Source organism: Lactuca serriola, chromosome 9 (genome assembly GCF_051521515.1).
Source record: "Lactuca serriola cultivar US96UC23 chromosome 9, Lser_US96UC23_V15, whole genome shotgun sequence".
Classification (NCBI taxonomy): domain Eukaryota; kingdom Viridiplantae; phylum Streptophyta; class Magnoliopsida; order Asterales; family Asteraceae; genus Lactuca; species Lactuca serriola.
This window is the reverse complement of record NC_136416.1, coordinates 222,752,170-222,896,348: the sequence shown is the minus strand read 5'-3', so window position 1 is coordinate 222,896,348 and position 144,179 is coordinate 222,752,170.

Sequence of the window (144,179 nt, the reverse complement as noted above, 5' to 3'; positions counted from 1 at the left end):
TAGTACTCTTTGTTTCGTATAAGTAGTGCCTCCAGATCTTCAGAGCAAATACCACTGCTCCTAACTCGAGGTCGTGTGTCGTATAGTTCACTTCGTGTGTCTTAAGCTGTCGGGAGGCATAAGCGATAACCTTCCCTCTTTGCATAAGAACACAACCAAGTCCTTGATTTGAAGCATCGCAATACACTACGAAGTCTTCTATCCCTTCGGGGAGGGATAGTATCGGTGCGGTGCACAAGGCCTGTTTTAGTGTCTGGAATGCCTTCTCTTGTTTCGCTTCCCAGTCAAAGGCCACTCCTTTCTGGGTTAATGAAGTAAGAGGTTTCGCAATGCTCGAAAAGTTCTTTATGAATCTGCGATAGTAGCCAGCTAGACCTAGAAATTGACGAATTTCTGTAGGTGTCTTTGGTGCCGACCAGTTCTCAATAGCCTTAATTTTGGAAGGGTCCACGTGTATACCTTTCTCGCTAACAACGTGACCTAAAAATTCGACTCTTCGAATCCAAAATTCGCATTTAGAGAACTTCGCATAGAGTTTCTCCGTTCGTAGTGTTTCTAGGACTTTTCGTAGGTGTTGACTATGCTCTTCCTCACTTCGAGAGTAGATAAGTATATCATCGATAAAGACGATGACGAACTGATCCAAGTAAGGGCGGCATACCCTATTCATTAGGTCCATAAATACTGCTGGTGCATTGGTTAATCCGAACGGCATCACCACGAATTCGTAGTGTCCATAACGAGTTCGGAAGGCTGTCTTTGGAATGTCCCTCTCTAGAACTCGTAATTGGTGATATCCGGATCGCAGGTCTATTTTGGAGAAGTAGTTCGCCCCTTGAAGTTGATCGAATAGGTCGTCGATACGGGGTAGAGGATAGCGGTTCTTGACAGTAAGTTTGTTCAGCTCTCTGTAGTCGATGCACATACGGAACGATCCGTCTTTCTTCTTTACAAACAAGACCGGTGCTCCCCAAGGTGAGAAACTTGGTCTTATGAATCCTTTGTGAAGGAGTTCATTAAGTTGACTGGAAAGTTCCTGCATCTCTGCTGGTGCAAGACGATAAGGCGACTTCGCTACTGGGGTAGCTCCTGGAATTAAGTCGATTCTAAACTCGACTTGGCGTTGCGGTGGTAATCCTGGCAGTTCTTCTGGAAAGATATCGGGAAAGTCGCGTATTACCGAGATGCTCTTGATGTCCTTCAGTTCTTGACTTGTATCGACTATGTGCGCTAGGAATGCTCGACAATCCTTCCGCAAGCACTTTCGAGCTTAGATGCACGAAATGATGCGAAGGTTTGCACTAGATTTGTCGCCGTAGATAACTAATGTTTCGTTGTTTGGGAGGTTAAGACGGACTGCTTTCTCAAAGCACATGATGTCGGCGCGAAGAAGGCTCAACCAATCCATGCCGACTATGACGTCGAAACTTTTAATTTGAACCGGCATGAGATCGATTGGGAAAGAATGGCCGTCTAATGTTAACGTACAGCCCATGTATATGCAATTTGTGTTTTCGGTTTTTCCATTGGCCATCTCTATAGTGAATGATTTTTCTAACTTGCTAGGTTTAGGTTTAAGTAAATGAATAAAGTTTTGACTCACGAAACTTCTCTCCGCTCCACTATCGAATAATATGCATGCGTATGAATTATCGAGAAGGAACGTACCAGCAACAATAGTTGGGTCAGCTACAGCTTCGTTGTGGCCTATTGCCAAAACTCGTCTCACACCTCCGGTGCCTGCTGCCTTAGGACAGTTTCTCTGGTAGTGGCCCACCTCGCCACAACCGTAGCAAGCCTTCCCTACACCCGCACCGGGAATTTGAGTGATCGGCTTTGCGGGTTCCTTGCAGAAACGGGCTGTGTGCCCTTTCTGGCTGCAGTTGGCGCACTGCATAGCTCGACAAAGTCCATGGTGGTGGTAATTGCATTTGGTGCATTTTGGGAGGTTGCCTATATAAGGCTTTGTTGGGTAGGTATTTGTAGGGGCTGTAGCAGGTACAGTGGCCGCATTTACTGACACCAGCTGTTTCTTTGCGGATTCTTGGGAAGATCCACCCTTCCCTTTAATCCATGCCCTCTTCCTGCCATTGTTGTTGTTGTAGTTGTTGTAGTTGTTGTTTGCTTTCTGTGGGGCTGGTGCAGAAGTGGTTGAGTTCTGATGACCTCCGTAGTCGATCAGAGATTGTGCCAGTTCCTTAGCACTTTCAAAGGTGTCAGGTTTAGAAGCTAACACGCTTGATCGCATTTGGGGCGTCAGTCCCCAGATGTACCTTTCTATCTTCTTGCTCTCGGGAGCAATCATATCTGGACAAAGGATTGCCAGCTCGCAGAATCTGTTGGTATAAGGAGCGATGTCGGTACCAACCATTCCGAGAGTCCATAGCTCGTGTTCAAGCTTTTGAATCTCTCCCCGTGGGCAGTATTCTCTCATCATCATGGCCTTCAAGTTCTCCCAGCTTATGGAGTTTGCCACGATTAGGGTGAGTACTTTAACGTGGCCATTCCACCAAGTTAAAGCTTTATCGAGAAGGGTGAAAGTTGCAAATTTGACCTTGCTGTGCTCGGGGCAGGAGCATATTTCAAAGACTGCCTCCGTCCTTTCGATCCACTGCCTCAGGGCCATCACACCACCAGTACCATAAAACATCCGGGGCTTGGCATTAGTGAAGTCCTTATAGGTGCATTCTCGAGGTGGTCCATGACTCTCGCCATGGTTGGATAGGTGTGTGCCAGATCCCGAGCCATTAGTACTCGAGTTATTGATCTGTGACATGGCAGCTGCCACTGCCGCGGTGACTGCTGCTTGAAACATAACAGCATCAAATTGAGGTGGTGGAGGTGGTGGTGGTATAGGTGCTTCCTCACCGTTGTTTCGCCTTGGATTCCTACGCGGAGGCATCCTTCAACTATAGATTGAAAAGACAAGGATAAGAATTTCATAGAATGGAAAAATGTATGTGTCTCATGAACTAAATCGCTATAGTTCAACAACAGATGAAAGTATAAGTCTTAAAATAGAAAAATGAAAGTTATTTGTAAGACTGAAGGTATGAAACGAGTGTTTGGGTTCACAAAGACCATTCAATGTTCGAACGAAATACTCAACATAGTAGTAATAGTGCCACTTATATTAATATAAAAGTTGTTACAACGATCATGAAAATTTGACCCCCATAAGGGTCTCCGATTACAAAGTTCGAGAAATTTAAAGACTTTTAGCCGAGGTCCTAAGCTATAACAAAATTTGAGTCCTAGACAAGCACTACTTGCGTCGAAGGTTGCGCTTGGAGCTTGATTCCGTATCTGATTGCTTTGACTCCATTAGACGCCTATCGAAAGCGGCTTGTTGTTCCCTTAGTTCGGCGAGGGCTGCAATCATTTGCGCTTGAAACGATTCAGCTTGGAATTGGGCGTTGTCTTGCATCTTGTCCAGCCTACGGATGTCAGAAGTGTGAACCTGCACTTCCACGTTGATATCCCGGAGTCGACTAGCTTGTACTCCAGACTGATAGGACTGATTGGCTAACTTACCCACCATTACCGGGAGTGCTCGATCAGCCGAACCTCCGCCGCGGACATCATAGAATTCCTGGCACATGCCGTAGGGAGGGCGTAGGTTTTGCTGTTGGCTCCAATGGTGGAGGTGACTTCCCCAGATGGGAGTCGGTCCTTGAAAGTTCCTTACGAAGACGGGAGGTTGAATGGGTGGTGGATCGATAACTTCCGGCTCTGAGTCGGTACCGGAGTCATCACCCACTTCTATGGGTTCCTCGTCCTCTTCGGGATCATCTTCGATCCATCCTCTGTTGCCTTGGTTGGGAAAGTAGGGGTCGCCAGGGTGGTGAAATCCAGCCATTTGACTGTACGAGAAAAAGGGTTATAAGAATCGAGTAAAGCCGGAACATGTAAAACATGTAAGTTAAACTAGTTTAGATAGCAAATACTCCTATAGTATTTAAGTGCTTGTGTTTGATTCTTGTAATGGTTTGGTAAGTTTTGACTTGTTGCTTACTACGATCATTCCTCGATATACGTTGGTCCAATCTTGGGCAAATATAGTTGATCACGCTATATTTGTCCAAAATCTGATTACATATATCGAGTCCCAATCGTAGTGTCAACTTGTCTAAATACTTGTATAGTTGTATAACATGAAAATAGTTCGTGGTAGGCATGTATTTGTACTTAAATGAACTACCAATTTAAATTGAACGAAATGCTGCTTAAGTGTAAAAAAGAAAATTTGTTTTGTCAGAGATTATTAGTCCCCTAAGCATTTATAGTTTGTATATCTTATGTGGTTCGATATACTTAGTTCACTATAAACATTGCTCTGATACCAATCTGTCACACCCCCAAACCTGAACGGCGGAAACGTTCGGGGGCGGATGACTTCATGTGGTAACGTAACAAATGAATACATAGTAAAGAAAGCAATACAACCATCATATATATAATTGAAAGTTTACATTTGTCAAAAGTTACATGTTCAAAACTCAATTACAATATGATGTCAAAATACGAGATTAAACTGGCGCCGCAGCATCCCTTCATCAAAAGAGAAATGAATACCTGAAATTACTGATTCCCAGGGACATACAAGTAATTTTGAAAGAGTAGATCAGCATTTAAGCTGGTGAATTTCATAAGTATTTAAGTGACAATGTTTGAATGAACTGAAATGTTTTATCTTCGTTTGTTTGTGGTTAGAAAATCCAATATTTTCTACTAGTATAAAAGTAGCCTTCACTCAAGACCAATGTTTGTTTCTAAAATGTATGTAAATGTAAAAGAACCAATGAATTTGAAAACCTTGTAAATCAATGCATTTTAATACCCCTTGTGAGTTTTATAACCATACTATTGACTCTGAATGCCTATACACAACGTTCTTCAGGCGTTGAAATGTTATGACGTTTGTCACCCCAAACGGTGGACTGCAGCTAACAGTCAGGGCGCGGGTTTGTCAAGCCCGTATAGATCTATACACAAACACCATGCTCCCCCTCCAAGGGATTCTGGTATATAATACAGGACTTGAAATGTGTACTCGAACGTACATGAAGTTAGTGTCTCACAAATCCGTGGTATAAAAACAGATCTACTTGTTAAAATGTTACGTTTGTTCTTGTACACGAAAGTGAACTTCTTGAAATATGTGATTCTACTACATAAGAGTTAGAAATTTGTTTCGTAAAACCATACCTATTATAGTTTCAAAAAAACGTGTCTTGTTTGTTTAGAAACATTGAGAAAGGAATCGCTGGTTTATGAAAGTATAGATTTTTGGGTGTAGAGTCTAGGATAGACAAGAAAAATCTAAGAATAGTTTAGTTTATACATGCATTACAAGAACATTATATTTTAAAAGGTAAAATGCTATTGTGACATATGTTATATATATATACATATATACATATATATATATAAGTTCCTTTAAATGTTTATAAATCGCATGTGATTTGAATATATAACAGTATATAAAAGAATTTCTTTATGTAACGCACGATAATACTCGTGTGTTTTACTTGTAATCCCCCCCCCCCCTTTGAAAGCATAATAAAGTATTTAGACTAATTAAAAAGGTTGATTTAGGGGTATGAAACTCACTTGAAAGTTTGAAGATAGCGAGATGGAAAACCGGGCAGAGTTTCGTCTCGGGAAACGGATTTTCCTCGGGATTCTCGGGAATCTCGGAAGTAAAATCGACCTTCGGGACTTGAGCCAAAAAGACCAGAGCTTCGGGTTTGAACGGACACGGAAAACGAGGCAAAGTTGAGAGAGAGAGAAGAGAAATGAACCCTTTCTTTGGAAACCCTCGCATTCTATTTATAGGAAGGCTGGTCTGCCTCGGTACGCGGGGCGTACGCTCGTACGCGCTGCGTACGCGTACGTCATGCATGACCGAAGCCTCGACTGCCTCGGTTCGGATGGGACGGGTTGCTGGGGAGGTGGGTCGGATGGGACGCCGGGTCGGATGGGACGTCGGGTCGGACGGGTCGGACGGGTCGGATGGATCGGATTCCTCGGATATGGCGACGTGGACGATCCGAGGCCAATCCTCTCGGTTACGCGGGGCGTACAGGAGTACGCAGCGCGTACTTCGGAGGAGGATGCTGACTCCCCTTCGGATAATATCCGAATTTTGAATTAAATAAATAAATAATTTATTTAATAAACTTCAAAAATCCATATCTTCTTCATACGAACTCCGTTTTCGATGGTCTTTATATCCTCGCGTAGGTGAGACTACGCTCTACAACTTTCGTTTAGACACCGTCGGCAAATTCCAAAATTATATTTTTATTATTTATTAAAAATCCATCGTGTTTAAGGAATTTCTTAGGAAATTCATAACTTCTTTATCTGATGTCGGTTTTTGCCAGACTTTTTACCGCTGGAATACCATTGTCGAGACCTTCGATTCTCGTTTAGGTCATTCCGGCCAAAAGTCGCTCGATCTCCGATTCGAGTTTTTAGCGGTCTGTTGCTAAGCCGAACTTGGAAAAATCACATCTTCGCTATATGAAGTCGGATTTGGGCGTTCTTTTCACATACGATCATGGTTCAAAGACATTTAATCATAGAAGGAAATTAAATAGAACTATTTGTACGTTTTATTATGAAAGTAAATTTTATTACTTAGAAGCGGTTACAATACTTGACCCATTCTGGTCCTTACAAGGAGTTGAAATATCGGGTTGCCACAGGTTGTTGTTCGGGGCTTGACCTACTAGCGGTAGGTTGTTGGCATTAGGCTCGGAGTCGGATCCATCAGAAAAGCCTTCTGCAAGGTGATCATCCAAAGGGATTGGATGCTCATCTTCGGGCTCTTCTTCGATCCACCCGGCATTGCCTTCATTTGGAAAGTACGGGTCGCCGTGATGGAATCCAGCCATTTAAATCTACGCGAGAAGAGAAGTATAAGAATATAGTATACATGTAACTCGTAGTACAAAATACACCTATAGTATTTTAAGTTTAAGTTCTACTGATCTTCTTGTGGTATTGTTGGTAAGTTTTTAGACTTGTTAACACATCACAACTATTCTAGGGTGTCACACCCCCAAACCAAGGATGGCGGAAACGTCCAGGGGTGGAGGACTTCATGTACAGTATCACAACAACATGTATAATAGTGCTCAAAGTAAATACAACCATCATAAATATAATTGAAAAAGTTACACCAAAGTATATGTTTACATGTTTCAAAATCAATTACATTATGATGACAAAAATAAATTGTTGACGGTTTAACGTCCCATCCTCAAAGCGCTGAAGTTTTCCTGTTTCACTGATTTCCTGAGAATACAAGTAGTTTTGAAAAGTGTCAACAATTAAGTTGGTGAGTTCATAAGAGTTTTGTTTGGAGTAGAAACCGTTTTCCTTTTAAAAGCGATAGGATATGAATCCAGAAAATCCAATATTTTCTTAGTTAGGTGTAAACAGAATATTCCTATATGATGTGTTGATGTATCCTAGATTGACCCGTAGATTTCCCCTATAATTGTCCAACGTATATAAGTTATATAAGATTTAAGTTAGATAAAACGTTGAATGTAGTGGGTCTGCCCTAGGTCCACAACCCAACGAGGAACAGGAGATGAGGCGGGCACCACCAATTCTAAGCCAATCCAGACTAAATTCTTGTATGACTCAAGCATATACGCTCAACGATTATAGTTGAAGTCTAACAATGCGAACCTTTAATGTGAATATAACCTATACATATCATAGTTCACCGGGGAGTAATAGAGATTAGTGAACCTGAACTATGCATATGATAGCTTATCAAAAGTGATGGTGATTGTGAATATAACCTATACATATCATAGTTCACCGGGGAGTAATAGAGATTAGTGAACCTGAACTATGCATATGAATAGCTTGTCGAAAGTGATGGTGATTGTGAATATAACCTATACATATCATAGTTCACCGGGGAGTAATAGAGATTAGTGAACCTGAACTATGCATATGAATAGCTTATCGAAAGTGATGGTGATTGTGAATATAACCTATACATATCATAGTTCACCGGGGAGTAATAAGGATTAGTGAACCTGAACTATGCATATGAATAGCTTATCGAAAGTGATGGTGAATTCCTTTCTTGTAATTAAGTTCCTAGAGTAGATGAAACATAACCTATACCTATTATAGTTTATTACATTGTTTGTAATATATATTTACTATAACTATACCGATTATAACTAGCGTGTTCGTTTGTGGGGGTATAATGGCTTAACTATACTTGTTATAGATTATCATAATCGTCCATAGAGACAATAACTCTTTTGTATGTGTAAAGCCTTTAATAATGTGTTTGTTATATAAATAACCCTAAACTATACCTATTATAGTTTATCAATTGTTTGTGTGGGTAGTGAGCGTAGGCCTTACTTGTCATAATTTATCAATGTCTATATTTTAATGGATATAGCCTCGTAATATCATATATATATATATATATATATATATATATATATATATATATATATATATATATATATATTTGTCATAATTGTGGAGGTGTAAATCCATTTGTTTTCTGATGTATGTCTATGTAAGGATATAAAATTTGTCATATATTGCAACTATACATAATCACATAACGATATATACCTTGCTCAACATGTTACAAGGTGAAATGAAATTTATAGAGTTTTTATGTTAATAACATTTTCTGTAACTGTTATTGGAAAAAATGTAGAAAAATCATAAAATGTCCAAATCAAGTTCTGTAACTTCTAAGAGTTTGGACAATGAGTCTAGTTTGTTCATAATTTTTATTATAATTTTTAATGACTTCTTACTTATGTGAAAGAGTCCATAATCACAGACTGGTCCGGATTGATGTTTGAAATGATAGGCAGTTTTGTCAAAATCACCATAAATTGTAGAAAAATCGTATGGAGATGTTCAAGTAGTCATTTTAAAGCTAAGAAGTGGAACTACATGCACCTAAAACAGTTTTGAAAACAAAAATGTTTAAGATGTCCAAAACAGTCCGTGAATGGAGTTGAACTTTTCTGATGAAAGCTGTTAGAAAAATGTAGTTATGTTCTTAGTGTTTTAACTTGTATTCCCCCCCTAAAAACTCGAGAAAACATGAAAATGTAGGGGTATGAACTCACCTTGTGTGATTTCAGTAGATAAGTGTTGAAGAAGAGAAGTGTTCAACCCAAAAACACTTGAAGAATCCTTGAAGATTCGAAGCTCTAACACAAATATAATGGAGTTTGTGTAAGATACCCATGATTTGGGTGGAAATAATTGAGATAATCATAAAGGAAATGGATTATGCTTACCAAATGTGGAGGAAAAACTCAAGATCAGCCCTTGAATCTCGAATTTCTAGAGAGAGAAAGTGAGAGAGAAAATAGTTTGATCTTCTTGTGAAATGAGAGCAAATGAGAGAAAATGAGGAGAGAGGATGATTATCCAGCTCTCAAAAATGTGGGGATGGCTTGTGAAAAGGGGTAAAAGGTACAAGGTATGGTGGGGAGGAGTGTGGGTTGTCATGGAGTGGGTGTGGGGGTTGCTTGCGTCATAAACTAAGGTAAGGTCAACACTCTTCTTTTGTACTTTACCAACTCCTTTTTGGATAAGGTTTTATCCTTAAAATGTGATTAAATTATTAATTTAGGGGTCTTATATTTTAAAATAAAGTTTTGAGTGAAATTCCTATGTTAAAATAATTAAAAACGGGCTTAAAACGCAAAATTACGCGAAACCGGGTGAAAAATGAGCTTTCCAGCGAGACTCCTCGGATCTCGGCCGAGGTTCGGTCAGAAGGGGGCATGGTTCGGAAACGAGAGGCTGACTCCGGAGGCGGGAAGCGAAGCGAAGGCTCGGTCCGATGAGAAGCAGTCCGAAGCGAAGGCGAGGGTTCGGTCCGAAGTGAGGCCAGAACCGAAGGAACTGTTGTGAACAGTAATGAACAGTACTTTCGGTTCGGACCTTCCTTCTATGCGGGGTTCGGCTCGGATGAACAGTGCCTTCGGTTCGGTTCATGGGTCAGCAGCTTCGGTTCGGTTCATGAACAGTACTCTCGGTTCGGTTGATGAATAGTACTTTCGGTTCCTTAAGGGGGGTTTCGGTTCCTAAGGTCCGTTTTTCGCGTAGACTTCAGTTTTTGGGCTGATTTCGCCAAATTCAAGGGTCGGGATGCCCCGAGTGATTATAGAAAGTTGGGAGAGATTTCGAGAGAGATTTGAGAGAGATTCCTCGTTCTCAGAGAGATTTGGGAGAGATTTGACATACTTGGAGAGATTTCACATACAAAGAGATATGTAGGAGAGATTTCACATACTTAGAGAGATTTGGGAGAGATTTGACATACTGGGAGAGATTTCACATACAAGGAGATATGTGGGAGAGATTTCACATACTTAGAGAGATTTGGGAGAGATTTGACATACTTGGAGAGATTTCACATACAAAGAGATATGTGGGAGAGATTTCACATACTTAGAGAGATTTGGGAGAGATTTGACATAAGAAGAGATAGAGTGAAAATGATTGAGAGAGGTTTCATTGGTGACCTTTTTGAGTGTTCGGCTTTGCAATGCAGGGTCCGTAAGCCCCGTTACGCCTTGTTTAAGGATCTTGCATACTCCTGATGAGTATGCGACATTGTTTTATCGGTTTGGCTCGCCACGTACCACAGTTTTAGGTTAAGGAGATCTAGATGTACGCACTTTTTGATTTAGGATCTCTCGTTAGAATAGAGAGTTGTTTAGGAGTTAGTTAACGTAAGCTCTAGTACTCACGGCAAAATGAGTGGACCGGTTTGACTTGTTGACTTTCGTTGACTTTGACTTGACTGAAAATTGACGGTTGTCACATAGGGTATATGCTAATCACTCCTAGGACCAGCATAGTTGATCAGGCTATGCCATTCCCAGAGCTGACCATACATCCCCGAGCTCACTTGTGATATTTAACAATCGTAATACTTTTGCTCTTGTCATTGTGACACTGATTTTAGTATGAATGCAGACTAGTATACTTAATTAAATATTTTAATATTTAAAGTATAGACTCTGGGTCAGAGTGTTTTTAATCCCTAATGGGTTTATAGTTTAGTATATCTTTTATGGGTTGATATACTTGATTCACTATAAACAATGCTCTGATACCAATCTGTCACACCCCAAAACCAAGAATGGCGGAAACGTTTTGGGGCGGAGGACGTCATGTACAGTATCACAACACAATAAATGTAAATAAGCAAACAACATCATCCATTGCATTAAATATATAATTTTAATACAAGCGTGTTCTGTACAGTTATAGAAACCAAAAACATAATGCAAATCAAAATAATGAGATGAGTCTTGGATGCGCTCCATCTTCTCAAAAGCTGGCCTCGGTACCTGTCTATTGATGACCTGAGAATACAAGTTATTTTGAAAGAGTTTATCAGCATTAAGCTGGTGAGTTCATAAGTATTTTAGTGTCGATGTTTGTTATCAAAACGTTTGAACGTGTCTCAAGTATAAGTTTGTAAAATGTATGTAAGTGTTTGTAAAAGTTTCAATCTCTCAGAAAAACCTATATTTTCTATTAAAGTAGCCTTCTACCAAGGCTTAACTGTTTTGTATGTTCGTTTGTTGTAAAAGTGTGTAATTTCCCAAGTGTAACTATCATTTATCAAATATAGTTTGTACATTAATGTTTAAGTGAGGTTATCACTAAAAATATGTAATGGGTAAATCATTGTAGTACTGTAGTTTTGTATTATAGGAACTACTGCTGTACTAACTACCTTAAACCGGATTTATATTAAGGTATAATGTGATAATTGCACCATACTATCGACTGGTAACAACGACATACGAATGGTCGTAATAACGAAATGACGTTTGGCACCCGCAGACCTGCAGGTCCGGCTGTAGCTAGCAGCAAGGTGTAGGATAGTCAATCCAGTATAGATCTATACGCAAACTCATGCTCTCCCTCCAAGAGAATACTGGCTACAACTCGGACCATGACATTTAAGGCATGCTCCGATTCAGTGGATCACAATTGTTATCGTATTCTTGTATATGTACTGTTTCTCATTCTAGTATAGTTGTATATGTTCTCCTCCTAGTATAGTTGCATATGTTCTCTTTCCAGTATAGTTGTATATGTTCTCCTCCTAGTATAGTTGTATATGTTCTCATAGTAATGTAAGGTATAGACTCATGAATGAACTGACCCATTGATCTAACAGTTGTAGTAGTATGATCCTGTGTTACCCCGATGGTAACTTACTAGTAATGTGTATAGTACACATGAATATGGAAGTACTTTTATGTCTATATATGTATAATTGATATATAACTAATATTGAAACGACCTTCGGATGGTCACCCGAAATCCCACCAGACCACATCCAAATCGAGAAAAAGGAAATAGGGCGGATGGCCTTCCTAAGCCCTTTAAACATTGCTTATATATCTATACATATATGGGCATCCAATTTATAAGAAGTATAACAAAGTTTAAATAAAAGTATTTGTTAAGTAAAAGAGTTTGTAAAACATTTCAAAGTAAAGCAGTTTGATAAACAGTTTGAACAGTGATAAAATCATTGGTTTTCTAGTTATTAATCACATGTGATTAATGCAATCACATGTGATTGGTTTCAATAACTATAAGCATTGAACTTGTATCCCCCCATAAAGTATTTAAAACATTTAAATTATTTCAAAGGTTAATTTAAAGGGTTATGAACTCACATGTGGTGAGTGGTTTGGATTGTAGTGTCGGATACCGTGCTAGGTGGTAAACGGTGACTTGTTCACACGTACGAGCCTAGTTATCATATAATAAACATATATATAACTAATTAGCCAAATAATAACTTAGTGAAATAATTTGGGACACTTAGGAACATATAAACACTATGTATAAGTGTTATAGGTCCTAATGGTTGCATCTAAGTTGCTACGGGACAAGGCTAAAGGGGTTTAATGTACCAAATGACCTTGTATATGAGCTTACCACCCAACAAACCCCACCTTTGGAGTTTACGGTCATAAACCCTTGAGTTTACGGCCGTGAACTCTTGACTTAGTGGTTTTGGGTGTTTTAAAGTGTTAAATGACTTCTAGAATAAGCCTAGTATTGGTGGTTTAATCCTTTAGGTAGTTTAGGGCCTTAGAATGCTCCTTTGAGGAGTTTACGGCCTAAAGACCATATCCCCTAGAGTTTACAGCCGTAAACTCCTATGGGGTGGGTGTTTTAATTCTTTTAAGCCTCTTGCACAGAAAGGATAAATTCTAGACTTTTGGTTAAGGCTAAAGGGGACTTTAGGCACACTTTGGTGCCTCCACTTGGAGTTTACGGCCCAAGAGTATTTCTTGGCTGTAAACTCCCTTTTAGGGATGATTTTGATGTGATTTACTCCCCATTCAAGCTACAAGTAATAGAGGGTTATTGTCCAAAGCCTTAAGGGATGTTTAGGGCACTTTAAGCCGTTGAAAAATGGTGTTTACGGTCCAAGAAACTCTTGGGCCGTAAAATCCAAAAGCTAAGTGTTCTTGATTGTGTTCTAGCCTTAAAAGATCATACATAATGTCCTTAACTGGTTACCTAACAAGGAAATGGGACTAGGTAGCTTTTAGGCTTCGTTTTGGAGTTTACTCCCCAAGAACGTTCTTGGGCGGTAAACTGCCGGATCTTACAAATTTAACATGTAAACTATGTTATTAAGCATATAACATGCATTAAAACACAACTAGGAAAGTAAACTCACGATTTGGGATGAAACCCGAAGATCCGTGAGAGAGAAATTGGCTTTTCTCTATTTGGAAATGTGAATAATGAATAATTAGTTCAGAAATCTATTTATAGTCCTGAAATATTTTGGCAGAAAATATTTTATTCTGGAATTGGACTCTAACATGATGAAGTGTTGAAATGCTCAAGTTTCACAAACCCATGAGCATCCACTGTCCTGATATCTCCTTAAATGTAAACCCTAATGTACACAAACTTATTCGGAAAAGTCTGAAGTTCATTGAAACTGGACTAGCTTCTATTGAATAGTTAGTGTTCGTACAAAATGGAAATTTTGGGTTGTCACATTGTGCATAATCATTACAAGAGGATCAATGCATATAAGTTTAGAATCTACAGATTTCAGTAAACGGCACGAATTTGCAATTCTTGCATTTGCAGTAAGGATTTGGGACTGTGAAAAGAGGATCATTGGAGTTATGTTCAATTGATCTATTTCACAAAGTAACGATCATAGACGAACATAGTATGCAAACTTGGTGTGTGGCATGACTAGTGTTTACAAAAACATAGTGTACATGCTTGGAGCATGGGACAACTATTGTTTTAAATCAAGAATAAAGTTGATAGCTGAAATAGTATACAATGAATAATGTGTAATCATATCGTGATAAATAAAAGGTGTGTAACAGCCCGAAATCCAGGTATTCTTCTTTTGGCCTTGCATCTTGGTTAAGTTTTGTGAATTAGGGTTTTCATGGTAAGCGCGTACGCTGGGCATACAAGGTGTACGCTGCGCGTACTCGCGCACCTCATTTTGGACGCGTTTTCCCTCAGGTACGCGGGGCGTACCCAAGGTTACGCCCGACGTAATGAATTCAGACCCACATCCTAAATTCCTTTGATGGGGCTATATAAGGAACATGTGGCTGGTCTTTTCAGCCACCATCCATCAGAGTGAAACCCTAAAAAGAGTGTACCCACGTTCCTAGGCCATTGTGTGTATATTCTAAGCTTGGTGGTGCCATTTCAAGGTTGCATAAAAGAAGAAGAGCTTGTTGGAGAGGCTAGAAGTGGTGCTCAAGTGTAGATCTGAACTTTGCAAGGGCTAAAGCTTCATTTCCAGGTATAAAGTTTGGATCTTATCACTTAGTTCATGTTGTATGCTTAAAAGGTCATTTTCTAGGGTTTAAGTCCCAAAGGTGGAGACTTTTGTGCAAATAGCCTCCATAAGCTTAGATACTTCATATTTCTGATCTATTGGAGTTGTAGACTCATAAAAATGGCATCTTGGACGTGGGGATTTCACCATGCATGAGATCTAGGTCCTTGAGTTTGAATAAAAGGTTGTATTGTAATGTTGGAGCCTTTACAGTCGTGCCAAGGCTTAAAGGTCTCGACTTTATGGGTTAAGACACGTTAAAAGAGTCGGATCTAGAAGTGGAAGTAATGGCTTTACCGATTAAGACCAAAAATGGAAAGTGGTTGATTCTGGGGGTTACGCTGGGCGTACATCTAGAGTACGCCCCGCGTACTCTCAGGGTTTGACTTTGGTTGACTTTTAGGGTTTTGGTCAACTTGAGGACTTTATGTCAAGGAAGGGTAAAATGGTCTTTTACCCTCTGAGGAATGATGATAACGAGTAAAGTTCTAAGTGATGGAAGTCCTTGTGTAATATATGATATTTTTATGTTTAGGCGAGGTTGAGCCGTCGTTCGAGGTCGGTGTTAGCAAGGACTCAAGATCTTAGACTTTCCACGAGGTGAGTCTTCTCACTATACTGTACCTGGAAGGGTTTTGACTGTGTGACCGGAAGGTCGGATATGATATGAGACGTATGTGCTATGTGTGAAAAGTTAATTGTTATATGCGCTATGTATAATATGCTTGATATGGGCCGGAAGGCATTATGTTATGGGCCGGAAGGCGAATCTGTTATGCGCCGGAAGGCGAATATGTTATGGTCCGGAAGGCATTATGTTATGGGCCGGAAGGCATTATGTTATGGGCCGGAAGGCGAATATGTTATCGGCCGGAAGGCGTTGTAATGTGGACCGGAAGGTCAGGGCCTGGGAAGGCGTATGTGCATAAGTTGTATTTTGGGGAACTCACTAGGCATTTATGCTTACAGTTGTTGTGTTACATGTTTCAGGTACCAGCGAGGACCGTGGGAAGGCGCCGGCGTGATCTGTACACACTGATAGGGGATTTATGGTCTTGGGATTTGTATGATTTGTTTTATGACATGATACATTGGATTTTTATGCTTTATTGTGGATGGAAATACAATTTTAAGAAATGAAAAATTTGTTTTAAAATTTACGTTGTTACAAGTTGGTAGCAGAGCCTTGGTTTGAGGGATTCGGGTACACCTTCGGGCGTAACTGAAATCAAACCGAGGATTTGAGAAAAATTTTCAAAAAGAAAAGCATAAAATTTTTATAAGGGATTTTGTGGTAATCAAGAAGGAAGCAGTGTGTACGATCAGCCAGCACGCGAATGGTAAAAATCCCCAAAATACTCTTACAACATGTGTTATGAGATATGATATGATATGATACGATATGAAATGCATGCTAGAAGACTAGGTATTCATATTAGGACTAGAGTGGCCTGATTTGAGATGCCTTAGTCTAGGAAATATGTTGCTATGAGATGCTTTGATAGTGAGCGGGTAACTAGTGCATGGCAAGAATAGAGTACTCAGAATCCGGGGTTTGGGGAGGAGGACTTGGGGTGGATGCTGATGCGGTGTAGTCGGTAGTATTGGGCCCGTACTACCGAACACACCGGGTCAGTGGGCAACCCAAGTAAGAATCCCTGGGTATCGGGGACTGAGTAGGGTTGCGTTATCGAGTGCGATTATGCTTGATAGAGTCTTTGATATTTCTATGTTGTATTTCAGAGGCATCATGGTTGGACCACGCCACAGACCTAGTACGAGCAGTGTGAGTGACAAGGAGATTCGTCAGATGATTCATGAGGAGGTGGATGCAGCGATCCGGGCTAAGATTCCGAAGATGTTCGGGTCTATTAAGACCACTTTGATGGAGACCTTTGATGAGCGGTACGCCGCGTTGACTGAGGCTGCAGCCGCTGCAGCTACCGCAGCTGTGGCCGCTGCCAAACCACAGGGAGGTGACTCGTTGCTGTTTCGGGAGTTCAGCAACACGAAGCCACCTGAGTTTGACGGGACACATGATCCGATCGCTGCGATGAGATGGATTGCTGATATCGAGGGATGCTTCTACACTTGTTCATGTCCGGAGCATCTGAGAGTACGGTTTGCCTTGAACCAGCTCCGTCTGGGAACGAAGGATTGGTGGAAGTTCGTGACGACGAACTTCACTTTGGCAGAGATCTCAGCTGTGAAGTGGGAGAGGTTTACCTCTATGTTCAGAGTCGAGTACCTTCCCCCGGTGGAGAGGGAACGGTTGGTTCAGGAGTTCTTGACCCTCAAGCAAGGTAATGATTCAGTTACGGTGATCATGCGGAAGTTTCATGAGAGGGCAATGCTCTGCCCCAAGCAGGTGTCCACAGAGCAGGCTCGGATGAGCAGGTATTTGGGTGTGTTGAGGAGGGATATCCGGGAGTTCGTGTCGAACTCAACATATCATACCTTTGCTGAGCTTCAGGCGAATGCCAGGAAGCACCAGATCGAGTTGGAGACCCAGGCCATAGAGGAGGCCGAGTCTCAACGGGTGGATCGACGGCCGACTCAGTCTCAGTCGGCAGCCAAGCGGACTAAGTCCGCCGATTCGAGGACGGGAGGTCCGAAGGGCCGCACTTGCGAAAAGTGCGGCAAGGGTCACGAGGGGACATGCTGATCAGGTGCTTGCTACAAGTGTGGCAAGGAGGGGCACGTCGCTAGGGATTGCCCCAAGGGGTTTATGGTTTGCTTTCATTGCAACCAGACCGGCCATCGGAAGGCCGAGTACCCTCAGCTTCTCCAGGGATCTACACCAGCTGCTAGGACTTCTGAGACTCGACCAGTGAAGGTCGAGGCCACGAGGGCTCGTGGGAGAGCTTTCCAAATGACTACGGAGGAGGTCCGCGCGGCGCCTGATGTTGTGGCTGGTATGTATTCTTTCATATATGTATTATTCTTTTATGAGATGTTATGCTTAATTCATGATATGCGTAGGTACTTTCCTTGTGAATTCTGTACCTGCCTTAGTATTATTTGACTCGGGTGCGAGTCGGTCTTTCGTATCTCTAGCTTTTAGTCAGCACCTTGGTACTGATCGGGAATTGATGAGTCGACCTCTGAGGGTTTCCATAGCTGACGATAAAGTGATATATGCCGCAGAAGTGATTCGAGGATGTGTGCTCGAGATTTTTGGTGTCGAATTCCCTATAGATTTGGTTCCTATAGCTATGGGGGATGTCTGCGTTATCGTAGGTATGGACTGGTTGAGTAAGTTTGGGGCAGTTATTGACTGCAAGAGACAGCTGGTGACGATTCGAGATCCTAGTGGGGTAGTGCTTTCAGTGTATGACGAGGGGACCTGGTGCGGGTCGATGTTTTGTTCGGCTGCCAGGGCAAGGCAGAGTTTGCAGCAAGGCTGCAATGGATTCGTAGCCTACGTGATGGATACTCGAGTGGCCGCGGGGAGGCCCAATTCGATGGATGACGTTCCTGTTGTATGCGAGTTTTCGGATGTGTTCCCCAAGGAGTTACCAGGTGTGCCCCCGGAAAGGCAAGTGCAGTTCCGTATCGATTTGGTTCCGGGAACGGTGCCCATCGCCAAGGCGCCTTATCGTCTCGCTCCACCTGAAATGCAGGAGTTATCTTTGCAGCTTCAGGAGCTGTTGGGAAAGGGGTTTATCCGGCCGAGTAGCTCACCTTGGGGAGCGCCGATTTTGTTCGTCAAGAAAAAGGATGGTTCACACCGGATGTGTATCGATTACCGGGAGTTGAACAAGTTGACGGTTAAGAATCGGTATCCGTTACCTAGGATCGATGATCTGTTTGATCAGTTGCAGGGGGCATCTTGGTTCTCCAAGATAGACTTGAGGTCGGGTTATCATCAGATGAGGGTTCAGAATGACGATGTTCAGAAGACTGCTTTCAGAACTCGTTATGGACATTATGAGTTTGTGGTGATGCCTTCTGGGCTCACCAATGTCCCAGTTGCGTTCATGGACCTCATGAACAGGGTGTGCAGACCGATGCTGGATCGGTCAGTGATCGTCTTCATTGATGATATTCTGGTATATTCGAGATCTAGGGAGCAGCACGAGGAGCATTTGAGGGAGATTCTTGGAGTTCTGAGGTCGGAGAGGTTGTACGCCAAATTCTCCAAGTGTGATTTCTGGTTACGAGAGGTCCAGTTCCTAGGGCACCTCGTTAACCAGAACGGAATTTTGGTCGGTCCGGCCAAGATAGAGGCAGTGATGAGATGGGAAGTGCCGAGATCGCCCACAGAGATCAGGAGCTTTCTGGGTTTGGCTGGATATTATCGCAGGTTTATCAAGGATTTCTCCAAGATCGCCGTGCCACTCACTAGGATGACCCGAAAGGGCGTTGCATTTTCGTGGGGACCGGAGCAGCAGTCCTCATTCGAAACCCTTCGTCAGAAATTGTGCGAGGCCCCGGTGCTTGCACTCCCGGAAGGGATGGAAGATTTTGTGGTGTACTGTGATGCATCTAAATCGGGTTTAGGGGCGGTGCTTATGCAGAGGGGGCATGTGATAGCGTATGCTTCGAGGCAGTTGAAGCCTCATGAGTCGAGATATCCCACCCACGACCTGGAATTGGGGGCTGTGGTATTTGCCCTCAAGATCTGGCGGCATTATCTTTATGGGGTTCGGTGTACCATTTACACAGACCACAAGAGTCTGAAGTACTTGATGGATCAGCCAAACCTGAATATGCGACAGAGGAGATGGTTGGATGTGGTGAAGGATTACGATTGTGAGATCCTGTACCACCTGGGTAAGGCTAATGTGGTAGCCGACGCGTTGAGCTGTAGGGCGGAAAGCACCCCGATCCGAGATATTTGTATGAGGTTGACGGTGATGACCCCAATTTTAGACACCATTCGAGGAGCTCAGGCTGAGGCTGTGAAGCCAGAAAACCAGAAGAGGGAGCGGGTTGTGGGTCAGGTATCAGGATTCGTTACGGATGGTCGAGGGCTTATGACTTTCCAAGGTCGGATTTGGGTACCGTTTGTGGGCGGTACGCGCACTATTTTGATGGAGGAAGCGCACTGATCGAAATTCTCGATTCATCCCGGGGCTACGAAAATGTATTTGGATCTAAGGAAGGAGTATTGGTGGCCCTGTATGAAAAGGGATGTTGCAAGGTTTGTCGAGAGATGCCTGACTTGTTGGCAGGTTAAGGCCAAACACCAACATCCGCACGGTAAGTTGCAGCCGCTAGAGATTCCCGAATGGAAGTGGGAACAGACTACCATGGATTTTATCACCAAATTGCCGCGGACTACGAGGGGAATCGACGCTATTTGGGTGATCGTGGATAGATTGACGAAGAGCGATCATTTCCTAGCCATCAGCGAGAGCTCTTCTGCGGAGAAGTTGGCAGAATTATATGTGAGGGAGGTGGTATCGCGGCATGGGGTTCCGATGTCGATTGTGTCAGATCGTGATGTGAGTTTTACTTCCAGGTTTTCGAAGAAGTTTCATGAGGAGTTGGGTACGAGACTGCATTTCAGTACCGCATACCACCTGCAGACAGACGGACAGAGCGAGCGGACGATTCAGATGCTTGAGGATATGCTCCGTGCATGTGTTTTAGATTTTGGAGGGAGCTGGGACACCTACCTGCCTTTAGCAGAGTTTTCGTACAACAACATCCATCATTCGAGCATTGGTATGCCACCCTTTGAGCTGTTGTATGGTCGGAGGTGTAGCACCCCCATCTATTGGGGAGAAGTGGGGCAGAGGGTGATGGGTAGCACGGAGATTGTACTCCAGACGACCGAACAGATTCAGCAGGTCAGGCAGAGGTTGTTGACTGCACAGAGTCGCCAGAAGAGTTATGCGGACAGGCGGCGGTCCGAGCTCGAGTTTCAGGTTGGCGACCTTGTGCTCCTAAAGGTCTCTCCTGGAAAGGGGTGATACGATTCAGGAAAAGGGGCAAGTTGGGACCCCAGTATATTGGACCCTTCAGGATAATTGCTAGGTGGGCCGGGTAGCCTACCGGTTGGAGCTACCAACTGAGTTGGGGCAGATTCATGATACCTTTCATGTCTCGCAGTTGAGGAAATGTATTGCCAACGAGTCGGCAGTGGTGCCATTGGATGATATTCAGGTGGATGCAGGCCTGAACTATGTGGAGAGACCAGTAGCGATTAGGGATCGGAAAGTTAAGGTTTTGAGGAACAAGGAAATACCCCTGGTACATGTGCAGTGGCAATATCGAAAAGGGTCCGAGCTGACGTGGGAGACCGAGTCTGAGATGCGGGATCAGTATCCGGAGTTGTTTTCGGTATGAGACTTCGGGGCGAAGTCTGATTCTAGTGGGGGAGAATTGGAACAGCCCGAAATCCAGGTATTCTTCTTTTGGCCTTGCATCTTGGTTAAGTTTTGTGAATTAGGGTTTTCATGGTAAGCGAGTACGCTGGGCGTACAAGGTGTACGCGGCGCGTACTCGCGCGCCTCATTTTGGACGCGTTTTCCCTCAGGTACGCGAGGCATACCCAAGGTTACGCCCGGCGGAATGAATTCAGACCCAAACCCTAAATTCCTTTGATGGGGCTATATAAGGAACATGTGGCTGGTCTTTTCAGCCACCATCCATCAGAGTGAAACCCTAAAAAGAGTGTACACTCGTTCCTAGGCCATTGTGTGTGTATTCTAAGCTTGGTGGTGCCATTTCAAGGTTGCATAGAAGAAGAAGAGCTTGTTGGAGAGGCTAGAAGTGGTGCTCAAGTGTAGATCTGAACTTTGCAAGGGCTAAAGCTTCATTTCCAGGTATAAAGTTTGGATCTTGTCACTTAGTTCATGTTGTATGCTTAAAAGGTCATTTTCTAGGGTTTAAGTCCCAAAGGTGGAGACTTTTGTGCACATAGCCTCCATAAGCTTAGATACTTCATATTTCTGATCTATTGGAGTTGTAGACTCATAAAAATGGCATCCTGGACATGGGGATTTCACCATGCATGAGATCTAGGTCCTTGAGTTTGAATAAAAGGTTGTATTGTAATGTTGGAGCCTTTACAGTCATGCCAAGGCTTAAAGGTCTCGACTTTATGGGTTAAGACACGTTAAAAGAGTCGGATCTAGAAGTGGAAGTAATGGCTTACCCGATTAAAACCAGAAATGGAAAGTGGCTGATTATGGGGGTTACGCTGGGCGTAACTCCCAGTACGCGCAGCGTACTGGGTGGAGACCCCGATCAGGAAGGGGTTGGCAACGTACGCCCCGCGTACTCTCAGGGTTTGACTTTGGTTGACTTTTAGGGTTTTGGTCAACATGAGGACTTTAGGTCAAGGAAGGGTAAAATGGTCTTTTACCCTCTGAGGAATGATGATAAGGAGTAAAGTTCTAAGTGGTGGAAGTCCTTGTGTAATATATGATATTTTTATGTTTAGGCGAGGTTGAGCCGTCATTTGAGGTCGGTGTTAGCAAGGACTCGAGATCTTAGACTTTCCACGAGGTGAGTCTTCTCACTATACTGTACACGGAAGGGTTTTGACTGTGTGACCGGAAGGTCGGATATGATATAAGACGTATGTGCTATGTGTGAAAAGTTAATGGTTATATGCGCTATGTATAATATGCTTGATATGGGCCGGAAGGCGAATATGTTATGGGCCGGAAGGAGAATACGTTATGGGCCGGAAGGCATTATGTTATGGGTCGGAAGGCATTATGTTATGGGCCGGAAGGCGAATATGTTATGGGCCGGAAGGCGTTGTAATGTGGACCGGAAGGTTAGGGCCTGGGAAGGCGTATGTGCATAAGTTGGATTTTGGGGAACTCACTAGGCATTTATGCTTACAGTTGTTGTGTTACATGTTTCAGGTACCAGCGAGGACCGTGGGAAGGCGCCGACGTGATCCGTACACACTGATAGGGGATTTATGATATTGGGATTTGTATGATTTGTTTTGTGACATGATACATTGGATTTTTATGCTTTATTGTGGATGGAAATACAATTTTAAGAAATGAAGAATTTGTTTTAAAATTTACGTTGTTACAAGGTGTTTTATTTATATTCATAGGTTTTGAGATCATATTGGATTCGATTATTATTGTGTTTCACTTTGCATGTTTTGACTTCCAGAATAACTAGGTCATTGTTCTGATTGACAAAGTTATTCAAACCATCCACAGTTGGTCAGATGTTGGAAGTAGATATGAATCAAGACTTTCATGGGTTGGGTTTGTAGAGGTCTAAGATGTTGGACAAGGTGGTGCTACAACACTCATGAGTGCTCATAAGTTCTGAGTATTGGATTCAACCAGCGCTCATTGGAATCACTTCATGGATTTTATCACGAGTGATCATGAGACGATAATATCTTATATTCTTCAAACCTAGAGATATGAGTTGTTACTATGAGTTGGCTGTACATTGATTGCACGAAAACGCATTCGGTAACTCGGTGTTATAAAACGTGCCTTTGTGTGTGATTCAACAAGTAGTAGAACAAGCCATATAAGTCGAAGTTTATCCATTCCTTTTACCTTCGGGATAAAAGCAATATCCGTGGGCCCCTCGATGATTTGATGATGAAAAATGGAAGTGCTCGGCCGGGCCAGGACATATTTGATTTGTTCAATTACTTAGTCGTCATAAATCGGAAATCGGGAAACAACAAATGGACAGAGAGAATGATTATAATACATGTCTCAGTCCATATGATATCTAGAATGGAGGAATATATGATCCCTTATCTGATGGACAAGTCATTGGCAAAGGTCAGAGTTCATCGGCAAGGTCAGAGTTCGACAGAAGCTTTTGAGATCTATGATTTCCAGTCGGTTCTTGAAGTCATACTTGCAATAATAGTTTTAGACTTATCCAAGTGGGAGACTGTTGGATTAATGTCTAATTCCATAACTATAATTGGTAAGACTTGACCCGACCCGGCATGGTCCATTTGGGTTGCATGGCATCATGCACTTGGATAGACTAAATGAGAGAAATAAGACACTTATGGTTATTAATATATTATAAGTTCTAGTATATTAATAATAAGAATAATAATATTTAATTAGTATTGATCAAGAATTAATTTAGAATTAATTATGTGATCAAAAGAAGACTAATTAAATATATGGGTTGATTGTGCAAATCATCCATAACTTATATAGTGGGCCAAAGCTCCATGGATAATCAACTTAGGTTAAACCCGTAGGATGCTCCATGGAGGTTACATAACCCATGGGTCATGGAAATGAAAGGTCATGAAAATTAGGGTTTACATGGTGTAACTCTAATTGTAACACACTATATAAGCATCATATTATTCACCAAAATCGGCACTAGGGTGTGTAAAAGAAGGGCTAGCCGATTTCATGAGTTGTGGATTTCTCTCAAGTTATTCCAAGTGTATTTGATGTTGTGTCAACCATTTGAGGTGTCACACTTGAGGCACTAGGCACTCAAGCTTCATGAAGACATTCTACATCAAAGAGGTATGTATTCTATCTTGTTATATTCATGATTTTGTATGCTAGATTAGGATAATACCTTGGATGTTCATAATTGCATGTATAATAAAGAAAACATAGATCCAAGGTATTTAAGGTTGCATGTACACTTAGGAGTGTTAGAATGCTCAAAACCCAACATCAACACGCCGTGTAGTGTCAAAATCAGGCCATACACCCCTTTTGTAGGAGTGTACGGCCACACACATGGGTGTACAGCCGTACACACCCTTCATGGCCATACACTCACTCTTATATAAAGGGTAGACCCCTTTCCCTTCACTCCTTAGCTGCACACAAAAACCATTTCTCTCAAGCTTCTTCAACCACAAAGCCTCCAAAGCTTCAAGAACGTGAGAAATGTTTTATTAGTGTCTAATTCCACAACTATTTTGGTATGTACTTGACCCGATAGTGCATGGTCCTTTTGGGTTGCCTTCACCAAAGCAACTTGATAAGATGAATTATGGAGAGAGAGGATTAATTATGATTTATTAATATATTATGAGAATAATATATTAAAGGAGAAATCATATTGTTTAATTAATATTAGTCAATAATTACTTAAGAATTAATTTTGTAGCTAAAAGACATTAATTAAATAAAGGGGACTAGAACTGTCGATTGTGTGATAGTTGAATATTGGGCTAATGGACTCCATAGTGGATGGAGTGGACGAATTCTATGGGGAAACCCATTAGAAATCATCCTAGGCCTCTAAGGAGGGAGTGCATGGGCTGCTTAGGGCCTAAGCAGTCAAATTAGGGTTTCCTTGTTAGATAACCCTAATAGCCTTACTATTTAAGGACCCCTAGGGCACCAAAAACGTGGCTAACTAACTCCTTAGGGTTTCCAGACGTCTTTTTGGGTGCCTCTGGTCTTCTCCTTCTTCATCCTCTTGCTCTTGGTATTTATAAGCCATTAGAGGAGTGACACTTGTGACTCTAAGCTTTCTGAAGCCATTACAAGGACGATTTGAGATTGTTATTACTACATAAAAATGAAGGTAAGATCTAAACCCCATTCTTATGTTAATATTGATTATCACATGCTAGATATAGGGTTTAAAGTCTTGGATGAATGCATGTACAATAGCAAAACCTAGATCCAAGCATTAGGGTTTGCATGAGTACATAGGATGTTCATATGGCCAAAACCCATCAGTTGTATCAGTGCCATGATTGGTGTGTATTATATTGATGCTTAGTGTTTCATCCTTGATTGCAAAGTCAAGTTTTTGGCCATGTGCCTGACAAACTCGTCGAGCCCCAATGTGGACTCGTCGAGTAGGATGAACTCGACGAGTCCATATGTTGACTCAGCGAGTTTAGCTATCTGACAGACAGATTTTCGGGATTTCTGCCTATTTTGACTTAGGATAAATGTCGTAATTGTTTCAATTTAATAAAATACGATTTTTATTGATTCCTTATGATTATCTTTGTCCAAATTAAAGATTTTTGTCATCTAATTAGATAATTGTTACCTTATTTGATAAATGTTAAATCATTTGAATTATTTGGTCAATTATCTTGCATGAAATTGGATTAGGTCAAAGCTAGATAATCACCAATTAATTGTTTAATTGCCTTATTTGTTTTTTGATCTAGATAGTTTTGAAAAGTTTCAAAACTTGCCCTCAAGTTTTGGAATTTAAATTTTTATTAAAAAGTTTAATTTTGAAATATTTCAATTCTAATACCCTAATTTTTTAAAAAGTTCAAATTGCACGTTTATGGTATTATTAAATTAATTAAGTGTCTAACTAAAAGAGAGTTAATAAATCCATAGTGATATGGTTTACATTTAATAAAATTAAAAGTATAATTTATTAAATTAGACCACCTAGTATTTTAAAAGTGTAAAATACACCCTTATAGTATATATAATATTAAAAGTCTAATATTGTATATGTATAACTTAAACTGCTAGTCTTACCGTTAGTAGGCCTCATTCACGAAGCCGATCTATAAGGGGGTATAAGGTTATCGCCTATAAAATGGTCGTTTAATGGGTGTCCACTCTCACCCACCGTTTCCTTGATTAGTGGAGGGTCGTTAGCCAAACGGGTAGGATAGGGCAAACCCTTTCCATTAAAAGTATAATGAATTATAAAGTAAGTAAATGTTTTTACAAAATTCCCAATCTTAGTTACTTTAGGCAAAAATGAATTTGATGCAATTCCATGAAATTACACTTTGTACCCTTGCGAAGATGTTAGTGGAGTGTGTGTGGTTAACCGGCACACTAAATGGTTCTAAGCAAAGGTAGCAAAGGGTTACTTAGTGTTTGTCATAGTTCGGTGGAGCATGTGTGGTTAACCGACACATCGTATAGGTGACTGTAACATTGGGGGTACCATGTATATTTTCATGGTTGTTCGCACCCTGCTTTGTGATCCTTGGCATCCCAGTCACAAATCGACGGGCATATCGAGATTTAAACATGCCATTGAAAGGTTCAATGAATCTCAAAGGATCTAGGAGTTTTCAATACATTTAAAACTTAATCTCCTTTTCGTTTTTCATGGTGGAAAATTAGTGAATCGTCATTCACTTACCTTCAAATGTTCTGCAGTTTTGGTTACAACATCCCTCTCCCAAGTTGTGGAATATTGTGTTGGGTCCTAGCCTTAATATCTCATTTGGGTGATTTATTAAGGACTCAATCAATCAAGTAACTTAAATTTTTTCTCCCGTTTTGTAGATGTCAAATTATAACAACTATGGTTTTCCCAAATCCCATGGAACAAGCCTTCCATATGAAGATGATATTCCATGATTCGATCGAGAAACAAGAGATCATGCTTCACTTCCTCCTATTGTTCTCCCTAACCTACAAGTTCAAAGGCTTGAAAATTTCAAGCTCACTTAAGCCCTTTTGGCAAGTAAACATGAAGAAGGAAAGTTAGTGTGTGCACACGTCTTAGAGATGAAGTCACACATTTATAGGTTATGAATGTTAGGAGTCGTTGTCTGTGAGGAGCTGGCTATTGATTGGATTCTTTAGTCGCTTCCTGACTCATATCGTGAGTTCATAAGAGAGTACTATATGATAGACGACGATGTGACCCTCATCGATTTCACCTATTTGCTTATTCTTGTTGAATCAGCGATGATTTGGCGCACTGGAAAAAACAAAGTTAATTGGTGGATCTGCTTTCCAGACCTCTATGGACATAGCCGATGGCAACGAAAGGCATGCCATGGTCGAAAAGTTTGATCATAAGAGAAAGGAAAAGTCTGAAGTAGTTCCATGTGTGATTCCAAAAGAGTCAATTTTCTTTTATTGCCAAGAGAAGGGGCATCGGAGACGAAGCTGCCAAATCTACCTGAGAGATCTAAGAGATGGGAGAGTCAAGACGTATGGCTCTACTTCAGGTAAAATCCACTATCTAACTCCATTAAGTTCCTATTCATTGATTCTTAATACATAATGTGATAAGATTACATTTGAATGTTTTGCAGAATCAGTGAATAGAGAGGAAACTTGATGGAAGAGCAAGATGAGTCTGATCACGAAGAAATTGATCACGATCGCATGGATTCGAAGATCGGATTTTGAGCTTAGAAAGTTATGATAGATTTGTTAGGAATATTTGATTACATAGTTTTTTCAGTTGATTTTTCATTGTAAGGACATGTTTTCCTCTGCTTTTATGAATAAAATATTTTTTTTATTTTTCTTATTTATATATATCTTTGCAATGAAATCGTTGTGAAAAATTAATGTTTGTGTATTCCTATAAATGGATGTGATTCTTAAGTATGTTATTTTTGGTAGTGACAAAATTTTTCTAAGGAAAGATTCCCATCACCCAAATTTCAATTGGATGGAAACTTGGAATCGTATGATTTGAATCATGTGATATATGGAAATCTTGGTACTTATGAAATTAAGACTAATTCCTTGATCACACAATTATGTGAGTCAAGTGAAGGACTAAAGGAATAGAACACAATGGTGTTCACTAGTCAAGTCCACCACAAATAATAATAAGACTATTTGTCATAATTTACTAAAAGTCTAGTAAATGTAGTTATGCTAACAAGATTAAGTGGAATTTTCAATCATTGAAAAGTTTCAATGAATGGCAGAACGAATAAGAAGAATCTATTAGGCAGAAAGATAAAAGTTTCTCTAATCTAAGAAGAAGGGAGAGTACTTTTGTATCGGATTTTATGATCATCTTAATGATTAAGAACCATATCATAATTAATCATCTAAGGACATCTTAGTGCACTAGTATGGCTAAGAAGAAGAATCGGAAATTGCTGAAATGATTAAATCAAAAGGATGAGTCATACTTCGTTCCAAAATCAATTCTTAGAATCGTACTCCAAGATTGTGAATTGAGTGACACACACACACACACATCAAATGTGAAGTAGAAAATTGTTTTTCTTACTCTTGCACGTTTGAAATTGGTAAGTTGAGATGTCTTGGAGAAGACAAAGACCAACTAAGATCAAATGTGTGTAGTGTTTTTGTCTTGATATAAACACACACTAACTCTTGGATATGTGTTTATCAATAAATGTTTCTCGATAAGAGAATATAATATGTCAAGAGGTCACTGGGAGTCTGAAAATCATGAAAAGATTCAAGAACTACTCAATAGTAAACCTATTAAACACTAGCACACGACTTGAGGTTTGTAACCTATCGTCTTGACAAAATTCTTTTTCTGTGCCAATCCTTTTGAGTGACTATGCATATGAGCTCTACGAGTTCTCAATAGAATGCATAAGGCAAGCACCTTATTCAATGAAAGTACATTGACAGGAATAGGTGAGCTGCTACATACCTTCGAAGCAATGGTGGGACCCTTGATGGCAAGAAATTAAGAATGAACAAGTTTTGTCCATAAGAGTTTGAATTTGTCACAAACATTATCTTTCGATTATGGTTATGGAAAATTCACATGGATGGGAACACATACACCATAAAATATAAGTTTCATAAGGTTTCTATCCTTCACGAAAATGATTGTGAGGAAACACTTTCACTAAGAGAGATTTTAAGGAGATAACGATTATGTAAATTGCATTCTCAAATTCAATTATGATTACGACATCCCTCTTCATAGTTCGAATTGTGAGATTTGACAATTAATCTGAACATTTGGGACTTAGTAATATAAGTTCTAAATTAGTTTGGACCACATGTGAGCTATCCAAGGGAAGGTGTATAAGGTTGAGAAGCTTAGATAAAGGTTTGTCAAATCATATCGTATTAGAAACAATGAACTTTGGAAGTCAATAAATATTGTTTTCTAGAAGTTTAGCTAGTTTCTAAATATGTGTCAAAGCTAGTGGGAGCATAAACGTTATGCTGGAATGGATATAATCATCATGTTAGTGGGAGCATGATTATTATTTAAGTATTGCAAGTTGGCAATATTAATTATAGGAAAAACAAAAGTTTCACTTTGCAATGTTGCAGGGGTAGAAAAGTTGTTTTTGCTATAATTAAGGGAGAGAATCTTATACTTCGTTTCCAAGCTAAAAGCTTAGATCGAGAAATTTTAATTGAATTTAGTCAAGGGTATATTTAATATTTGCATCCTCAATGTTCGATTTTGATTACGACATCCCTTTTCATAGTTCGAATTTTGAGAACATGGCAAATAGAAATATTATGACGATATTATACTAAGAAATTGGTAAAAATAGCAGGTATGAATGAAGACGGTCCACAGACGTTCATATGTTGGAAGTAGGTATGAATGAAGACTGTCATGAATTGGTGTGTAGATTGTCTAAAATGTGTTAGACATAGCAAAGGTTTGGTGCAACGTTCATGAGTGCTTATGAATATGATTTGAGCATTGGATTTAACCCACGCTCACTTGGATCGCTTCATGGATTTTATTACGAGTCATTGGTCAGACGATAATATCTTATATTATTGAAACTGAGATGTGTGAGTTGTATCTTGCAAGTCGGTTGCACATTGATAATATGTAAACACCAGTAAGTTGGTGTTACAATATATATTATTGTGTGTGATTCGGTGAGTGAGTGCAAGCGAGCATTGAGTCGAAGTTAATATGTTCCTTTTACCCAAAGTGGGATAAAAACGATATATGTGGGCCCCTCGATGATTTAGTGATGACACCTAAGCCCTTGGCCAAGTCGGGACTAAGTTGATGTGTTCAACTGTAGTCTGTTGTCAGTCATCGTAAATCGGAAATCGGGAAACAACACATAGATTTAGAGAATGATTTCAATCCATTTCTCATGTCTATATGATATCTAGAATGGAGGAATCTATGATCCCTTATCTAAAGGACAAGCTATCTGATAATATCAAAGTTGACATCGGCTTTTGAAAGCTACGATTGCGGAATAAGATCTGATGTCATATGCAGAATAGTTATTAGACTTATCCAAGTGGGAGACTGTTGGATTAGTGTCTAAGTCGATAACTATTTCATTATGTACTTGACTCAATGGTGCATGGTCCTTTTGGGTTGCCTTCACCAAAGCAACTTGATAGGATGAATTATGGAGAGAGAGGATTAATTAAGATTTATTAATATATTATGAGAATAATATATTAATGGAGAAATCATATTGTTTAATTAATATTAGTCAATAATTAATTAAGAATTAATTTTGTGGCTAAAAGACATTAATTAAATAGAGGGGACAAGAACTGTCAATTGTGTGATAGTTGAATATTGGGCTAATGGACTCCATAGAGGATGGAGTGGACAAATTCTATGGGGAAACCCATTAGAAATCGTCCAAGGCCTCTAAGGAGGGAGTCCATGGGCTGCTTAGGGCCTAAGCAGTCAAATTACGGTTTCCTAGTTAGATAACCCTAATAGCCCCACTATTTAAGGACCCCTAGGGCACCAAAAACGTGGCTAACTAACCCCTTAGTGTATCTAGAAGTTTTTTTTGGGTGCCTCTCCTCTTCTCCTTCTTCATCCTCTTGCTCTTGATGTTTGTGAGCCATTAGATGAGTGACACTTGTGACTTTAAGCCTTCTGAAGCCATTACAAGGAGGATTTAAGATTGTTATTAATACAAAACAATCAAGGTAAGATCTAAACCCCATTCTTATGTTAATATTGATTATCACATGCTAGATCTATGTTTTAAAGTCTTGGATGAATGCATGTACAATAGAGAGACCTAGATCCAAGCATTAGGGTTTGCATGAGTACATAGGATGTTCTTATGGCCAAAACCCATCTAGTAATTCAACCTCTAACTTGATATCCATGAAAGACCACTCTATCTAATCCTTAAGTGTTCAATATTCATCATGTTCTTCGTGTTTGGAAGTGAGTGCGGCCGTACACCCCATTTAAGTGGCCGCACACTCTTAAAACACCCTCCAAAGTGACAGTTTGACTTCCATACTCGAGAAATACGTGACCTTAGCCTTATTGCACCTTCGATTTGACATTTTGGACATCTTTACATGGGGTGTACGACCGCACACACCTGTGTACGGCCGCACACTCCTGGTGTGCGGCAACACACTCCCGTGTGCGACCACACACACACCCTAGGACCATAAAACCCACTTCTAGCACCCTTAACTTGCACTACAATCGAGTATAGACATAGGACACTTCATGGATGAAAGTATGGACCTTGAAAACACCACAAAGGCACCTCTCATCACGAGTGTACGGCCGCACACCCATGGCCGCACACACCATTAAGTTGGCGATACACCTCCCTCATGTAATCCTTTAAGGTTCTAACACTCAATGCAAAGGATTCCAGGTCCCTAGAGTGGTTCTATATCGTATATAGTAGTGAAATACCTTCGATTGACTCCTATATATGTCATTACATGTTAATTAGGATCAATTTGTGTTCGAGGCTTCACTTGACACTCGACATCTCATACTGATCTTACATACAAACCACTGGCTCAAGGTGAGTTCATACCCCTACATTTTTTTGATTTTAGTAAACTTAACACGGACAAAATGAGTACAAAAGAATTTTAGTAAACTTAACACGGACAAAATGAGTACAAACTCATAGTTTCTACAGTTTTACTAAATATTTCAGATATTTTATCCCTTCTGTATTATGCTGAGCATAAGGGACGTTTTCAACGTACGAACTAAACCACATAGTCTTCAGAACAATACATGATTTACACTTACAAACATATAAACTATAACGGGTATAGTTTAGGAATTCATATCAGGTTATACATATATCTACACACAAACTATAATAGGTATAGTTTGGGAATTCATCCCACAGTTTACAAACTCACACTTTATAAACCTTTTAGTTATTTTACAAAAAAGGTTTTCATCATTATTACTTGTAAGTTTCTTAGTCTTGTTGGAGACACGTCCTTGGTAACACTCACAAACTTAATAGAGTGAAGGACTAGCACTTGTGATCAGAATCTCTTGTAGGGAGAGCGTGACTGTTGTGTATAGATCTATACGGGACTGACTATCCCGCACCTTGCTCCTAGCTATAATAGGACCGGCAGGTCTACGGGTGACAAAGTCATAAAAGATACTAGTGCCCGATTCGCGTCATATCAAGTCAAAGTATGGTCATGACACTCACAATGTAGATAACATCGATACTTGTTAGTATAAGTACGGACAGATACATGGTTTCTCAAGGAAAACTAATACTACAATACATACTGGTAGTAACCAAGGTTTTCAAACTGAACACTTCATTCAACGTTTTTTCTTACAATGTTCATCCTATAATACGTCTTGGGGTAGTCCAATCATACAACATTTTAAAAAATTTTCTCACTTTTACTAAATAAAATATTGAATTTTCTTGGGGTCATACAACCATTTTCAGAGTTAACAACTGGTTTTCAATATAGAAACAACGCTTATGAACTCACCAACTTTATGGTGATACTCTTTCAAAACTGCTTGTATTCTTAGGAAATAAGTAGACAGGTACTCATGGAGTCCGAGAAGTCGGAGCAACAAAGTCATGTCTTTATATTTACTTACAGTTATTATGTATTTGAACAAGACTTAAACATATGTAAACTTTTCTTTTCACACATGTATTCAATGTTTGGTTGTGTTTACTATGATTGTTTTGATACAATTGTTGTGATACTACGCATGACGTCCTCCACCCTAGAACATTTCCGCCGTTCCGATTTTGGGGTGTGACACTACCCACTTAACTAACTAGGAGTTACCCTCGGACACCCAAAGGAGTGTTAGTATAAGGCCTTCTTGAACTGCAAACCTAAATCCTTTAATGGAAATGGGGGAGTCATTGCTCTGATGCGATGGTTCGATAAAACAGATTCGGTCTTCGTAATCTATCTGTTCCCAAAAAGGAGCGAAGTTAAGTTTGTTACCTGCACCTTCTCCGAGAAAGCCCTAACATGGTGGAATAGCCATGTTAAGTTACTGACCCTATTAGTGGCTAACTCGATAGGTTGGGAAAACCTAAAGTAGATGATGTTGGAAGAATAATGCTCAAGAGGAGAAGTCCAAAAGCAGGAACAAGAGCTATGGGAGCGTACCATGGTCGGCTCAGACATAGTGACCTACACTGACAGGTTTAGCGATCTGGCAACACTATGACATTGAGATGGTTACCCCGGAGAGTAAGAAGAGAGAAAGGTACATCTGGGCTTTATCTACCTCGATTCAAGGGGATGTACTATCTTCTAATCCAACTACATTCAATAGCGCCAAACACCTGGCCCAAAGACTCATTGACCATAGAGTCGGCCATGGCGTGGTGGTCCCTGTTCCCGAGCCATCAAAGGAAATAAACCAGGTAACAAGAGGGACTGCTCGATTCAAGGGGATGTACTATCCCAAGTCCGCAGAGTAGAAGTAAACCAGGCCTGCTATGGGAGTGGTGAGAGAAGACACTACAAGAGGGACTGCTCGATAACGAAGAACTCAGGAGCGGATGGACGAATTCTAATGATCACCGCAGGAGAAACTACGCTGGAGTCACCAGCGACCAACGGTACATCTTCGAAATAAGAATTGCTTTAAAAATTAATTTATATTTATATAAGATTAAAACTTAGGGAAAATTTTAAAAGTAAATATAATAACTCACTCATTTGAAAAAGTCACATCATACAATCACATGTGATTATAACACTTGATTTCAAGTGTTTACTAGTCCCTAAGGTTGTTTGTTTGCATGTTAGTTGTTTTAAACACTAATTAGATGCATATATATGCCATTATACGCCATTTAGGACTCGTTTGTATCTCAGGAATTCATTCGTGGAACTTCTCATCCTTACGCGAATCTTCAATTGAATCACGCACATAAGATGAGTTCATAACCCTATAATCAATCTTTTAAATGTTTTAAATGCTTTTAAGGGGAGGGGGGATACAAGTTGAACACAATGATAATTGCGTAAATATTTATCTGTGATAACCATCACATCAAAGGATATCTGATGCTTTTATAAGTAATCAAATCAATTCAAAACTCTTTTAAGTTATGTTGCATAGTTGTTTATGAAAATCTGTTTTAAAGTACAATCATAACTCAGTAGATAATCGAGTCTTTTCTACAAATCAGAGATAGTGCAAAACAAACATACTAGTAAACTATAATATCTATAGTTTAGGGGTTCAAAACATACAATAACAAGAATAGAAAGGAACATATGATAACAAGAACAGAAGGAACATATGATAACAAGAACAAGATAACAATAATGTGAAACCACTACTTCACGACTTAGCAATATACTTGTTTTTCCGCGTTTTGTAATCAGAGTCTCCTGGAGGGAGAACGAACATTGTGTGTGTAGATCTATAGGGGACTGAGAAGCCCACATCCCGGCAGGCGAAGGGATGACAAATGTCACATCAGTTTCGATACCAGTAGGTTAAACACTTGTCGATCAGTATGGTTATTACCTCATTACATTTTAACCTTAATTAAACAAACTGGTTTTAAGGTAGTAAGTGCTTCAGTAATTACTTTATACAATATTACTAAATACTTTCATTTTCCCATTACATTCATATAGTGATCTTCTCACATAAAAGGTATTGGAAACTATTTTCTATTAAAGATAGTCTTAAACTTAGGAAAACTTACATCATTACAAAAGACAATAGAACATTTGAGTCTTCATACATTCACAACTCTTTCTTTTCCGCATTACATGCCAGTTGACGATTTTGAAACTTTGTTTAAGTATTTTCAACACTTGCACTCTTCTAGTCTAGGTTTACTAAATTTTTCTCATATTTTCAATAAGTTTGCAATCCCACTATGTTATTGTAATAATAACCCATAATTTATAATCATGCAAAACCAACTATTACCAAAAAATACAACATAAATATCTATAACATGGATAACTCTAAGACAATATACCCTTAGTTACCCATCCCATCGATTCTCACATAATGATCCTTTAATAGTAATCTTATAAGATATATCCTAAAGGATCATTGTAAGCAACGAGTTAACTATATTCCTTTGGGGATTCCTTGGTAGCAGAAGTCAATAAAGATAACCATGGGGGATAAAGTGCATCAAATGAACATATAATCCTTTCCATGGATAAATATATTTTATTAACACTTACATACTATAATCATAATAGCATTTCGACAAGACAGTTAGTCTGTGGTTTTCATCCCACTCTAGCAGATGACCAGACACCTAATGGTTGCCTGATATAGACCTACAATTTATGGCTGTCAAATCTAGACACACCATTTCTGGTTATCTAAAGCGGAGGGAAAAATACTAGTGCAGTACTCCGGTACATAACATGTACCTGGACACACAACATTTTCCTAAAACAGAGCTCTGTTATCCATTCAAAACTCTTACACACCACCATATAAAACTACCCAAAGTTAAGCTTAATTGAACTAAGAACTCCTTTCAAGTAAGATTTTATAACTACACGAGACTACTAAACCTATAATCAATCCCCAACACAAATGTCCTACTTATGCAATATCATTACAATACAAGCTATAACTAAACACTCATTCAACTTACTTTTGATCTAAACATGCTTGATAAACCTTATTTTATAACTAGACCAAATATAATACTTGTAATTCCTTTTTAATCTAGTGTTCCTTATCATGCAATACTATAGCGTATGATTATAGCCTTATTCAACTTACTTGGGACTAAATATCCTTTATATGTCTTAGTTTAAAACTTAGACAAGACAACAATCCGTGAAATCAACTTTCAATAGTAACCGTGTTTAGCCAACACTATCATAATTTAGTGTATATATTTAGCATAGAGTATCAGGTATTTAATATACATTAATATTTTTAAGTACTAATACTTCTATTAAGATTATCATGTAATAATAACATATATACACTTTAACATATATACAACCATATTTGGTTCACACATTATGTAACCCCCTGATTCTCAGATATTGATTTTTATAAGATTTTTTTTATTTCAAGGTCTACTTGACGAGTTGGTTGCCCTACTCGTCGAGTAGCAGTGGGTTGTTCCACATGTTTTATTGACCTACTCGCCGAGTCCAAGAAGGGACTCGACGAGTAGGAGCTGGCAAATTAAACCCTAAATTTCGGGGCTTTTCACCCTATTTAAAGGATCATTGGCCTCCCCTAGCTTCTCCTTTATAGCCCCTTAACATTATTAAACCCTAATTCATGTGTGTATGTTTCATTGGTGTGTTTAAGCTTCGAAGAAGGATCTTGGTGAGGAAAGACTTGGGTAAACAAGTGGATTGAGGCAAGGAATTCATGGGAATCCGATATCTACTTTAGCTGACACCATTTGGAAGTTATTAAGTTGTTACCTTGGCTCATTTCTTCATATATCTCTTTTGGGTGGGTTTTTGGGAATCCTTTATTGTGTTTAGCTAAGATATGAAGTTGCAACCACAGATCTGAGCTCTTTTTGGCCTCTAGCTCTATAAAATTATCGGCTTAGACAAGTATGAGCCTTCCCTCAAGTGTGAGACTTCTTTACAAGCTTGTTTTTGTCATTTTAAGACTTTAGAGTAATGCATGCACGTAAATATTGCAACTTTACGTGATAAACATGCCTTAGGAAGCTGGATCTACAATTTGGAGCCTTAGCATGGCTTAAAAAGCCTTTGTATGGATGACGGACTGAAGGGACTCGGTGAGTCGCATGGTCGACTCGGCGAGTCCGATGAAGATTGCCATGGGCTCGGCGAGTAAGATGAGTGACTTGGAGAGTTTTCTAGGGCTTTCCCAACCTTTGGACACGTATCAACTCAGCAAGTTGTAGAGAAACTCGACGTGCTGGCCAAGAGGTTTGCGGCCATTGACACTAGGAACTTGACGAGTCACTCAAGTGACTCGGAAAGTTGGCGAGTTATGCAAGGAAATCGGCGGGTGGGTGGTTGTACTCGACGAGTTGAGGTCAACAAGGAATGTTGAATTTGACAGTTGATTGTGACTTTGACCAATGGTTGACTATTGGACTTCTGGGATATTTTGGGAAATTGAGAATTTACAAGCATGGTTCTATGGTGAATTTAGGTGGTGGAGTTTTTACCGGCAATCCGAGAGCTTGAGTTTATCTTCGAGTCGAAAGTGTGAGGTGAGTTATCCTCACTATACTCAAGGGTCTACGACACCATAGTTGGCCCTTTGGATTGTTATCTGGTTATGTTATGCTAGTATGATCTGTTAAATCGGTATCCTAGAAGGTAGGATGATATTATGTGATATGTGGTATGAATTGTTAGTTCGGTATCCTAGAGGGTAGGATAATATTATGTAGTATGTGGTATGATCTGTTAGTTCAGTTCTTGTCTATAGACTGTTACGTGATTATCCACTATATGTGCACATGTTTGTTGGGCGGTTGAGGCTTATCTGCTTTGTGCGAAAGCCAATAGACTTGGGCATTCCAACCTGTTGGTTGTTGGCCATGAGTATTCCATATCGAGGATGACTAGACTCATAGTACGTGGGCATTCCAACCTGTTGGTTGTGGGCCTTGGGTATTCCATCCCGAGGATGATTGGACCCATAGCATATTGGCATTCCAACCGGATGGTTGAGGGCCTAGGGTATTCCAACCCGATGGTTGATTGGACCCATAGTATGTTGTTTATAATTCTCTATGTATTGTTGTAGGTATGAGTATTTTTGGGGGGAGGGATAGGGGGGACTCACTAAGTTGTCACACCCCAAAACCAACAACGGCGGAAACATTCTGGATCGGAGGACGTCATGTACAGTATCACAACAATGAAAAGTAGTAAACAAGCAACAACATCATCCATTGCATTAATAATATAAATTTAATACAAGTGTTATGTCAAATTATAATAGACACTAAAGTATAAACAAAACGAAAGATGAGTCTTGATCGAGCTCCATCTTGTCTAAACCTTGCATCGGTACCTGTCTATCGTTGACCTGAGGATACAAGTTATTTTGAAAGAGAGTATCACCTTTAAAGCTGGTGAGATCATAAGTATTAGTGCGTCTTAATTTGTAAAACTTGTAATGAAAGACTTGAAATTGTTTTGAAAGGAAACCCGTATAAGTATGAAAATGTTTGTAGAACAAATGTAAACGTTTGAAAAGCCCTAGAAATTCCTATGATTCCTACTACTATAAAAGGGAGTCTTCTACCAAGACCTAACTATTCTGAATGTAGCCTTCTACTAAGACCTAACTGCTCTGAATGCAGCCTTCTACCAAGACCTAACTACTCTGAATGTAGCCTTCTACCAAGACCCGACTGTTCTGAATGTAGCCTTCTACCAAGACCCGACTGTTCTGAATATAGCCTTCTACCAAGACCCGACTGTTCTGAATGTAGCCTTCTACCAAGACCCGACTGTTCTAAATGTAGCCTTAGTATTACCCTTTGGTACTAGGGTAACTAACAATGTTAACTACAGACATCCGTAGATGTAGATTTACCTCTGTTGCTAACAGCTGGGTATAGGAATAGTTAGTCCCTTAAAGTATACTTGTAATGGTATCAACCGTTGACATCCGTGGATGTGCTTTTACCTCTGTAGCTAACAGAGATTCTAGGAATGGTTAATCCCACAACGTATCCTTTGTTACTAGGATATTAAATACAATCTAGCTTGTAGATTATGTGATTGAATCACAAGGTAAAGATAAGAATGAGGATTATATAACAGAATCTATACATATAAAATGTACTATTAATTCGTGTAAGTGTGCTCATGTAAATGCATCTATGTAAATGTAGTCATGTAAGCGTATATATGTAAACGTATTCATGTAAATGTGCTCATATAGATGTATCTATGTAAATGTACTGTAATGTTCTGCGTGTACTAGCTGTAACGTGTGTTCTCTCTCTATCTAGCATGTATAGTAATGTAATGTGTGTACTAGATGTAATGTGTGTTCTATCTCTATCTAGCAAGTAACGAGTCATGAATGAACTGACTCATTGTATGATATCGTGTTCTAGTAATAGTCCTAGTATCTTCCTAAACTACCAATATGGTAGCCTACAAGTAATGTAACTGGTACGTATGAACACGGATGTATACCCTTGCTACCCAAGGGCATTGGATGAACTGGAAGGACCTTTATCACTATATATGTACATATGACAATTAACTAATATTTAAACAACCTTCGGACGGATACACGATGTCCCACTAGACCACATCTCAAGCGCGAAAAGTAAATAGGGTGGATAGCCTTCCTAAGTCTTTTAAACATTTCTTATATATCTATACATATATAGGCATGCAATTGATAATATAAAAGTATAAAATAAGTTTTGTAAAACCTTTGAACATAATTATTATCTAAGAGAAGATCGACTTGATGTCAATTTATAAACCGATTTGAAGGCATGGGTTTGATAAAACAGTTTAAGTATAAAGAAACGTTTGTTTGAAACACAATTGTAAATGAGTTTGAAATGAAACATACAGAGTATAATGTACAGTTTAATAAGGAGTTTTACACATATAAATTGTTTATGAAAAACCTTTGAAGGAAACTGTTTGGTAAAACGGCTAATGAGTAGCCAATCATTTGAATGCTTCTTATTAATCACATACGATTATTATAATAACTAGCATGATTCTACTTGTATCCCCCCATAAAGTATTTAAAAACATTTAAAATATTGATTAAGGGGTATGAACTCACCTGTTGCGAGTGGATCGGAAGAAAGTGTCGGATAAGTGCTTGGTGTCAAGTGAAGACTTAGACACGTACAAAGATCCTAATTACATATGAGGACATATGTATATAAGCAATTAGTCTTTTAAAAACTAATAAAGAAGTCAAGACACTCAAGGACATGACAAACACTTTCTACAAGTGTTATAAGTGCTAAGGAGTGCATCTAAGTGTTGTAGGGAAAGGTTAGTGTGTTTGGGGTTCAAGGAACACTCCTAAAATGAGTTTACTCCCTAAAGTCCAACACCCCTTGAGTTTATGGTCATAAACTCTTGAGTTTACGGTCGTAAACTCCTAACCTTTTGAGCATTTGTTGATTTGAAGTCTTGTAAGCTATTCCAAGCATTCCTACTTCATGATTTAGCCTTAGGAAGTGTTGTGTGGCATCAAAACACTCCTAAATGGGGTTTACGGTCTAAGGACCATTTCTTCATGAGTTTACTACCTTAAACTCCTAATTTTATTGTATTTGGGGTTTTCAAGTCCTTAGCTCAATCATGGCACTAGTCTAGGTTCGATTTAGACATAAGAAGTAACCATGGGACTTTTATGGGACATTTACACACTTTTTGGGGTGTTTACAGTTTTGGGACATCCCCAAAGCGTAAACACATAAAAATGGAAATTTTTGGTGCTTTTTGTGTGATAAAATCTTCAAGGATGACTCTAGACAAGTCCCTAAGGCATTGTGAAGCATCTAGGCACCTTAACACACCATTTTGGCCCTATTCTTGGTGTTTATGGTTTTGGGACCTCCCAAAACAGTGAACACCTTTATCTTGGTGTTCTTGGGACTTTTCTTTGGTATAAACATGTATAGCAAGCTTTAAATGACTCTAGGATAGAAGTACTTACATTGTGGAAGCTTGAAATGAACTTAAAGTCCAAGAACACTAGTGTGTGTTCTTGGTGCTTTGGAAAAACTAGTCAAAACACAAAAATGGATGGATTAAAGGATGTACAATCACTAGATTAAGTGATATACTAACTTGAAAGGGCTAGAAACACTTACTAGATTGAAGATTTTGAATAAAAACTTGGATGATACTTGAGAGAGTTTTTGGAGTTTCCTCTTTTGGTAAATGGGGAGTAAAAACAAAATGACTTGTTTTTGGGGAGTAAACTCATGCTTATGCATGAGTTCACGGTTTTTGGGTGATTTTCTGACCCAAACATAAAAGTTTGGTCGTGAACTTCTAAGACACGAGGTGTTTACGGTTTTTAAATTTCAAAACCCGAGACGACACTTTCTTTCACCCGTTCGTTTAAAGAATAATATTAAAATAATCAAACGAACTTTAAATTTGCCAAAAATAAGTAATAATGTAATTGGCCTATAAATTGAAGTGATTGACTGTTAGGGTTCGGCCGAATGAAAATTTCGAGTTATCACATCATCCCCCTGCTAAAGGGAATTTCGTCCCGAAAAAAGAATTATGTAAGGAAGTAGGCACAAATGATCGAGTCGAGAGGTGGAAAATTCCTAATCGATTGGTTCTCGCGCTCATAAGTGAATTTGGGTCCTCGGTTGGTATCCCAACGAACCTTCACTAAATGGCAACGGCGTTGCTTCGTCCGCTTGACCACTCGGTCGAGGGTCACTACGGTTCTAATACATAGGCGAGGATCTCGACGAGTGGACTTACAAGAGTCCTAACAAAAAGGTATGGTTTCAAAATCGAGACGCGAAGGGTATAATGTACGTTACTGAGTTCGCGGAGTAGGTTTAGTCTGTGAGATATAGGACCGATTCTGGTAAGAATCTCGGAGGTCCTAACTATCTTGGATTTAGCTTTCCACGCTTTACGAAGTGCATTAAGCATTCCTAGCGTGAGTTTTCCTAAATAATTTGGTCTCTCACTTGGAATTTCCAAGGTTTCTTTTTCTTGTTTAACTTCCCATTCAAGGGCCACCCCCTGCTGGGTCAAAGTCGTAAAGGTTTATGTGACTTGCGAGGAGTTCTGGAGGAATTATGACAGTAGGTCTGTAAGACCTAGAATTTGGCGGATTCCTGTCGTCGTCCCTGATGTCGACAAATTCTCAATGATTTTGATAAATTGACAGAGTACTCAAGAATTTCCACCTCACTAATAGTGTGTCTTAGGAAATTTTGACTCTTCAATTCCAAAACTCGTGTTCAGAGAACTTTGCGAAAAGTATCTCTGAGGGTAATGTTTCCGCGGGTTCCTTCTTATTACCAGGGCAGATAAGTAAGTCGTTACATGGAGAATGACGAACCGGTCCAAGTAAGAAAGACGGACTCTATTCATTAAACTCATGAATGCTTCAGGCGTATTGGTCCTATCCGAGGGGTATCACTACGGACTCGAAGTGTCTGCATCGATTTCGGAAGGTAGTCTTCCGAACATCCTTCCCTCACACTCAAACTGGTGATATTCAGATCTCAGGTCCATTTCTGAAAGTAATTCTTTCCTTAAATTTGCTCAACCAATTCATCTATGCGAGACAGAGGCAAAGATTTCTAATGGAAAAAATTTGGACGGGGTCCTCGATAGCCGAGGTACATACGATGCAATCCGTCGACCTCTGGAAGAATAATACCGGAGTTCTCCAAGGTGAGAAACCTAGTTTTCTAATTCTATTTTTGTGTAGTTCGCTAAGTTGTTTGGCTGTTCTTGTATCTCCGTAGGTGTTTAGACTATAGGGCGATCTGTTTACAAGAGTCATACTGGGTTCTAAGTTTGTTCACATGACGATACGATTACTCGTAGTCTTGGGCAGTCTCCGTCCTGAAGTTCATATTAGAATTCATACTTAGTTCAACAATCACAATGTCGTGTATATGAGTCGTATATAATTAAGATTGAAAAGGTTGTCGAATAAATGATTCATCTTTAAGCTCATATCCCATCGAGGAAAAAGAAGTTAAAGTGGAATCATTAATTCTAAACATGTAGAACCTTGATTGTATATCACCCCTATGTATGCATTCTTCAGCGACAGATCAACCGTATGGATCTTTGGATTTGAACTTGACGTACTGTATGAGTGGTACTTCGGGGATTTCTTTGGAAAGGAAAAGAACTATGGGGTACTCCATGCATGAGTACTTCGGTGTTCTGATACGACGGCTTCGCTGGAAAGGCGATTTCGAAGAAATAGATGCACGTATGAAGCTGGTTTAGGTGCGGATCAAATCGAATCTAGATGTAAGAAAATGTCGGAATCATAAGGAAAATTAAAAACATTAGATTTGAACATAAGGCGTTACAGACAAACACAACCGAGCAACCATCAACAGAATTACAATACTTTAGACTTACTACAAGACCATTGCTGCAAATGAGGTATACTACAAAAGACAAGTATACGCAGCACGAGCATCCCTATACCGACAGGATCTCGCAAAAGGTAAGACTCTAGTTGCATTAGTTTTGGATGGAAACGCCTTAATGACATTAACAAGGGTTCGACGTAGTTTCTCCAGCAGCTGTGATCCTGAAAATCTTCCCATCAGCACCCGAGTTCTTCTCTATTGGGCAATCCTTCTTGAGGTGTCCAATTTCACCGCATTAGTGACATATCTAGACAGCACCAACATTGGTGGTGGAAGTGAGGTGCTTAGCCAGTGTTATGTGGACACGAGTACCTTCCTCATTACTCCACCTAGGAAATTGCTTCCTAAAGCGTTCGGCTTTATCACTACTTTTGTGTGTAGGGTTGGTCCCGATGACAGGGACTTGAGCGATAGGTCGTGCCGGTGCTCCACAGCTACGAGCATGGTTCCCTATGTTTAGGAAATTGCAACATTGCATCTCATAGAAAGCCCCATGATGATGGAAACTACACTTATCACACTTCGGGAGTTTTCCCTCGTATGGCCTGCTAGGTACGGGGAAGGCAGGGGTTTCCACTTGTTGTTGTTCCATGGCATGTTTTTGGGATTTCTTGCGTTTTTCTGGGCTTGGCGCTTTCGTTTCTTGTTCTCTGATTTTCGGCTTTGCGAGCCTGTGACTGTTACCGATTGACAACTTCCTAGATGGATACCATGATTGGAAACTTAAACCCCATCATCAGCATTGATTTTGTTGATAGCGTTACGGTGTGCAAGGAATGCTGTCACGGCAGCCATTACAGCAGCTGTAACTACGGTCTGGAAAGTAGCAGCGTCCATAGGGAAAGCGGAGGTTTCGTTGTTCGACTGATTGCTTCCGGATGACGACATGAGTTTGTAACACGAAATATAAGGATTTTGTGAGCGATTCTGGTTGACCTTAGATGTACTTCGATTGCTCAATCAAAGAGTAGGAGTATGTTCTCGAAAGGTTGACCTACATCCCTATGATGCAGTCCTAGTACAGATTAGAAGTATGTTTGCGAAGGTTTGACCTACATCCCCATGATGCAGTCCTAGCACTGAGTGAAGGGGAGTTTGTGAAGCGTTGACCTACATCCCTATGATGCAGTCCTAGTAATGAGTGGAAGTAAGTTTGTAGAATGGTCTCAAGCCGTTTGTCGTTCAAGCCGAGGTATCGTTGGTTGGTGAATTACATGATCCAACAACTGAAAGAGACTTAGAAATGTCTCTGGAGTTAAATTACTATAGTCCAATGACTTGACTAAAGCATGTTTCAGATAGACTCTAATGAAAGTATGATAAGAGTACTTGAATACAGAATGACACAGAAGTTAGCCGACTGTCAATATCTTCGATATTCATGACGTACAAGTTCGGGAGAATGACCTTGTAAAAGGTCTTACATCATATCCAGATAAGATAGTTCTTGACAGCATAAGGACCTAACCAAAAGTACTTATAGTACAAGATAGCTTCATAGAAAATGCCACATCAGGCATAGACAGAAAAACCATTCCTTTTAACAAGGAAATAAAGTAAAACATCTATTACTGGCGACGCTCATCCCTCTGGTGAACTCTCGGTTCAGCCAGTTGACGTTCCGCATCAAGTAGGTGTCTTTCGTACACTCTTTGGCGTGCTCGGAGCTCTATGACTTTGGCTCGTGATTCAGCCAGTGCTTGCAGTAGGGTTTCATGGTTTCTCTCTGATCTCTCGTGAGCATCTTCTAGACGAATGGTGGCGGAGGGTATGCATTCTCGTATCAGCGACAACTTCTGTGATTTAATGTAGGGTTGTCCTGCCTTGAATCTCATTTCGGGCCACTCTACGGACCAAGATTGGCAAGATTTTGTCTGCTGAGCCCCCATTGCATAATTCATAAAAGCTTCGATTACCATTAAATGGCATGGGCTGATCTTGTCCCTGGATCCATGTTTCCAAGCATTCCACCCATTCAGGCGTCGGACCATGAAAAGTCGGACGAGGGTTAGGAATTGGAACGGGAGCTGCCTGGGGTAGGTTCTCAACCTCGGGTTCAGAGTTAGCACCATCCGAAAGGTCTTCATCACGGTGAACATTCAAAGGGATAGGATGGTCATTCTCGGGTTCTTCTTCAAACCATCCAGCAATGACCTCATTCGGAAGGTACTGGATGCCGTGGGGATTGAGTCCAGCCATGTTATCTTCGCGAGGATTGGGGTAAGAAAACAATTATTAGACAAACTATCTAGATAATTATTTAGAAAATCTTCATTAGCTACATCGCTATTTGTGAAGTGCATACCAGTTATATGTAATCGAAACAGGATATGCCTTCGAATAAGTGACCTTAACTCCAAATTCACACAGACTAGGGGTAAAGTAAAATTTGACAGATTCTAAGTTTATAACATCCTAATTACATATATCCTTAGTGTATCCACTTAGCAACTATCAACTTAGTAATGAAGATCCTGATTTAGTTCTCAAGTATAAAGTACTTATAGTAACACCAAATACTCCTATAGTGTTTTAAGTTTAATGTTATTTTCGACTGTTCTCATTGTGGTAGGGTGGGTAAGATTTTTGACTTGTTGCAACCACACAACTACACTTAGGCACATGCTAGTCAACCCTCGGATAATATAGTTGATCAAGCTATATCTTCCCAGTTTTGACCATATGTCTCTAAGTCCACATGTGTTGCCAAACAATCGTAATTCTTTTGTACTGTCCTAGTGACACTGATTTAAGTATGAATGCAAGCACGTATACTAAATTAAATATTTTACTATTTAAAGTATATACTCTTGGTCAGAGCATTTTTAATCCCTATGTATTTATCGTTAGTATATCTTTTATGGGTTGATATACTTAATTCATTATAAGCAATGTTCTGATACCAATCTGTCGCACCCTAAAACCAAGAACGGCAGAAACGTTCTGGGGCAGAGGACGTCATGTATAGTATCACAACAATGAAAAGTAGTAAACAAGCAACAACATCATCCATTGCATTTATAATATAATTTTAATACAAGTGTTCTGTCAAATTATAATAGACACTAAAGTATAAACAAAATGACAGATGAGTCTTGATCGAGCTCCATCTTCTCTAAACCTTACATCGGTACCTATCTATCGTTGACCTGAGGATACAAGTTATTTTGAAAGAGAGTATCACCTTTAAAGCTGGTGAGATCATAAGTATTAGTGCGTCTTAATTTGTAAAACTTGTGATGAAAGACTTAAAATTGTTTTGAAAGGAAACTCGTATAAGTATGAAAATATTCGTAGAACAAATGTAAACATTTGAAAAACCCTAGAAATCCCTATGATTCCTACTACTATAAAAGGGAGTCTTCTACCAAGACCTAACTATTCTGAATGTAGCCTTCTACCAAGACCTAACTGCTCTGAATGTAGCCTTCCACCAAGAACTAACTGCTCTGAATGTAGCCTTCTACCGAGACCCGACTGTTCTGAATGTAGCCTTCTACCAAGACTCGACTGTTCTGAATGTAGCCTTCTACCAAGACCCGATTGTTCTGAATGTAGCCTTAGTATTACCCTTTGGTACTAGGGTAACTAACAATGTTAACTGAAGACATACGTAGATGTACATTTACCTCTGTTGCTAATTTTCCCGTCTGCGCCAGAGTTCTGCGTTATCGGGCAATCCTTCTTGAGGTGTCCAATTTCATCGCATTGGTGGCATGACTGGCTAGTACTAGCTTTGGTGACGAGATTTCGGTGTTTAGCCAGTGTTATGTGGACACGATTGCCTTCCACGTTAGTCCACTTTGAAAATTGCTTCTTAAATCGTTCAGCGTTATAACTAATCTTGTGTGTAGGGTCAGTCCCGATGAAAGGGACTTGAGTGATGGGTCGTGCCGGTGCTCCACAGCCACGAGCATGGTGCCCTATGTTTAGGCAATTACAACATTGCATCTCATGGCAAGCCCCATGATGATGGAAACTACACTTATCACACTTCGGGAGTTTTCCCTCGTATGGCCTGCTCGGTACAGGATCGCCAGGGGTTTCCACTTGCTGTTGTTGTATAGCCAGCTTTTGGGATCTCTTGCGTTCTTTCCGCGCTTGACGCTTTCATTTCTTGTTCTCTGCTTTTCGGTTTTGCGAGCCTGTGACTGTTACTATTTGGCGACTTCCTGGATGGATACCACGATTGGAAACTTCATTCCTATCAGTAGAATTAACTGTGCTGATAGTGCCACGGTGTGCAAGGACCGCGGTTACGGCAGCCACCACGGCAGCTGTAACTGCTGTTTGAAAGGTAGCGGCGTCCATAGGAAAATCGGAGGTTTCGCTGTTCGACTAATTGCTTTCGGATGACGACATGATTCTGTAACACGAAAGATAAGGATTTTGTGAGCGATTCTGGTTGACCCTTGATGTACTTAGATTGTTCATGAAAAGAGTAAGACTATGTTCTCGAAAGTTTGACCTATATCCCTATGATGCAGTCCTAGTACGGAATGGAAGTATGATCGCGAAGGTTTGACCTACATCCCTATGATGCAGTCCTAGTAATGAGTAGAAGTAAGTTCGTATAATGGTCTCAGGACGTTTGTCGTTCAAGCCGAGGTATCGTGGGTTGGTGAATAACAAGGTCCAACCACTGAAAGAGACTTGGAAATGTCTCCAGAGCTAAATTACTATAGTCCAATGACTTGACTAAAGCATGTTTCAGATAGACCCCAATGAAAGTATGATAAGAGTACTTGAATAAAGAATGACACAGAACTTAGCCGGCTGTCAATATCTTTGATATTTACGACGTAAAGATTCGGGAAAATGACCTTGTAAAGGTCTTACATCATATCCAGAGAAGATAGTTCTTGACAGCATAAAGACCTAACTAATGTACTTACGGTACAAGATAATTTCATAGAAAATGCCACATCGGGCATAGACAGAAAAACACGATCCCTTTTTATAAGGAAAATAAAGTAAAGCGTCTACTACCGGCGACGGTCATCCTTTTGGTGAACTCTCAGTTCAGCCAGTGCTTGCAGCAGGATTTCATGGTTTCTCTCTGATCTCTCGCGAGTATCTTCTAGACGAATGGTGCAGACGGTATGCATTCTCGCATCGGCGACAACTTCGGTAATCTGATGTAGGGTTGTCCTGCCTTGAATCTCATTTCGGGCCACTCTGCGGACCAAGATTGGCAAGATTCTGCATGCTGAGCCCCCATTGTTCAGCTCGTCAAAGCTTCGGTCGCCATTAAATGGCATGGGCTGATCATGTCCTTGGCTCCTTGTTTCCAAGCATTCCACCCACTCAGGGGTCGGGCCATGAAAAGTCGGACGAGGGTTAGGAATTGGAAAGGGAGCTGCTCGGGGTAGGTTCTCAACCTCTGGTTCGGAGTTAGCATCGTCCGAAAGGTTTTCATCATGGTGATCATTCAAGGGGATAGGATGATCATTATCTGGTTCTTCTCAAAACCAACCAGCTATGACTTCATTCGGAAGATACTGGTTGCCGAGGGGATGGAGTCCAGCTATGTTTTCTATGCGAGAATTTAGGGTAAGAGAATAATTATTAGACGAACTATCTAGATAATTATTTAGAAAACCTTCATTAGTTACATCGCTATTTGTGAAGTGCATACCAGCTATGTGTAATCTAAACAGGATAGACTTTTGAATAAGTGACCTTAACTCCGTATTCACACAGAATAGGGGTGAAGCAAAATTTCCACAGATTCTAAGTCTATAACATCCTAATTACATATAGCCTTAGTGTATCCACTTAGCAACTATCAACTTAGTAATGAAGATCCCGTTTTAGTTCTCAAGTATACCGTACTTATAGTAACACCAAATACTCCTATAGTATTTTAATTTTAATGTTATGTTCTATTGTTCTCATTGTGGTAGGGTTGGTAAGATTTTAGCATTATTGCAACCACACAATTAAACTTAGGCACATGCTAGTCAACCCTCAGACAATATAGGTGATCAGGCTATATCTTCCCAGTATTGACCATATGTCTCTAAGTCCACCTGTGTTGCCCAACAATCGTAATTCTTTTGTACTGTCCTAGTGACACTGATTTTAGTATGAATGCAGGCACGTATACTTTATTAAATATTTTATTATTTAAAGTATAAACTGTTGATCAGAGTATTTTTAATCCCTTATGTATTTATAGTTAGTATATCTTTTATGGGTTGATATACTTAATTCACTATAAACAATGCTCTGATACCAATCTGTCACACCCCAAAACCAAGAACGGCGGAAACGTTCTGGGGCGGAGGACGTCATGTACAGTATCACAACAATGTAAAGTAGTAAACAAGCAACAGCATCATCCATTGCATTAATAATATAATTATTATACAAGTGTGTTTTGTCAAATTTTGATAAACACTAAAGCATAAATCAAAATGAAAGATGAGTCTTCAACGAGCTCCATCTTCCCTAATCCTTGCATCGGTACCTGTCTATGATGACCTGAGGATACAAGTAATTTTGAAAGCGAGTATCAATTATAATGCTGGTGAGATCATAAGTATTTTAGTGTCTTAATTTGTATGTCAGAATTTGTAAGTAAATGAATTGTAAGTATTGTAAATGTATATGAACTGTAAGTATGAAAACGTTTGTAAAACTACTGTAAACGTTTGAAAAACTCTAGAAATTCCTATGATTCCTACTATTATATAAGGGTGTCTTCTACCAAGACCTAACTGTTCTCAATGTAGTCTTCTACCAAGACTTAACTGTTCTAAATGTTTGTGTCACGTAAAAGTGTGTAATTTTCCCAAGTGTAACTATTATTAATAAAATATAGTTTTTACATTTATAGTTTAAGTGAAAAGATCACTAAATACGTGTACAGGGAAAATTAATGTAGTACTAAAATGTAGCGCTATAAGAACTACTGCTGTACTAATTACCTTTAAACCAAATTTATATTAAGGCCTCATGTGATTAATTATACCATACTATCGACTGGTAACAACGACATAAGAATGGTCGTAAAACGGAATGACGTTTGGCACCCGCAGACCTGCAGGTCCGGCTGTAGCTAGCAGCAAGGTGTAGGATAGTCAATCCAGTATAGATCTATACGCAAACTCATGCTCTCCCTTCAAGAGAAATCTGGCTACAACTCGGGCCATGACATTTAAGGCATGCTCCGATACAGTGGATCACAATTATTAACGTATTCATGTATATGTAATGTAATGAACTGTTCTAGCTGTAATGTACGTGCTCTCTACTTAGCAAGTATAGTAATGTAATCATTCTACTATCGTTGTATATGTTCTTCTATAGTATAGTTGTAAATGTTCTTCTCTAGTATAGTTGTATATGTTCTTCTCTAGTATAGTTGAATATGTTCTCTCAGTAGTAAGTATTGACTCATGAATGAAGTGACTCATAGTATGATATTGTGTTCTAGTAGTAGTTCTAGTATCTTCGTAAACTACCCATATGGTAGTTTACTAGTAGTCTAACTGGTACGTATGGACATGGATATATACCCTTGGTACCCAAGGGCATGGGATGAACTGGAAGGGTCTTTATGACCTTCGGACGAGTACCTGATATCCCACCAGACCACATCTAAAGCGCGGAAAGGAAATAGGGTGGATAGCCTTCCTAAGTCTTTTAAACATTTCTTATATAACTATACATATAGAGGCATGCAATTTATAATATAAAAGCATAAAATAAGATTTGTAAAACCTTTGAACATAAATATTTTCTAAGAAAAGATCGACTTGATGTCGATCTATAAAATGGTTTTGAAGGCATGGGTTTGATAAAGCAGTTTAGTATAAAGAACATTTGTTTGAAAACACAATTGTAAATAAGTTTGAAATGTAATATACAGGGTAAAAATATACAGTGTAATAAGGAGTTTTAAAAACATATAAAATGTTTATGAAAAACATTTGAAGGAAACTGTTTGGTAAAACGGCTAATGAGTAGCCAATCATTTGAATGCTGCTTATTAATCACATGTGATTGATATAATAATTAGCATAATTCTACTTGTATCCCCCGCATAAAACATTTAAAAACAGTTTAAAACATTGATTAAGGGGTATGAACTCACCTGTAGTAGGTGACTGGAATTGAACGGACTGTTATCGTAAGGAAGGATCGGACAAGTGCTTGGTCTCAAGTGAAGACTTTAGACACACAAAATGATCCTAATTAGATATGAAGACATATGTATATAAATAATTAGTGATAAAAAACACTAATTATACAAGTATAAACATTTAAACGCGAGGAAAACACTTTTGGTCAAGTGCTAGGAGGCTAATGGGTTGCAACAAAGGAGTGCAATGCCCCTAATGGGAGTTTATGGTCTAATGGCCATATGTTTTGGAGTTTACGGCCCAGGGGAGTAAACTCCTGGCCGTAAAATCTCCATAGGGTCACTAAATGAAGCTTAGAATTACTACAACTCTAGTGGTGAATTAGTTCAAGGCTAAATCAAGTGTTTGGGCTTCCTATTAACTCCTTTAAGGAGTTTACGGCCCTGGGACCATATTCCCTTGGAGTTTACGGCCGTAAACTCACTTGGGAGGGTGTTTATGGTGTTTTCAAGTCTCTAACATTTCAAGGTTATGATCTATGTTGGGTTCTAGGCATAAGGAAGGAGTTAGAGTGTCATTTGACCCCTTTATAGGGGTTTACGGCCCAAGAACTTGTCTTGGTCGTAAACTCCTTAATACTTGTGATTCCATATGTTTTCTAGGCTTTAAACACGTTAGGGTACATGTCTTAAATCAAGTCTAAGCCTTAGGTGCCCTAAAAGCACCATTTTGAGCATTCTTTTTGGAGTTTACGGCCTAAGATACTCTTGGGCCGTGAACTCCCAAACTTGGGTGATTCTTGCTTGATTTCATGTCCCTAATACACTCCTATACAAGTCCAAGGCAGTAGTATATCACGGGGGACAATCTAGTCTTGGTTTCGGGAGTTTACCGCCCAAGAACACCTTGGGGAGTAAACTCCTAAATCGAATGATTTAGCTATGTAATCTATGTTATGAACACATTTAAAGCTTTCTAACACTACTAGAAAGAGTTACTCACAATTTGGGATAAAAACCCGAAGATCCGTGAGAGAGAATTTTGACTTTTCTCTAAATGGAATTCAACTAATGAACCAATTTGTTTCAGAATTCTATTTATAGTCCTGAGATATTTTTGGCAGAAAATATTTTTATTCCTGAAACGAATTATAATGTCCTAGAGTATTGGAATAATAGTGTTGCACAAAACCCTAGTGCATCCACTCTCCTAACATCTCCTTAAGTGTAAAATCCTGAAAACTGCCAAACTTATACTCGAAATCTGAGTTTTCACTGTAACTGTTCTACTTCTATTGGCTTCAAATGGTTTGTTCAGAATGGAAATTCCGGGTTGTCACATCATCCCCCTGTTGAAGGGAATTTCGTCCCGAAATTAGAATTTAGGCAAGGAAGTATGTACGAATGATCGATTCGTGAGGAGGAAACTTCCTAATCGATTGGTTCTAGCGCACTTAAGTGAAATCGGGTTCTCGGTTGGAATCCCAACGAACCTTCACTATCGGGCGATAGCGCTGCTTCGTCCGCTTGACCTCTCGGTCGAGGTTCACTACGGTTCTAAAACGAAGGCGAGAATCTCGACGAGTGGACTTACAAGAGTCCTAACGGAAAGGTATGGTTTCACGATCGTGACGCTAAGTGTATAATGTACGTTACTGAGTTCGTGGAGTAGGTCTAGTTTGTGCGAGGTACAGGTCCGATTCTGATAAGAATCTCGGCGGTCCTAACTATATTGGATTTAGCTTTCCACGCGATATGAAGCGTATTAAGCCATTCTGAGAGTGAGTTAACCTAAAGAGCTTGGTCACTCACTTGAAATTCCAAAGGTTCCTCTTCTTGCTTAACTTCAAAGTCAAAGGCCACCCCTTGCTGGGTCAAAGTCGTACGGGTTTCTGTAATTCGCGAGGAGTTCTGAATGAACTAAGACGGTAGGTCGGTAAGACCTAGAATTTAGCGAATGACTGTCGGCGTCTCTGGTGTCGACAAATGCTCAACGGCTTTGACAAATTGAAAGAGTACTCAAAATTTCCCACGTTACAACAGTGTGTCATAAAAATTTGACTCTTCAATTTCAAAACTCGTGCCTAGAGAAGTTCGCTAAAGTTCCTCTGTAGGAAATGTTTCCATGGGTTTTCTTCTTACTACGAGGGTAGATAAGTAAGTCATTACATGGAGAAATGACGAACTGATCCAAGTAAGAAAGACGTACCCTATTCATTTAGCTCATGAAAACTATGGGCGTATTGGTCCTATCCGAAGGGTATCACTACAGACTCGAAGTGTCCGCATCGAGTTCAGGAGATAGTCTTTCGGACATCTTTCCCTAACACTCGAATGGTGATATTCGGATCTCAGATCCATTCCTGGAAGTAGTTTCTTTCCTTGCGTTTGCTCAACCATTTCGTCTACGCACGGTAGAGATAACGATTTCTAATGAAAAATCTTGACGGAGTCCTCGATAACCGAGGTACATACAATGCGATCCGTCGATCTCTGGAAGAATATGACCGGGGTTCTCTAGGGTGAGAAACCTAGTCTTCTAATTCTATTTCTGTGTAGTTCGCTAAGTTGTTCGGACTGTTCTTGTATCTCCGTAGGTGTTTAAGTTGTAGGGCGATCCGTTTACGGGAGTCGTACTGGGTTCTAAGTTTGTTCACATGACGATGCGATTTCTCGTAGGCTTAGGCAGTTCTCCGTCCTGAAGTTCATATTAGAATTCATACCTGGTTTCACAATCACTTTTTCGTGTATACGAGTCATATATAATTAAGATTGAAAAGGTAGTCGAATAACTGATTCTTCTTTAAGCTCACACCCCCTCGGGGAAAAGAAGTTAAAGTGGAATCATCAATTCTAAACTTGTAGAACCTTGATTATATATCACTCTTATGCATACATTCCTCAATGATAGATCAATCGTATAAATCCTTGGATTGAACTTGACGTACTGCACGAGTGGTACTTCGGGGGTTTCTTTGGAAAAAATAACTAAGAGGTACTCCTGGCATGAGTACTTCGGTGTTATGATATGATGGCTTCGCTTGAAAAGTGATCTAGAAGAAAGAGATGTACGTATAAGGCTGCTTTTGTGAGGATCAAATTGAATCATGTCGTATGATAATGTCGGAATCATACTGAAACTTATAGACATTAGATTTGAACATAATACATTTACAGACAAAACACAACCACGCAACCATAAACAAAGTTACAATACTTTAGACTTACAACAAGACCATTGCTGCGAAATAAGGTATACTACAAAAGACAAGTATACGCAGCACGAGAATCTCTATACTGACAGGATCTCGCAAAAAGTAAGACTCTAGTTGCACTAGTTCTGGATAGTTTATAAGTCTGTTACAACAAAACGCCTTAGTTACATTAACGTTGGTTCCGGAGCAGGCTCTCCTGCAGCTGTGATCCTGAGAATTTTCCCGTCTGCGCCAGAGTTCTGCGTTATCGGGCAATCCTTCTTGAGGTGTCCAATTTCACCGCATTGGTGGCATGACTGGCTAGTACTAGCTTTGGTGAAGGGATTTCGATGTTTAGCCAGTGTTATATGGACACGAGTGCCTTCCTCATTACTCCATTTTGAAAATTGCTTCTTAAATCGTTCGACGTTATAACTAATCTTGTGTGTAGGGTCAGTCCCGATGAAAGGGACTTGAGTGATGGGTCGTGCCTGTGCTCCCCAGCCACGAGCACGGTGCCCTATGTTTAGGCAATTGCAACATTGCATCTCAAGGCAAGCCCCATGATGATGGAAACTACACTTATCACACTTCGGGAGTTTTCCTTCGTATGACCTGCTCAGTACGGGATCGCCAGGGGTTTCCACTTGCTGCTGTTTTATAGCCAGCTTTTGGGATCTCTTGCATTCTTTCCGGGCTTGACGCTTGCATTTCTTATTCTCTGCTTTTCGGCTTTACGAGCCTGTGACTGTTACTGTTTGGCGACTTCCTGGATGGATACCACGATTGGAAACTTCATTCCCATCAGCAGCATTGACTGTGCTGATAGTGTTACGGTGTGCAAGGACCGCGGTTACGGCAGCCACCACGGCAGTTGTAACTGTTGTTTGAAAGGTAGCGGCGTCCATAGGAAAAGCGGAGGTTTCGCTGTTCGACTGATTGCTTTCGGATGACGACATGATTATGTAACACGAAAGATAAGGATTTTGTGAGCGATTCTGGTTGACCCTTGATGTACTTAGATTGTTCATGAAAAGAGTACGACTATGTTCTCGAAAGTTTGACCTATATCCCTATGATGCAGTCCTAGTACGTAATGGAAGTATGATCGCGAAGGTTTGACCTACATCCCAATGATGCAGTCCTAGTAATGAGTAGAAGTAAGTTCGTAGAATGGTCTTAGGACGTTTGTCGTTCAAGCCGAGGAATCATGGGTTGGTGAATAACAAGGTCCAACCACTGAAAGAGACTTGGAAATGTCTCCGGAGCTAAATTACTATAGTCCAATGACTTGACTAAAGCATGTTTCAGATAGACCCCAATGAAAGTATGATAAGAGTACTTGAATAAAGAATGACACAGAAGTTAGCCGGCTATCAATATCTTTGATATTTACGACGTAAAGATTCGGGAAAATCACCTTGTAAAGGTCTTATATCATGTCCAGAGAAGATAGTTCTTGACAGCATAAAGACCTAACTAATGTACTTACGGTACAAGACAATTTCATAGAAAATGCCACATCGGGCATAGACAGAAAAACACGATCCCTTTTTATAAGGAAAATAAAGTAAAGCGTCAACTACCGGCGACGGTCATCCTTCTGGTGAACTCTCAGTTCAGCCAGTGCTTGCAGCAGGGTTTCATGGTTTCTCTCTGATCTCTCGCGAGTATCTTCTAGACGAATGGTGCGGATGGTATGCATTCTCGCATCGGCGACAACTTCGGTAATCTGATGTAGGGCTGTCCTGCCTTGAATCTCATTTCGGGCCACTCTGCGGACCAAGATTGGCAAGATTCTGCATGCTGAGCCCCCATTGTTCAGCTCATCAAAGCTTCGGTCGCCATTAAATGGCATGGGCTGATCTTGTCCTTGGCTCCTTGTTTCCAAGCATTCCACCCACTCAGGGGTCGGGCCATGAAAAGCTGGACGAGGGTTAGGAATTGGAAAGGGAGCTGCTTGGGGTAGGTTCTCAACCTCTAGTTCGGAGTTAGCATCGTCCGAAAGGTTTTCATCATGGTGATCATTCAAGGGGATAGGATGATCATTATCTGGTTCTTCTCAAAACCAACCAGCTATGACTTCATTCGGAAGATACTGGTTGCCGAGGGGATGGAGTCCAACTATGTTTTCTATGCGAGAATTTAGGGTAAGAGAATAATTATTAGACGAACTATCTAGATAATTATTTAGAAAACCTTCATTAGTTACATCCCTATTTGTGAAGTGCATACCAGCTATCTGTAATCTAAACAGGATAGACTTTCGAATAAGTGACCTTAACTCCGTATTCACACAGAATAGTGGTGAAGTAAAATTTCCACATATTCTAAGTCTATAACATCCTAATTACATATAGCCTTAGTGTATCCACATAGCAACTATCAACTTAGTAATGAAGATCCTGTTTTAGTTCTCAAGTATAACGTACTTATAGTATTTTAATTTTAATTTTATGTTCTATTGTTCTCATTGTGGTAGGGTTGGTAAGATTTTAGCATTGTTGCAACCACACAATTAAACTTAGGCACATGCTAGTCAACCCTCAGACAATATAGGTGATCAGGCTATATCTTCCCAGTATTGACCATATGTCTCTAAGTCCACCTGTGTTGCCCAACAATCGTAATTCTTTTGTACTGTCCTAGTGACACTGATTTTAGTATGAATGCAGGCACGTATACTTTATTAAATATTTTATTATTTAAAGTATAAACTCTTGATCAGAGTATTTTTAATCCCTTATGTATTTATAGTTAGTATATCTTTTATGGGTTGATATACTTAATTCACTATAAACAATGCTCTAATACCAATCTGTCACACCCCAAAACCAAGAACGGCGGAAACGTTCTGGGGCGGAGGACGTCATGTACAGTATCACAACAATGTAAAGTAGTAAACAAGCAACAACATCATCCATTGCATTAATAATATAATTATTATACAAGTGTGTTTTGTCAAATTTTGATAAACACTAAAGCATAAATCAAAATGAAAGATGAGTCTTCAACGAGCTTCATCTTCCCTAATCCTTGCATCGGTACCTGTCTATGATGACATGAGGATACAAGTAATTTTGAAAGCGAGTATCAGCTATAAAGTTGGTGAGATCATAAGTATTTTAGTGTCTTCATTTATATGTCAGAATTTGTAAGTAAATGAATTGTAATTATTGTAAATGTATATGAACTGTAAGTATGAAAATGTTTGTAAAACAACTGCAAACGTTTGAAAAACTCTAGAAATCCCTATGATTCCTACTATTATATAAGGGTGTCTTCTACCAAGACCTAACTGTTCTCAATGTAGTCTTCTACCAAGACTTAACTGTTCTAAATGTTCGTGTCATGTAAAAGTGTGTAATTTTCCCAAGTGTAACTATTATTAATAAAATATAGTTTTTACATTTATAGTTTAAGTGAAAAGGTCACTAAATATGTGTACAGGGAAAATTAATGTAGTACTAAAATGTAGCGCTATAAGAACTACTGCTGTACTAACTACCTTAAACCGGATTTATATTATGGCATCATGTGATTAATTGTACCATACTATCGACTGGTAACAACGACATAAGAATGGTCGTAAAACGGAATGACGTTTGGCACCCGCAGACCTGCTGGTCCGGCTGTAGCAAGCAGCAAGGTGTAGGATAGTCAATCCAGTATAGATCTATACGCAAACTCACGCTCTCCCTTCAAGAGAATTCTGGCTACAACTCGGGCCATGACATTTAAGGCATGCTCCGATACAGTGGATCACAATTATTAACGTATTCATGTATATGTAATGTAATGAACTGTTCTAGTTGTAATGTACGTGCTCTCTACCTAGCAAGTATAGTAATGTAATCATTCTAGTACCGTTGTATATGTTCTTCTCTAGTATAGTTGTATATGTTCTTCTCTAGTATAGTTGTATATGTTCTCTCAGTAGTAAGTATTGACTCATGAATGAACTGACTCATAGTATGATATTGTGTTCTAGTAGTAGTTCTAGTATCTTCCTAAACTACCCATATGGTAGTTTACTAGTAGTCTAACTGGTACGTCTGGACATAGATGTATGCCCTTGCTACCCAAGGGCATGGGATGAACTGGAAGGGCCTTTATGACTATATATGTACATATGTTATATAACTAATATTTAAACGACCTTCGGACGAGTACCCGATATCCCACCAGACCACATCTCAAGCGCGAAAAGGAAATAGGGTGGATAACCTTCCTAAGTCTTTTAAACATTTCTTATATAACTATACATATAAAGGCATGCAATTTATAATATAAAAGCATAAAATAAGATTTGTAAAACTTTTGAACATAAATATTTTCTAAGAAAAGATCGACTTGATGTCGATCTATAAAATGGTTTTGAAGGCATTGGTTTGATAAAGCAGTTTAGTATAAAGAACATTTGTTTGAAAACACAATTGTAAATAAGTTTGAAAGGTAATATACAGGGTAAAAATATACAGTGTAATAAGGAGTTTTAAAAACATATAAAATGTTTATGAAAAGCATTTGAAGGAAACTATTTGGTAAAACGGCTAATGAGTAGCCAATCATTTGAATGCTGCTTATTAATCACATGTGATTGATATAATAATTAGCATAATTCTACTTGTATCCCCCCCCATAAAACATTTAAAAACAGTTTTAAAACATTGATTAAGGGGTATGAACTCACCTGCAATAGGTGACTGGAATTGAATGGACTGTTATCGTAAGGAAGGATCGGACAAGTGCTTGGTGTCAAGTGAAGACTTTAGACACACACAATGATCCTAATTACATATGAAGACATATGTATATAAATAATTAGTGATAAAAACACTAATTATACAAGTATAAACATTTAAACGCGAGGAAAACACTTTTGGTCAAGTGCTAGGAGGCTAATGGGTTGCAACAAAGGAGTGCAATGCCCCTAATGGGAGTTTATGGTCTAATGGCCATATGTTTTGGAGTTTACGGCCCAGGGGAGTAAACTCCTGGCCGTAAAATCTCCATAGGGTCACTAAATGAAGCTTAGAATTACTACAACTCTAGTGGTGAATTAGTTCAAGGATAAATCAAATGTTTGGGCTTCCTATTAACTCCTTTAAGGAGCTTACGGCCCTAGGACCATATTCCCTTGGAGTTTACGGCCGTAAACTCCCTTGGGAGGGTGTTTATGGTGTTTTCAAGTCTCTAACATTTCAAGGTTATGATCTATGTTGGGTTCTAGGCATAAGGAAGGAGTTAGGGTGTCATTTGACCCCTTTATAGGGGTTTACGGCCCAAGAACTTGTCTTGGCCGTAAACTCCTTAATACTTGTGATTCCTTATGTTTTCTAGGCTTTAAACACTTTAGGGTACATGTCTAAAATCAAGTCTAAGCCTTAGGTGCCTTAAAAGCACCATTTTGAGCATGCTTTTTGGAATTTACGGCCTAAGATACTCTTGGGCCGTGAACTCCCAAACTTGGGTGATTCTTGCTTGATTTCATGTCCCTAATACACTCCTATACAAGTCCAAGGCAATAGTATATCACGGGGGACAATCTAGGCTTGGTTTCGGGAGTTTACCGCCCAAGAACACCTTGGGGAGTAAACTCCTAAATCGAATGATTTAGCTATGTAATCTATGTTATGAACACATTTAAAGCTTTCTAACACTACCAGAAAGAGTTACTCACAATTTGGGATAAAAACCCGAAGATTCGTGAGAGAGAATTTTGACTTTTCTCTAAATGGAATTCAACTAATGAACCAAATTGGTTCAGAATTCTATTTATAGTCTTGTGATATTTTTGGTAGAAAATATTTTTATTCCTGAAACAAATTCTAATGTCCTAGAGTATTGGTGTCACAACTAGAAATTTTTTGTCATGTAATCTCTACACTCAAGTAAAATGTAGAATCAAAAACTTAAAGAGCATGTAAGATGCTTACTCTATGACATCTAATTTTCAAACAAATACACCATACAAGTGCTACAAATAGTCAATAAGCAATTGGAAACCCTAGAGGTTCTTGTTAAGTCCATTTTGGACTAGGACTTCCTTATTGGACCCATTGGGCCAATAAGCCTCCAATTTGACTATCATGAGATTAGAACCTTTAAATGGGCTCTAATTAGACCCACATCCATTTATTTCAACATTTTGGGCCATATTGGGCCTAGAATGAAATAAATTAAAAACTATGAACCATGAATAACATAAACTAGCCCAACAAAGTGTAAAAAAAAACAAAAAAAAAAATAATATTATATTTTTTTTTTGGGTCAAAAATCATCCAACTTAACTTCTATATGGGCTTAGGGGCAATAAAGCCCAAAAACCTTTTTCCTTTCCAAATTCTCGGCCCAAGGCCCAAATCTAAGAAAAAAGGGGGTTGACTTCTTCATGCCACCTCACTTATGTCCCACATGTTTCCATGCATGGACCAACATGCATCTATGTATGTCAACTCAACCCTTTTCCTCTCCTCTTTCTTCTTGTCTCGGCCGATTCCAACACACACACATACACTTTCATCACCTCTCACATATCAAACACTCTCCAAAAACACCTTCACCCTCTTCACTAAATTTCGAAGATTCAAGGGCATTCACGGAGGTTTTCCACAAAAATCACCATCCAAGGTAAGGTTATACTTAAAAATATGACCTAGGTTCTTTGATCTATCAAACATCTCCTATAAACTCATAAGAAATCACGATCTTGCATCCTAGAACCACCTCAAGGCCGAGATCTTCATCAAAGTGTGCTAGGACCGAAAATCACCTCATTCTTCTTCCATCTTTTTCTCCAAAACCGAAACCACACCCAAGGTGAGCTTCATACCCCCTTATTTTCGGTTTTTATAAGTTTTATGGGGGGAGAATACAAGCAAATGTGTAGATCTATGATTATGTGTATGCTTTGTATGATTTCTATGTTTATTTTCATATTATTATGTGTTAATGGTGTTGAAACTAGTCACAAGGACATTAAAATCGAGATTTGCAATATGAAGTATGAAACAAGTGCTAAACATATCATTACACATAAGTAATTACTAGAAAAATAACCAAGTGGTTTAGATGAACTCCTTGGGCTAAAAATCACATTTTTGGACTCAAAATGTAAAAATATGAAATTAAAGGGGCCAAAATGTCAAAATACAAATTATGGGGGTTAATATGTGTCAAAACAGTTTCATAAAAGAATTTTCCAAAAATTGACACTTTAGAATAATTAAAATGTAAATTTTTAAACTTAATGGGCTAAAAGTGAACTTTTCGGCCCAATAAGGCCCAATATGCGAAAATTGTAAAGTTGAGGGGCTGGAAATGCATTTTTCTGTAAAACAGGGGACTACTAGTGTCCCAAGTCCATTTCAAAGGTTAAAAATGCTTTTCATATTTAAAAGGGACCAAAAATGCAAAAATTCTCTATTTTGGACCAAAAGTGTAAATTCATTCAAAAAAAAAGAAGGGTCTGAAAAATGTAAAAGACTAATGTCTTAAACAATGAACCCGACACGATGAAACACTAGTACCTCAGCTATCGTCGAAACACAATTCACCTTCAACACCAAAAATCGTTATCAAACGAATTGATTCGGTCTCGAATCAATAACAATCCGAAACTACTAACACGACGATAATTTAATACACACATGGAAATCTCGGGAACTCAATACATACGCGGGAATACACCAGACGTCGATACACCATCCTTGGGCCCAAAAGTTTCAAATCATGCTTGTTGGGCCTAGCTAGCCCGATGACATGATCTTTAGGCCCGAAGGAAACTCGCTTACATGTAGTTGGGTCTTATATGACTGAATTTCGTGTAAAAGGACTTTTACAGGCTTTGTGTTGTTGGACCTCAAGGGCCTTTTGGTGCTGCTAGTAAAGTCGAGAATTCACCAAATGCGAGTCGGACTAAGGGTCCTTCGCATTCACGATAGCCTTGAACGACGTAGGGAAATATCGGGGTTTCGCACCCTCCTCTTTTCCCCTCGGTTGTGGGGCTACATGAGTCCGGGTGGTTGGGTTAAGTGAATAGTGCAAACGACGCCTAAGGGATCGTTTGTACGGTTGTCAACTGGTCGTTTTCATTAATGCACGTTTACAACAATTCACAATCCGAAATTAATCCAACGTCTCCGGAGCTCAACGAATACACCTGTCGTAACGAAGAAACAAAACATAAATTATTTAATGCAAAGTATTAGGAAAACGTCGGGTTTTCCTAGGGTTTTCAATTAATACACCTACGAATTACATACCGAGTTTTACAAATCGTACTCTTACATTTATAGAAACAAACAAGCATACTTACGGATCTTCACACTTTTTATACTAAGTTCTTTTCAGAAAATATCGGATTTTCTGGTGATTTTCAAAACAATACAAACCACTATATTTCAAACATTACTTATGAACTCACCAACATTTCATATGTTGACGTTTTTCAAAATACTTGTATTCTCAGGTAACAGGTAAACCGAAGTGAAAAATGTACTCAGTGATGTCTTATTGTTTGTTTAACTAGTATTGAACAATCTACTTTTGGGAATGTAATATTTTGAACCAATGTACTGAATGAAAACGCTACCAGTTGTAATATTCCAATGCTTGGTGTTGTATGATGTTACGTTTCATGTATATTCATTGTGATGGTATTCAATTGAGTCACCACAGCCCCTGGACGTTTCCGCCGTCTGGTTTGGGGGTGTGACAATTGGAATAACAATGTTGCACAAAACCCTAGTGCATCCACTCTCCTAACATCTCCTTAAGTGTAAAATCCTGAAAACTGCCAAACTTATACTCGAAATCTGAGTTTTCACTGTAACTGTTCTACTTCTATTGGCTTCAAATGGTTTGTTCAGAATGGAAATTTCGGGTTGTCACAGTATCAACCATTGACATCCGTGGATGTGCTTTTACCTCTGTAGCTAACAGAGATTCTAGGAATGGTTAATCCCGCAACGTATCCTTTGGTACTAGGGTATTAAATCCAATCTATCTCGTCGATTATGTGATTGAATCACAGGGTAAAGATAAGAATGAGGATTATATAATAGAATCTATACATATAAAATGTACTAGTAATTCGTGTAAGTGTACTCATGTAAATGTATATATGTAAATGTAGTCATGTAAGCATATATATGTAAACGTATTCATGTAAATGTACTCATGTAGATGTATCTATGTAAATGTACTGTAATGTTCTGCATGTACTAGCTGTAACGTGTGTTCTCTCTCTATCTAGCATGTATAGTAATGTACTATGTGTACTAGCTGTAATGTGTGTTCTCTCTCCATCTAGCAAGTAATGACTCATGAATGAATTGACTCATTGTATGATATCGTGTTTTAGTAATAGTCCTAGTATCTTCCTAAACTACCCATATGGTAGCTTACTTGTAATGTAACTGGTACGTATGAACATGGATGTATACCCTTGCTACCCAAGGGCATTGGATGAACTGGCAGGACCTTTATGACTATATATGTACATATGATATATAACTAATATTTAAACAACCTTCGGACGGATTCCCGATGTCCCACCAGACCACATCTCAAGCACGAAAAGGAAATAGGGTGGATAGCCTTCCTAAGTCTTTTAAACTTTTCTTATATATCTATACATATATAGGCATGCAATTGATACTAGAAAAGCATAAAATATATTTTGTAAAACCTTTGAACATAATTATTATCTAAGAAAGGATCGACTTGATGTCAATTTATAAACCGGTTTGAAGGCATGGGTTTGATAAAACAGTTTAAGTATAAAGAAACATTTGTTTGAAACACAATTGTAAATGAGTTTGAAATGAAACAGATAGAGTAAAATGTACAGTTTAATAAGGAGTTTTAAACATATAAAGTGTTTATGAAAAACATTTGAAGGAAACTATTTGGTAAAACGGCTAATGAGTAGCCAATCATTTGAATGTTGCATATTAATCACATATGATTCATATAATAAGTAGCTTGATTCTACTTGTATCCGCCCCCCATAAAGTATTTAAAAACATAACATTGATTAAGGGGTATGAACTCACCTGTTGCGAGTGGATCGGAAGGAAGTGTCGGATAAGTGCTTGGTGTCAAGTGAAGACTTAGACACGCACAAAGATCCTAATTACATATGAGGACATATGTATATAAACAATTAGTCTTTAAACAACTAATAAACAATTAAAGACACTCAAGGACATGACAAACACTTTGTACAAGTGTTATAAGTTCTAATGAGTGCATCTAAGTGTTGTAGGGAAAGGCTAGTGTGTTTGGGGTTCAAGGAACACTCCTAAAATGAGTTTACTCCCTAAAGACCAACACCCCTTGAGTTTACGGTCGTAAACTCTTGATTTTATGGTCGTAAACTCTTGATTTTATGGTCGTAAACTCCTAACCTTTTGGCCATTTGTTGATTTGAAGTCTTCTAAGCTATTCCAAGCATTCCTACTTCATGATTTAGCCTTAGGAAGTGTTGTGTGGCATCAAAACACTCCTAAATGGGGTTTACGGTCTAAGGACCATTTCTTCATGAGTTTACTACCTTAAACTCATGAGTTTAATACCTTAAACTCCTAATTTTATGGTATTTGGGGTTTTCAAGTCCTTAGCTCAATCATGGCACTAGTCTAGGTTAGATTTAGACATAAGAAGTAACCATGGGACTTTTATCGGACATTTACACACTTTTTTGGGTGTTTACGGTTTTGGGACATCCCCAAACCATAAACACATAAAAATGAAAAGTTTTGGTGCTTTTTGTGTAATAAACTCTTCAAGGATGAATCAAGAAAATTCCCTAAGCCATTGTGAAGCATCTAGGCACCTTAACACACCATTTTGGCCCTATTCTTGGTGTTTACGGTTTTGGGACCTCCCAAAACCGTGAACACCTTCATCTTGGTGTTCTTGGGACTTTTCTTTGGTATAAACATGTATAGCAAGCTTTAAATGACTCTAGGATAGAAGTACTTACATTGTGGAAGCTTGAAATGAATTAAAGTCCAAGAACACTAGTGTTTGTTCTTGGTGTTCTTGGTGTTTTGGAAAAACTAGTCAAAACACAAAAAGGGATGGATTAAAGGATGTACAATCACTAGATTAAGTGATATACTAACTTGAAAGGGTTAGAAACACTTACTAGATTGAAGATTTTGAATAAAAACTTGGATGATACTTGAGAGAGTTTTTGGAGTTTACTCTTTTGGTAAATGGGGAGTAAACTCATGCTTATGCATGAGTTCACGGTTTTTGGGTGATTTTCCGACCCAAACATAAAAGTTTGGTCGTGAACTTCTAAGACACGAGGTGTTTGTGGTTTTTAAATTTCAAAACCCGAGACGGCACTTTCTTTCACCGTTCGTTTAAAGAATAATATTAAAATAATCAAACGAACTTTAAATTTGTCGAACATATGTAATAATGTAATTGACCTATAAATCGAAGTGATTGACTGTTAGGGTTTGACCGAATGAAAATTTCAAGTTATCACATAAGCTTTCGGGCTTACAGTTTAGTTTATCATTTCAGGTACATCGGGGAATCGCGACAAGGCAAAGGCATAATCGTACAGCTCCTCATCTTTTGTTTATGTTTCTGGGAAAACTCTGATATTATACATTTTGAAAACAAAGTTGTAGTGATTGTAATGGTTTGAAATGTTTTTAAAATTTCAAATTTTGCATGAGTTTTATGGGTGTTACACATTATACATTATTATATATACATTGAACACATATTCCAAATATGAAGCACTTAATTCACATATATTTAATATTTATACTTTTAATAAATACTTGAATTAAAATTATGTTCATGAAAGTACCTACGAACTCACCTGATTATAGGTGGAAGATTCGCGAGAAAGTTAGCTTCTCGACCAACAATTCAACTTTCCCTTTTTAAACGACGTAAATACTAATATTGCTATGTCTCATTATTCGTTTGTATTTTTCAGGTTAAGTCAATTCTTTTGGATTCTTCATTAATCCCAAGAAATATTAAGTTCTATCAAATAAGTAATAACCATGTAATATCATATCATAGGTAAGATCCATTTAGTATACATAGTATATTGTTTGCAAATTCCACTTTAAACAACTCACTAGATCTATGTGACAACCCAGAATTTCTAGCTTGTATAAACGTTCAAATCTATGAAAGTTAGACTCATGTTGCTATCTTTTAGCACTCTTTGTGGTCTATTCTGAGTATTCTGAGACTAATGCATCAAAGGAATCAGTGTTTGGATGTGTCAGTTTAAGTTCTAAACTACCTAGCAACCGTAAACCTTCTCAAAAAGGAGTTTACGGTCGAGACCTTGAGTTTACGGTGAAGGTGGCCTTAAACTCCATGCTATATATTCAAACCTTAGTCATTTTCAATCACTTTTACCATATCAAGGCAAAGAACTCATTCTCTCTCAAGTATCATCCGACTTTTCTCTTAGATCTTCAAGATTGTAAGTATTTCTTCCCTAGATTGGTGGATATCCTTCTATATCTAGTGATTATACATGATTTCATCCATGAAATCTCTTCATTTGATATATCTTCAAGTGTTCTTCATTTCACCAAGAACACACACTAGTGTTCTTGGATCCTAATCACCCTTACAAGCTTCTAATAAGTAAGTACACTGCCCTTAACTTGTTATATACTTGAATCACATGTTAAACACCTAGAAAACATCAAGAAACTCAAGAACAAAAGGTGTTTACAGTCTAGTGCATCTTCATAGACCGTAAACCCTTATAAAGCGATTTCTTATAGCCTTTACCCTTCCTAAGGCTAAGCATGATCCCTACAATCCGATGCCTTTGATTGAAGCCTTTGAAAACCATCATTTCTGAAAGATTTGGTGAGTTTGCGGTTGAATCTCCTTAGACCGTGAACTCCATGACTGTAAGGTCATTAGACCGTGAACCCAAGAACCGTAAACTCCAAGGACCGTGAACACTTGGACCGTGAACTCCCTTTGGTCATGCGTCTTTTACTGTAAACTCTATAGGGTGGCCATCTACCCTTGTTATGCAATCATATGTGATTGTATCCCATGAATCTAAGAGTTTCCTAGCCTATTAGGGTGTTATCCCTTATAATTAGTTGATTATACACTAATCAAATACACATACATGTCATTATATGTTTATTAGGAACTATGTGTGCTCAAGGTTTCACCTGACACTCTACATCTTTTTTCCAAACATACTTCCGTATCACTCACTACAAGTGAGTTCATACCCCTTAATCTATCTTTTAAATGATTTTAAATGTTTTTATGGGGAGATACAAGTTGAAACATTATAGTTATTATATCAATCACATGTGATTAATAACTACAAAACAAATGGATTTACTATACTTTTAACTGTTTTATCAAACAAACTACTTCAAAATGTATATCAAACTCTTTTACATATTAAACTCTTTATCAAACTTGTTCTTACATGTCAAACCTTTCTTTTAACTCTTTAAAACTTATATATTGTCAAAACCATGTCTAATGCGTATATCGTTATATAAGTAAGGTTGGAAGGACTTAGGACTGGTAACTTACTTTATTTTCCTGTTCCTCGTTTGGTTGTGGACTTAGAGTACCCCGTTATTTGTCCGAGTTTCGTTTGATCCTTAGTTATATATTATGTATATATGTATAAGACATAAAAGCTTTTATCTCATTTCAATACACTCAGTTATACAAACAACTCTAATAGTAAAGTATAATAGGTATAGTTTAGGAAGATACTACTCATTACTTCTAGAACAAAGAAACATACAAAGAGACAGTTCATACTGTTGGATAAGGTGTCTAAGTCCATAACTATTTCTGGTATGTACTTGACCCTACCCGGCATGGTCCAATTGGGTTGCATGACACCATGCAATTGGATAGACTAAATGAGAAGAATTAACACTTGTGGTTTATTAATATACTATAAGTTCTAATATATTAATAATATTATTCAATTAGTTTGATCAAGAATTAATTTAGAATTAATTAAGTGATCAAAAGATAACTAATTAAATATATGGGTTGATTATGTAAATCATCCATAACTTGTATAGTGGGCTAAGAGGCTCCATGGATTATCAAGTCGGGTTCCACCCATAGGATGCTCCATGGGAGTTACAAACCCATGGGTCATGGAAATGAAAAGTCATGACACATTAGGGTTTACATGGTGTAACCCTAGATGTGTCAACACTATATAAAGCACATATTCTCCACCAAAATTGGTTACACACAAGAAACAAGAGGGCTAGGCCAATTTTAGAAGTGTGTATTCTCTCTAAAGTCATTCCAAAATCATTTGGTGTTGTGTGAAGCATTTGACGCATCACACTTGGGGTGCTAGGCTCACAAGGTTTCTAGGATCATAATCAACAACAAGGTATGTTATTCTATCTTTCATTCAAGTTAAAAATTGTTCCCCATGTATGCTAGATAGGAATATAACCTTGAAATTCAACTTTGCATGATTATTAGAAAAACATAGATCCAAGGTTATTAGGGTTGCATGTACACTTAGGAAGTGTTAGAATGCTCAAAACCCATCAGTGGTATCAGAGCCTAGGCTTGTTTGTTGATTCTTTCTGCAAGCTGTTGAAAAAAATCATTTTTCTGTTTTCTGCTCGTATGAACTCGCCGATTCCATGGGGGGACTCGACGAGTCCATGAACATATGCAAGCTACTCGTCGAGTTTGTTCTTGCACTCGACGAGTAGAGGCTGTAGTTTTTCAGAAATTCGACTTTTGTTGCTGGAAATGGACTAGAAACATTACCGTAAACTGTTTTGGTACTTGAAAACTTGTTTTAGATGGTGTAATGTTTATGCTAATCCATTTGCAATGGCAATTATCAAAATTACAAGTTTTAAGTGTAATTTTTGATTCTTGAAATGTTCATATTCATGTTCTTGAACTTATGAAGATTAGATGATCATAGGAATTGCTTGTAACCTTCATGGTAGTTTAATTCATGATCATAAAGTTTTTAATGGAGTCCATAACTTGCCCACAAGCTATGGAAAACCAAAAGACTTGAGAGTAGTAGGGTATAGTGATTCTAGCTTTCAGACTAATAGGGATAATTTCCACTCTCAGTCAGGCTGGGTATTTACCCTAAACGGAGGAGCAATTTCTTGGAAGAGTTCCAAGCAAGAGACAGTGTTCGATTCAACTTGCGAATCAGAGTATATAGCAGCTAGCGAAGTAGCAGAGGAGGTGATATGGCTGAAGAACTTCATTGGAGACCTTGGAGTTGTACCATCTATTAAGGAGCCAATGGAAATTTTCTGTGATAGTGAAAGTGATGTTGCCTTAGCCAAGGAACCAAGGGATCACGGGAGATCCAGACACATCGACAGACAATACGATTTCATCAGGCATCGAATAGAAGAAGGACTACTCGTGGAAAAGAGGGTATCATCGGATGAGAATCTAGCAGATCCCCTCACGAAGGGACTGACTCTGGTTATGCATCTCTATCATGCTCGGAGCGTAGGGCTGAAGGATGATATTGGATTTAGTAGTTAGATAAACCTGAAATTTGTAAAGTGTAATTGACATTAGATGATGAATAAAAGGTGTTTTATTTATGAGTAAAGTGTTGCTATCTCTTGTCGATCGTTTACTATATTTCTTTTGCATGTTTTGACTTCCAGAATAATTATGTTTGGTATATCATATTATTCGAACCTCCACAGTCGGTCATATGTCGTAAGTAGGTATGAATCAAGACTGTCATGATTGGTTGCAGAGGTCTAAGGTGTTGGACATGGCTACAACAATCATGAGTGCTTATAAATTCTGACCATTGGACGAAACCCATGCTCACTGGAATCACTTCATTGAATTTATCTCGAGTGATGAGATGGTAATATCATATAAGTCTTGAAACTTAGAAATATGATTTGTTACTTATGAGTTGGTTATGCATTGATTGTACGAAAACGCATTGGTAACTCGATGTTACAAAACGTGCACTTGTGTATAATTCAATGAGTGGTAGAACAAACATATGATTCGAAGTTTATCTTTTCCTTCTTGGATTAGATGTTGATATCTGGGCCCCTCGATGATTTTGTTTTGACCTATGTACCGGTCCCGGTCAGAACTAAGTTGATATGTTCAATTAAGTTCTTTGTCAAACAAATCGGAAATCGGGAAACAAACTGTTGGACAATAAGTAAGACATTGTTCCATGTATTTGTCTGGCTGATATCTTGAACAGAGGATTATATGATCGCTTATCTTAAATGGCATATCATCATCTTCTCAGTTCTGAGATACCTTGAAAGAGCTACAATTTCCGTTCGGTTCCTAAAGTGTTACAATTATAGTTATTAGACTTATCCAAGTAGGAGATTGTTTGATAAGGTGTCTAAGTCCATAACTATTTCTGGTATGTACTTGACCCGACCCGGCATGGTCCATTTGGGTTGCATGGCACTATGCAATTGGATAGACTAAATGAGAGAATTAACACTCGTGGTTTATTAATATATTATAAGTTTTAATATATTAATAGTATTATTTAACTAGTTTGATCAAGAATTAATTAAGTGATCAAAAGATAACTAATTAAATATATGGGTTGATTATGTAAATCATCCATAACTTGTGTAATGGGCTAAGAGGCTCCATGGATTATCAAGTTGGGTTCCACCCATAGGATGCTCCATGGGAACTACAAACCCATGGGTCATGGAAATGAAAAGTCATGACACATTAGGGTTTACATGGTGTAACCCTAGATGTGTCAACACTATATAAAGAACATATTCTCCACCAAAATCGGTTACACACAAGAAACAAGAGGGCTAGGCCGATTTTAGAAGTGTGTATTCTCTCTAAAGTCATTCCAAAAGCATTTGGTGTTGTGTGAAGCATTTGAGGCATCACACTTGGGGTGCTAGGCTCACAAGTTTTCTAGGATCATAATCAACAACAAGGTATGTTATTTTATCTTTCATTCAAGTTAAAAAATTATTCCCCATGTATGCTAGATAAGAATATAACCTTGGAATTCAACTTTGCATGATTATCAGACAAACATAGTGATGGGATTAAAACAACTTTTAATCTAAGAAGATCGATTAGATCTTGAACAAGTATATGAATATAAAACAGTTAACAACGCAATAATAAGAACAAACAGCTTGAATCAAACGTGTCGAATGATTAAATAAAATCCTTAGAAGAGCTCGATTAAGAACATCAACTGTAAAGGATTAGAAGATTACAAGAACGATTACAGAAAAATATATTACTCTTGATCAATCGCTGTATCGATAATCTCTGGAATCTTAACCTAATATGCATGCAAGCATTTAACTTATATACAATACATAAAAGGCTCTCGGTTGGACAGGCCCAAACCGGAGAATAAAAGGCTAATCTAACGAGCCCAAAAGACGCAACATCAAAACTCTTTTCAGCCCAACAATCTCCCCCTTTGCGTCAATTTGGAGCGAGACTTTCACTTCCTACTTGGGCCGGCGGCTGAAGCTGGTACCTTCTTCTTCACGGTACTAAACAGACACTTGGTTATGGAAAGGATGGTCTGTCTAAACCGGATGTACCAATTGATCATATCATTGAAGTATTTGATATCATCAGCCGAATTGTCTTTACACTGCTTGATGATGAATAAGATGTGCTCCAAGCAAGTTGTAGTGTAAAGATGTTTGTCAGCTAAAGCGAAGAGACATTTCTGTCCTTCGGCTCTAGTGAACATCACAGAGTTTCGCCTCGAATCTATCTTGCCCATTAGCATTTGATTCAGATCACTGGCCGATCCCACAGGCTTGACTTTCGGTTTCTTCTTAAAAACTGTGGCAACCTCCTGATCCATTAGGGCCACCTCCATGATGTAGCATGTCAGCATCCTTTTGACATGGTCTAAGATGGGACCATATTCGGCTTCGTTTGTCAGCAGGATGTTGTACAAGACTATCCAATCATGAGGGTTCAGATTGGGCAGATCCGCCAGAGAGATCATGTGAGCAGTTCTTGCAGATCCTCGGATAAGCTTGAACTTGACGTTTGTGAATCTCCCCACGGCAAAAGGCTTCATCACCCGAACATTGACAATCTTCTGGGCGCTCCATGTAAGGAATTGAGGGCGAGCGGCCTCCAGGTAGAAGTCAATGAGCTCCCTGTCAAGCTCATCGTTCGGATGCGGGACTTCAGAAATGTTAGAGAAGACGTTGAAGATGAACGCCTTTCGAGTCAGTGGCATATCGAACTGCGAATCAATGGTGTTGTTGCAGTCGAACGATATCACCGGCTCGAGCCATAGTATGCATGGAGTATCTATGGCCTCTTTTATCAACCGATCCTTGGTCCAGGCAGGGAAGAGCAACTTTCGGCTCTCAAGGAGATCGTTGGCTTCTTTTTGTTTACGTTCGGCTTCTTCAGCTTCACGTGCCACACGACTGACATCGTCATCAGTATTGCGACTGTTCTTTCTCTTTAACATGTCCGCAATAGTCTCCTTGTCTTCATCTTCATCTTCATCTCCATCCTCTGCTATGTGTTTGCCCTTGTTCTTCACACCCGAACCCGAGGCATGACCAGTTTGGGGTGGTTCGGTTGTGTGAGTAGCGTTGGAGGACGGAGGTGGTTTCGATCCTTTCTTCTCTTCTCCCCCTTGTTTCGGAATGGACACGAAACTCGGAAGGCCTTCAATTTTGCTTAAGAGGGCCATGGCCGGGGAGAGCTTTTCAGCGAGGGTGCGCCTCACCGAATGATTAAGGATGGGGTCGTGTGCTTCCAGGATGTTGGATAGAGCCGCGTGGACATCCGAAACACACGTCTTGATGACTTCCTTCTCGGATCGAAGAGCTTCCAATTGTTGTTCAGAGTTGGAAAGCTGCGTGCTCTTGACCTTTAGGGCAGTTGTTTTACTTGCCAGAACGTCCATCAGAGAGTTCTCTGCCGCAAGATCCTCTTGTAGTTTTGCCAGACGGGCATCGATGGAGGCACGGAGTGCCGAGTTGTCGTCACTGAGATTTTGGCGGAGGGTAGCGAACGAAGTCAACTCCGTCGAGACGAACTTGGCCAATTGTTGAACAATCGGTTCAAGAGTCGTCTTTGTGGCATTGGCGCTTTCCTGCAGAGACTTTAGCAGGTCCGAAGCGTCGGAGAATAGTTTATCGACTTTTTCGGTCGCTGCCTCACAGGCTCGGGTGGAGACGTCTATCGCAGCAGTTGCTGAGGCTACTGAGTCATGTTGAGCCCGGGAGAAGGCATCAACGATCCTCTGAAGGGCAGCTTCAGATAAGGTGGACTGCTGGTTTGAAGAGGAGGCGAGAAGTTGATCAACCTTCTCGTTAAGATCGCGGAGATGCTTCTTTGTCACTGGAGCATCATCCTCCTCATCACTCTGAACTTGAAACGGACTATAGTAGACCGAATCAAAGTTCATGTGATCACCACCAAGGAATTGATCATCGCCATCGGAGGCGTCTTCTGGAGATTGAGGTGGTGGTGAAGCTGGGGGTGTTATGGGTTTAGTTGGTTCAGGTTGAGTAGGTGGGGGGTTAGTTTCGGGTGGTGGTTGTGTATGGGTTTCGGTTTGTGGAGGTTCGGTTACGGGAGGGGTTTCGGTTACAGGTGGTGTTTCGGTTGAGGTGGTGAATATGGGTGGAGATATAGGGAATGAGGTTGGTGGTATAGTAGGGGTTATGGTGGGAATGGAAATAGGTATTGTGGGTGGAGGGGAAGGAACTGGGGATTGGTGAAGTTCCATCTCCGGGGTTGGGGACCGAGGGGGTGTGTTGCCTCGTAGAGGAGAGACATCGCCTTGTGATCCCTCAGCGTCCGAACTCTCAACTTCGGATTCACTTGATGAGGAGGAAAGGATTAGCTTTCGCTTTTGTTGGGTCTTCCTCCTTTTCGGTTGTGGGGAAGAGGCAGTCTTCGGTTGTTTGCGTTTCTTGGGAGTAGGTTTTGGGGCTTTGGATGGTTTCTTCCCCTTGTCTGCCTTTTTACCCCTGGCCACCGGTTTGTCGGCATCATGAATCGATCTCAACATGTCCGGTGTCAGTTCCCTCGGACCAGATGGCCCTAACTCCTTGATCGCCTTGATCATACTGCTGTCTGATGGCACACTACCATACATCGACTCCGGGATAGAGCCAATGAAGGAGAATTTCGATGCAGCGGATATGATGATCTTCGTGGTGTGGAACGTACCAATCGAAGACATCGGTGCACCGTCAGCAGTTTGGACATCGAACCTGTCCATAGCCCATCTTGTGATCAAGATCCAGAACCGGGCTAGTGAGACCTCGGAGTGTCGGGAAGCGGAAGAGAGACTCTGAATCAGTTGTTGCCAAAGGACAAACCCATAATCGAGGTTGATCCCGTTGTACACCCCGTACATGATTGACAGGAAAAGACGACTGGCTCCGTCCGATCCTGAGCTCCTCTCAGATAGTCCCTTGAAGAGAACTGTAAATAGCCCATTCCATTGGGGCGGTAGGCATGACTTCTTGAATCTGGCGACGGAGGTGAGAACTTCCGTGTAGCCCATGTTGTAGAACATGCTGTAGAGCATACCAACCGGAATTGTCTCAGGGTGAACACGCGATGGGTCAGCAGCAAACCCAAGCATAGAGCAGAAGCGGGAACGAGAAATCGATGTCTTGTGTTCCGCCACTTCGAAAAAGACTCTGTCAACGGCCTTGTCGTAATAAGCCGTTGCGTAGACCTGAGATAGGGCCACCATTGGCACCGTTTCAATCCGTGACAGTGCCGGAGCAAGCTGGGAGTATTTGAGACACTCGATGACCGGCGACATGTAGGGATCATAGGCCAGTGGGTTCAGATCAATCACGAGGCATTGCTGAGGACGGATTGGAAGAATTTGAGAAGTAGCATGGACGGAAGAGGATTCAGCCATTGTTGCAGGTTGGAGAAGATGATAACCGGGAGAGAGTTTGGAAGTATTTTTGCTCTGGAAATTATGGGGCAGTAAAGAGGTAAAAGGTGGTCTGGATGGGTTTTTATAGTAGGTGATAGGAGAGAGAAAGATCGATTCAAATCTCTTATGGAAATACGGAAGGGTTTTTGAGTGACTGATTGGTGATAGTTGGGACGTGCGATGATCACGTAGGAGAGAGAGTGTCAGATTCCTAGGATCACGCCGCCCAATAAGCGCCGGTTCAGAGAGAGGAACCGTTTCTATTTCCACACGCGCCATTAATGCCAGATGGATGACGCTTCAATACTGCACACGCGTCCAAATGTGTCAGAAAAAGCGCGGCCGCTTCAAATTCACGCGCCCTCCTTTTTACCATCGTTTGAATATCTATCCTTTGAACTTCCGCCGCGTCAGCATCTTTTTGTCTTTTTCCCTTTGTTAATCAGCTGTATTCAATTGAGGACCCACGTGGCTAATTTTTGGCCACAACTTCATTAGTAATCCCTCAGTAATTAACCAGCCTGTAAAATAATTAGTAACGGAATTTTGAAAATCTAGGATTTTCGTGCAAAGAGTGTAAAAGATAAGGAAATAAAGCAACTTTGTTTGGAATAATCTGTGATGGCAATTATGACACGAAACTGATGATCCCGGGCACGAATCTCTTCCTTCAAGATCAAGAAAGACCTCAAAGTGTTAGTGTGGAATCCCGTTGAATTACGATCAAACATTTATTAATAAACGTTGAAAGGCTTCTTTTAATAAGGCTAATTAAGGGTGGTTTCGCTTTGATTCAACAATTCAATTCTTGATATAAGAACGAAAGTGAACAAAGTACTTGTGAGACCGGTGTAGTCTGTTGAACAAGTAGGGTAGAGTTGATTTTTAAGTGACTTGGTTAAGTATAAAATCTTAGAAAAAAATTATAAAAGGATACCATGGGAAGAAACGTTATGGTGTGTAACAATTTCATTGGAATCAGGAGAAAAAAAAAATTGAGATTTCATGAAGGTACATTCGTCAATTCATTGGTGTTGAATTTTGGGTTTCACTCAGCTCGTAGTGGCACGAAGCTAAGATCATAAACACAGATGTTGTGTAACCGTAAACCTCAGCGGTAGTTTCTGAGAGTCTCAGGGGTTACAGTGATGAAGCGAATGTTATGGAGAGGTGGAATGGGGATGGTGAAAGAAGACATAGTACCTCTGCTGCGAACAAAAGGACCAAGCAGGAGACTCTGAACTCATGTGAGAAAAGAGTGAGGTAGCTCACGATTAGAATAAATGAGTTAGCCTTATTGGGAAGACAAGGTTTGTGTATACCAGGTCATGAAGGCCATTATTCAAAATCTTATGAGGCTTGGGACACATACAGCAGCATGCTTCTAGGGACACTTAAGTAAGTCATGAAATATATCCCCATAAACAAATGAGCACACAAATAAATAAAATATTGTTGAAGTTTTTGAAATTAATAAAAAAAATTAAAAATAGTAAAAAAATAAAAATAAGACTAAAAAGAATCTGGAAAGAAAAAAAAATTGTAAAACCGAAACCGAACGTTCGGTTGATTTTGGTTGGAAAAAGTTGAAGAACCGAACCCGAACCTTCGGTTGGTTTCGGTTCAGGAAAATTTTGAAAAACCGAACCCGAACCTTCGGTTGGTTTCGGTTCTTGAAAATTTTGAAAAACCGAACCCGAACCTTCGGTTGGTTTCGGTTCTTGAAAATTTTGAAGAAACCAAGAAGTTTAGAGATAAAAAAAACTTGTTACGTAAAGAAAAATAAATTTTGCACAAGAAATATACAACACAGAAAAACTACCTTTGAAGGAATGAGCGAGTCAGATGGTTGAACCGAACCCGAACGTTCGGTTGGTTTCGCTTCTTACGGTTGAGATTGAGTGGTAGTGTGAGGAACTGATTCTGATTCCATCATACCGAGCCCTTGCAATATTTTATTGAATGATGCTTCAGGAAGAGCTTTGGTAAAGACATCAGCCAGTTGATCAGTGGTTCTTACGAAGTGAACTTCGACATTTCCATCTTCCACATGATCTTTGATGAAGTGATACCTCAGTGCTATGTGTTTGGTTTTAGAGTGTTGCACTGGGTTATGACAGATCCTAATTACACTTTCAGAGTCACAATATAGTGGGATCTTTTTCATATTGAGTCCATAGTCTCGAAGTTGACTCTGGATCCAAATCACTTGTGATGTGCAGGATGCAGCGGCAATGTATTCCGCTTCAGCAGTAGACAGCGACACACATGTTTGTTTCTTGGATTGCCAGCTAACCAACTTCCCATCAAGAAATTGACAGCCACCAGTTGTGCTTTTGCGGTCGAGTCCACATCCTCCAAGGTCAGCATCAGAATAGGCTTGAACGAAAAAGCCTGAATTGGATGGATACCAAAGACCTAAGGATGCGGTTCGCTTGAGATAGCGTAGGATGTTCTTCACTGCCAGCATGTAAGGTTCGCGTGGGTTAGCCTGAAAACGAGCACAGTAACACACAGAAAACATGATATCAGGCCTGCTAGCAGTTAGATACATCAATGAGCCTATCATTTGACGATAGAGCGTGATGTCAATAGCTGGTTTATCTAGTGAAGGAGTCAGCTTGGTGCCGAATGCCATTGGGACTTTGACTTTTGAGTCTCCCATCATTCCAAACTTCGCTAGGAGAGTCTTAGTGTAAGCTTCCTGATTGATAAAGATGCCTTCGGGTCCCTGTCTTATGTTTAAACCAAGGAAAAAGTTAATAGGACCCATTGAGCTCATTTCAAACTTAGTCTCCATCAACTTTCTGAATTCAGCTGTTAAGCTGGGATTCGTGGAGCCAAAGATGATGTCATCGACATAAATTTGAACTATCATAAGGTGGTTACCTTCCTTTTTACGAAAGAAGGTTGGGTCAACCGAACCTTGTTTGAATTTGGACATCTTCAAAAATTTTGTAAGCGTTTCATACCAGGCTCTCGGAGCTTGTTTGAGGCCGTACACAGCTTTATCCAGAATGTAGCAATGATTTGGATACTTTTCGTTCACGAACCCAGGAGGTTGCTCCACATACACAGTTTCTTCAAGTTCCCCATTGAGAAATGCACACTTGACGTCCATTTGGAAAACCTCAAAGTTTTTGTGAGCAGCATAGGCCATAAATATTCTAACCGATTCTAGCCTAGCTACTGGAGCGAACGTTTCTTCGTAATCTATCCCTTCCTCCTGACAGTATCCCTTGACAACCAGACGAGCCTTGTTCCTTATGACATTACCTTCCTTGTCCATTTTGTTTCTGAAAACCCATTTAAGACCAACAACCGAAGCATCTGGAGGAGTTGGAATGAGGCGCCAGACTTTGTTCCTTTCAAACTCATTCAGTTCGTCTTGCATCGCTTGAACCCAATCAGAGTGATCGAGGGCAGTGTTCACTGTCTTCGGTTCAACTTTTGATACGAATGAGTTAAACATACAAAACTCAACCTTTGAGAATAAGGATGTCTGTTTTGCCTTCAGTTGAGATCGGGTCAGAACCTTTTCAGATACATCACCAACTACTTGGGAGATAGGATGATCTCTGGTCCATTTTGTGAGAGGAGGGTAATTCGGATCGAAGGTTGGATCTAGTTCAGCATTGATCATCTCTTCGGGCTCAGATTGGCTATCGTCATCATTCGTCATATCATCATGCTCCCCCTCAATTGATGAGTCTTGAGAAACATGAGTTTCAGGGGTTTCTTGTGGTGCTGGAGTTTCAGGCATTGAAGCACCTTCGTTTGGAGGAGTACCTTCGGGTGAGGTTGTAGAGCTTTGCTCCCTCTCGATATGAGAACTTGGCTCCACCTCGACTGAAGCATTGTTGGTTGGAGAGTCATCAGTGGGCGATTCTCCTTCATGCATTCTTCTTGCAGCATCTTCGACAATCTTCTTCATATGATCTATCTTGTTGTCAGCTGCACCTGCTTCGGAGAGAGAAGCTTTTTCCGGTTCGTCAAATAGATCCAGAAAGTTCTCGTACATATTGGCGATTGAGACTGTGACTTGACCAGTTTGAGGAAAGATTTCCCTGGCAGTGTCATCTATGGCCTGTAGCTTCTTGACATAGCTATCGTCGAAGGTCACATAGTATGTCTCTTCAATCCTTCTTGATCGTTTGTTTAGGACCCTGTACGCCTTTGAAGTGAGTGAGTAACCCAGAAAGATTCCATCGTCAGCCTTGACATCAAACTTGTTGCGGTGTTCTTTAGAGTTAAAGATGAAAAACCTTGAGCCAAACACGTGGAAAAATTTCACGTTGGGTTTTCTGTTATTTATTATCTCATATGGTGTGAGCGTGAATCGCTTGTTGAGATAGGACCTGTTTTGTGTATAACAAGCAGCAGAAATAGCGTCAGCCCAAAAATAAAGAGGTAAGGAAGCGAAACTTAGCATAGTTCGGGCAGCTTCACACAACGATCGGTTTCGTCTTTCGACGATTCCGTTCTGCTGTGGTGTGTAGGGAGCTGAGAAATTATGACTGATTCCCTTTTCTGCAAGAAACTCTTCAAACTCTTTGTTCTTGAATTCGAGACCATTGTCGCTCCTTATGTTGCGAACGACCTTCTTGAGCTGGACTTCAATTTGTTTGATAAAGACTTTCAGCTTTTGAGTCGCTTTAGATTTGAGCTTTAGAAAGAACACCCATGTAAATCGAGAGAAGTCATCAACGATAACAAGAATGTACTTGCTACCACCGATGCTTTCAATAGATGAAGGACCACACAAATCGATATGAAGCAATTCGAGTGGTTCAACAACTTTTGTGTTAATTATGGATGGGTGACTTTGACGACTCTGCTTTCCCATTTCGCATGCAGCACACAAATGCTCTCTGTCAAACTTGAGCAATGGAAGACCTCTAACATGACCTCCAGTGACAAGTCGGTTGATATCCTTGAAATTGAGATGAGAGAGTCTTCGATGCCACAACCAGCTTTCGTCGGATTGAGCTTTTGATAGCAGACATATGGCTGGGTTTCCTTTGATGGGTTTCATGTTCAGAGGAAACATTTCACCCTTTCGCTCTGACTTCAGAATCACTTTCTTTGTCTTTTTCTCTATGATTTCCGAACCTTCATCATCGAATGAAACTTTGAGACCAGTACCTCCAACAAGCTGAGATACACTGATGAGGTTGTGTTGAAGTCCTTCCACATAGGCCACCTTTCTTATGGTAAAATCACCATTCGTTATCATCCCATATCCCTTTATGGTCCCGAAAGAGTTATTTCCAAACTTAACATTGCCACCATTTGCAAGGGATCTGTATTCCCTAAGCTCCTCTTTCCTCCCTGTCATGTGACGCGAGCAGCCACTGTCGATGTACCATTCTTCGTCAAACTGCTCGTCACTTATAACCTGCAAAAAATTAAGCAGATTTAGGAACCCAAAGTTTCTTGGGTCCATGTGAGCTTTTCATGGGAACATGAATAGTGAGAGAGATGTCAACTAGATATGTTCGTTTTATTAGAGTTGTTTCATCTTTCTTTTTAATGGTAAAGACTTTTATTTTATGAACATTAGGGATGTTCGTTTTGGACTCAGGTTTGGATTCATCGACCTTTTGCTTTCCCTTCTGTTCAGCTGAAGAATGAGATTTTCGAGGGCAAGCGGGATTAGTTTTGGAACTAGATGGAGATGAATGAGTGGAAGTAAAAGAAAGAGAAGAATTAGGAAGAGAGGATTTGGATTTGGATGGAGATGTGTTCCTTGCTGATGACTCTAGGTGACCCTTTTGCTTTTTATCGTTGGTGGGGTTAATCTTTGAGTCTTGTTCCTTTTTCATTTTGGAGCCGAACCTCTGTGTTCGGTTGGTGTTGTTCTTGGAACCGAACCTTTGGTTTCGGTCGAAGTCCTTTTCAGAACCGAACCTTGGCTTTCGGTTGGTATCTTCTTGCGAACCGAACCTTGGCTTTCGGTTAATATCTTCTTGCGAACCGAACCTTGGCTTTCGGTTAGTATTTTCTTGCGAACCGAACCTTGGCTTTCGGTTAATATCTTCTTGCGAACCGAACCTTGGCTTTCGGTTAGTATTTTCTTGCGAACCGAACCTTGGCTTTCGGTTAGTGGAACTTTCAGGCTTTCGTACATGATTGTTTTCATACTTCAGATTCTTGTCCTTGTGTGTATAGTATGCGTTCTGGGAGTGCCAGAATTGTTTCCTTTCAGAGAGATTTTTCCTGTATCTTTGGTTCCTCTCTATCTTCTTATCCCTCATCTGCTTAGGTTGATGATGAACGTTCGCTTTTGTTTTTGCTGTAACTTTGACTGATTCCTTTTGAACTTCAGGAGTTTTTCTTTGTGCAGAAGGAACAGATGGAATATCTGAAGAAGATTCAGTTTGTACTGAGGAAGCGGAAGGAGTATCTGATGAAGTTTCGCTTCGAGCTGTAGGTGTTGAAGGAATGTCTTCTTTTGCTAAACAATCATCCTCTTGAGGAATTTCTTTGGTACCACTTGTACTTGGTTCACTGAAATTATCAGGCTTGTTCAAGGGTTCAGGTATGTACCTCCCTTTCTTCATCCAGGAGGTTCTTTCAGAAAGACCAACGGTTTCGTTTCCATTATCAATAGGAGCTTCCCAAAAATACTCATCACAACCGTCAGCATTGTCTTCGTTAACAATAGCTGTAAGTTCAGCTGTTTGATGTTCGGTCACTCCAGTCACCTTGTATACTTGATTTGGAGTGGTCCTGACCTTTTGATACACAACAGCTTTTTCTACTAATTTCGGGGACTTTTGTTGGGACAATCTAGCGAATTCCACAGAATTTTCAGAAATAAGGTTTTTGTGGTTTTCAGTTTCGCTTTTAACAAATTCTGAGCAGTCAACCGTATCCTCCACAGAAATTTCACTCATGTTTTCGTCCTCGTTAAGCTCAGATGAATTTTCAACATCGATTTTGTTTTCTGAGCTTACGTTGGCGTTAAGAGAGTTAAATTTTTGCATGGTTTCGGTTCTCAGTTTAAGTCGGTCATTTTCGTCCAAAAGGTTTTTGAGCATGTCCTTGTGGTCTTTGGACTTAATGAAGGACTCAATTTTGTCCAGTCCATACATATAGGTTGGATTGACATCATCAGACGATATCACACTTTCACAATTGTAAGCTTCGGCATCGATTTCATCCTCCTTAAATTCTAGAAAGGGCAAAATCATGCGATGGATCTTTTGACCTATCTCACAGTCCAAGTGAAGTTGAGTAATATTGGAATACAAACGTTTAGCTATTAAACAAAAAACATTTCGTTGTTTTAACAATTTCAAATTGTCTCTCTGCAAATAAATGTTTTCGTCTTTAACTTTAATTAATTCCGTCTCTTTTAACTCAATCCACATTCGCCGCTCCTCACTCTTCGACGCCGCCCTGCTTAATTGATCAGTCAGGTTAGAATTGGTGACTCGAGTTTGAGTTAGGCTACTATCTAAATGAGAAATTCTTGTATTGATATTTTTTAGATCTTTCTCATAAGAGGATGGTGGTACTTTAAATGAAATAAAAGCAGATTGTACCTTCTTTATCAGCTCATCGAGTTCATTGAACTGCTGGCTGAGTGGTTTAGCCGTAAAGCACATATCCTCCTGCACCTTCGGTCCATTGCTTCCTCCATCGGTATTGTATCCCCTCATTTGAGACACTTCAGTAACCATGAAACATTTTCCACCACTGCTTTCCTCCTTAGCCACATATGCCTTTCCATGAGTAGGCTTTCTCACTTCTTCGTCTTCTGAGTCAGTAGACCAAACTTCAGTGCTACCGAACTCATCGTCATTGACCGAACCCTGCACAATAAGAGCATTAATAGAAGGGTTAGCGGTAGACTTCTTCTTTCTTAACTCATCCAATCTCTTCTGCAGCACAGCTTCCTCATCATTTCCATTGTCCTTTTCAGCCATCTTCTTAAGAACACAGTCCTTAGCGTAGTGGTTCTTGCCACCACAATAGAAACAGCTTACTCTGGAATCGCCATCTGCTTTCGGTTCCTTTTTGGGCTCCTCAGCTTTCGGTTCATTGTTTGCTTTTTCTGAGCTGTAACTCCCCTGCCAGTTTCGGTTTTTGTTGCTGGGGAATCTCTTCTTTATGAACCTCTTAGGATTGGACACCATCATGGCATAATCCTCAGTTGAGAGGTCATATTCATCCAAGTTGAGCTCTTCATCCTCCACCACAGCTTTACTTTTAGATAGGAGGGCCAACGAACCAAGACTAGAGACAACATTCTTCTCTTGAACCACATTCTTCTCTTGGGACTTTAGAATACCTACCAGTTTTGCCAAAGAATATGATTTAAACTGTTCATGGGCTTTGACTGTGGAAACAACTGCTCTCCATTCAGATCGCAGTCCATTCAAGAAAGTAACCTTTTGTTCGATAAGCTTCCTTTCAATGTCGTGTTTGATCATCTTGCTGAGAAGATGATTGAAGCGATCAAACGTCTGGGTCACAGTTTCTTCGGCCCCTTGCCTGAATTCACCAAATTCAGATAGAAGTAAGGTCTGGATGGAATGTTCAAGATCTTCGTCTGTGGAATACAGTTCGCGAAGTCTATCCCACACTTCCTTTGCCGTTGTGCATGAGCTGACCAGCCTGAATGTGTCGGACTGAAGGGCGAATCTGATCAACCTAAGTGCCTTAATATTGCACTGGAGTTTGTCTTTTTCATCTTGCGCGATATTCGTCACGTCCTTGAGCAGATCATTGTACTCTTTTTGCGTCTTAATGATTCTGGACGACGTAGAATGAGAAAACGGTCCACTGATGATGGCTTCCCATATGAGATAACCATTGTCCTCCGATCCAATCACATAATCTTCGAAATGATGCGCCCACACTTCATAGTCATGGGTGTACAAGATTGGAATCTTTGTCGTCGAACCGATGCTGTTGGAAATATTAATAGGGTTTGATTGTGTTGCGTCCATAATGATCGTAAAAACCTATTCAAAGATCAGACTTGTAATAAAGCAGATTAGGGAAAAACAATAAATACTAAGATACGTCAATTAAGATGACGGCTCAATAAATATCGATGATTGCGGAAAACCCTAATGGAAATCTTTTTCACAGAAAAGATATGTATCGATTACACAGCCTCCCGCTCTGATACCAATTGATGGGATTAAAACAACTTTTAATCTAAGAAGATCGATTAGATCTTGAACAAGTATATGAATATAAAACAGTTAACAACGCAATAATAAGAACAAACAGCTTGAATCAAACGTGTCGAATGATTAAATAAAATCCTTAGAAGAGCTCGATTAAGAACATCAACTGTAAAGGATTAGAAGATTACAAGAACGATTACAGAAAAATATATTACTCTTGATCAATCGTTGTATCGATAATCTCTGGAATCTTAACCTAATATGCATGCAAGCATTTAACTTATATACAATACATAAAAGGCTCTCGGTTGGACAGGCCCAAACCGGAGAATAAAAGGCTAATCTAACGAGCCCAAAAGACGCAACATCAAAACTCTTTTCAGCCCAACACATAGATCCAAGGTTATTAGGGTTGCATGTACACTTAGGAAGTGTTAGAATGCTCAAAACCCATCACATACATGAGTTAATACTTAATATATGAGAAACAAAACAAATATACTATATGAGAAACAAAATAAACTAACTATATGAGAAACAAAACAAACTCACTATATGAGAAACAGAACAAAATCACTATATGAGAAAACAGAACAAACTCACTATATGAGAAATAGAACGAACATACTATATGAGAAACAAAATGAACACACTATATGAGAAACAGAACGAACATACTATATGAGAAACAAAGAGAACATACTACATACTAAATAGAGAGAAAATACATTATACTAGTACATACTTTAACATAAATGTGAGCCACAGTTTCAGGGCATACTTTAACATATATGCGGGATTGACTATCCTACACCTTGGTGTTCGCTATAGTGGGACTTGAAAGTCTACGGGTGTCAAATGTCATTTCTTCTGACGTTTGTCATCGTCTTGTTTTTAGTCGATAGTACGGTGCAATCATATCACATTATACCTTAAATAACAATTGGATTAAGATAGTTGGTACAACAGTAGTTACCATAATACAACACTACAATACTTTATTATTTTCCCATTGCATTCACATTGTGATCTTCTCACATAAACGGTAATGTAAAAACTATATTTTTGGTTAATGATAGTCAAACTTGGGAAAATACACACTCTTACAAGAAACAAACATACAGAACATTTGATGCCTTGGTAGAAGGCTACGTTTAGTAGAAAATATAGGATTTTCTAGGAGATACAAACAGTTATTACAACATTTACAAACTTATACATCAAACGCTTACAAACATTTTCATACAAACAATGACACTAAAATTCTTATGAACTCACCAGCTTTAAAGTTGATAAACTCTTTCAAAATAACTTGTATTCTCAGGTCATCAGTAGATAGGTACTGATGCCAGGTTTTGAGAACAGGGAGCACGTTCAAGACTCATCTCTTATTTTGATTTACATTTTTAGTGTCTTATAAACTTCACAGAACACACATGTATTAAATTATATTATTAATGCAATGGACGATGTTGTTGCTTGTTTACTACTATGCTTTGTTGTGATACTGTACATGAGTTCCTCCACCCCCGAACGTTTCCGCCATTCCGGTTTTAGGATGTGACAGATTGGTATCAGAGAATTGTTTATAGTGAATCGAGTGTATCAACCCATAAAAGATATACAAACTATAAACACAGCGCGATTAAAATACTCTGATCAACAGTTTATATTTTAAATACTAAAATATTTAACCATGTATACATACCCACATCCATACTATAATCAGTGTCACTAGGATAGAACAAAAGTATTACGATTGTTGAACATCACAAGTAGACTCGAGGATGTATAGTCAGTCCTGGGAATGACATAGCCTGATCAACTATGTTGGTCCGAGAAGTGATTAGCATATGCCCGAGAATGGTTGTGATGTGTCAACAAGTCTAAAAGCTTACCAACACTACTACAATGAAAACGTTAGAACAGAACATAAACATAAAATACTATAGGAGCATTTTGTGTTACTATAATTCTTATCTGAGAACTAAAAAGGTCTTTATTAGTAGGTGAGTAGTTGCTAAATGGATACTCTAAGGTTATACGTGACTAGGATATCATAGACTTAGAATCTGTGATCTTTGCTTTACTTCATGTTCCTTGTTTGGTTGTGGAGTTGGAGTTAGGGTCACTTATTCGAAGGTCTATCCTGGTTTGATTGCATGTAAGTGGTATGCACTACGCAAGTATTGAAGTAATTGATAAAGATCATCTTATAATAATCTTAAGTAGTACGTCTATTTATATTAGATTCTTATACCCCTTTTCTTGCATAGATATCATGGCTGGATTCCATCCTCCTGGCGACCCGTATTTCCTAAATGAAGGTAATGCCGGATGGCTTGAAGAAGATCCAGAAGATGATCATTCAATCCCTTTAGATGATCACCACGCCGAAGGCTTTTCTAATGGTTCTGACTCTGAGCTAGAAGTCAACAACCTACCACAAGAGGCTCCAATCCCAAACCTTAACCCCGACCAGCATTTCAAGGTCCCACACCCTTGTGGGCGAAAAACGTGAACCTTTGGACTGATGACGAGGATCAGCCCTTACCCTTTAATGGAGACCGAAGCTTTTACAATCTAAGCGAGGGAGGCTCAGTTGACCGAGTCCTGCCCATCATGGTCCGTAAGATTGTTCGGAATGTGAAACAAGGTCAGGCAGCCATCAACCAAGTCATGGAAATTGACGCCAACTCTGGCATTAACACGGTCCACATTTGCCATCTCGAAGAGGCTATGGAAAGGACTAGGAGAAGCAATGAGACTCTGCAGCAACAACTAGCTTCATCCTAAGCTGAAGTCAAGGAACTTCGAGCTCGGCAGGAAATGGCAGAAAGACGCATGAGAGACATGGAGCACCGTCTGTCAGGGTCAAGGACTCATTCTAGTGGTTCTCGTCATATATAAGGCCTACTTAACTTTCGCTTTTGGATATCACTTAGTTTATGCAAAAACTCTAGTTTAATTTCCTATCTATGTGAAGACTTTGGATCTGTTAAGTCTTGATTAGGTCATAGTTCTATCAAAATTTTCCCATCTTGGTTTGATGTAAGACCTACTTCTAGGACATTTTTCCCAAACTTGTTACATCTGTAATACAAGTGTTATTGACAAATATCTAATCTCATGGAAATTATTATCCAAATGCTATCATCTTTTTAGTACAAGATCCACATTCAATCATACTATTCAATTGCGTTGTTGGGCTATGGAGAGTTAGTCCATGAGTCACTCTCATCATTTCTCTCTATTAAATTCTTACCAGTATCTTCATCTTTGTAAACTTTTAGTTTAAAAGATGCCTCCGTGCCGATAAACGAGACGCGATCCTCGGGTAACTCCAATACCACCACCACCTCCTTCACAAATCGATACGACAGCTCTAAATGTGGCAGTAGTTGCGGCTGTGGCAACAACCATGGCTCAATATCACTATACCAGTACCATCGGAGGTGGAACACCTGTTCATTCTACTTAAGGTGAAGTCCCCGTGCGCTCGAGAGAGTGCTCCTAAAATGACTTCACCAATTGCAAGCCAAGGTCCTTTAAAGGGATTAGCGGAGTCATTTCCCTCTCACAATGGTTCGAGAAGACAAATTCGATTTTCGAGATCTGCTCATGCCCAGAAGTGAGTAAAGTCAAATTTGCTGCTTGCACCTTCGGGGAAAAAGCCCTGACGTGGTGGAATAGCCATGTCAAGTCACTAACTCTAATAGTGAAAAATTATATGGGTTGGGAAGCTCTGAGAGAGCTCATGATTGAAGAATACTGCCCGAGGGGCGAAATCCAGAAACTAGAACAAGAATTATGGAGCCTAACCATGAAGGGCTCCGATATAGTTTCCTACACTGCCAGATTTAGCGAGCTGGTGGCCCTACGTCCCAACATGGTTCACACGGAGGGAAAGAAAATAGAGAGGTACATCTGGGGACTGGTGCCTCCATTCCAAGGGAATGTCTTGGCTTCAAACCCCACTACATACGATAGTGCAAGGCGGTTGGCACAACGGCTCATTGACCATGGGGTCCGTACCGCATCAACAATAACAATCCTAGCCATCTCAGAATCCTCAAAAGCCGCTGCCAGCAAGTGGAAATTCTGGGATGATAAGAAGAAGCAAAAAACTGCCAAAAGCAGCAGGTCGTGGCGATTCATGCTAAGATAGCACCTGCCGTTGCTGCTCTGGTAAAGCAGTACACAAGGAGTTTGCCAAAGGGCAACAAATGCAACTTCCATCGCACTGGAGCCTGCCGGGAAATGCAGTGTTCTAACTGCAACATCAAGGGGCACACTGCCTGTTTCTGCAAATCTCTGGCAAGGCCAATCAACCATGTCCCCGATGCTGGTATGGGCCAGGCTTTCTACGGTTGTGGCGAAGTGGGCCACTACAAAAGGAACTTCCCAAAGGTAGGGAATGTTGGTGGAGTAGGAAGAGTTTTGCCTATAGGCCACGAGGAAGCAGTTGCCAACCCCACAGTGGTCACTGGTATGTTTCTCCTTGATAACTCTTATGCATGCATTCTGTTTAATAGTGGAGAGGAGAGAAGTTTCGTGAATCAGAAATTTGCTTACTTACTTAAGCAAAAATCACGAGCACTAAAGGAACCGTTCACTTTAGAAATGGCTAACGGAAATACTGAGAGCACTAGCAGTATATACATAGGATGTACTCTAACTCTAGATAGCCATTCATTTTCAATCGACTATATAGCCTATAAGGTGGCCATATACCCTTTTTATGCAATCATATGTGATTGTATCCCATGAATCTAAGAGTTTCCTACTCTATTAGGGTGTTATCCCTTATAATTAGTTGTTTATACACTAGTCAAATACACATACATGTCATTATATGTTTATTTGGATCTATGTGTGCTCAAGGTTTCACCTGACACTCTACATCCTTTTTCCAAACATACTTCCGTATCACTCACTACAGGCGAGTTCATACCCCTTAATCTATCTTTTAAATGATGTTAAACGCTTTTATGGGGGGGATACAAGTTGAAACATTATAGTTATTATATCAATCACATGTAATTAATAACTACAAAACAAATGGATTTACTATACTTTTAACGGTTTTATCAAACAAACTACTTCAAAATGTTTATCAAACTCTTTTACATGTTAAACTCTTTATCAAACTTGTTCTTACATGTCAAACCTTTCTTTTAACACTTTTAAACTTATATATTGTCAAAACCATGTGTTATGCATATATAGTTATATAAGTAAGGTTGGAAGGACTTAGGACTAATAACTTACTTTATTTTCCTGTTCCTCATTTGGTTGTGGACTTAGAGTACCCTGTTATTTGTCCAAGTGTCGTTTGATCCTTAGTTATATATTATGTATATATGTATAAGACATAAAAGCTTTTATCTCAGTTCAATATACTCAGTCATACAAACAACTCTACTAGTAAACTATAATAGGTATAATTTAGGAAGATACTACTCATTACTTCTAGTACAATGAAAAATACAAAGTGCCAGTTCATACATTAGTCAATACTTACCATATGAGAAACAGAATGAATATACTATATGAGAAATAGAACAAACTCACTATATGAGAAACAGAACAAACTCACTATATGAGAAACAAAGCAAACTCAGTATATGAGAAACCGAACGAACATATTATATGAGAAACAGAACGAACATACTATATGAGAAACAGAACGAACATACTATATGAGAAACAAAGAGAACATACTACATACTAGACAGAGAGAACATACATTACAGTAGTACATACAATACATATACAAGAATACTATAGCATAAATGTGAGCCATAGTTTCGAGGCATGGCATCACCTGCCATGGCTCGTTTTGTATCGAAAGTCTCCTGGAGAGAGAGCGTGAATTTGTGCATAGATCTATACTGGATTGACTATCCTACACCTTGATGTTCGCTATAGTGGGACTTACAAGTCCACGGGTGCCAAATGTCATTTCTTCCGACGTCTTTCATCGTCGTGTTATTAGTCGATAGTATGGTGCAATCATATCACATTACACCTTAAATAACAATTGGTTTAGGGTAGTTGGTACAACAGTAGTTACCATAATACAACACTATAGTTCTTTATTATTTTCCCGTTGCATTCACATTGTGATCTTCTCATAGAAACGGTAATGTAAAAACTATATTTTTGGTTAATGATAGTCACACTTGGGAAAATACACACTTTTACAAGAAAAAAACATACAGAACATTTGATGCCTTGGTAGAAGGCTACGTTTAGTAGAAAATATAGGATTTTCTAGGAGATACAAACATTTATTACAATATTTACAAAATTATACATCAAAAACTTACAAGCATTTTCATACAAACAATGACACTAAAATGCTTATGAACTCACCAAATTTAAAGCTGATAAACTCTTACAAAATAACTTGTATTCTCAGGTTATTAGTAGACAAGTACCGATGCTAGGTTTTGAAAACAGGGAGCTTGTTCAAGACTCATATCTTATTTTGATTTACATTTTTTGTGTCTTATAAACTTCACAGAACACACTTGTATTAAATTATATTATTAATACAATGGATGATGTTGTTGCTTGTTTACTACTATGCTTTGTTGTGATACTGTACATGACGTCCTCCGCCACCGAACGTTTCTGCCATTCCGGTTTGGGGTGTGACAATCTAGCTAGACATCACTCCCATAAGTAGATCGACCAACATTATGACTGAAATTACTGATAAATCTTGTTTATAGGTTCATAATAACAACTATGAATATAAATATAAGTTACACTTAAAACATAGTAAGTGTAGCTTAGTATATAGAAATTTCTAGCAAAAGTTCAGAAAATCGCGGACAAAACTTTAATATCAAAAACTTATTTATATTGGGCTCTCTGTATATACAACGCCTCGTTGCAAACACTTCAAGACTTAAAAAGTCTAGTTTTTAGAGATAAAGGGCTTTCAGATAGAAAAACCCAAAATGGAAAGTTTCAAAGAAAAATAGAGGAGTTACATGCTATTTATAGGAGCATGATGGGAGGGAATGTCATGCCCCTGTCGTACGTGCAACGCGCCTCATCGTGGTTAACAACAAATGCTTAGTTGTTATACTCTGGGTAGGGTTACATCACTTGTGCCGGGTAAATTCTCAAATCTTCAGAAAATCATACTTTTTGAATACAAGCTTTGTTTTTGATGTTCTCTATATCCCCGATTTCATATCGATGAGTAATAAACCTTTCATTTAGACTTCGTAGGCTAATTCTGTAACATCCTAAAAATACGACTCAAAAATTTTCATTTTAAGTTTACCAAATCACAAATATAAAACAAGATTGATTCCAAGATTACAAAAACATAAAATACTTCTAGTGTATAATGAAGACTACTCCTGGAAAAGCATTATCATAGCATAAGTCCCAAATCCCTACTCCGAAAAATCATAGAATGATGTGTCGCGATCAAGTCGGCCCCTTCCCCTTTGAGATGGAAGTACCTGAAACACAAACAAAAACAGTAAGCACAAGGCTTAGTGAGTTTCCCCCACCATACGACATACAACATAACATACTGTCAGGCATATCCGGGTGCCCGACCTACCCTGTTGAGCATATATGGGTGCTCAACCTACCTTGCTAGGCATATTTGGGTGCCCAACCTACCCTTATCAGGCATATCTGGGTGTCCATCCTACCCTTCGGTCTTATTCCAACCGAGTACAGGGTCTATCTCACCCTTACCACTACCATATAAAATCATGCATATCACACATAACATCAAACAATACATACCTCCTTCATAATGATCACAAAGACAATCATTAATCTATAACAATACTAGTAGGCCAACCTTGGTGCCTTTGACCCATAGATTTACAAAGGGAGACTCACCTCAACTATGAATGCCGAATTGTACTCTACGGATGACTTGGGGCTCCTCTCCCTAAAGCACAATAACTTCCTAATTAGTTATTGGATCCAAATATAACTCCAAAGTCCCAATTGTACCACATAAGGCAAGGTTACTTAGTCTTTGTCCTATTCGGCCTCTTCCTCCTAAGACCCAACTTTCATAATGAAATATCCAAGTCCAGCTAATTAGGCTTTAAGGCCTAATAGGCTCAATACAATAATCCCAATCCTAGGCCCAAGGGTTTCAGTCCACATGTGGGTTTCAGGCCCACCAATTCTATTTCCAACACTCACGGCCCATAAACAACCCTTGGCTCACTGTATGAGTACGCACGACGTACGCAACATGTACACCCAGCGTACGTCGACCATGACCAGAGGCGGGAAGCTGACCAGGTATGCGTAGTGTACTACGGGGTACACCCAGTGTTCTTGCCAGTCACCCTAAGATCCTTCTTTTGACTTAATCCTTTAAGTCCTAACGTCCAGAACATAGATCTAGGCTCCTAACAACACCCTAAACCATAAAGTTATGAACTTTATGCTTTTGCATGCATGGATGGGGATTAAGACACACATTAAGTCCATAAGCTCACTTATTGGCCATCTAGTACTTGCATGGTAGAGGCTAAACCATCAAGATCTAATTTTTATGGTTCTAAACACCTCCAAGAGCCAAAAAGGACATCTCATTTGGACTGCATCTTTTAAGACTCAAAGGACCTCAAGTATGGGACCAAAATGTGACATAAACACCCAAAACTAGATCTACACATGCAATGATCAAGTTTAAGGCTTTATACCTCAAATGGGTCAGAAATGTTGCCAAACTTTTGGATCTACAAGCCCTCTTTAAGTCATTGCTCCTTCTTCTTCTTCAAAACCACCAAAATACACAAAGTAAGCTCAAGATACATGCAAGGGGGTTAGGGTTCGAGTTGGACACTTTGAGGACAATGGAGGATGAGAGGATAAGGGTTTGGAGGGATATAATATGCTTAAATAGGGTACAAACCCTAAAAATTAGCGTTTACATCTGACCAGTCTACACCCAGCGTACGCATGGGTACGCCCAATGTACACATGGGGATTTCCCTCTTTGCGCCTCACTTGTGTACGCCATGCATACACCTTATACGCCCATCATACACTCCACCCCATAAAATCCAAATATATGCTTAAATATAACTTAAATAGGAAACAACATAAACACATGACAATCTCGGGCATTACAAATTCACATTCTATTTTTATTTTACAGTCTGTAAGAAATACATCAACCAATCTCGAGCCTTTGAGCTCTATTTAAAGGCTGCAACTTTAGAGTTGCCTTATTTGGCAGCCCCTATCCTCAGAAAATGTTACCCTCATAAACCCTAACCTCCATACTTGAGCTTAGAGTATATTTTCTTGGTTTTGTGAAGCTTGAGGAAGAAGGAACTTTATTGTGGTACAAGGAAGCAAAAAGACTTTGTGAAAATCATAACTGCTTCATATAAACTCTGTTCTCGATGTTCTTTATATCGACGACTCGTATTTTTGGTACATAAACTCTCTTTTACATTGTTTTGGCTAAAAAGAAACCGAGCTCCATTTCACTTTGACACACATTGTTGTGTTGGGTTGAACGCAAAAGTTTGAAAAATAATTACTTCTACAAACGAAGTCAGATTTAGGCGTTCTTTATATCCACATGCTCGTGAAAATGACTACTACGACTTTAGTCAAGACTATTTATCCTAAATAATCTTTTGTTTTTAAACTTTTATTTAACGTAATTCATTAAATTTATTATAAGGTTTATATAAATATTATAAGCCTATAATATTGATCCATAAAACTTGTACGCAACATATAAATATCATCGCGTACGAAGGATTATTATTTATTTACGATTATCCTATTTGAGGAATTCTTCCACAAAATGAATATTTATAACTTAGAATCTTTAAAACATCTACCCAGAATTCACGAGCATTATAGAAAACATGAACTGTTTCTTGTCGGTGATGGATACGTTGCTTTTTGGGCCTTCTTCTTTATCCATCTTCGAGTCATTTGCATGTCTTTTTATAGCGGAGTAGGTTATGCAACAAATTTTCGATCATCATGAAATGAAGTTTATTCTTTTGGGATCTTGGGGAGATGAGGTAGCTTTCTTCGGAATCTTGATAGGATCTTGGCCTAAATCCTTGGGTTTTATATTTTTTCTTCCAAATAATTCTTTTAAGTGTCCCTTAATAAATAGGTAGCTTATTTCTTTCATAAGAGCAATGCAATGTTCCGTTTTGTGGCCGGAATCTTCATGGTAAGTGCAACACTTGAGCTTGTCTTTCCAAGTATTTATTGTTTCATTCTTCTTTATCTATCTTTCTTTCTCACCTAAATCTTGCATGGAAAAAATTAGTGTTGTAGTGTCAACATAAAAATAGTAATCAGAAATCTTAGAATATTCTTAATTATCTTCTTCATCTTCTAGTGCATTGACTGTATGGTTCTTCGGTTTGTTGTAAGGTCTTGGTTTATGGAATCTTTGGGAAGATGATCCAGATTTCCTATTAGGATTCTCATAGGTATCTTCAAGACTAATCTTCCTCTGCTTTAATTTTTCCTCTTCTAGCCTTATTAATCTTAAGGCCCTATTTTTGACTTAATCAAGTTTCCTGCATGGGGTCATCATGAGATCCTCGTATAATGGGGAGTCCTTCTTTGGTCCCATATTTAAGACCCCCACAACAGTTTCCACCTCTAGATAAGGAATGTTCAATGCCTCATTTTTGAACCTACTTAGATATTCTCTCAAAGATTCATCTGATTCTTGTGAAATCCTATAAAGATCACTAGTAAGTTTATTAAATGATTTGTTGCAAGAAAATTGATTGTAAAAGATATTAACGAGTTGATAATGATGTGATGGAGTATGGAGGAACATTTAAGAGCCATTTCAATGCTACACCGATAAGTGTTGATCTGAATCCTTAGCATAAGCAGACTTCCCTAAGCTCTATCAGAATAGGAATGATCTCCATTCTGTCTCGGTAGTGGGTGACATGCTCCTCAAGATCTGTAGACCAATCACACATCTTCCTATTTAATGTCAAAAATCTCTTAGGGATTTCCACATCACTGATGTTAGGATCAGATCTCGACATCTGGTGGCTCGCTATGGGCACTTCAGGAATCAGGGGAACTACTCTGGGAATGGTGGAAATAATTTGTTTTAGTTTCCTAATTTATCATTCAACTAGATGGATAATACGTGCATTTTGGTTAGTATTATATGTCACACCCCAAAACCGAGAACGGCGGAAACGTTCTGGGGGGGACGACGTCATGTATGCATCACAGCAAATGTAAAGTAGTAAACAAGCAACAACATCATCCGTTTCATTAATAGTATAATTTTAGTTACAAGTATTTTATTTCATCGTACAAGACAACATGATAACGGATCAAAATAAAAGACGAGTCTTGACTGTTCCATCTTCTTTAAACCTTGCATCGGCACCTGTCTATTTGTAACCTGAGAATACAAGTTATTTTGAAAGTGTAGGTCAGCATTTAAGCTGGTGAGTTCATAAGTATTTAATGTCATTGCTTTGATTAGTTGTTATGAAAGACTGGTGAATGATTGATGAAACATTTAGTATAAGTATGAAAACTCTAGAAAATCCCATATTTCCTACCAGTATAAAAGTAGTCTTCTACCAAGACCCGAATATTTTGAAAGTAGTCTTTTACTAAGACCTGACTGTTTTGAAAGTACGCATCACTTGAAAATGTGACGGTTCTGTTTAACTATTTTTATAAAACTATAAAAGTAATAATATAATAGCTTATGTTGTATCCTTTGGTACTAAGATACACACGGCGTGGAAACTCGCCGTAAACAGATCAACCATAGACATCCGTAGATGTGCATTTACCTCTGTTGCTAACAGCTGGGTTTAGGAATAGTTAGTCCCTTAAGTAATGATACACACGGTGTGGAAACTCGCCGTAAACAGATCAACCGTAGACACCCGTAGATGTCCATTTACCTCTTTTGCTAACAGTTGGTTTAGGAATAGTTAGTCCCTTAAGTATACTTGTAATAGTATCAACCGTAGACATCCGTAGATGTGTCATTTATCCTCTGTAGCTAACAATGGCTATAGGAATGGTTAGTCCCTCAAAGTATCCTTTGGTACTAGGATATAAAGTCCAATTCATCTCGTCGATTATGTGATTGTATCACAAGGTAATGATAAGAAGGTGATCTATATAACAGTATCTACACATATCATATGTAGTAGTAACTCATCATATATGATCTATGTAAATGTACTCATCTAAGTGCATCTATGTAAACGTACTCATGTAAGCGGAATCTCTGTAAGAGTATCCCTTCATATAGCATGTAGTCTAGACTCATGAATGAACTGACTCTGGTGTAATTTCTTGTAATAGGGATAATGTTTTGTATACCCTAAACTATTCCTATAATAGTTTAATAGAATGTAATTGATGAGTGTCCAAGTAGGTTTATACACCCTTGCTACCCAAGAGTATCGGAACTGAATTAACCGATGGAACATTTATGACTATATATGTACACATGATATATAACTAATACTTAAACGACCTTCTGAAGAGTACCCGATATCCCACCAGACCACACCCAAATCGAGGAAAAGGAAACAGGGTGGATAGCCTTCCTAAGTATTTTAAACATTTCTTATATAACTATACATGTAGAGGCATGCAATTTATAATATAAAAGCATAAAAGAAGTTTTGTAAAACTTTTGAAAAGTTTAGTAAATAAGAATTTATGACTTGATGTCAGTTTATAAATCGGTTAGAAAGACCGTTTGACAAGACAGTTTAAGTGTGAGAAGACCTTTGTTTGAAGCACAAATATAACAGACTCAAAAAGGAAACCTACAGTTTGTAAGACAGTTTCTAAAAGTGTTTCAACATGTAAAAACGTTTGTATAGTAATCCCTAGTGAAATGCTCACTTGTTATGAAAGATATAATTTTTGTAGTGCCTAAGATGGACACATATACATACAGTATAAGCAGTGTGTTTGATTTATACGTAAATAACAACACTTTTCATTTCAAAACATATGATGTTATCGTGATACATTTTGCATACGAAAGTTTCCTTATAATAGTTATAAATCACATGTCATTCCGTTGATAAAAAGTGTATAATGAAACTTTATATAACATACGATAATTATCGTGTGTTTTACTTGTATTCCCCCCTTAAAAGCATGTAAAAACATTTATAAAACATTTAAAAGTGTGGATTGTAGGGGTATGAACTCACTTGATAGATTGAAGAAGGTGAGACGAAAGTCGAGCAGAACTTCGATTGGAAAGAAGTTGATTTCTCGGAAAAATCGGGACTTGCATCGTGTGTTGGAGGTGTTACCAGGGCTTCAGGGTAGTTTAGAGGGGCTTAATAGGGTGTAGAAGTAGCAGAAATGATAGAAATGAACAACCAAAGCCGGCTGCCCTCGATTCCTATTTATAGGGTGAATTTTGGGTCTCACGTCGTGAGTTTTTCATAATTCACGTCGTGAGTTTCGTCCCAAATCGTCATGGCATGCGTCACATGTCAAGTGGTTCTGGAAGGGTCATTCAAGGGTCTCACGTCGTGAGTTTTACAAAACTCACTTCGTGAGTTCTGACACAGATTCGGGATTCATGCCTGAACTTCAGAAATTCATAACTTTCGCATCCGAGCTCTGTTTTCGACGTTCTTTATATGCACGCGTAGGTGAGATTATGCTCTACAACTCTCGTTTAGACTCCGTTGGCTAATTTTGACTTTATTATTAGCATATTATTGATATATTATCTTTATATTATTTTTAGTAGGCCGGGACACGAAAACTCCGTCATAAATCCATAACTTCTTCATCCGACGTCCGTTTTCGTCAGACTTTTTACTGTTGCGCTACTATTGTTGAGACCTTAGATTCTCATTTAGTTTGTGTCGGCAAAAAGTCTCTCGATCTCTATTTCGAGTTTTTAGCTGTCTATTGCTATATTCGTAACTTAGAAAAATCATAACTTCCTCATACGAAGTCAGATTTGGATGTTCTTTTTATGTACATTTACGGTTTAATGTTATCTACAACTTTCATTTAGATACTTAAGGCTAAAAACTATTGTATTGAAACTTCACGTTTTTAGTTTAATCGGTGTTGCCGGTTTTGCCGAGAATCTTTGGTTGGTCATAACTTCTTCGTTATAACTCGGATTTTATGGTTCTTTATATGTATGAAAACCTTGATATGATTCCTACTACTTTATTTAACCCAAATAATATTTTAGGAAAGTTAAATTTTGACGTAAATTTGACTTGTGATCCATCATATTGCCTCAAAATATCGGCTTGTCACATTATAAGAAATGTCATTATTATTAAAGATAGCAATATTCGAAATAAATACATGAAGATCCCATCTAAGTGCGTCGGAGTTTGGAATCGGGTGGTAGGAGTGACATGATATGTTGTTACGACGTTACCATGAGGATCAAATATTCATTATGATCAGGAAAAGACCCAACAATTTCAAAGTTTAGGTGTCATCATAACAAAGGAGTAACATTAGTAGGATGTTAGCAGCAGATACCAAAGCATTCCTTTTCGGGTTCCTCATTTGGGCCCTTAATTGGTCCATCTCTCTTTATAGATTCCTATTGCTCTTATATTATCTCCGCATGTGCTTTGTGGGTTGGCCTAGGGTGATGAAGATATCATCATTATAAATTAGAATATGAGTTGATTGAGGAGTTCCTCTATCAGGATGTTGGGCAACATTCCTAACAAAGGAGAATAAAGATCTTGGGATGGATTATGAAATCCTAGTCTAAGGATTCATAGCTAGTAGTGCAGATACAAGAGTCATGCTGGAGAGTTTCAACAACATAAAAGTCGAGGATATTATAGGAACTGTAGACATGTCTTCAAGAGATGATCCAAGGAAATAGGACTTGACGAAAATGTAACACCACGATCCCACAATGGGTGCCAAATTATTTTGGATAAAAACATGCAAATAAAGAATCAACCAATTTAGTTTAGTTTATGGTATTATATTCAAAATCTTATTCAAGATTCTAAGGTGCAAGGCACAAGTATTACAAGGAAATCCTTTGATGTCAAAAGAAATCACCAACACAAAACCTCAGGAGCGAGAAATATCCAGCTACCTTTAATAATTTTATTAAAGAAATTGAATAAGTATAAGTAATGGATTAATGTTTCAGAATACAAATTGAAAAGAGTGTTCGTGTGTAACACCCTGTCTCGGGTCATTTCATAATTCGGGGTTGTGACCCGAGGATCAAGTATCATAAGGCTTCGGGCCTTAGGAATGAGAGATTTAGACCCATTTGGTGGTGGATAATGCAGGTTGTGGGTACCAGGTGTCCGATTTGTGTTTTGGAGCCCAAGGGCATATCAGTAAAGCGGTGATGTGGGTTTTTCTTGAATTTTAGCTTTAAGTTTGGAAAGTTTCAACACAAATTAGAGTTGAAATGAATGTTGAAATCGGAGTTGGAACGAAGAAGTTGGAAAAAAGAAGTTATGACCGTTTGAAGTTACGAGGATTTTGGGCTAAGCCAAGTAAGTTGAGAATATAGGGAGTATGATGGGCGTACAAGGCTAAAACTTGATCGCAGAAGGCAACCACGTACGTTGGACGTACATACATCTGGGACAAACCCTAATTTCTAGGGTTTGTGTCCTATTTAAACACCTTGAGTTGCTCTTAGACATTCTTATGACCAGCCTCGAACTCGCCAAACCCTGAGAATGAAACCCTAATTGCCTTTCGAGGGTTTTGAGCTTGGAAATGATCTTTGAGAGGGTTTTTTGGTGATCTTGAAGGAAGAAGAACTCTTTGAAGTTGCATTGGTGTGGTTGGATCTTGTGGATCCAGAATCATCACCAACTTGGAAAGCTTTTAGAGGGTATAAAGTTGTTAACTTCGGGGTTCATTTTGATAGATCGAGCTATGGCTTGTTTTTGTGCTTTTTATGGTCCTTTAAGTCATGCTTGAAAGTATGAGCTACTCCAGAAGTTAGGGATGATAGATCTTAGCATTTTTGAGGTCCCTTATGCAATTTGATGCTTTATATTGGACCATGCATGATTTAGGGCTCTTATTATGATAAAAAATAAGTATTAGGTCCCATTAATACATGCAAAGGAGTAGAGTTGCCAACTTTACATGTTAAGACATCATTTAAGATCAGATCGGAGATGTGGACTTAGTGTCTTAACCAACTAAGCACTTAATGGTGAGTTGGGCTTCTTATAGAGTACGTTGGGCGTACCCAGCTCGTACGCAGTGCATACTGGCCAAAGGTGGCATACGTAGGGGGTAAGTCTGAGTACATTGGGCGTACTTAGCAACTGTTGACTTTTGTTGACTTTTGTGATTTGGGCCATATTTGGACTATTAGGGTTTTGGGCCTTGTAGGCGATTCATCTTTTTGATTTTGGGCCACATTTTGACTATTAGGGTTGTGTGCCTTGTAGGCCACTAGTCTTTCTGATTTTATGCCATATTGGGCTTTTGGTGCCTTTGGGTTGGGACTAGGTTATTGGTCCAAAAAAGGAAAGAGTAAAATGGTCTTTTACCTTATGTGTTGGACAAATGAACTAGATTCCCAGTTATTGTTTATGGCCCAATTATTGATTGGGGTTTTATTTGATTGATTAGCACGGTGATTTTCACGATTTATTAGCTCGAGTGTGATTTGATATCTTTAGTCTGAGGTGAGTTTCCTTTACTATATTTGTGGGTCAAAGGTACCAATGCTGGCCCACTACATTATGTTTGTAGGATGATGATTGTCTTCGTGACAAATACATGTTATGCACGTATATGCTTGATGTCTATGCGACTCTTACCGTTATAATCATATGCAAGTTGTATGGGTGAAATAAACTCAATACCGGTTGAAAGAGATCAAATAGGTTGAAATATACCTAGTACCAATTGAAAGAGACTCAAGGGGTTGAAACATACCCAATACCGGTTGAAAGAGACCGAAAGGGTTGAAATATACCCAATTATGCTTTGAATGTTGTGTATGTATGGTATGAGGTATTTTGGGGAAACTCACTAAGCTTTGTGCTTACGGTTTTCAGATTGTGTTTCAGGTACTTCCAACTCAAAAGGGAAGGGTCCGATTTGATCGTACTACATCCGACTGTGTTTTTCCGCATTATGTGATTTTGGTATTTGTACTAAGATAATATTTTCATTATTATACACTTTTGGTTGTTTTGACATGACTATTGGATATTTAAAATGAGCGTTTTTACCTGGAAATTTGGGGATGCTATATCGTGTATGTTTTTGTGATTATGACTGACTATTTATACAAATGATTGCTAATGGCTATAAATGAAATACCAAGAATCTCGACATAATTATCTCATTTGAAATCCTTGTTATCACATCTCTTTTATCCAAGAAATCTTGGAGACTTACTCTTTTTTGCACGTTTTCAATAGCAATTCTACATTGACCAGGTCTCTCTTGACATATTCTAGACATTGATCAAAGAGAAATAAATAATAAGCAAATGTGGTTAATAATTTTTAGAATCTTGATCAAGATGTTGGTCATTATCCTGATCAGTTTGCTACTCTGAATCCAACGGAAGATTCAGTTAGAATTTTCACTCATAACAGTGATTATTTTCCAAATATGATATTTCGAACCCTATACCTAGGTTATGTGAAATCCACATTATGGGATAATAATTGAATGAATAGTTTGGTATTAAGACATTTATATGAGACCACCAACTAGGGTTTTATATTTAGTCAAATTCATCTGATTACCAAATATAATATAAGATCAATCAACAATAAATGTCGATCTGTTAATTAAGAAACGGTGGTTTAAAGGATAATCATGACAAATATATTCCGGAAATAATATTTTCAAACATTAATTATCAAACTGGCATATAAATGAGTTTATGAGTGGACTAATTTTTTTACCGTATGATAAAAGTACATAGTTTCATTTACCAATTTGATGAGAGTGTTAAAAATGCATGTGTACTTATTTACTTCTCCCATGGAGGATGGGGTGTCATTAAAGAATGTCCATTCGTATACTCAATCTCTTGTTAATGAGACATAAAGAGAGACAGAGAGAGAGAAATAGAGAGTAGTGGATGTGTGGTCTATAAATATAAGCTTCTTCTTTACTTTCATACTCAAAACAAGAAACCAAGAAACACCATGAAGAACATCAGGGGAGAAGGTGTCGTTGGAGAAGCAGGGTACGTGCAAAGCCATACACTTACTGACTTACACTTGTGCACGTGCTCCCCTTCTCCAACATCACTTTTTTCACTCTCTGCAAATTCAGCATTTCTGTTTGTTGTGTTGGAAGGTAGGAAGCAAGTTCGTATCTACTCTTCACTTACCAACGATCTAAATATTTTATTACACATTTTCAACTATTTTTATAAAGATAACGAACCTAGCTATTTTTGAGCAACAGCTTTTTTCAGATGGTGTTCGTGCTTATTTCAAGTGTTGACCACATACGGTCCCGTCCCTTTGATAGCAACGCCTTTAATTCGATCGGTCGTGCTGTTCTCTTTTCGGTCTGCATCTGCTTACTCGCCTCCTACAAGCACACAACCCCTATTGGAAATAGTTAGAATAGAGAGAAAGTTTTAGGCTGTATTTTAGCGAAGTAGATTTGTTTGTAATAATGACTTTTTTTTTTTTTTTTTTTTTTTTTTTTTTTTTTTTTTTTTTTTTCAAGTTTTAATCTGAACTTAATAGCTTTTAAAATGGGTTTATCATCAGAAGATTGGCGGCAGGCAATTAAGTAGGTGATAATTAGTTCTAACAAGAACTGAAGCACGTACGCCATTAGCTGCCTCGTCGGAAAGATCAGTGATTGTTCTCCAGCTACAGGCAGAGCGGCTATAAATTCAAGAAACTCTTGATGACGAAGTTCTGAAACTCACTTATTGCCTAATGCATATATACCCTTTTCCAATTCCAAACAAACTCCAGCTAGCTATCTATTTTCATTTAAAGTTGAAGCAAACTCGTGTTGACTAATTGTAATTTCTTGAAAATAACTTGCAATCATTTACTATAGTTATATATATATATATATATATTTTTACATTTTATATTAATATTTAAACTATAAGTTAACTAATATATATATATTTTTTTTAACTATTGCCATTTTATTTATTTCTTATTTATTAATTCTTTTGGATATCATATAAATACTTTGAGACTTTCTCAGTTATAAAATATGTAATATATAGTTAAAAGTTAATATTGTTAGCAATTTATACTTATTTCAAAGAAGATGTGTCGTTTTTAGTTGTTAAGGCTTGTTAAATTGTCAAGTCTAGTTTATTTTTAGGAATTATTTATTATAAATATTTAATATTATTTTTTATCAAGACATGCATTGAAATCAAAACTTCCAACACAGACCACGGGCGAGAGGCCACTTTCAGTAAAATGTGTGTTTATGGATCACCACCTGTTGGGTCCCAACTGATTGTTAATAAAAGAATTATATAAAAAAGAAGAAAATACATATAACTCCTCCTTCGATGATGGCCTGCTGCTGTGGCAGTCAATGCACAAGCAATCGGATGGGTCATGAGTTTGATCTTTGAGTTATGCCACATAACTTATTTAGTTTCAGGAATCGCTTATTATTAGTATTTTATAAAGTTTGTCAAAATATGCAACTTAAAATGAAACCTATTTTTATTGTCGGGTCATTTTGTTATATATATGGTCTATAGCTGGTATCCAATAATTTAGAAGCTGGTTTCACGGACATCTGGAACTCCAGTATTCCACCATCTGCTGCACCTTCTAAAAGTACTCTATAAAATTCATTTGTTTACCTCTGTGCTTAACATTATTCAATATTCCACTGAATGGGATCATGTGCCACCGTATGGCTATCGCTTCTTCATCATTACATGGGTACCTCATTTGTTAAAGAATTTTAACAAAAGCTTCAAAAGATTTCGTACACATAGCAATAATGCTAACCAAAAACCAAAAAACACCATTAGATCAGATTTGGGCTCTAAACTAACAAAAAAATATAAGGCCTTTTAGCCTTTATTATACTACTCTCTTCTTTTATCCACGTATAAACTAAAATTTTTATAAATGAGAGAGTTAACAAAATACTAAAAGTAATGGATTAATGAAAATACCAGTTGTTTGACAACCTTGACTCGTAGACTGCTTTCTTGAATTCGTTCCAACCCAAATTTGGAAATTCAAAAGACACAATCTACACAAAAGTATTCAAAATTTCACAATTGAACATTTGTATCCTGTAATCAATGGATAACTGAACATAATTAATGCTAATCGGCTAATCCTAATAGATAATGAAAACTGGAAAAAAAGATGAAACGCATTAAGTCATGTTGACCTTATTGATATATTTTAGGTTTTACATGGTAATATATATATATATATATATATATATATATATATATATATATATATATATATATATATAATTGTAATATTTTGCTTATATAAGAATATTATACTTCATTATTGATTATTCATATTGTCTTTCTCTTCTTTTCTCTTTTCTTTTTTTATATTGATTGTTTGAAAATGAAGAACAAATTTGTAGTTGTTTGATGCATTATCTTCTTTGCAGTTCAAAACACTCTCTCTCTCTCTCTCTCAATTTATTTATTTTTTTATAGTTCGTGTCATGTAATAAACTTTTTAATATGATTGTTGATATTTTTTAATGTTTTACGATATTTTATTTCGTAATTTAGTAAAGTGCATCTTGTTAAAAATTTAATTCATTTTGAATTTTATGTAGCTAATTATTTATTAGAAGTATAATATAATAACTAGATTATGACCCCGCGTAAAACGCGAGAAACATATAAAAATGTACATGTAAATATATAAAAAAGTTGGCACTATAAAAAAATAAAATAACATAAACAGACTTAGCATTATTGCTAACATTTAAATGTTTGAAAAAAACCAAAGAAACACTTGAATATCTATAATAGTTGAAGGACCTCTTTGTAAACATAACTTTTTGTTTTATTAGTTGGACAACCTTCCTCGTAATATATGAGTACCTTCAATCCATTTTCACTTGTGACGCGAAAAACAAAAAATATATAACTGAAAATGAGTGAAGACAAGCTTATGCAAGTATAATCCAACATTTGATAATTATTGTCATTGACTTTCGTTAGTGGTCATAACAAAATAAAATACTATAGGGAATTGCCTCCGCTGAAAACAGAATGAGATTCTTTCATTAGACGGAGTTAAATTCATGCAAGGTATATAAGTAATCTCCATGAAGAATCGATCATATATGATTCAGGCTTCAATGACGTTTCTTCCAAGCCTAACAATCTATAATCTAGTACAATTGCATAGTCCTTTGGTTTGGTCGATATTACAAAGTAATATGACTGAAACACCTATTTTTAGTGTACGTTTATGGTTGGAAATTCTAGATGCCTTAAAATCATTCAACATAACTGAAGAGTAAACTGATTCCTCAAAAAAAATCTAGTAACTCTATATCACGTAAAGAATTTGAGCTCATATGTTTTCCCTTCATCTTTCATCAATCCTAAAATGTAGTCATTGGTAGCATCAAATTCTTCATTTGTAGGGACCAAAATAGCTTTATCTTGAAAATATGATTGATCATCAAGATGATTTTCAAAGGATAGATAAATGATGGATACAATTGAATGAATATGGTCACCTATAGAGCGAACAACAACGTCTTCTGGAAATTCAATTTCAGCTTTACCATCATTAGGGCCGCCAATATTACCATCACCAATTTTAACAATCCACTAATCAAATGTTTTTGTCTCATCTAAATCTTAGTTATACAACCAAAATAAATCTCATGTTTACGGTTAAACATAAAATTGTACATCACGCCGTAATTTGGACGAATATGATGCATGCATAGTATCCGAACAATTGCCTCTTTGTATTGCTAGAAGAATTTGTCTAAAGCCATCTCCATATAAAATGGTCTTGCCTCCAAACGATTCTTAAAGATAAATACCTACAGAGCAATGATATCCTCTTTGTTGACCATATTTGATGTATAAACTTCATTGTCGTTGAATTGTTCGTCAGAGTTCACTAATACTTTTGTATTGACACGCGATATCCCTCTAGACAATGCCACATAAAGTTGGCCATGCGTGAAACCGATTTTGGGAGATAAATACCTACAGTTGGAATTGTTTCTCCGTAAGCTTTATTCATTGTCATCGCGAAACATAATTTGATTAGAAATTGTTTTCTTATCAGCTTGATGGTAACATGTCATCTTCATGCGGACATAGAGGAAACCTTGGACCAAATCTCTAGATAGTTTATTTTGACTATTAGTGATGCAACGGTACCAAATAGTTTCTTTTGATGATAAGTTTCAGACGACTATTTAGGGGCTTAAGGTTTAGAGGGAGTGTGTGTTGCAATAAATATTAGCAAATTGGTTAAAAAATGAGACTAATTTATAAATGCAAATTTTCATATGTTCTTAGCAAGAACATGTTATACTTTAAAGAACACGTAATATATTGTTCTTGTATCATCTCTTATTCATATATAAGTATACATTAATCCTAAAAAAAATAGTTATTTTGTCAAAATATCTTTTTAAAAACTAAAATAATATGTGAAATTTATTTTCAAACGGGTAGATGCTAACACTCTTTTTCGTAATATGATTTTCATATATGAAAAACATAAACCATGATTACTTTTATAATTTTTTTTTCTAGATTAGCCAAAAAGAATAAGGAAAATTCATTTTTTGAAACTACGATACTATTAATGAACTTTTTTGCAAAGTTTAATGTTATTAATGACTTTTTTTCCTAGAAAACAATCGTTTAAATGAGCTTCAATATACAAAAAATATAACTTTCCATATCAACTAAAAATAATCCAAAAAAGTCATTTTTTAAGAGTATGATGCTATATATGAACTTTTTTTTTTCAAAGTTTAATACTAAAAGCAATTTTTTTTCCAAAAAAGGTCCTAATATAAGGTTAAAAGAATATATTGTTAAATATTTATCGATCTACGTGAGCAAATATTAGAGATTATTGGGATATTAGATAGTGTAATAACTTGCAATTAAATATAATTTTTAAATAAAACTTAGTATGAGAAACTAACCAATGTGAGCAAGGGTCAAAGAAGGCATTATAACTAAAACATAAACAAAGAACTATTAGGGATGAAACATGAAACTTTAAGGAGAAACATACAAATTTAAACCGTGAAGGATAACAAAAATCGACAAGTATATTTAAGTAATTTAAACCATTATATTTTTAAAGTAATTTAAATCGGGCCGCAAGTTTATCCCAATATTGTTCCCTTAAGCATTTCATCGAACAGGTAGTAGACAGGTAGACCAAACAAAATTTCCAAGTATCCAAATCAAGGTCTCAAATCCTAACACATCAAAAAAACGAAAAAAAAAAAACAAAAAACAAATGTGTGATTTTAACAACCAAAAGCAAAGGATATGACATACATTGTGTATGAGTCTATCGTTTATAATTTGATTGCTCAACTTATTGAACAATTCGTCAAAAGTATGAAAAAATGGGGAATCCCATAGAAAGATCCGATTCAAATTTCTAAATAACACAAATGTGACAATTAATTTTCAAACCATAAAATTTGACACCCTCATAACATAAAAATCAAAATATATTTTACTTACGTTCACAAAAACCCAGATGAATTCGACCATTTCTGTTGTTTGTTAACTCCAATTTCGACCTACAAGAAATCTAAAAAAAAATCAGGCAACTTGAGTAACAATCATTTTCATGTTGTCACAACTTTAGCATAAATATCGATAAATAGTACAAATATTAGTTATCAAGAAATAAGCATAAATGAAATGACTAAAAAGGTGTCAAGTGGAATTTGAGTTACTTGTTTTCTTACATTTATCTGATGTATTTATAATCTAGTTGTTCGACTACAAATCTAAATCGTTAAGTGAAAATCAAAACAATATGTTTTCCCCCATTTTCTTATCAACTACAAAACTTAGGTTAAATATATTATGTAAAGAATTGAGGGAGACAAAGTATTTTTGTATTTTATTTTTTGTGAGATTTAATTGTCATTAATAGAATTCATAATTTAATTCATTTTATTTTTTGTGATATTTAATTGTCATTAATAGAATTCTTAATTTAATTCATTTTATTTTTGGTGAGATTTAAGTGTTATTAATAGAATTCTAATTTAAAACGTAATATAAGTTTTATAAAATCTATTGACAAAAATAAATGAGTTGACAAAGATGATGTCATCAAATAATCTAAAGGTGGAAAATATATGATTCAAATACAATCAATGGTTCTCATTTTTTCAGTTTCGAATTAAAGATTCTATTTTAATAATATTTAGAGATTTTATTACAATATATTCATATTTTATTATTATAGTCTATATACGAGGAATATTAGTTTAAATCATTTCAAACACAAATCTATTGAAACATTACAATTCTCTCTAAAACAATCTCACACCAAATACCTATTTATTCTTTTCTTTTTAAAAAAGCCTATCAGATGTTATAAAAATAAAATTAAAAGATGTTTTTGGGCTTTATATATTAGTCTTATTAAAGAAAGTAAAAACAAAGTAGATTACGTCAATACATGTTGCCGATTATATAGGATGATGTAAATAATGTTTAATTAACTATGTTATATATGACTAGTTGTTTTGTGTTGTCTCAAAAAAATAATCAACCAAAAGTCATTGATATGTCATATTTCATACAAATCTATTTTAAAATGCAAATCGTCTATCAAATGACGTTATATTTTAGTTATATTTATTAGTTTAATAATAATAATAATAAGTAGATATTAAAAAGTATTCTTTAACATAATAATAATAATAATAATAATAATAATAATAATAATAATAATAATAATAAGTGATTTTAAAATTAATGAACAATAATAATAAATAATGATAACATCAAATTTTAAATTACATAATGTTACCTAAAAACAAATTATACTATAAATAAACATATTGACTGGAATTAAAGATTGTCGTATAAGTAAAATGTAACATCCCGAAAATTTTAACAAATTTAGAACATTTCAAAACAACATGTTTACTAATAAAAGTGTTTACAAAACCATCGTTTCCAAAACATGATTTTTAAAATTAGAGTCTCCCAAGATCCAATCAGTTGTAAAACAAAGGATGTGTACGGTCAAGTCTTCACCTTGCCACGATCATCTAAAGTATCCGAAACAATAAATTGAAATTGTAAGCACAAAGCTTAGTGAGTTCCCCTAAAGTACCACCACATACATATAGCAAACAACAACAAACAACATGCATATAAAGCCTTCAACCTGACTAGAACACCCCACCGGCCTACAATCTATCTGGTACGCTCACAGAGTCGCCAGCCTGATTGGAATGACCTACCGGCCTACTGTCTAACTTATACGCTCACATAACCTTTAGCATGACTGGTACGCCTCATCGGGCCTTTAGCATATCTGGAACTTTCTTTGGGCCTTTGGACTGACTGGTATGCCTCTTAGGCCTGCAGTCTATCTGGGATGCCCTAGGTCTCTTAGCCTTCAACAAATAGCAGGACCGCCTCAAACAACCACACACAAATTGTCAACATATACATATCCAAAACACATATAAGCTCAGTAATCCTTAAAAACATATTGATATAAACAATACCGGGTTTGTTGACTGACAGCAGAAAGTAGTACAGTCTCAACCCACCCACACCACGATGACATATACATAACTAAACGTATAACCAGTCAACAGTCAATCAGGCAGATCTTACAGAGCACTTAGGATAGCATCATCTTATATAAGAGGATACAAATCTAACAGATCACTAAATCATACCAACATATGATAAAGCATGATAACAATAAAATGGGCAGGCCTTGGTGCTTTGAACCCAAAAGTACAATGAGGAAGACCCACCTCAATTCGATGTTAAACAAATAACTGTTCGAACCGCCGAACAAGATAACCTTGCGCCAACTAACAATAAATACAAACTTAATCAATAATTAACCCGATAACCAAAAATATCCTTAGCTCAAACTTGGTCAACCCTCGTCAAAGTAAAAGTCAACGGTCAAGGTCTGAAAGTCAATATTTCTTCCCAGCGAAGTATGCCCTGCATACAAAGAGAGTACACCCATCGTACTCTGATGTTTACGAATAGCAGGGTGTTGACCGCGTATGCGCAACGTACCACCAGGTACGCCGAGCGTACTCATCCTAGTCCCAAAATTCCTTTAAGATCTTATTCGATTCAGTTCTTAAATTCAAAACTCAGATCTAAGCCCAAAATGATGTTTTAGGTCATAAAGGTTCTAACTTTATGGCTTTGCATGGCTATAAAGTGCTTAATGTCCAAAACCCTAAGTTCTTAACCCAATAAGACATCACAACTCTTGCATGGAAGGGATAAAAGGGCCAATATCACATTTTTATAGTTCATAAAAGTTTTATAATGGACAAAGTTTCCAAATTTATCCATTAGAATGGTCCTAACAAACAAGATCTAGTCTTTAAGTCTCAAAGGGACCTAAAATTTCATCTTTTTCAACTTAATCCATCAAGTACAAGTCTTCATGTAACGCCCGGTTTCCCAGGTACATTAATTTATATTATAATTTGAATTGTGTTGAGTGACTTGACGAGTTGGAGCTTAGACTTGTCGAGTCAGGTCGTAATGGGTGACGTGGAAAATGATTAGACTCGACGAGTCAGGGGAGTGCACTCGCCGAGTGAGAGCTGACGAAAGAAACCCTAATTTCTCGAGTTTGGGACCTATTTATGGATCCTTATAGCCACCATTTTCGGTTGCCAGACCCTTGAGAGAAACCCTAAGAGTGTTTGAGCGTTTGTGAGAGGGAAGAAGCCACTATTTGATCTGTATGGGTTGGTTTTGCAAGAAGAAGGTGGTTCTAGCTTAGAGGAGGCCAAGGAGGTTACATATCTGTGATTTCAAGCAAAGGACATCATCTTTGAGGTAGCATATTGATCCTTTTATGTTTTATTGAAGAATCCATGGATCTAGGGTTTTATATACCCTTTATTGGGATGATTTGTTGGAAATATGGTCCCTTATCATGTTTAGGCTTCGGATCTAGACCCATAGTGGTCCAGAGAGCCTTATCCATCTTGCTTTATGATGAGTTATGGAAGAAATGGACTTAGGATGTTGTATTTGGGGCTAATTCTTCAAGTAGAGTTATTTGGACGTTGCATGAGTATCAAGTTTGAACCTTTACGTGTTTATTAAGCTTGGGAAGGTTAGATCTATGGATTAGAAGAACAGATATGACCTCAGAAGTGATGGGTTTTGGCCATAAGAACATCCTATGTGCTCATACAAACCCTAATGCTTGGATCTAAGTTTCTCTATTGTACATGCAAGTTATCCAAGACTATAAACCCTAATTCTAGCATACAGGTAATCATATTAACATAAGAATGGGTTTAAGTTATTACCTTGATTGTTATGTAGCAATAACAATCCCAATTCCTCCTTGTATTGACTTTAGAAAGTTTAGAGTCACAAATGTCACTCCTCTAATGGTTCACAAACACCAAGAGCAAGAGGATGAAGAGGAGAGGTGAAGGAGGTTGCCCTAAAACGTGTGAAACCCTAGAAAAAGTCTTGGCCACATTTTTGGGTCATAAGGGATGTATATATTGTTAGGCTATTAGGGTTATCTAACAAGGAAACCCTAATTTGGATGCTCAAGCCCTAAGCAACCCATGGATCCCTTTCCTTAAGGCCTTGGACGATTTCTTATGGGCTTCCCCATAGAATTCATCCACTCCTTAATATAAGGCAATCAATGGCCGAAATTGCAATTATCTTATAATTACAATTCCAGTCCCTTAAGTTTAGTTAATCTCTTTTAGTCACAAAACTTATTACCAATTAATTATTGACTAATATTAATTAAACAATATGATTTCTTCTTTAATATATTATTCTCATAATATATTAATAAATCATATTTAATCCTTTCTCTCCATAATTCATCCTATCAAGTTGCTTTGGTAAAGGCAACCCAAAAGGACCATGCACCATCGGGTCAAGTACATACCAAAATAGTTATGGACTTAGACACTAATCCAACAGTCTCCCACTTGGATAAGTCTAATAACTATTATGCATATGAATTCTGATCCTGATCTGCAATCGTAGCATTCCAAAGCCGCTGTCAACTCTGATCCTATCAGATACACATGCCCTTTAGATAAGGGATCATATATTCCTCCATTCTAGATATCGTATAAGACATGATTTCAAATCATTCTCTTCGTACTATTTCTCGACTTCCGATTTATGACGACTGACTAATTAAACAAATCAAATTAGCCCTAGCCCGGCCGAGCATTTACGTTTGTCATCCCTAAATCATCGAGGGGCCCAAAGATATCGCTTTTATCCTTCTTTGGATAAAAGGAACGGATAAACTTTGATTCAATGCTTGCTTGCACTCACTCACCGAATCACACACAACAATATATTTTATGACACCAAGTTACTAGTGCGTTTACAGATTATCAATGTGCAACCGATTTGTAAGATACAACTCACACATCTCGGTTTCAAGAATATAAGATATTATCGTCTCACTTGTAACAACCCGAAGTTGTCCATCGCCGGATTCCGTTTCGCGCGTAAAAATCCGCCTTTATCGATTCGTTCTGCTTTCGTTTTTGGACTAAGATATATAAACTATAAGTTTATTTTAATCTCGTAAGTGTTCAAATCCATTCAAAACTCATAAAAATGGCCCAAAATCATTAACTTGAAATTTCTAAATTCTATCCCGTCGGGTAACGACAACTTAATCGGGTGCGACCAAAAACCCCGTTTAATGTCGGTATCGGGTAGAATTCCATCGTGTCCAAGTTTTTGGACCTATTTAAACATGTTTAAACGTTAATTTGAAGCTTTTTCTTCCTCTCTCTACTCTCTCTCTAACCTCTCTCCTAAATCCAAGTTTAAGGGTCCAAATCTCAAATTTAAGGCTTCTAATCACCAAGGTACCTTCCCTAACTTGTTATGTAACCCCTCTAGCCTTCAAATTCGAGTTCAAATCATGTAATAGGACCACATTCATGAGTTTACGGCCCTAGAACAGTCCTAGGCTGTGAACTCACATAAAATGGGTTTTGGATCCCAAAAACCCTTCCAATCGACCTTTGGAGCTTAGATATGGCTTAATGGCTTAATGGACGAGACTTAGAACACCTTGAACATAATTTATGGAGAGTAAACATGAGTTTACTGCCCAAGATCATGCTTGGGCTTGTAACATCCAAAATTTCAAAACAATTAAAACTTTTCAAAATCACCCATTTTATTAACGTTGTTACAAAAAGGTTTTCAATACATTATTAAACAGAGTAATTTCCCAAGTTCATATCATAAAACACCAACGGGAGGAACGGTACGATCACGCCTTTGCCTTGCCACAGACTCTTGAGAACCTGAAACATAAAACCACAACTGTAAGCCTGAAAGCTTAGTGAGATACCCCCAGAATACCAACCACATATACGCCTTTCCAGGCCCTGACCTTCCGGTCCATGTAACAGCCCGGAATTTCAGGTATTACTTTAAAACTATTTTTGGGGGCATTTTAGGAAGGGACTCGGCGAGTTGGAGCCAGACTCGCCGAGTAGGACCGCAGACTTGGTCGCGGGTTCGCGACTGGACTCGACGAGTCCAGATATGGACTCGGCGAGTCGACGCTGTTTAGCAGAAACCCTAGCCGTTTGGTTTTGGATCGTATATAACGCCTCTTAAGCCGTCATTGTCCGTCTTTTGGTCGATTGAGAAGAACCCTAATCGTTATGGACGTCTAGAGCAGGAGAGAAAGCTATTGGAACTTGGAGGAACTTGTTAGGCAAGAAGAAGAAGAGTTTGGCCAAAGGAATATCAAGGAGGATCGAGTCCTGAGGTTTGGGGGCACAGAGAGTGCGTTTTCAGGTAATACTCGGTCCATTTCTGTTATTTTGATGTGTATACGAATCTAGGGTTTATGAAACCCATTTAGTGATTAGGTGGGTTATTATGTTATTACCCAGACGTTTATACCCCAGTAATAAGATGTTTAGAAGTCCAGAAAGTCCCATGATTGTATATCTCGGGACCATACGTATTTCAGGAAGCAGTTGCTCGTCTGCATGGCATGGACTCGCCGAGTCCAATGATCAGACTCGGCGAGTAGCTTGAAGATTTACTGGGACTCGCCGAGTTGTTCTTCAGACTCGGCGAGTAGCTTGAAGATTCACTAGGACTCGCCGAGTTGTTCTTCAGACTCGGCGAGTGGAGTCGGGGTGGCCCCGCGATTCTTCCACGTGGATCTCGTCGAGTCAAGGGGGATACTCGACGAGTAGATAGGGAATCCCAGAGAGTTGGAGGACGTCTAGACTCGCCGAGTCGCCATGGTACTCGCCGAGTCCGGTCGAGCTGACCGTTGACCGTTGACCAGAGTTAACCTAAGTCTGACTTCTTAGGGATAGTCACACTTAGAAGATATATGTGTTAATGAGATATGTGATCTTATAGGAAGGTTGTAGCTCGTCGGATTGTGCACGAGTGAGTTCAGAATTTGCTAGCTTTCAGCATTCACGAGGTGAGTCTTCTCACTATACTGTACCCGGAAGGGTTTGACTGTGTGGCCGGAAGGTCGGATACGATATGTGATATGTATGCTATATGTGGTAAGATATTTGTTATATGTGCTATGTATGTCATGTGGGCCGGAAGGCAATATGTTATGGGCCGGAAGGCGAATATGTTATGGGCCGGAAGGCGTGGTGTTCATGACCGGAAGGTCAGGGCCTGGAAAGGCGTATGTACGTAAGTTGTATATTGGGGAACTCACTAAGCATTTATGCTTACAGTTGTTATGTATGTGTTTCAGGTACTAGCGAGGACCGTGGGAAGGCGCCGGCGTGATCGATACACACTGAAGAATGCTTTTATGATCTTGGGATTTTGAATAATTGTATTTGGCAGAATACTTAAACTATTTATGCCTTGTTTTGAATGGAAATAATTATATTTTAAAAATGAAAATTTTGTTTGAAAATTTGCGTTGTTACAAATGGTATCAGAGCCAGGGCACGGGTCGATGTGTTCGACGAGGACGTCGAACCCTATAATGGGGGGTGAAAGTGGGTTAGATCTGATCCCACATCGGCTGGGAAGGAGAACTAAGCATTCCTTATAAGGGATGTGGATACCTTCCCTATCACAACGCGTTTTAAAGCCGTGAGGGCAGCAGATCCCATAAGAACTCTGCAGTTAAGCGTGCTCGGGCGGGAGTAGTACCAGGATGGGTGACCCCCTGGGAAGTCCTCGTGCCGAGTGGCCCAAAGCGGACAATATTGTGATACGTGCCAGAGGGGGGTGTTACAAATGGTATCAGAGCCTTGGTTTGAGGGATTCGGGTGCACCTTCGGGAGTAACTGAACTCAAACCGAGGATTTGAGGAAACTTTTTAAATAAAGGCATAAACTTTGTAAATGGTTTTGTGGTAAGCAAGAAAGAAGCAGTGTGTACGATCAGTCAGCGCCCGAACGGTAAAGATCCCCAAAATACCTTACAATATTATATGATATGAATTGTTATGCATGCTAGAAGACTAGGTAATCATGATAGGACTAGAGTGGCCTGATTTGTGATGCCTTAGTCTAGGGAAGTTTGCCTATATGAGATACTTTGCTAGTATGCGGGTAGATAGTGCATATCAGAAGTAGAGTACTCACTATCCGGAGTTCGGGGAGGAAGACTTGTGATGAACACTGATGCGGTGTGGTCGGTAGTATTGGGCCCGTACTACCGAGGACACCGGGTCAGGGGGAGGCCCAAGTAAGAATCCCTGGAGATCGGAGACTGAGTAGGGTTGCGTTATCGAGTGCGATTACATTCGCTGGAGTCTCTGATAGTTTTATGTTGTATTTCAGAGACATCATGGTTAGACCACGCCACGGAGCGAGTTCGAGCGGTGTGAGTGACGAGGAGATTCGTCAAATGATTCACGAGGAGGTAGCGGCGGCGATCCGGGCTGAGATCCCGGAGATGTTTGGGTCTATTAAGACCACCCTGATGGAGACGTTCGATGATCGGTACGCCGCATTGACTGAGGCTGCAACCGCTGCAGCTACCGCAGCTATGGCCGCTGCTAGGCCACAGGGGGGTGACTCGTTGCTGTTCCGAGAGTTCAGCAACACGAAGCCACCAGAGTTCGATGGGACGCAGGATCCGATTGCTGCGATGAGATGGATCGCAGATATAGAGGGGTGCTTCTACACTTGTTCATGCCCGGAGCACCTGAGGGTACGGTTCGCTTTGAACCAGCTCCGTCTGGGAGCGAAGGACTGGTGGAAGTTCGTGACGGCGAACTTCACTTTGGCAGAAACTACGGCAGTGACATGGGAGGGGTTCACTACCATGTTCAGGGATGAGTACGTTCCCCCGGTGGAGCAGGAACGACTGGTTCAGGAGTTCTTAACCCTCAAGCAGGGTACTGACTCGGTGGCGGCGATCACGCGGAAGTTTCATGAGAGGGCGATGTTTTGCCCCGAGCTGGTGGCCACAGAGCAGGCTCGGATGAGCCGGTACTTGGGTGTTCTGAGGAGGGAGATCTGGGAGTTTGTGTCAAACTCCACTTACCATACTTTTACTGAGCTTCAGGCGAATGCCAGGAAGCGTGAGATCGAGTTAGAGACTCAGGCCAGGGAGGAGGCCGAGTCTCAGCAGACAGACCGGCGGCCGGCTCAGTCTCAGCCGGCAGCCAAGCGGATCAAGTCCGCCGATTCGAGGACGGGAAGTTCGAAGAGTCGCACTTGCGGAAAGTGCGGCAAGGGTCACGATGGGGCGTGTCGAGCCGGTGCTTGCTACAAGTGCGGCAAGGAGGGGCACATTGCTAGGGAGTGCCCCAAGGGGTTTATGGTTTGCTTTCATTGCAACCAGACCGGCCATCGGAAGGCCGAGTGCCCTCAGCTTCGTCAGGGATCTGCACCTACTGCCAGGACTACTGAGACTCGACTGGTGAAGGTCGAGGCCCCGAGGGCTCGTGGGAGAGCCTTTCAGCTGACTGCGGAGGAAGTCCGCGTTGCGCCCGATGTTGTGGCAGGTATGTTGTAATTCATGTATTTATTTTGATGTCGAGATGTGATGCTTATGTTATTATATGCGTAGGTACTTTTCTTGTGAACTCTATGCCTGCTCTAGTGTTATTTGATTCGGGTGCGAGTAGATCCTTTGTATCTTTAGCTTTTAGTCAGCATATCAGCATTAGTCGTGAGCCGTTAAGTCGGCCTCTGAGCGTTTCTATAGCGGCCGAGAGGGTGGTTTGTGCCACGGAGGTTCTTCGGGGATGCGTACTAGATATTTTCGGGGTTGCGTTTCCGATTGACCTAATTCCTATTGCGATGGGGGATGTCTGTGTCATCGTGGGCATGGACTGGTTGAGCCGATTCAGCGCTGTCATCGACTGTGAGCGCCAGCTGGTGACTATACGAGACCCTAGTGGGGGAGTTCTTACGGTATACGGCGAGGGTACCCGTTCAGGATCAACTTTTTGTTCGGCCGCTAGGGCGAGACAATGTCTACAGCAGGGATGTAAAGGTTTTGTGGCGTATGTGATGGATACGCGGGAGGCTTCCGATAGACCGAGGACAGTGGAGGAGGTTCCAGTGGTGCGTGAGTTTCCAGATGTTTTTCCCGAGGAATTGCCGGGAGTTCCTCCTGCGAGGCAAGTGGAGTTTGGTATCGATCTCATTCCGGGGGCTGCGCCTATTGCGAAGGTGCCTTATCGTCTTGCACCTCCAGAGATGCAAGAGTTGTCCTCGCAACTCCAGGAGTTGCTGGGGAAGGGATTTATTCGGCCGAGTAGCTCGCCGTGGGGAGCACCGATTCTGTTCGTCAAGAAGAAGGATGGTTCACACCGGATGTGTATTGATTACCGGGAGTTGAACAAGGTGACGGTCAAGAACCGCTATCCGTTACCGAGGATCGATGATCTATTCGATCAGTTGCAAGGGGCATCTTGGTTTTCCAAGATCGATTTGAGATCAGGGTACCATCAGGTAAGGGTACGGGATGAGGACGTTCAGAAGACAGCATTCAGGACGCGGTATGGGCATTATGAGTTCGTGGTGATGCCTTTCGGGCTCACCAATGCCCCGGCAGTGTTCATGGACCTCATGAACAGGGTATGCAGGCCGATGCTGGATCGGTCTGTCATTGTATTTATCGACGACATCCTAGTATATTCGCGATCTAGAGAGCAGCATGAGGGACATTTGAGAGAGGTCCTTGAGGTACTGAGGTCGGAGAAGCTATATGCAAAATTCTCCAAATGTGACTTCTGGTTGCGGGAGGTCCAATTTCTTGGACATGTTGTTAATCAGTCAGGGATATTGGTCGATTTGGCCAAGGTGGAAGCAGTGATGAGTTGGGAAACACCGAAGTCACCTTCCGAGATCAAGAGTTTCCTTGGGTTGGCGGGGTACTATCGGAGGTTTGTTAGGGACTTCTCCAAGATTGCAGTACCGCTCACCAGATTGACCCGGAAGGGTGTTACATTCTCATGGGGACCCGAGCAACAGACTTCCTTCGAGACACTACGCCAGAGACTGTGCGAAGCCCCGGTATTAGCCCTCCCGGAAGGGATGGAAGATTTTGTTGTATATTGCGACGCATCGATTTCGGGACTGGGTACAGTGCTGATGCAGAGGGGCCATGTGATAGCTTATGCATCGAGGCAATTAAAGCCTCACGAGGCGAGATATCCCACGCATGACTTGGAGTTGGGGGCAGTAGTGTTGGCTCTCAAGATTTGGCGTCACTACCTGTATGGGGTTCGTTGTACTATATACACGGACCATAAGAGTTTGAAGTATTTGATGGATGAACCCAACCTAAATATGCGTCAGAGGAGATGGTTGGACGTGGTTAAGGATTACGACTGCGAGATCCTATACCACCCAGGCAAGGCTAATGTGGTAGCCGATGCATTGAGTCGTAGGGCGGAGAGCACTCCATTGCGAGATGTATGTCTGAGACTGACGGTGATGACTCCGGTATTGGATGCTATTCGTGGGGCGCAGGCCGAGGTTGTGAGATCCGAGATGCAGAAGAAAGAGCGGGTCGTTGGGTTAATTTCAGAGTTCGTTAAGGATGGGCGAGGACTTCTGACGTTTCAAGGTCGGATTTGGGTACCATTCGTGGGCGGTACGCGTACTACTTTGATGGAGGAGGCTCATAGATCGAAATTCTCGATCCATCCCGGTGCTACGAAGATGTATTTGGACTTGAGGAAGGAATATTGGTGGCCTTGTATGAAGAGAGACGTCGCATGGTTCGTAGAGAGGTGTTTGACCTGCCGTAGGGTTAAGGCCGAGCACCAGAGACCGCATGGCAAGTTACAGCCATTGGAGATCCCCGAGTGGAAGTGGGAACAGATCACTATGGATTTCATCACCAAATTGCCGAGGACTGTCAGGGGAGCTGATGCAATTTGGGTGATTGTGGATAGGTTGACGAAGAGTGCACACTTCCTTGCCATCAGTGAGAGTTCTTCAGCGGAGAAGTTGGCGGAGATATATGTGAGAGAGGTGGTATCTCGGCATGGGGTATCGATTTCGATTGTTTCAGACCGTGATGTGCGTTTCACTTCCAGGTTCTGGAAGAAATTTCATGAGGAGCTGGGTACTAAATTGCATTTTAGTACCGCATACCATCCCCAGACAGACGGTCAGAGCGAGCGGACGATTCAGACATTGGAAGACATGCTTAGAGCGTGTGTGTTAGACTTCGGGGGTAGTTGGGATGCGCATTTACCCTTGGCTGAGTTTTCCTACAACAACAGCCATCATTCGAGCATTGGTATGCCACCTTTTGAGTTGTTGTATGGTAGGAGGTGTCGGACTCCCATTTGCTGGGGAGAGGTGGGACAGAGAGTGATGGGCAGTACAGAGATCGTACTCCAGACGACAGAGCAAATTTAGCAGGTTAGGCAGAGGTTATTGACCGCCCAGAGCCGACAGAAGAGTTATGCGGACAGACGCCGGTCCGAGCTTGAATTTCAGGTTGGCGACTTCGTTCTCCTGAAGGTTTCTCCTTGGAAAGGAGTGATCCGGTTCAGAAAGAGGGGCAAGTTGGGACCCCGGTTCATAGGCCCATTTCGGGTAATTGCAAGAGTAGGTCGGGTAGCTTATCGGCTAGAGTTGCCAGCAGAGTTGGGACAGATTCACAATACCTTTCACGTATCACAGTTGAGGAAGTGTTTAGCCGATGAATCGGCAGTGGTTCCGTTAGAGGATATTCAGGTGGATGCGAGTCTGAATTACGCCGAGAGACCAGTAGCTATCAGGGATCGGAAGATCAAGGTTCTGCGAAACAAGGAGGTACCTCTGGTGTTGGTTCAGTGGCAACACCGGAAGGGATCGGAGATGACTTGGGAGCCAGAACGTGAGATGCGGGAGCAACATCCGGAGTTATTCGCAGAGTGAGACTTCGAGGGCGAAGTCTAGTTCTAGTGGGGGAGAGTTGTAACAGCCCGGAATTTCAGGTATTACTTTAAAACTATTTTTGGGGGCATTTTAGGAAGGGACTCGGCGAGTTGGAGCCAGACTCGCCGAGTAGGACCGCAGACTTGGTCGCGGGTTCGCAACTGGACTCAACGAGTCCAGATATGGACTCGGCGAGTCGACGCTATTCAGCAGAAACCCTAGCCGTTTGGTTTTGGATCGTATATAACGCCTCTTAGGCCGTCATTGTCCGTCTTTTGGTCGATTGAGAAGAACCCTAATCGTTGTGGACGTCTAGAGCAGGAGAGAAAGCTATTGGAACTTGGAGGAACTTGTTAGGCAAGAAGAAGAAGAGTTTGGCCAAAGGAATATCAATGAGGATCGAGTCCTGAGGTTTGGGGACACAGAGAGTGCGTTTTCAGGTAATACTCGGTCCATTTATGTTATTTTGATGTGTATACGAATCTAGGGTTTATGAAACCCATTTAGTGATTAGGTGGGTTATTATGTTATTACCCAGACGTTTATACCCCAGTAATAAGATGTTTAGAAGTCCAGAAAGTCCCATGATTGTATATCTCGGGACCATACGTATTTCAGGAAGCAGTTGCTCGTCTGCATGGCATGGACTCGCCGAGTCCAATGATCAGACTCGGCGAGTAGCTTGAAGATTTACTAGGACTCGCCGAGTTGTTCTTCAGACTCGGCGAGTAGCTTGAAGATTCACTAGGACTCGCCGAGTTGTTCTTCAGACTCGGCGAGTGGAGTCGGGGTGGCCCCGCGATTCTTCCACGTGGATCTTGTCGAGTCAAGGGGGATACTCGACGAGTAGATAGGGAATCCCAGAGAGTTGGAGGACGTCTAGACTCGCCGAGTCGCCATGGTACTCGCCGAGTCCGGTCGAGCTGACCGTTGACCGTTGACCAGAGTTAACCTAAGTCTGACTTCTTAGGGATAGTCACACTTAGAAGATATATGTGTTAATGAGATATGTGATGTTATAGGAAGGTTGTAGCTCGTCGGATTGTGCACGAGTGAGTTCAGAATTTGCTAGCTTTCAGCATTCACGAGGTGAGTCTTCTCACTATACTGTGCCCGGAAGGGTTTGACTGTGTGGCCGGAAGGTCGGATACGATATGTGATATGTATGCTATATGTGGTAAGATATTTGTTATATGTGCTATGTATGTCATGTGGGCCGGAAGGCAATATGTTATGGGCCGGAAGGCGAATATGTTATGGGCCGGAAGGCGTGGTGTTGATGACCGGAAGGTCAGTGTGACATCCAAAATTTCAAAATAATTAAAACTTTTCAATATCATCCATTTTATTAACATTGTTACAAAAAGGTTTTCAATACATTCTTTAACAGAGTAATTTCCCAGGTTCAAAACATAAAACACCAACGCGAGGAACGGTACGATCACGCCTTTGCCTTGTCACAAACTCTTGAGAACCTGAAACATAAAACCACAACTGTAAGCCCGAAAGCTTAGTGAGATACCCCCAGAATACCAACCACCTATACACCTTTCCAGGCCCTGACCTTCCGGTCCTCAACACAACATAATCGCCTTCCGGCCCATAATATATTGCCTTCCGGCCCATAACATATTGCCTTCCGGCCCATAACATTTTGCCTTCCGGCCCATAACATATTGCCTTCCGGCCCATAAGCATACATTGCATACATAACATAACAAATAATCATATAGCAGTTCATAGACAACAATCAATCAACAGATCACATACCATAGCATTACTCTAACCGAGATACCGGTCTGGCCGGTCACTAGCATACCTTACTCTATAAATCAGTCAACATACTAAATGCATACATACGCCTTTCCAGGCCATGACCTTCCGGTCCACATAGTAATGCCTTCCGGCCCATAACATATATTGCCTTCCGGCCCATAACATATAACAACTGACAACTACCCGGATTTCCATCCGATAAAAGGGTTGGCATTGGTGCCATAAACCCTAGCGATATAGTGAGGATAACTCACCTCGAAACTGCCGACTGAACAGATAGCTCAAGCTGCACCGATCACTGATACGATCTCCACTCCTGAATAGCCGCCAATGCACTGAACTTAAACGATAAACAACAATTACCAAAATACCCCTGGAACCACTGGTCAATCATTGAACAAAGACAAGGTCAAAGTCAACCCCTGACTGACCCTACTCGTCGAGTCAACCCTGTGACTCGCCGAGTCCCCATACTCAGAACTTCACTCAACCCGCGACCTAACTCGCCGAGTCACCCCAAGACTCGCCGAGTTCAACGACTCTGAGTCCACTCGTCCTTGACTCACCGATTCCTTAAGATTCCCTTCCTACTCGTCGAGTATCCCCTTTTTACTCGACGAGTTTCTCCTGGAAGAATCGCGGGGCCACCCCGACTCCACTCGCCGAGTCTGAAGAACAACTCGGCGAGTCCCAGTCAATCTTCAAGCCACTCGCCGAGTCTGAAGAACAACTCGGCGAGTCCATGCCATGCAGCCGAGCAACTGCTTCCTGAAATACGTATGGTCCCGAAATACACAATCATGGGACCTTCTGGACCTCTAACCATTCTATTACTGGGTTACAAACGCTTGGGTAACAACATAATAATCCATCTAATCACCAAATGGGTTCCATAAACCCTAAATTCGTGCACACATCAATATAGCAGAAATGATCCGAAATATTACCTGAATAACACCCTCTCTGTGTCTCCAAACCTCGGAACTCGATCCCCTTGATATTCCTTTGGCCAAAACTCTTCTTCTTCTTGCCTAACAAATTCTTCAAGGTTCCAAAAGCTTTCTCTCCTTCTCTAGACGTCCACAACGATTAGGGTTCTTCTCAATCGGCCAAAAGACGGACAATGACGGCCTAAGAGGCATTATATACGATCCAACACCAAACGGCTAGGGTTTCTGCTGAACAGCGTCGACTCGCCGAGTCCATATCTGGACTCGTCGAGTCCAGTCGCGAACCCGCGACCAAGTCTGCGGTCCTACTCGGCGAGTCTAGGCTCCAACTCGCCGAGTCCCTTCTCAAAACACCCCTAAATCATAGTTATATCGATATTTGAAATTCCGGGCTGTTACAGTCAGGGCCTGGAAAGGCGTATGTACGTAAGTTGTATATTGGGGAACTCACTAAGCATTTATGCTTACAGTTGTTATGTATGTGTTTCAGGTACTAGCGAGGACCGTGGGAAGGCGCCGGCGTGATCGATACACACTGAATATTGCTTTTATGATCTTGGGATTTTGAATAATTGTATTTGGCAGAATACTTAAACTATTTATGCCTTGTTTTGAATGGAAATAATTATATTTTAAAAATGAAAAATTCGTTTGAAAATTTGCGTTGTAACAAATGGTATCAGAGCCAGGGCACGGGTCGATGTGTTCGACGAGGACGTCGAACCCTATAATGGGGGGTGAAAGTGGGTTAGATCTGATCCCACATCGGCTGGGAAGGAGAACTAAGCATTCCTTATAAGGGATGTGGATACATTCCCTATCACAACGCGTTTTAAAGCTGTGAGGGCAGCAGATCCCATAAGAACTCTGCAGTTAAGCGTGCTCGGGCGGGAGTAGTACCAGGATGGGTGACCCCCTGGGAAGTCCTCATGCCGAGTGGCCCAAAGCGGACAATATTGTGATACGTGCCAGAGGGGGGGTGTTACAGTCCATGTGTCTCAGGGGACTTCCGTCCCTGCTGGGTAAACCTTCCGGTCCTACCCACGCCGACCTTCCGGTCCATCACACAACATAATCGCCTTCCGGCCCATAACATATCGCCTTTCGGCCCATACCATATCGTCTTCCGGCCCATAAGCACATAATGCATATATAGAGTAACAAACAATCATATAGCAGTTCATAGACAACAATCGATCAACGGATCACATATCATAGCATTACTCTAACAAGATACCGGTCTAGCCGGTCACTATCATAACATTACCCTATGAATCAGTCAACATACTAAATGCATACATACGCCTTTCCAGGCCATGACCTTCCAGTCCACATAGTAATGCCTTCCGGCCCATAACATATAACAACTGACAACTACCCGGATTTCCATCCGATAAAAGGGTTGGCATTGGTGCCATAAACCCTAGCGATATAGTGAGGATAACTCACCTCGAAACTGCCGACTGAACAGATAGCTCAAGCTGCTCCGATCACTGATACGATCTCCACCTCTGGATAGTCACCAATGCACTGAACTCAAACAATAACAACAATTACCAAAATACCCTTGGAACCACTGGTCAATCCTTGGTCAAAGACAAGGTCAAAGTCAACCCCTGACTGACCCTACTCGCCGAGTCAACCCTATGACTCGCCGAGTCCCCATACTCAGAACTTCTCTTAACCCGCGACCTAACTCGTCGAGTCACCCCAAGACTCGCCGAGTTCAACGACTCTGAGTCCACTCGCCCTTGACTCACCGATTCCTTAAGATTCCTTTTCTACACGTCAAGTATCCCCTTTTTGCTCGACGAGTTCCTCCTGGAAGAATCGCGGGGCCACCCCGACTCAACTCGCCGAGTCTGAAGAACAACTCGACGAGTCCCAGTTATTCTTCAAGCTACTCGTCGAGTCTGTTCATCAGACTCGTCGAGTCCATGCCATGCAGTCGATCAAACTGCTTCCTGAGATAAGTATTGTCCCGAAATACACAAGCATGGGACCTTCTGGACCTCTAAGGTCCTAATACAGGGCTATAGTCGTTTGGGGGACTAGGGTAACACTTAATCTAATCACAAAGGGGTTCCATAAACCCTAATTCCATGACACATCAACATAGCAGAGCATAATTCGAATTCTTACCTGAATAATGTGCCCTCTGTGTCCCCAAATCCTCAGAACGTGACTCCGTTGTTGTTCCTTTAGCCAAGCCCTTCTCTTCCTTGCACCACAACCCTTCCAAGATCAACAATGGCCCTTAAACTTTGCTCCAGATGCACCCAATCGATTTAGGGTTCTTCTCAGAAGGCCAAAATGAACAATGACGGCCAATAAGTGCCTCTTATACGTCCCAAACCTGAACGGTTAGGGTTTTCGCCAAACAGCGCAGACTCGCCGAGTCCATATCTGGACTCGTCGAGTCCAGTCGCGAACCCGCGACCCGGTCTGCGATCCTACTCGGCGAGTCTAGGCTCCAACTCGCCGAGTCCCTTCTTAAAACACCCCCAAATCATAATTATATCGATATTTGAAATTCCGGGCTGTTACAACTCTCCCCCACTAGAACTAGACTTCGCCCTCGAAGTCTCACTCTGAAAATAGCTCCGGATGCTGCTCCCGCATCTCACGTTCCAGCTCACCGGTCATTTCCGGCCCATCCGGTGCTGCCACCGAACTAATACTAGAGGTATCTCCTTATACCTCATAGCCTCGATCTTCCGATTCCTGATGACCACTGGTCTCTCAGCATAATTCAGGCCCGCATCCACCTGAATGTCTTCTAATGGGACCACTGCCGACTCATCAGCTAAGCACTTCCTCAATTGCGACACATGAAAGGTGTCGTGGATCTGTCCCCACTCCGCTGGCAACTCCAATCGATAGGCTACCCGGCCTATCCTTGCAATCACCCGAAATGGCCCAATGTACCGGGGGCCCAACTTGCCCTTCTTCTTGAATCGAATCACTCCTCTCCAAAGAGAGGCCTTCGGGAGTACGAAGTCGCTGACCTGGAACTCAAGCTCGGATCGGTGGCTGTCTGCATAACTTTTCCTGTCGGCTCTGGGCGGTCAATAACCTCTGTCTCATCTGTTGAATCTGCTCTGTCGACTGAAGCCCGATCTCTGTACTGTCCATCGCTCTCTGTAACCGAGAGTTACCCAAGATGCAACTCTGCTCTAAATCCCAACAATCACTCGACCAATAAGGGTTAGGAAACCATGAACCACCGAATCCCCGATCCAAAGCCCACTTTGTCCATCCCGGACCAACTGAGAGATCCATTCTCACTCTCAGAGCAACTCTCACAAGTCCTCCTCTTGCCATCACATACACCTACTGAACTAGTCCCAACACCCGCAGGTTGGAAGACCCGATACACTGATGATATCCTCGAACATCTCCCAAGATGAACCATTACATCCATCCTACACCTTGATCAGAATCACACGGAGAATTTAAGATTCTCTCTCCCCCTGCATCCCTTCTGAGCCTCAACAGACATCTCCAACCCAGATGGGTTCCTACTTCGCTGCCGCGAACACGATGCTCAAAGCCATACTCGAAATACTCTAACCATAATTCTGCTCTGCAGCTTTCATTCTTGTGAACTTGCACTCCCCTTCGGAGTTACACACCTTTCCCTTTTCCTTCTAAGGGACCCTCTTGGCCATAATGCCACTCCAACCGGTGCCACGGTGCTTGCCCCAAGCGACACCACCCTTTTTGCGTAACCGCTATTCACATACTCTGGTTCTCATTGCAGGGGCTCTCAATCCCATGCACTCTCTCCACTCATCAAAATCACTGCCTCGGCTAAACAAGATCACTAACCCGGGGCCAGACCTTCCAATGCAATCACACTGCAACATACACAATCCGCAATCTCAGACGGATCCAGCAATACCAACAGAGTCTCCAGCATGACTGGACCGACTCTCATAACACATACTAGCCACTCGAGGCTATGTCTCTGTGGGTCCGTACACCCAAACTCTGCGAACCCTCAGGTTCTAACTTTGGGAACCTTCCGGTTCCAACTCTAGAAACATGCACAACGTAAATCCCGTGGGATTAATGCAGTACAACCCATCACGTACATCAAGAATACAAATACTCTGATCGCATAACCCCGGTTACTTACTCAAGTTTGATCCCGGCCTTCCCTCAGGTCTCCACAATCAAATGCCCTAGGTCTGTATCCCGCCCCGCACTCGACAATCGCTCTTGTCAGCCTATACTCTGAGCTGTTAAACACTGTTGAATCCCAACAGCTAAGCACCTTCATATACTCATCGATCTCCCGGAGAATTCTCCAATTCTCCCCCACTAAAGCACTGACTAACTGCCACCGATCGCCATTAACAACCTTTCAGAACAATCCTGCACAAAAAGAACATTTACGCACTGACTGCTTCCCACCAGCATAAGCGACCCTCAGCAAAACACATCTCCTCCCTGATCAATCCACTCAAAAGAATCTGGTCTTTCCATTATCCCCTCTACAACTGCAAATGCTACCCGACATTCAACCCAGTGCCGCATTTCCACTAACAATCCTCACGAACGATAACCAACGAAATTCCCAAACAATAACCCGTAACCAACCCACAACCTGCCAAAGGATGAATACCACATCGAAAACTGCACAAGACTACCGTCACCAAAACACCAAACTATAACCATACCAAACCATCAGGGAACAACGAATGCCAAAGCGAAAACTTGAAGTACCAATCCATAACCATGCCCAACCCGCGAAACAACGAATACCGCATCAAAATCCACACAAGATACCAGCACGAACATTACGTCACAATCAACACAAGCCAATCAAGACATCAAGAAAGCCTCATACCCGCAGCTGCCTCCGGCACTGCTCCGTCTCCCTCCGCCGCAAGCCGATAAGCACGACCCTGAGCCCTTGGGGCTCCACTCCATTCTGTCCTCCTCCCGAACTCCTCGAGGTGGCCAGTGCTAGAGCCTGCACCGGTCCTGCAGAAAGCTGTGGACAGTTGACCCTCAAATGTCCAACCTGCCGACACTGATAACAAATTCTCAACTCCCGAATTGGCACTGACTGCCGACAATCCCATGCACCGTGCCCCTCCTTTCCACACTTGCGGCATGCACCACCGGACCAACAAGCTCCGGTGCCATTCCTCCCACACTTCCCACAAATGTGACCGCTCCGATCCCCCACTAACGTCTACGGTCCTGGACCGTTTCGGCGCCGACTGCGACTGCATCGGGGCCTGCCTCAGCTCTCGCAACTGCAACTCAACCTCTAACTCACGCCACATGGCGGCCTCCTGCAACTCCAACAAGGTCTCACACTTCTGCGCAGACACAAACTGTCTGATATCCCTCTTGAGCATACTCAGATCTGAGCCCGCTCCGAAGCGAACGCAGGGCAAAACATCGCCCTCTCAATAAACATCCTGGTGATCTCAGTCACCGACTCCGAATCCTGCTTCAGCTCAAGGAACTCCCGAGCAAATCTCTCCCTCTCATCTCGCAGAACATAGCGAGTACTGAACATCTCTCTAACTGATCTCCCTGAAACCGCAGCCCTCTGCGCGTCGGAATATGACCCTATGGTCAATCTCCACCAATAGGTCCAGAGCACACCTCGCCCTCTGATCAGCAGGGCATAAACTCATGGAGAAACACCCCTCCACGTCTGATAACCATCTCATAGCAGCAATCGGGTCCTGAACTCCATCGAATGTGGGAGGCTTCGCATAATAGAAGTCCCGATACTGAAAACCCCGACTAGCTCCTCTCTCTGCCGTTGCTACAGCCGCTGTAACTGCCGTGGCAGCCGTCTCTGCGAGAGCCGCATATCGCTCATCAAACTACTTAATCATAGCGGTCCTGATCGACCCAAACAATTCTGGCGACTCCGCCCGCAACAATGCAGCAACCTCCTCACGCAGGATCTCGCGAATCCTCGCATCCCGCTCGCTCGTGCTCGTCCGATCGATAACCTCCGACGGCACCGATCCACCCGGAACTCGCTCTCCAGCTCCCGATCCTGATCCGGGTCCACTATCGTCATGCCTCGAGATCTCCATAATGAAGACACCTTACCAATTCCAGACACTTCCCAAAATCCTGGGATCCAACTCTCGCAACCCTACCCTAGAGACCATGGTTTCCCTGATACGCGTATGGGTCCTGTGCTTTCAGTAGTACGGGCCCATACTACCTTCCACACCTACCCATATTTGTATGAAGTACTACCACAATACCCTAGGGAACATGCATAACAACTATCAACCCTCACCGCTAGAGGAACACTGAGAACATCCCATAAGGGACCCTAGGCTACAGGCATCACATATCAGGCAACATTATCATGAATTCCTGAAGATCCCTAGCCTAACTCTAGCATGCTGTTCTATCAAGCTCAAATAAACAAATATCATGTATGGTATCTTGGGGTTACTTACTGGCTCCGGCTGATCGTACCTCCGCGTCCTCCTTTTACTAACTTTGAAAACCATTTTAATTTCTCATTTTAATTTTTCTTTTTAAAATCCTCCTCGATTTGAGACTGGAGTCACACGAATGTTTCCCCAATTCACTCAAACTAAGGCTCTGATACCAACTTGTAACATCCAAAATTTCAAAACAATTAAAACTTTTCAAAATCACCCATTTTATTAACGTTGTTACAAAAAGGTTTTCAATACATTTTTAAACAGAGTAATTTCCCAGGTTCATATCATAAAACACCAACGCGAGGAATGGTACGATCACGCCTTTGCCTTGCCACAGACTCTTGAGAACCTGAAACATAAAACCACAACTGTAAGCCCGAAAGCTTAGTGAGATACCCCCAGAATACCAACCACATATACGCCTTTCCAGGCCCTGACCTTCCGGTCCATGTGTCTCAGGGGACTTCCGTCCCTGCTGGGTAAACCTTCCGGTCCTACCCACGCCGACCTTCCGGTCCATCACACAACATAATCGCCTTCCGGCCCATAACATATCGCCTTTCGGCCCATAACATATCGCCTTCCGGCCCATAAGCACATAATGCATATATAGAGTAACAAACAATCATATAGCAGTTCATAGACAACAATCGATCAACGGATCACATATCATAGCATTACTCTAACAAGATACCGGTCTAGCCGGTCACTATCATAACATTACCCTATGAATCAGTCAACATACTAAATGCATACATACGCCTTTCAGGCCATGACCTTCCGGTCCACATAGTAATGCCTTCCGGCCCATAACATATATTGCCTTCTGGCCCATAACATATAACAACTGACAACTACCCGGATTTCCATCCGATAAAAGGGTTGGCATTGGTGCCATAAACCCTAGCGATATAGTGAGGATAACTCACCTCGAAACTGCCGACTGAACAGATAGCTCAAGCTGCTCCGATCACTGATACGATCTCCACCTCTGGATAGTCACCAATGCACTGAACTCAAACAATAACAACAATTACCAAAATACCCTTGGAACCACTGGTCAATCCTTGGTCAAAGACAAGGTCAAAGTCAACCCCTGACTGACCCTACTCGCCGAGTCAACCCTATGACTCGCCGAGTCCCCATACTCAGAACTTCTCTTAACCCGCGACCTAACTCGCCGAGTCACCCCAAGACTCGCTGAGTTCAACGACTCTGAGTCCACTCGCCCTTGACTCACCGATTCCTTAAGATTCCTTTTCTACACGTCGAGTATCCCCTTTTTGCTCGACGAGTTCCTCCTGGAAGAATCGCGGGGCCACCCCGACTCAACTCGCCGAGTCTGAAGAACAACTCGACGAGTCCCAGTTATTCTTCAAGCTACTCGTCGAGTCTGTTCATCAGACTCGTCGAGTCCATGCCATGCAGTCGATCAAACTGCTTCCTGAGATAAGTATTGTCCCGAAATACACAAGCATGGGACCTTCTGGACCTCTAAGGTCCTAATACAGGGCTATAGTCGTTTGGGGGACTAGGGTAACACTTAATCTAATCACAAAGGGGTTCCATAAACCCTAATTCCATGACACATCAACATAGCAGAGCATAATTCGAATTCTTACCTGAATAATGTGCCCTCTGTGTCCCCAAATCCTCAGAACGTGACTCCCTTGTTGTTCCTTTAGCCAAGCCCTTCTCTTCCTTGCACCACAACCCTTCCAAGATCAACAATGGCCCTTAAACTTTGCTCCAGATGCACCCAATCGATTTAGGGTTCTTCTCAGAAGGCCAAAATGAACAATGACGGCCAATAAGTGCCTCTTATACGTCCCAAACCTGAACGGTTAGGGTTTTTGCCAAACAGCGCAGACTCGCCGAGTCCATATCTGGATTCGTCGAGTCCAGTCGCGAACCCGCGACCCGGTCTGCGATCCTACTCGAGTCTAGGCTCCAACTCGCCGAGTCCTTCTTAAAACACCCCCAAATCATAATTATATCGATATTTGAAATTCCAGGCTGTTACAGGGCTGTAAACTCCATATCATGGAGAGTAAACACATATTAAAGGGGTTTTTAAGCCCTTAACCCTTCCAAAACACCAATAAGGCTTAGATACGACTTGTAGAATTATGGAATTGGCCTTTGAACACATTGAACATCAATTTAGAGGAGTAAACTTGAGTTTACTGCCCAAGAACAAGCTTGGGCCGTAAACTTATTAAAATGGGGAGTAAACTCCTCTAAATGTGTTAAAATGCCACTTTAACACACCTAAAGCCTTGGGATAAATTGTAGAAGTGTTTACAAACAAGTATTGGACCTTAAAACATATAAAATCACCCTTTCATAAGAGTTCACGGCCATGAGGATGTTCATGGGCCATAAACTCCTAAAAACATGCCAAAAGTCCCTCAAAAATCCATATAAGGCTTAGGAAAAATCATTAGAATCACATGTGATTGATTTAGGACCAAAACATCAAGGATCTTGTGTAAGGGGGGAGTTTACGGCCGTAAACTCCATGTTTACAGCCGTAAACTCCAATAAATGGTCCCTTTGTGAGTTTTAATCCATTCCAAAGCCAAAAATCCAAGTCTAGCAATTATTCCCGATTGTTATGAAGCCATTTTGCACCCAAAATCACCGTCCATGAGTTCACGGCCGTGAACTCATGTGGATGGGGTGTTTAGGGCAGTAAACTCCTTTAGGAGTTTACTCTTGAAGAGTAAACTCCATTCCCTAGTCATACAAGTCCTTAAACGCCACCGGGGTCCTTCCAAACACTCAAAATGGGGTGTTTCCGCAACTAGAAGTGTATGTCATTGGCAAATAAATGAATCAAGTCTTAATTAAATACAAATATGAATCATTTCATAATCCATAGGAAACTTGTGTGTTCGCGAACCCAGAACTGACGTTTAGGATCCAATCTGACGCGTTTCTGAACAGGTGAGTTCATACCCCTACCCTTTTTCATGTGTTTTTCAAATGGTTTTCAACGTTTTCAGGGGGGGGGGGAATACAAGCAAAAGTACAAGGAATCTTGTACTTAAACGTATTTTCAGTTCAAATGTTTTATTTCATGTATGATTCTAATAATGAAAATTGTGATAACTAATGGTTCGATTTTTGTAAAAGAAATCATACTAATCATAATGAAGATTTATAGAACGAATACGAATACGAATACGAACTAGAATACGAATACGAATACGAATGTAACTAATAGTATAGTACGAATACGAATACGAATGTAACCAATAGTATAGTACGAATACGAATACGAATACGAACTAGAATACGAATACGAATACGAATGTAACCAATAGCATCGTACGAATACGAATACGAATATAACTATTAGGTTAGTATGAATACGAATGCGAATACGAATATATCTAATAGGATTGAACGAATACGAATACGAATAGAAATAGGACTACGAATGCGAAATAACGCCTTTGGATGACACCAAGACTTCGAATATACAGTTAGTGTACGCCTTGAATGTCACCAGAGTTTCGAATTTAATACGAAAGTACACCTCTGGACCTCTACTGAGTTTCGAATACATCCGCCTTAGAATGTCGCCAGAGATACGAAAATACAACTAATGTACTCTTTTGGAAATCATCAGAATAATCGAAAATACTGTAATGTACGTTTCTGGTGAATCCAAATATTCGAAAATAAAACTAAGTTAGTAGATGATAGACATTCGAATGTAGAATAACTAAGAGTTTAGAATACTTAACTAATACTACGAGTATGGTAATCATTAGTACTTCGAAATTAAACTTAAGAACCAACCTCAACACATAGGAAAATATGGGATTTTCCTGAAGTAACATAACAACTAGTAACGAAACTAGAAACGAATAAAGTAACAAACGAATAACTAAAATATTAGGAAAATATGGGATATTCCTTGAATGACATAACAAACCGTTTTCGAATTTGTAACAAAAGATAACTAAACTGTTTTCATAAGAAAATATGGGATTTTCTTGAACAACAACTTTTTCGGAAAGCAAAGGAAACTCTTTCTTTTCAAAACTAAACCACTTATGAACTCACCAGCTTTATGCTGATTTTCAAACCGCTTGTATTCTCAGGTCAGCGTTAGACAGGTACACTGCCACCTTTTGGAGAAGACGGAGCGTTCCGAAGACTCGTCTTTACTTTTGTTCATATGATATATGTATAACACTTGTATAACTTTTCTTTCAAACAGATGTAAACAATATTATGTAATGTAATGTTTTGTGTTTACTTTTTTACTATGTGCATTGGATTTGATACTCAACGCGGAGTCAACCACATAAATGTTTCCGCCTTTGGTTTTCGGGTTGTGACAGATTGGTATTAGATCCCTTGTTTATAGTGAACTAGTATACCAAAGCTTACATGGTATAAGACTATAAACATTAAGGGGCCTAAGTGCTCTGAACTAAAAGTATACTCTACAAATATAAGTATTTTCTAAAGTATACAAGTATACCAGAACCGTCGAAATCCGTAACTACAAGTAGAACAAAATATAAGTAAATGGGTGTTGTACGCTGCGGTTAAACCTGGGCAGTTATGTAGTCGTGTGTAGGATCAATATAGCCTGGCCAACTATATTCATTTGAGACACGGCCAACATGTGCTTGGGAGTGACTGTGGTATGCAGCATACCTAAAACTTACCCAATACCCCAAACAACGAGCCGTCGTTGCAGCGAACCATGAAATACTGTGGGAGTATTTCTCGAGCCGATCCTTTGTAGAAATCCTCGTATACGCTTTGTTCCTTGATCATTCCTCTAGCGATAAAATTATCTGCCTTGATAACTCTTTCCTGCCTTATCGCTTAATATAATGTTATATATATCTTGATGAGATATCCCCTGATCCATATCTCATGATTCAATTCAGAGGTCTTATGATCCTCCCTTTCCTGATCTTTTTAGATCAAGATGCCTCCGAGGAAAAGACCTAGCTCGAAGAACACCAACAACCCTTTGCCACCACCACCTCCTATTCAAATCGATCTGGAAACACTTCGGGCAACCATTTCTGCCACAATATCAGCCACCCTATCTCAACTAAACCCTAGTGGTTCAGCGGGTGGTACTCAAACCCAAAACCCGGAAGGTAATCAAGGACACCGAAAGAAGTGTTCCTACAAAGACTTTATGAACGCAAAACCCACATTCTTCGATGGCACAGGGGGTGTCATTGCTCTAACTCGATGGTTAGAGAAAATCGAATCTATCATCGAGATTTGTGCCTATTTGGAATCCGACAAGGTAAAATTTGCCGCTTGTACGCTCATCGATAAAGCTTTGACTTGGTGGAACGGCCGAGTCAAATCCTTTACTCTACCTGTAGCCAATGCTATGGGATGGGAAGTTATGAAGGAACTACTGCGCGCGGAGTATTGCCCTTGGGGTGAAATCCTGAAGCTGGAGCATGAACTTTGGAACCTGAAAATGAAAGGTTCCGATATCGCCGCCTATACATCCAGATTTGATGACTTAGCACTGCTTTGTCTGGGAATGGTTACCCCGGAGAGCAAAAAGGTAGAGAGGTTCATCTAGGGATTAACCCAGCCAACAAAAGGGAACGTTATAGCAGCGAAGCCGGATTCCTATGACAGCGCCAAATGTCTAGCGCAAACCCTGATCGATCACAATGATGACCAAGAGGAAGCAGACACCACTTCCGAGCCAACAGAAAAGAGTGGCGAGAAAAGAAAGTTTTGGAAAAAGAAGAAGAAGAGTCAGTCTTCCCCAGAACCCTCGAAGAAACAACAAATAGTGGCAGTCCACGCTGCCACTACCCCTATTGTTGTATCTGTTGTAGGTTCCTCATCCCATGCACCTGTCACCGGATATGCCGGTAACCTCCCGTGGTGTGATCGATGTAGTTAGCACCATCACATCCCTGGCCCTTTTCGTGCAAAGTTTTCTAAAAGCTGTGGCCAAGAAGGTCACCTTGCGCGAAGCTGCAAAACCCCAACCCCATCAACTAGTCAAGCTTCCAGAGCTGGTATCGGTCAAACCTGCTACAATTGTGGAGAGGTCGGGCATTATAAACAAAACTGTCCTAAGACAGTAACATCTGGCAACACTGGGAGAGTCCTAACTATGGGACAAGAAAGGACAGCCGCTGACCCCACCGTTGCCACATGTATACTCCTCCTCGATGAATCTTGTGCCCATAACCCTTTTCGATTCTAATGCTGTAAGAATTTGCTAACCATTCATTCAAATATCTTTCTAAACTAAATCCTTCGTTAGTAATTGAAACGTGTACCGTCGAGATGACCAACCAATGAGAAAGAGAATGTTAACGTCATACCTATAGATCGTATCCTCAATCCGGATAATTATTCCTTTCCACTCGATCTAATGATAAACTTTTAATGCAAAGCTTTGATGCAATCTAGGATTGGAATGACTTAGTCTCATTCATGCTGTTATTCTTGTTCTCGAAAGGGTCGTCCATCCGAATCTTTTCTCTGACCCGACTCTCATGATCTTCGGCATCAAACCTAAATCCAACCTTCGCATCTTCGTGCATCAAAGCTTAGAAAGTTTCCCATACATTCCCCGTTCGTGTGATATTCGGGAAACAGGAAGTCTGCAACTCTTTCCCCGATGCCTTTCCCAAGAATCCTCGAGAATTCCTTCAGAACGTCTTGTCAAGCCTCGTATTAACCTAATTCTTGGAACTATCTCGTAGCCGAACCTCTGGGAAGATGATATATCCAATACTGCGATCAGGATCTGATATGATCACCACGAGTTCGTAGTGGTACCTTTCGGTCAAACCATTTTCCCTGGTTATGTAGATAAGCAAAGAAATCATACCCATGAACCTTCCAAAAGCTAAGACGATAGGGAACTAGTCGGCACCAGAGATACCTATAGAAACCTGTAACTTAGTAACATTAGACCCTTCGCAATCCTCGTAGGAACGATTCCGTAACCTTCAAACTTCGGCTACCCTCGGAACTTAGTAACATCCAAATGGTACTTCACGTCTCGGTCTTTAAGAAGTATCTACCCAATGAATCCAAATCGCGTCCCGATAGTGAGGGTTCGCTGGAACGTCAAGCGGAGACCCGATGCCACTTGGGAGCGTGAAAACCCGGAGCAACTGATCCACCCGCATCTCTTTTCATTTCATGAGCTGTATCATAACCTTTGAATTTCGGGACAAAATTCCCTCTAACGGGGGGATAATGTAACAACCCGAAGTTGTCAATCGCCGAAATCCGTTCCGCGCGTAAAAATCCGCCTTTATCGATTCGTTCCGCTTTCGTTTTTGGACTAAGATATATAAACTATAAGTTTATTTTAATCTCGTAAGTGTTCAAATCCATTTAAAACTCATAAAAATGGCCCAAAATCATTAACTTGAAATTTCTAAATTCTATCCCGTCGGGTAACAACAACTTAATCGGGTGCGACCAAAAACCCCATTTAATGCCGGTATCGGGTAGAATTCCATTGTGTCCAAGTTTTTGGATCTATTTAAACGTGTTTAAACATTCATTTGAAGCTTTTTCTTCCTCTCTCTACCCTCTCTCTAACCTCTCTCCTAATTCCAAGTTTAAGGGTCCAAATCTCAAATTTAAGGCTTCTAATCACCAAGGTACCTTCCCTAACTTGTTATGCAACCCCTCTAGCCTTCAAATTCGAGTTCAATCATGGAATAGGACCACATTCATGAGTTTACGGCCCTAGAACAGTCCTAGGCCGTGAACTCACATAAAATGGGTTTTGGAGCCCAAAAACCCTTCCAATCGACCTTTGGAGCTTAGATATGGCTTAATGGCTTAATGGACCGGACTTAGAACACCTTGAACTTAATTTTTGGAGAGTAAACATGATTTTACTACCCAAGATCATGCTTGGGCCGTAAACTCCATATCATGGAGAGTAAACACATATTAAATGGGGTTTTAAGCCCTTAAACCCTTCCAAAACACCAATAAGGCTTAGATACGACTTATAGAATTATGGAATTGGCCTTGGAACACATTGAACATCAATTTAGAGGAGTAAACTTGATTTTACTGCCCAAGAACAAGCTTGGGCCGTAAACTCATTTAAATGGGGAGTAAACTCCTCTAAATGTGTTAAAATGCCACTTTAACACACCTAAAGCCTTGGGATAAATTCTTGAAGTGTTTACAAACAAGTATTGGACCTTAAAACATATAAAATCACCCTTTCATAAGAGTTCACGGCCATGAGGGTGTTCTTGGGCCGTAAACTCGTAAAAACATGCCAAAAGTCCCTCAAAAATCCATATAAGGCTTAGGAAAAATCATTAGAATCACATGTGATTGATTTAGGACCAAAACATCAAGGATCTTGTGTGAGGGGGGAGTTTACGGCCGTAAACTCCATGTTTACAGCCGTAAACTCCAATAAATGGTCCCTTTGTGAGTTTTAATCCATTCCAAAGCCAAAATTCCAAGTCTAGCAATTATTCCCGATTTTTATGAAGCCATTTTGCACCCAAAATCACCCTCCATGAGTTCACGGCCGTGAACTCATGTGGATGGGGTGTTTAGGGTATTAAACTCCATTCCCTAGTCATACTAGTCCTTAAACGCCACCCGGGTCCTTCCAAACACTCAAAATGGGGTGTTTCCTCAACTAGAAGTGTATGTCGTTGGCAAATAAATTAATCAAGTCCTAATTAAATACAAATATGTATCATTTCATAATCCATAGGAAACTTGTGTGTTCGCGAACCCAGAACTAACGTTTAGGATCCAATCTGACGCGTTTCTCAACTGGTGAGTTCATACTCCTACCCTTTTTCATGTGTTTTTCAAATGGTTTTCAACGTTTTTCGGGGGGGGGGGGGGATACAAGCTAAAGTACAAGGAATCTTGTACTTAAACGTATTTTCAGTTCAAATGTTTTATTTCATGTATGATTCTAATAATGAAAATTGTGATAACTAATGGTTCGAATTGCAGGTTAAATAGTTAGACTAAAGCCAAATTTCTTTAAAAAGTGTTTTGATCTATATTACTTTTTGTAGAAGAAATCATACTAATCATAACTAAGATTAATAGAACGAATACGAATACGAATTCGAACTAGAATACGAATACGAATACAAATGTAACTAATAGTATAGTACGAATACGAATACGAATGTAACCAATAGTATAGTACGAATACGAATACGAATACGAACTAGAATACGAATACGAATACGAATGTAACCAATAGCATAGTACGAATACGAATACGAATATAACTATTAGGTTAGTACGAATACGAATGCGAATACGAATATATCTAATAGGATAGAACGAATATGAATACGAATAGAAATAGGACTACGAATGCGAAATAACGCCTTTGGATGACACCAAGACTTCGAATATACAGTTAGTGTACGCCTTGAATGTCACTAGAGTTTTGAATTTAATACAAAAGTATGCCTCTGGACCTCTACTGAGTTTCAAATACATCCGCCTTAGAATGTCGCCAGAGATATGAAAATACAACTAATGTACTCTTTTGGAAATCATCAGAATAATCGAAAATACTGTAATGTACGTTTCTGGTGAATCCAAATATTCGAAAATACAACTAAGTTAGTAGATGATAGACATTCGAATGTAGAATAACTAAGAGTTTAGAATACTTAACTAATACTACGAGTATGGTAATCATTAGTACTTCGAAATTAAACTTAAGAACCAACCTCAACACATAGGAAAATATGGGATTTTCCTGAAGTAACATAACAACTAGTAACGAAACTAGAAACGAATAAAGTAACAAACGAATAACTAAACTATTAGGAAAATATGGGATTTTCCTGGAATGACATAACAAACCGTTTTCGAATTTGTAACAAAAGATAACTAAACTGTTTTCATAAGAAAATATGGGATTTTCTTGAACAACAACTTTTTCGGAAAGCAAAGGAAACTCGTTCTTTTCAAAACTAAACCACTTATGAACTCACCAGCTTTATGCTGATTTTCAAACCGCTTGTATTATCAGGTCAGCGTTAGACAGGTACACCGCCACCTTTTGGAGAAGACGGAGCGTTCCGAAGACTCGTCTTTACTTTTGTTCATATGATATATGTATAACACTTGTATAACTTTTCTTTCAAACAGATGTAAACAATATTATGTAATGTAATGTTTTGTGTTTACTGTTTTACTATGTGCATTGGATTTGATACTCAGCGCGGAGTCAACCCCGGAAATGTTTCCGCCTTTGGTTTTCGGGGTGTGACATCACCAATCACACGTGACACAATTTATCGAGTGATCCATGTGAGCGTGGGTTAATCCAATGCTCAAATCATATTCATAAGCACTCATGAACGTTGTAGCAAACATTTGCTTATGTTTAATACTCTTTAGACAATCCACACACCAATTCACGACAATCTTCATTCATACCTACTTCCAACATAAGAACGACTGTGGCCCGTTCGAATAATTTGACTGTTCTTAACCAATTAAATTATTCAGGAAGTGAAAACATGCAAAGTGAAACACAAGAATAATACTAATCCAATATGGCCTCAAACCTTTGAGTATAAATAAAACACCTTTTATTTATCACCATATCGATTACTCATTATTTGTTGTTTCGGTTAATCAACTTCTTACTTGAATTATCACACTTGTCCCATGCTCTTAGCATGCACACAATGTTTACCTATGGTTCTTACTTTGTGAAATAGATCAAATTGAACACATTTCCAATCATTCTCATTTCACAACTCCTAATCCTTTTTCATAAGTGAAAGAATATCGAATTCCTGCCACTTATGGAATATGTTAGATTCTAACATTTTATGCAATGATCCTTTCGTAATGTCACTGCACCAAAGTCACAAAGACTATTGCCAATGAAATTACAAAGTCCTCTATCGGAGATTGTTACAAGACAATTCCTTAGATATGATGTCTCTCACTCAAAGTACATTCCTTTGAACATCCTTTTGCATAAAAGTTTCTAATCTAGACATAGATTTTCAATATCCAACTCCCAATATGGAAACGTTTCCATATTTCCCATATGACAACTTATTCTTAACAGAATCTTTTCTATTCATAATAATGTCGATATGGTCCATCCAATTGTTGGATTAGTGTCTAAGTTTATAACTATTTTGGTATGTACTTGACCCGATGGTGCATGGTCCTTTTGGGTTGCCTTCACCAAAGCAACCTGATAGGATGAATTATGGAGAGAAAAGATTAAATATGATTTATTAATATATTATGAGAATAATATATTAAAGGAGAAATCATATTGTTTAATTAATATTAGTCAATAATGAATTGATAATTGATTTTGTGGCTAAAAGAGATTAATTAAACTTAAGGGACTGGAATTGTAATTATAAGATAATTGCAATTTGGGCCATGGATTGCCTTATATTAAGGAGTGGACGAATTCTATGGGGAAGCCCATAAGGAAATCGTCCAAGGCCTTAAGGAAAGGGATCCATGGGTTGCTTAGGGCTTAAGCATCCAAATTAGGGTTTCCTTGTTAGATAACCCTAATAGCCTCACTATATATAGACCCCTTAAGGACCAAAAACGTGGCTAAGACTCCTCTAGGGTTTGTAGACGTTTTTGGGCAGCCTCCATCCTCTCTCCTCTTCATCCTCTTGCTTATGGTGTTTGTGAACCATTAGAGGAGTGACATTTGTGACTCAAAGCTTTCTAAAGTCAATACAAGGAGATTTGGGATTGTTATTGCTACATAACAATCAAGGTAACATCTTAAACCTATTATCATGTTAGTATGATTACTTTAATGCTATAATTAGGGTTTATAGTCTTGGATAACTTGCATGTACAATAGAGAAACCTAGATCCAAGCATTAGGGTTTGTATGAGCACATAGGATGTTCTTAGGACCAAAACCCAACAGTGGTATCAGAGCCTAGACTGGTTTCTATTGTATTGATGCATTATATGTTTGAAAATTTTGATTTTTTGGATTCTGGAGGCTGGACTTTCTGAGTCCATTGCTGAACTCGCCGAGTCCATGCTGACTCGAGGAGTCCATGCTTGACTCGATGAGTCAACTCATCAGATGGAGCAAACTCCGGGATTTCTTGCTGTTTTTGCTTAAGGATAGTTGCCTTATCATATTAGATCAATAGAAATCCAATCTTATGATATATTTGACTATATTCTTGATCTAATTGAAGATATTTATCAATTAATAAAATATTTGTTTCCTTATGTGATAATTGATTAATTATTTTGATTAAATTGGTAAATTGTTTTGCAAGAAATCATTAAATAAATCAGATATGGATAATTATGTGATTAAATGTTAATTTAGATTATTTGTTATTTCATCCTTGTGTTATGAAATGTTTCATATTTTCCCCTTTAGGTTTTATAGTTTAAATTTGACCTCAAAAGTTTTGTTGTTTTGAAATTTAAATAGTTGAAACCCTAATGTTTTGAAAAAGGTTTCAAAACTTGCTCTCAAGTTTTGGAATTTAAATTTTGATTAATTGTTTAATTTTGATGTATATTTAAATTCTAAACCCTAATGTTTTGAAATGTTTCAAAACTTGCCCTCAATTTTTGGAATTTAAAAGTTGATTAAAAGTTTAATTAGGAATGTTAAATTCTAAAACCCTACTAATGTTTTGAAAAAGTTCAAATCACTCCCTTATGGTTTTATTAATTAATTAAGGTGTATAATTAAAAGAGGTTTAATAAATCCATAAATGTTTAGGTTAACAATTTAATTGAATTAAAAGTATGATTGTAAAATTAGACCACCTAGTATTTTAAAAGTTGTAAAATACACCCTATACTATATATAACATTAAGAGTCTAACATTATATATATATATATATATATATATATATATATATATATATATATATATGTATGAGTAAAAGTCAGTCTTACTGTTAGTAGGCCTCATTCACGAAGCTAGTCTATAAGGGGTGTTTAAGGAAATTGCATATTAAATGGCAATTGAATTGGTATCCACTCTTACCCACCACACTCTTGACTAGTGGAGGGTCGTTAACTGAACGGGTAGGATAGGAAAAAAACCTTGCATTATAAGTATAATGAAGTACAAAAGTAACTAAATGCTTTCATAAAATACCCAAGCTTAGTTATTTTAGGAAAAAGTGAATTGATGTAATTCCATGAAATTACACTTTACGCCCTTGCAAAGACGTTAGTGGAGCGTGTGTGGTTTACC